The sequence below is a fragment of the Felis catus genome, chromosome B2 (assembly GCF_018350175.1).
Source record: "Felis catus isolate Fca126 chromosome B2, F.catus_Fca126_mat1.0, whole genome shotgun sequence".
Lineage (NCBI taxonomy): Eukaryota > Metazoa > Chordata > Mammalia > Carnivora > Felidae > Felis > Felis catus.
This window is the reverse complement of record NC_058372.1, coordinates 114,158,338-114,300,599: the sequence shown is the minus strand read 5'-3', so window position 1 is coordinate 114,300,599 and position 142,262 is coordinate 114,158,338. Positions and strand designations below refer to the sequence as shown.

Sequence of the window (142,262 nt, the reverse complement as noted above, 5' to 3'; positions counted from 1 at the left end):
ACAGAGTGTGAGTGGGGGAGCGTCAGAGAGAGAGGGAGACAGAATCTGAAGCAGGCTCCAGGCTGCTCTGAGCTGTCAGCACAGAGCCCGATGCAGGGCTCGAACCCACGAACTGTGAGATTGTGACCTGAGTGGAAGTTGGATGCTTAACTGATGGAGCCACCCAGGCACTCTTCCCTGTTATTTTTCTAAGCTGATGAATAGCTCATTGATTCTCAGTTTTTCTAATTTTGTAATATATGCATTTTAAGATATAGAAACTGTTTTAATTATATTGAACAAGCTTTACTACATTGGAGTTTAGTTATAATTCATGAATTAATATTTAATGATAAACACTATCTATTATGATTTCTTGACTCATGACTTACCTAGAACTGTGGATATATTTTAAATGTCCAGATATCTGTCATACTAATTTCGATTTATGTTTTACACTGTCAGTTATTGGTTTTCCATTTTGTAGCAGAGAGTTAAGGAATGTGGTATCTGTTATTAATAGTCTGGCATTTATTGAGAATACTTTGTGGTCCAGAACCTGATCAGCCTTTGAAAATATCTCATTTGAGCTTGAAAAGAATGTGCATTCCCTAACTGTTCTCTAAATTATTTTCTTGCTCATATCTTTAAAAGTGTTTTTTTAAATATTAACTATTAATTACTGTGCTTTAACTACCACTTTCTGAAAGAAGTGTGCTAAAATTCTCCACTATGTAAATACTTTGTTACACCTCAATCTTCCTGTTTGCCCTAGAACCCCAGCACCTGCTCATATATCTGGTTGAATACTTGTAGGCGAGGACATCAGCTTCACCTACCCTCTCCGTTTATTGCTTCACTTCTATGTTTATGGCTCCTGGAGTTTTCTTGTTTTGCTCTCAAGCTAAGAGTTATATTAAGCCATTAAAAAAATATTTCATCCAGAATTTTCCTTATAGTCCAAGGAAAGCCATCTGTACCAGCTCAGCTTGCTGTTTGTGTGTGCTCTTCTCCTGCTTTCCCATTCTAACATTAATTTCCTTTTACTTAGATAAAAATTCCAACTTGTAGCTTCATTGATTCTTGTCTTCTATATCTTTCTTATTTTTCACTTACTATTTTGTTCTAATCTCTTGGGTTCACTCCTCATTTTCTTGTTATTATTTTGTTCTTAATTGTATAAAAGCATTTAAGACTTGACTTCTCTGTGAAGAATTTTTTAAGGAGAGGTATATGTTTTGAATACAATTTTCTTAGTTTACATGTGTGGAATCATTCTTTTTTTCCTTTGTATCTTTTTATTTATTTTTTTTAATTTTTTTTTAACGTTTATTTATTTTTGAGACAGAGAGAGACACAGCATGAACAGGGGAGGGGCAGAGAGAGAGGGAGACACAGAATCGGAAACAGGCTCCAGGCTCTGAGCCATCAGCCCAGAGCCCGACGCGGGGCTCGAACTCACGGACCGTGAGATCGTGACCTGAGCTGAAGTCGGACGCTTAACCGACTGAGCCACCCAGGCGCCCCATCTTCTGTATCTTTTTAGAAAACTCACTGAGGTTTTACTTGTGCAAAATTTTCCTATTGGGAAGTACGCTTGAAAAGACCATGCAACTTCTGTAGAACTTAGTCAACACATAGCTATTATATAAATCTTATTAATGAGAATATTAATTTATACCCTATATTAGCAATTTTTCATTTAATTGACCACAATGAACTGAGAATGACACAGCACATTTATTTACTCCTTTTGTGTTTCTGAAATTTTTTTTTAAATATTTTGTGTTATATTTTTAATGGTATTTATTCAGATGGTAGTTAAATAAATTGGCTTAAAAAGTGATATGATTTATAAGAGATGCAATGGTTTATAAAGTTACATGCCTGTTAAATAGTCATTGTGGCTTTTATACTTTATCACTATATATCACTCTTTTTCTGTAGTTTTTTGCTTGAATTATAATTTGTTATTTCAAGATGCCATGAATAAATAAATAATTGCATCAGTTATATTCTACATTGCCCATTTATATATAATGGTTAAGATGACCAATTCTGGAAAGAGGAAGATCATATATACATCTCATATCTGTGATATGATCATTGTGTATCTCTCTAATTGAATGTTTCCTCAACTGTAAAATGAAAATAGGTGTGGAGTTTATGACATTGTATTAAAATAAATATTATATTATTATATGTATTATTATGTGTAACACTATACTATATATAACCCTATAGTATCTATCATTTAGGTGTCTAACATATGTATATAGCACTTGGAAGATAGTGAACATTCAATAAATATTAGATCAAAAAATAAAGAAAATTATCCTTAAAGCAGCATTCAAATACTGACAAGTGAACTTTAAAAAACCCAGGAAGCTTAACATATTCCAGTTTAATACCAATGAGTCTGTGACTCACATTGTTAGTGGAAAGAAGTTAGAGGTTTTTTTTTTTTATTTTTTAAATTTAAGCAGGGTATAATTCTATTAATAAATAACATTTGTTTTGTGGTTTAGTTTATTAAGTAGTTCAAATTCTGAAAGTTTGATTTAATTATGTGAGCATTAGAAAAATATCTTTCAATTTTGAGCAGGATACTATGGTGAAGATAGTGATAGAGAACAATCTATTCTGCGTTGATGGGCGAGAGATCTGACATGGGGTTGAGGATGGGGCCAGAAGGATCAGACAGGAGTTTATTTTAATCTAGAGACATATGATGACAAGAGATCTGAGAGACAGAATTGAGAAAAATAGGAAACTTGCCAAGGAATAACATATATCTTGGTGAAAATAACAGTTTCCAGGGTTTCAAAGTAAATCTGTAAAAACAAAGTCCTTCACACATCTATAAATTCTCAGAATTTTTAAAGGGGAAATTAGTTCTACTTCTATTTAAAAAATAAATATTTTTTCCATTTTTGATCGCATAATTATTTGCTTAAAAATACACTTAAAATTTTAGATGAGAACTTTCTCCTTCAGTCAAGATGAACTAGTAGGGATCAAATTTTACCCACATCCATTGCCTTAACTTAAAAAAGAGACACATAAGAAAGAAAAGTTAAAAAAATAAAATAAAAGTTTTCAGATATTGTATAGCAAACAGCATAGGCTTGTGACCCCTGAGAGAAGAAAAGTAAATAGTATGAGCCCTATGATTTTACTAGTAGCTTATATGCTGCAGTATATTGATAGGAACCCAAACAGAGCCCAAGAGTCTTGCTAAGTTGGTGAGTGAAAAACCAAATCTTAGGGAGGCTGAGTTGGTTAAAATTTGCTGGTGTGAATACTGGAGAAGAAAAAAACTGCACAGAAAGAGTTTCAGAGGTTTTCAGAGGGATCTTTTGAGTCTTTAACTGAAAAGTTATCTACATATAATAAGTAAGAGTTAAACTACTTGAGGATCACATAAAGAACCACCATGAAGGAGTAAGAGGAATAATTCCTAGAAATAACACAAATTTGGGAATTGTTCATGTTATTACCTAAATATGTGTGAAAATCATATAATACAAAACTCATCTGATAGAATTTTCAAAAGAGTATTACCATAGTGGGACTACATTAGCCCTAGACTGAGGGCTACTCTGGACACTGTTCTGATGAACTCCTATTCGCCCTGTTGGTGAAGGAGGTGTCCCCCACCCTAAATAGTATGAGATTGTCAGACACATGGCATCCAACAATGCACAGAAGAGATTGCCAGCATTTTATTGGTTACATATACTCACAGCTCAAGAATGGACACAAAGTTCCATGCAGGGCTACATGGGGGTTGCCCTTGGGAGCAAAGTAACCCCAGTGGGAATGTAGGAAGCAGGATTTGTAGTTATAATAGGTTCTTATGAGATGTTGTGATTGGCTTGTTTGAATAAATTTGTTAATGAGATGAGATGTGTTAAACCAAGTACAGTGGAGCAGGTCCAGCTGATAGAGGAACTAACCAGATGGACAGCCTTTCCCAATGGGTGAAAAGGATATTTCCATTGAGAGCAGGAGAACACATAGCAAGGCCTGTAGGGACCTGTGAAACTCAAAGCATTTGAAATTTTATTTATTTATTTATTTATTTATTTATTTATTTATTTGTTTGTTTTTGAGAGAGGCAGAGGAGGGAGAGAGGGAGAAGAAGAGAGAGAATCTTAAGTGGGCTCCCATGCAGGGCTTGATCCCACGACACTGAGATCATGGGCCGAAATCATTGAACACTTAACTGACTCAGCCACCCAGGTGCCCCTTGAAATTGTAATTTTCTATACTACAGCCACACTATAATAAAGTTTAAAAGAAAACTCATAGTGATCTGATTACAAGTAACTTATGTTTCCGTTGTGTAACTTACCTATAGCATATGTGTTATAAGTAACATGCCAAAATAAAATTTAATACAATTTAAAGAAATGTAACACAGCAACTGATGCTATAAAATCCACAATGTCCATTACCAATCAAAATCAAAATTAAAAATTTTCTGCAAATGAGTAAAAAATTGTGACTTATAACAATTAGAAAAATCAATGAATAGAAATCTATCCAGAAATAACAGAGATAATGAAATTAGCAATGACATATAAACAGCTGCTATAAATATAATCCACATGTTCAAGAAGGTAGAGCAAAACATGAAATGATGAGGTGAAAATCTTTTATAGAGAAGCTATAAAAATGGCTAACGTGGAACTTCTAGACAGGAAAAATACAATATCAGATATGAATAATGCACTTAAGAACAGACTAGATACAGTAGAAGAAAAGATCAGTGAACTTGAAGACACGGCAATATAAACTACCCATAATGAAGCATAGGGAGGTAAAAATAGATTGAAAGAACCAAGAGTCAATGTCCAGTAAAATAATATCTAGCATTTTAATATATGTGTAATTGAAATTCCAGAGAAAGGGATGGAGTGGAAGAGGGTGTCAGAAAAACATCTGAAGAAATAATGGGTAAACATTTTCTAAATTTGATGAAAACTATAAACCCACTGATCCAGAAAGTTCAATAAAAATTACTCAAAAACAGGGGCGCCTGGGTGGCGCAGTCGGTTAAGCGTCCGACTTCAGCCAGGTCACGATCTCGCGGTCCGTGAGTTCGAGCCCCGCATCGGGCTCTGGGCTGATGGCTCGGAGCCTGGAGCCTGTTTCCGATTCTGTGTCTCCCTCTCTCTCTGCCCCTCCCCCGTTCATGCTCGGTCTCTCTCTGTCCCAAAAAATAAATAAACGTTGAAAAAAAAAAAAATTTAAAATAAAAAAAAAAAATTACTCAAAAACCATGTCAAATCATATCATAATCAAATTATTAGAAAACCAGAAAAAAATGAGAAAATCTTAGCAGCAGCCAGAGAAGAAGTCACATTATAATGGAACATATCTAAAAATAACATCAGAAACCATGGAGGCCATAAAACAGTGGAGGGAGTACCATCTTCCAAGCACTGAAAGACAATATGGTCAAGCTAGAGTTCTTTAGCTAGTGAAAATATGTTTCCAATACAAAAGCAAAATAAAACTTTATTTCATATTAATAAAAGTTGAAAGAATTCATTGCCACCAGATATGTAGAACAAGAAATTAAAAAAGCAAAAAACAAGAAACATAAAAACCTTCTTTGGGCAGATGGAAAATTATATCAGAAGGAAATCTGGATTTAAGGGATGAAAAACACCTGAAATAATAAATAGATGGAAGATGAATATTTTGTTCTTAACTCCCTTATTAATCTTCTTATATAATTACTATTTAAAGCAAAAATAAAAACAATGCCCTATGCAGTTTAAACCATTCATAAAATAACATGTATGACAAAAATAGTACAAAGGATAGGTGGGGGAAATGGAAGTATACAGTTTTATGGCTCTTAGACTATATATGAGTTTTAAAAAGTTATTTGAAGGTAGACTGTAATGTTGATGTAAATGTAAACCCCAAAGTAATCACTAAACAAATAAAATGGAGGTAATTAGTTAGTAGTAGGAATAAAATAGAATAAAAAATAATACTCAATTCAAAAGAAGGCAGGAAAAATGGATCAAATTGCAGATGGGAAAATAAGAAAACAAATAGTAAGATAATAGATTTAAACCCCTAAATACTAATAATTACATTTAATGTAAATGGCCTAATACACCAATTAAAATGCAAAAAAATAGTTAGACTGGATTTTTTTTTAATGGAAAGGCCCAAATATATGCTGTATACAAGATTGGAATTTAAATAGAAAAGAGCAGATAAGTTAAAAGCAAAAGCACAGGTAGACCAAGATAGACCATGCAAGGAAAAATAAATGCCATGCAAAGGCCAATCAAAAACATGGTGGAAGACTTTTACTCTGGCCAAGGTAAAGAAACAGGGATAGAGTTTACCCACACATAAGGAACAAATAAAAAACTGTATAAATAATATGAAGCAATAATTTCAAAACACTACACATAAAGTTTCAAGGAGAATGACTTCTGACAGATAGGAAACAAATGAGGTGAGTACTATGATATCCTTATCATAATGCTTTGAGAGAGTTTCCAGCTCATGAAGGAGGGAGGAAATTGTCAAATTCCTTGAAAGACATTAATTACCAAAGGTCATTCATGAACAAATAGATAATCTAAATACCCCTATAACTATAAAACTTCCCACAAAGACAACTTTAGGCTCAGATTGCTTACCTGGTGAACTTGAACAAATATTTAAGAGGGGGAACAATATTAATACCACACACACTGTTCCAAAAATTAATGAGTATGGAAAACTTCCCAACTTGTTCTATGAAACTACTATTAAACTGATTCCAAAATTAGGCACAGGCATTCCAAGAAACAAAATTTAAAAAGTAAGAACAATGACTGATCAATATTCCTCATGAGTGTCTTTATAAACGTTCCAAACAAAATTTTAGCAAACTGAGCCCCCAAATACATTAAATGGATAATTCATCATAACCAAATGGGCTTTATCCAAGGAATATAAGGCTGGCTTAACAGAAAATATATCAACGTATTCACTATGGTACAAGCTGAAAACAAAAAGTCATATTGAAAACCCGTCTCAACAAATGCAGAAAAAAAGCACTTAATAAAATTCTACATCCATTCCTTATAAAATATTCAGCAAAGAAAGGACGCAAGAATACTCCCTCAACTTGAAAAAGGAAATCTATAAAAACCTACAGCTAACATAACACTTAACGGTAAAAGAACAAGTATTTTCCTTCCAACTAAGGAACATGACATAGATGTCTGATCTTCCTAACTGCATCACTGGAGGAGAAATGGCTTCATTGTGATGGTGTTGCATATCTGGAGTGAAATTTCCTGTGTATAACTGTGTGTATACATGCAAGTGCCTATGTGGTTATTCCCCAGTGATAGGATAAACAGAATGGTCATACACTGCATGATTCCTTACCAGCAGCCAAAAGAATGCAACTTTTCCATGCTTCTTTTTATTTAATAACTTTTGGTTAACTTAATAATTTATAACTAGTGACTATAGTTTGGATCCCAAACTTCACCTAGCATTAATTCAAATTCCACCTATTAATTCAAAGCCATTTTTTAAAAAGAGAAAATGATATATTTAGGGGGGTTAAAGTGAAAAGAACATTGGTCTGGAATCAAAGAACAGAACACTTGCCCAGGTAAGTATGCCCAAATTCCTGAGTCACAAAATAATGGCATATAATAAAATGGTTATTGTTTGATGCCATTAAGTTTTGGAGTCATTTTTACACAGCCATAGGTAATGGAAGCAAATGGATATTCTGAATCTTGGACTTAACTTCCCTTATGGGATGGTTCATGTCAGTTTCCCTCTTCTCTGTCTCTGAAGATGGATAGTTCCCTTCAAATCACACCAACAAAGCCATTCCTGCAATAGGTAAAGACATGTCTGCCTGAATTCTGGTTCCCAGAATGCTTTAGTTGGCATGTCCCATTCTTCTTGAGTCCTGTTTATTTATATGTACATCCTCTTCCACCTTGGTTTGTCTATTGGTCTGTCTTTATAAAGTTTGCATGCCTTATTTTTGTGTGTGGGTATCATTCTGAGCCTTTTTATATCAATTTCACATTGCCTCTGTGCGATGTGTGTGTGTTTCTCTCTGTTGATATCTTTATGTCTGAGGCTTAATCTTTAAGTATGGGTCAGTTTTTACATATTTATTTTTATTTATTTTTATTTTTTTTTCAACGTTTATTTATTTTTGGGACAGAGAGAGACAGAGCATGAACGGGGCAGGGGCAGAGAGAGAGGGAGACACAGAATCGGAAACAGGCTCCAGGCTCTGAGCCATCAGCCCAGAGCCCGACGCGGGGCTCGAACTCACGGACCGCGAGATCGTGACCTGGCTGAAGTCGGACGCTTAACCGACTGCGCCACCCAGGCGCCCCAAGTTTTTACATATTTAATTAACTTTCCATTTTTCCTTTTCAGTCATTGTTTCTATGTGTTTGTTTGTTTTGAGAGAGTGCATGTGCAAGTGGGGGAGGGGCAGAGGGAGAAGGAGAGAATCTCAAGCAGGCTCCGTGCCCAGTGCAGAGCCTGATGAAGGGCTCGATCTCAAGACCTTGAGATCATGACCTGAGGTAAAATCAAGAGTCAGGTGCTTAACTGACTGAGCCACCCAGGCACCCCAGTCTCTGTCTATTTCTACTTATTTCTCTCTCTCTCAGGACAGGGAGCACAGTGAAGTAGACAGGTAACACATAGACACTGGAGTCAGATTGCCTGGAACCAGACCTCAGCTGTGCTGCATACTATGTGAAAACCTTGAACAAACTTAGCATCTCAGTGTTACAGCTTTCCCATCTGAAATATGAAGATAATAATAGTTCCCAACCCAAAGTGTTGTTGGTGGATAAATACATATCTACACACACCACATCTATATCTATACGTAGATATGTGTACAGTTCACCCTTGAATAACCAACCCTCATGGAGACAATAATCCACAGATAAGTTTTGACTCCCCCCCCCCCCAACTTAACTACTAATAGCCTACTGTTGACGGGAAGCCTTACTAATAACATAAACAGTCAATTAACGCACATTCTGTATGTTACATGTATTATACACTGTATTCTCACAATAAAGTAAGCTATAGAAAAGAAAATGTTATTAAGAAACTCATAAGAGGAAAAAAATTTATAGTACTGTATTGTAAAAAATTTGCTTATAAGTGGGTCCACATAGTTTAAACTCATCTGAAACATGAAGATAATAAAAGTCCCCAACTCAGACTTGTGGGTGGGTAAACACATACCTATAGACACGTGTATGTCTATACGTACATGTGTATATGTACATTCCCATATACGTGTGTGTACTCAGATGATACTTGGCCCACAGTAAGCACTCTCTAAGCATTAGACATGATTGCCAATTTGATTCTCATTGTGACTCCTTGTCTCCATTCCCTGTCCCCTGTTCTTTTCCTTCTGTTCTTCACCCTTCTCTAGAAAGTAACTGAAATACAAATTTTATTATCTTTGGAATAAATCAATAGAATTCAATATTCCCATTAATAATTTTAAAAAGGAATAGATTATGATTCATTTTTCTCTATTAAAAAATTCCACAAGGGGTGCCTGGGTTAGTCCGTTAAGCGTCTGACACCGGCTCAGGTCATGATCTCACGGTCCATGAGTTTGAGCCCCGCATTAGGCTTTATACTGCTCAGAGCCTGGAGCCTGCTTCAGATTCTGTTTCCCTCTTTCTCTGCCCTGCCCCTCATTTGCTCATGCTCTGTGCCTCTCTCTCAAAAATAAATAAACATTAAAAATATTTTTAAAAAATTCCACAATTGGTCAACTATATCTCAATAATAAGTAAAAAAAATTCCACAATTAGATAGAAGAATCTTTAAACTTGTATGGACATTAACTTATTTTTTTTTCTCTCTTTCCTTTGGTACAAAGACTGCATATATAAAAATATTCTTCAACCAGGCTTAGTTTAGGGAGGGTTTCAACCTTGTATTTTTATGGTGACATTTGACAGATGCCATTCCTTTGATGGCTAGTAGTTCTGTGGATGAACTTAGAGCCCTGTGCATTTTTTTTTAATTTCTAAAATATTTATTCACTTTTGAGAGAGAGAGAGAGAGAGAGAGAGAGAGAGAGAGAGAGAGAGAGAGAATGCTAGCAGGGAGGGGCAGAGTGAGGAGGAGACACAGAATATGAAGCAGGCTCCAGGCTCTGAGCTGTCAGCACACAGCCCGATGCGGGGCTCGAACTCCTGAACTGTGTGTGAGATCATGACCTGAGCCAAAGTCAGCTACTTAACCGACTGAGCCACCCAGGCGCCCCATCCTATGCAATTTATGATAGATCATCTCCAAGTTTATAATTTTTTCTTCTATTCAAGACAGCATATTTTCTTAGGCCAGGTTTCTTACAAGCATACCAACCCCCAGACACATGATTTGTAAAGGAAGTGCTCAAGGAAGATCCCAGGAAGGAAGTAGGGTTAGCAGGATAGGGAAGAAAAAGAAGCCAGGGAGGAGCTTTAGCCTGTTTTTCAGAGAATGTTAAGTCTTCTGAAAAGTAAAATTCACCTCAGCATTTGTCCTGACTGGAGGAGAAAGGGTTAGGCATTCATATTTTTGTGTCAGTAAGTAATTGGCCAAAGGCTGGGGGAATGGGAGGTACATAAGATCTCAGGCCCTCCCTTACTGATTCCCTGATTTCAAAAGTGCCACATGGGCAATTAAACCCATTCCCTAGGCTTTTCAAAGCTTCTCCTCTGCTCATTCTTAAGCCACAGAAAAGGTCAAGCACTGAGGTAGAGAAGTTAGTATTTGGCAGCCTCAGTCTCTCTTTTCTGAGCCTCTTTTTGCCCCCTCTCTGCGACACCTGTGTACCTATTGCCTTTGTGGTTATCCTCTATCAAAAGAGGAGGAAACTGAATTTTAACTATGTTTTTAAACCCTATGGCATTATGGGTGAAACTGTTAAATAGATACTTTCTCAATCCGTATCATGCATGATATTCATGTTTTAGCCAATACGCAAGTTGTTATCAACTAGAGATAACACTGGAGATAACACTTGTTGCCAATATTTGTGGAATACCAATGCTCTCTGAAAACTAACTTTCCTCTTCTCTTCTCTCCTCCCCTCTCCTCCCGTCCCCTCCCCTTCCCTCCTTTCTCTTTCCTCCCTTTCTCTCCTTTCTCTTTCCCTCTCTTCTTTCTTCCTTTCTCTTTTTCTTTTCCCTCCTCCCCTCCCTCTCTTCTTTCCTATCCATCCACCATCCATCCAAGAAAGAGATGGGGCGGGGGAGAGATCATTTCAAGGTTAAGAAGTAAAGCAGGCTGAAACTATTTTGTGGAACAAATCAGAGAAGTCAATTCTCTATAGAAATCAACTGATAGTGAAATTCGAACATGTAGATATAAAAGAAAAAGACTACTCTGAAAATAGTAATGAGGGCTTTTAAGTAAGACATAAATCCCAACGCAGGTGGCCTGCTAAAATCTATCACAGTCATAGAAGAGAATATAAGAAGATTTTAGATTGAGGCAATACAGATACTATTTTTCCTCATTTACACTGGCTAAAGGGGTCTCATAAGCTCCTTAGGAAAAAAGGAATTAAAAGTCGATTTTAGAACTCCACTATACTAGGATATCAGTACCCCACACATATATGCATGTAGTCAGTTATGATAAAGTATATGAAAGTGAGTGTGTGTATATATGTATATGTGAACTGCAAAAGATTTTTATGGAAAGAGATATGGCTAGCTAGGACACAGAATCACAAGCACCTTAATTGTATTCTTAACAGGTACCTATACCCACAAATAAAACAAAAACAAATACCATGCAGAGAAAACAAAACCAAAGAGCACTTTATTGCTATGTGGGGTTTGGCTCTCCCTTGGAGAGCTCCAGTGGCTAGACTAGCCTCAACCATATGCTGGTTCTTTTGACTTGGCTAACTGGGCCTAAGTAGCCTAGGATCAAACTCCAGTGGAAGACCTACTTGCTTTCTTTGCTTCTACTTCAAATTTTAAATCTGAAGTCTGAGTCAAGGGAAGCACACCATCTAGCAACAAACAGTGCAAGAACGCAGAGAAAACCAAGAAAGTGTCTTCGGCCCAAGGCATAGGGCAGAACTGGTTGGATTCCCTTCCTGTGTTTTTTAGGTTGGCTGGGAGAGGAACTCAAGGGAGCTCCCTTGCTCTTCTTATGCAGCTGGGTGGAAGAACTAGCCAGGGTTACGCAACATCCATCAGATAAAAGCCCAGCTCAGTTATATGGGGCCAGAAATATAATGTGTCTGAAAATTGTTTTCTTTCCATAAAACTAAACAAATTGCATCTCTTCTCTTAATCAAGAACATCCTTTGTTTCCACAGAGAAATTAAAATTTCTTAAATGGATCTTACTCTCAAATTATTCCTGAAGAAATATTAAAATTCTAAAATATATACAGAAACACCTATTCTCTTTTTGTCTCTGATTCTGCTACTAGAACTGATGTTCGGCACTTCCAAAGCTCTCCTATGTCAGCTCCAAGTCTAGCAGACCACTGTTGAGTTTATTTGCTCAGTAGCTTTCCTCCTTCCTCATGCACAGCTCCTCTGCCTTCCTGTTTTCATACACTTGGCTCATTTGGGGACTGACAGTGATTGGTCCAAGGATGGAAATATTTCTCAAACTGGGCCAATCAGAGTCCCTTTCCAGGAATGGAAACTCCTTCTATCTCTTCTCTGGTCAGGAACTGTTAGGCATATTTGAGCAGCTGGCAGGCATGTCACATGTTTACCATAATGAGAAATCCAAGAAGATAAAGCTGACCTCCCCACCCCCTCAAAATAGAGGTGAGTGTCTTGAGAATATTAGTATAAATAGAAGACACTTTCAGTGTCTGGTTTATCCTTGAGGCTAGTTCAACACCTGTCGTCCCAAAGTCTTGGTTATTCGGTATTTTTCTAAATTCTGAGCATTAGATGAATATCTTTTCATCCCTTTTTGCTTAAGCTAGATCAATGTGGGCTTCTGTCACATATATCTGATAGGGTCCAGACTATTGCATCAAAACTTTCATTTGCTCTATTTTTTTTTATCATAAAAAACTGCTATACTACTTCGAACTGGGACTCCAACTTCATATTCTATACTGGGAACTCTAGTTGATGAGGCCAGCCACATAAAGGTCTCCTTTTGTCTAGACTGGGTTAGCCTGAGTGGCCAGAACAAAACTGGCCTAGAGTTGTGGACTTTGCCTACTCCACTAAAATTCATTTCCTGCCTTATACCACATGGCAGAGACTGCTCGTTGCCTACTTCAGTTTCCATTTTCCTTTTCTTCCTTGTAATGGAAACTCTGGATTTTAGTTGGAAATAAGCTGCCTGGAAAAAAGTCTTCATTTTCTAATTTTCCTTGCAGCTAGATATGGCATGCAATTGAGGTGAATGAGAAGTAAGCAGAAGGTTTTTGTTTGTTTGTTTGTTTTTGTTTTTACAGATTCTGGAAACTTTTCTTAATGGGCAGCTGGCTAATGCTCTTTGCCTCCTTTCTTTTTCAGGTCTTCTTCTTTTCAGCTGGCTGTTATGGAGTCCTGCTGGAACTCGACAAGTTCCCTTGGACCATGAGGTAGAAGGAATGAGCTGAGGTCCATGGAACCTGAGTTTATGGCATCATGGAGCCCAGGACCAGCCACAGAACACATATCTTCAGGATTTTTTTTTTTTAACATGACATAGAAGTAAACAATCTTGTTTGAGTCATTATTATTATTTTTTTTTATATACAGCCAAACTAATTCTAAGTGATGAGTCATTCCAGTTGGATAAAATTCCATTTGAGATCACACCTACTGGCAAGAAGCATCTCTAAAAAGAAGGGGTCTTAGTGACTAGACTGCCACAGATATATCTTAATGGCACCTGCTACAACTGTGGCCCAATACAGTGCTTCAAGCCTCGAACAAAATTAAACTAGAGTTGTTCTTCTTCATTGTAAGTAGAATTTAAGGTAGGCTGATGAAAGATGCTTGAGTTCTTGCTAAAGCCAACATAGTTATATGTTTATGTGTGGTAAAGAGTACCAAATACTCAATTTCATAAATGGGTCCAGTCATTCTCAACAAACATTAATTTCTTAATAATGTTCAGTGCCATCTTCTAAAATTACTATCTGAATAATGTCACTACTCTGCTAAAAGCCTTTCATTGACTGAAAGCTCTAACCATATTTAGAAAAGATTGTATCCCTCTTATTTTGGGGGGTGGGGTGTTTATTTGTTTTATTATTCCAGTACTAGTGATAAGCTCTGTGAAGCCTAAAGCCACGCCAATTTTATTGTCACCACTGTCCAGCACTGTATGCAGCATACAGCAGATAGTTAACAAATATTTAAGTATATCATAGAGATAGATGAAGGACACAAAAATGTTTGAATTTGAGAAATTCTGGAGGTAACACGTTGCTGAAATGGTACCTAGACTGAACCGATTACTCAATAGAGTCAAGATTCTGGTGTGCCAAAAAGATTTAACCAGGCAGCACTTTTGATAAAATCTTGTTTTAAATGTCCTATTTGCAGAGAGTGGGTGTCATTGTATGCTACATTCAACAGACAGAATTCTAAGAGACACCCAGTGACCCATGACCTAGTATAACCTGCACCCAATGAGTGGGTGTAAGTGTGAGTATGATGGGATTTCACTCTTATGATTTAGGTCACTAACCAGTTGACTGATAAATATCAAAATGGAAATTATTCTTAGTAAGCTTGACCTAACTGAATAAACTCTTTTCTTTTTAAGTTTATTTACTTATTTTGAGAAAGAGAGAGTGTGAGTGGGGGATGGACAGAGAAGAGACAGAATCCCAAGCAGAGCCCAACACTGGCTCAATCCCATGAACAGCGAGATCATGGCCTGAGTTGAAATGGAGAGTCAGATGCTTAACCAACTAAGCCACCCAGGAGCTCCTGAATGAACTCTTTAAAAAGATAAAAAAAAAACAACAACAGACAAACAAACAAAAAACAAACAAACAAATAAAACATCAACAGATTCACTTCACCTGGCCTGGAAGAAACATCTGCGTTGTGGCCTGACTATGGGAACCATATGGCAAAGAACTGCAGGTGGCCTCTGGTCACCAACCAACGGGCAGAAAATAAAAATAAATGGGTACCTCAGTCTTAGACTTGCAAGGAGCAGACTTCTGACAATCTGAACAGGCTTGGAAGAGAACTCTGTGCTCCAAATGATAACAGCATCATGGCCAGTACCTTCAAATTCATGAGACTCTGAGATGAGGATCCAGCTAAGCCATGCCCAGACTCCTGGCCCATGGAGAACTCGAGATAATAAATTTGTGTTGTTTTAAGCCTCTAAGGTTGTGGCAAAATTGTCATACAGAAATAGAAAATGAATACAAGACTTTCATATATATTTTGTTTTTATAGCAATACACAGATTTATGTTTATTTCAGTGTCTAGAGATGATGAAACTTATTTCAGAGAGGTTAAACACACTGCCAGTGTTTATCTACCTAGGAAGTGCATAGAATAGGGAGAATTTTAGAAAGGCCCTAATAGCAGAAATAACCTATCTCGTGTGTGCAAATGCTAGAGCTGACTGGGAACTGAGAACTTCAAACCCCTCCACAAGGGGGTGTGATTGCTCCTAGCCAGCTGACAGTAGTAATTGAGTATCTTCATTCCAATCAAGGTATAATAACCTAAGCTAACTTTTTTCAACATTTAATTGCTTACAGATCAACTATTATAGCTCTTTCGGTGCTATTTATGGTGACAGATTTGTATTTATTTGTACTCTTGGCTTTCTATTCCTATTCTCATTTTCCCATTATTTCATTGGATATGTTTTTTATTGAAATCTCTCTCAATCCTGTATGGCATGAAATGTAATAGGCAGAAAGGAAGCAGAAAAGGAAGGAAGAAAGGAAAGGAGGAAGGAAGAAAAAGAGAGAGTGAAGGTGAGATGGGGAGAGGGAGTGAAAGAAAGAGATGAAAGGAAAAGACGAAGAGAAGCAAGAAGAAAAGAAAGACAAAAACTACGGAAAGATGCCTTGCACCTCAGGAAACTATGACTCAGGTTAAATGACTTGCCTAACGTCAGTTTTTAGATATAATATAGAGGTCCTAAGTATTCTGGCTTTACAATAAGCATTGTTTTTTCTTTTCAGGCTGACATAAACATTTCATTTTCTCATCCTAGGATTTTTCGATTTTTGAAGCAGTGTGAATATTTTCCCTGGGCAAGTCATGAGTCAAGTACCCATTCCACCAACTCTCAGTGAAAGAGTCACCAGCACCCTTCTGTTACCAATTATACTTTGTAGTAGGTTTGGCATTTTTTGCTTTGCTAATAGGAAACTGATTAAAATAAAACATGATGGATTTGGATGAACTTTAATCCACATATGTTCCAGAAATCACATTTTGACTTCAGGATAAAACCAATGCCTTCAAAATTTAGTGGATCAATGAGAAACCAGGAAAAATACAATTTTTGAAAGGAGAAAAGAATGACAAATTAGAAGGTAATAGAAGAGAGAAGGGTTATAAAACAAAGTAAAGAAAAACAGCTTTTTTTCACAATAAATCTTAAAATCCACTTGTATTTATACTGTATTTTTGGAAGCCTTAAACAGTTCCTGTTTGTGACTCATTTATTATGGATGCAATTTGATTTGTACTATGCTTTAGACCATATGGACTATCAGAGTATCGAGAACACACTGATCCATCCAACTTGTCATTATTTTATTGTACAATTTGAGATGAGATTGTTTGGTTCAAATCATTTTTTTCTCCAGGGATCAAGATGGTTTTTGAAAGTGTTGATAATACAATAATGCCTGTAGTTCATTGAGGAGAAAAGTTATGCTTGGAGAGAGAATAAATGCTAAGGCCTTACCCATGGTATTCCCCATCAGTCAATAGCCATTCAATCCTTCTAGTTGCTCTCATCAAAAAATACTGGAGTCATGCTTAACTCCTTCATTGCCTCCACACTCCACTTGTAATGTATGAGCAAATCTAGGAGCTCTGTTTTCAAAATAATTCCAGGATCTGACCTTCTATACCAGCATGGCTGCCACCACCCTATTCTAAGACACCATCTTTTCTCAGCTGCTTCCTTTGTTCCTTTCCCTCTAATATCTATTCTTAGCCTAGAAGCCAGGGTGATTCTGTTGAAATATTAGTCAGATTATGCTACTTCTTTGCTCAAAACTTCCAGTGGCTCCCCATTTATCTCAGAGTAAAATCTTAAAACTCAAATGTCACCTCCCCCAAATCTTCTTTAATCCACTATAAAATCTAAAATCCACTATATTTAAATTTGCCAACTGCCACTCTATCTCCCTCCAGAATGAAGCTTTACAGTGCAGGGATTTTTTTTTTTTGGCACATGTTTATTTTATTCACTGATGTACTCCGAGTACCCAGAAGAATGCCAGGCACAGAGGAAGAATGCACTGATTACTGTTCAAAAAATAAATTATTGACTTGAGCCTCCTCTGAGGAATACAGCAGACACAGTTATCAGACCTTTTATTAACCTCAGTTAAGTTAAATTTTTCTACTGATATTTGGGCATTATTTTATTATCCCAACAAAGAAGTTATCACAGCACAAAGATGAGACAGAATATGGCCATTTAAGGAAATGCAATTAATAGGTTACTGTTGGAATGTTGCAGGTACAAAGAAAAGTGTTTGCAAGAAATGAAGCTGGAGAAACAGAGACCAGACGATGAATTCTCTAACATGGTCTGCTATAAAGTTTGGATTTCATCCTCAAATGAGTATAGCATGGTTATTGCTAGGGTTCAAGGGAGTTGGGGTTCATCAAGAAAAAATAAGCCCATGAAGAGCAGTAACACACAGAAAGCTTTATTGGGCGTTGCTTGCACAGGGCTGCATGAGAGGGGAAGTCCCTCACATTATGAGGCTGTCCAGGGGCTTCTGAGCAAAGAAGCCCATAAGTACTTACTTACATAGTGAGTTTTTAATAAGTGGAAGTTGTTAGTAAGTTTTTAAAAGCAACGGAGAGCTTTGGGGGAATATTTCAATCGGGAGGACACCTGGCGGCAGTGTGGTTGATGAGTATGACTCCAGTAACTTTGGGCAGACACAATGAGGAATGTCTTGTAGAAAACTACATGGAGAATGCCAGTGTATAACAATCATCATAGGATAATAATAACAAAATTATGGATTTAAGGAATATTATGGGAAAAAATTGACAATTCAATAACTAGATAAATGTGAAGGTTGGATGCAATCTATGAATTGACAAAATGTTTGGGATGTGGTAGTTTCCCAAGATAGGAAAAAAAGAAGATAAGCAAATTTCAAGGTAGGAGGAAGATGGGGAGTTCAATTTGGGATGTAATAGGTTTGAAATGTTATATGGCATCCAAATCAAGAAGCTTTGTTTGTTTTTCTTGAACTATCCATTGGCTACATGGATCTGGACTGGACCAGGGTTGGAGATTTAGATGTGGAAGTATTAACAATCAATGGTAGTTAAAATCCTGTAAATGAATGAGATTTTCTATATGGGAGATAAAGGAGGAAAACCAAGAGTAGTTGATGTCATAACAATCATGCAAGGAAATGATTTCAAGAAGATGATAAATAATATGAATAGTAGAGAGGTACTGAAAGGTAAGAGCTGAGCCATGTCTGCTGCTTTTAGCAACTAGAAAGATGTTTGTAAGACTGAATTTAATGGAGATAAAGTAGCACAGAAAACAGTGGTGGAAACAGTCTTAGGAAATGGGGAAATGGAGGTAAGAACATATTGGTCTTTGGAGCAACTTGGCTCTAAGAAGAAAAGGAAAAATAAAGGGATCACTAGGAGATACAGAGACAAGATGGGACATACTGAAAGAAAAAGAGACATTAGAGATACAGAAGAAAGGAAATATACTGATTTAATAAGGTTCCAAAGATGTCCTTCAAAGAACAGATGGAAAGATTGACATTCAAAATGCAGGACACCCACTTAGCTAACACAGAAAGAGAAGGGGGTAAGTCTAGCTCTAACTGTATTTACATTTGTATTATAGGGAGAGACAGCAGGTAGGGAATGTTCTTGCATGATGGTCACTATTTTCTTACTAAAGTAGAATTCATTTTCTGAGTGTGATGGAGAAAATCAGAGTGAATGTTTGAAGATGTTATTGTGGGGAATAAGAGAAGCAGACCAGAAGCTTTACTGTGTAATGTTAATAGCTCAACTGGTGGGGCAGACCATGGATTTGTAGTGGCATCAGTCCTCATGGTTGTGACATTTGTTTTCAGTAGCGCTTGGCAGCCAGATATGAAACTGGAAGAGGAGTGACTGGTTGATCCAAGGCCAGAGTTTTACTAATTAAATGCAGAAGAAGGGTTAAGGGCAAGGACATTGACAGTAATGGCAAGGGAGTTTATTAAGTAATAAATCATGAGCGTTAGTGGACCAGCATTGATAATGATCATTTAATGCCTACTCTTAGCAAGGAGCAATGCTGTGTGTTTTACATAATTCATTTCTTAATCCTCATATTAACTATGATGAGAAAAATGAAGCTGAGCTGAATAGCTGAATGAAATTAGAAGGAGGATGAAAAATTAAGATAAATTAAAGGACCAAGTCCTTAATGAGACTGAAGAATATTATCTGTGGACCAGCACGTTGAGGAAGCAGAAAATTTGGGAGATTGTGGAGAGTGGCAATCCAGAAATTATAAATCCAAAACTGGAAGAATTCCGAATGTGGTATGGTCCAAGGTGTCCGAATAGAGGTATATAGACAATGAGGTTGAGGCATTGAACATACTAGCTGCACAGAACAGACAGTCATCCAAGATGCAGTAGAAATAGGGGTGAAAAGCTGAGCTGGTGATTGGTCTGCTCAAGGTTTTGATAAACGTGTAGCCAGCGAGTAGGGAGTCAGAAAATGGCAGTTGAGCATAAGTGTAAAGCATGATTATGCTTGATGTCCTGAGTTTCAAGGAGAAGTTAAGCTTTAAAAACAGCAGAAGGAAGTTTCATGCTTCTGGTTCCTCTTCCTCCATGAACATCCCTCTCATCCTTGGTCACCCACCAACATTTGATCCTTTCCCTCTTTCATCTGTGTTGCTTCATGTCTGAATTGAATTTCCTCCACTCCTCACTTTCATCTCTCCTAACCCCATACCTAGAATCCAACATATGACCAAACTCTTTGTAAACTGAGCCCTCCATGTCCGTTTGAATGATTCTCTCAAGACAGGGGTGGGCTGGAGAGGGTAGCTGGTGTTTAATCCTCATGTGCTGGGATTCCGTGGCGTCACATTTCCTAAAAAAGCTCAGGGTTGAGCTTGAGCAGGTAGTGGCATGAGAATACAAACAAATTGTATTCAAGATTGTATTCAAGATTCCAAATTGTTAACGGGATTTTATTATGGGCCTCTGAAGAAATGTGCAGACACTCAGATGAGCTAGTTCCCACGACTTGACCCTAAGGTGAAAATGGCAGCAGCCCTGAGGGATGGCAAGTTGTCCACAGCACTGCTCCTTCACTAGATCCTTTAGGCACCGTATCAGATGCATCACTCCCATTAAGCTTGTGATCAAGTAAAACCTTGAAGAGTTGATTTTTTTTTCCTTATGCCAATAGCCATTAACTCTCTTGTTCCTGTGTAGTTCCTAGTACTTTCCTGTGGATCGAGGCTTTCTTTTCTTATTGATTGTATCATTTTGGTCCCCGTCTGTCATTCTAGTTTTACAATTTTAATCTTATCCAACCTATCAGTTATTTCTCTCAGCACTGTCTTATTTTTTTCAAATTTAGATAAGCATGCTTTCTTTAGCTTCATCTAAGCTACTGAGATGAACTAACAGTAAAGGATGAAGGGCAAAGACTTTGGTGTGCCATTACAGAATCTGCAGGCTGACATAGATAATTTTATCACTGTTCCTTACACCGAGTGGCTCAGCCATCTAATTGTAGCTGCTTCTGTAAATCTTATTCACAAAAATATCCAGAGAAACTCTGTCAAATCCCTTGTTAAATTCAAGATATGGTCTATGATATTTCCCTAATTTATTACTTTAAAAACTCTTACCAAAAAAAGAAAAAAAAAAAACCCTCCCAAACCAACCAACCAAACAAAAAAATGGACATGACAGGAAAGTGCAAATTTTGAGGCAGCTCCTGATGTCTGAGACGTGTGGAGATTCCAGGTGGCCTGTATGGTCCCTTTTGACAGTAAAGTCTGGCCTTGCTACCACATCGATAGCTTAATACTAGTTTTAGAATTTTGTCAGGTATAAACATACAGCTTTAGTGTAGTCTTCAGAATCTACCTTTGTTCCCCAGAATAGGCCCTGTGATTTAGGCAAAAGAAAATATGTTTTAAAAATAAGGGAATTTAAGAAAAATGAGCATTTTTGAGAAGGTGATAAAGGTGATAATTTTTTTTTAATGTACAAGAGATATGAGAAAATTGCTTGATTTTCTGATCCTTGATACTTGATTTTATGATTTGGGATCTGACTTGAAAACAAGTGTTTCTCTTTTCTTTATTTATTCAGGGGAACTGTGAAGATAGGAGATTTTTACTGGTTACCTACGTTTCAATTGAGCGGAAGACTAAAATTCTATATTTATCGTTGGATCTATACTATAAGCATTATATTAGGTTTTTGATTTTAGACATCAAATAAGTTAATGGAGACAATTTAGCCCTATTTTTGCTGAGCACAAGATGCTTCCTATCAGCAACTAAACACATTAATAAAACATCTAATTTTTAATAGCATAGCTGAAAGTGTGCCAATATGTGAAAGATGGGTTTATAAACTGTAACAAAATAGAACAGATTTCATTAAATAGGACTGTAACCAGTGGGCTGCCACTGCATGTATTTGAAATAAAGAAAAGCAAGTATGGAAAAAAATGTATGCTTAATATAAAATAATGCTTCATAGATCTTAATTTTTCTTAATTTTTTTTCTAGTAGATAGTCATAAATTGCCGTAAACAGTTTTCCTTCTTGTTACTGATTTCATGTTATTCATGATTCAAACACTGGCTTACGACATGACTGAGAAGGCAATAAGGAATCCTTAAAATGATATTAGTAATATTGTTACACTTTATGTTTCTATACTTTATATTAAATATGTATTTTATATATTTTATTACTGTACTTTGTATTTCACATTTTTAAAAGGACTATTACATCCATTTTTTATTGTATCTGTAATTCATTTATAAAGTCACATAAGAAAGTAGAAATTCATGTAAATTTTGGACAAAAGTTGAGTAGGCAATGTTGCCTAAAAGTTGAGAAAGTTGACCTAGGTATTAAGGAGGGCAGTAAATATATAGATTGGTTTCAGATAGAAAGACCATTTAAGGCGAATTAACATTGCCAAATGTGTTTTTATAAAAAAGGAGACAGTGAAATAAAGGAGAAGTTAAAAAAAATTATCTTTGAGAATTATGAAATGATATGGGCATTTGAGAGAAAACTGGGAGGAACAGATTAGAATGGCAATTCTGTTTAAGTTGATAATTGTCCACCGTAATTAATACAACATTTTTAGTTGCACTTTTAGTTTATTACAGGTTTGCGTAATTCTACTCCTTGTCTGTCAAGCTAGGAAATTCTTTTTTCTCTTTTGCTCTAATGGCTTAACATGCGCCAGTCTAATTTCTGTCTTCATAAAGCGGACCCAAGTAAATCACACCTTGGCTCCAGGCGCTGCTCTGAGAGCTCCTCTTACTGCACCACCAAAATGGTTCCTCTGTTGCATGGCCCACATTTCACATCTGCCATTTCCTACCTCCCATTCTGTTCTCAATACACTGAGGTCTGAATCCTCACAGCTTTTTGGAAACAACTTCTGAAAGATGAGCAGATGACCAGATGAGTACCTGGAAAGATGTTCCAGATCCCAGGAACACAGGGGTCTTCAGATCAATTGATTTTGTTATGGCGTTCGGTATACTCATACCTTGTTTTGATTCTCAACCCCAGGGTCTGTGTGTTACCATTTTCTCTGTTCGTTATTCACCTCTCAGTCTGGCTGTCTCAGTTTCCTTCACCACCTCCTTGGCCTCTGCTCTCTGGTTAAATATTCCTAGTTGTTCAGTCTCTTCTCTTTAACTGTATTCTCCTCAGGTCCACTCACCCATGCCCTCAGATTTATTTATTAGATGATTATTATTCTTCAATCGATATCTCCACATTTCATACATTTTAATCAAGAACAGACTTATATTTCAGATTCCCTTGAGTTCATCTCCAGTGAATGTTTCACACATCTTAAAAAGAACAAAGCAAACAAGCAATTCTACTCTTGCCTGTTGCAGATTCCCTGGGTAGTGAGTGACCTTGCCCCCTCAGGTCCACCAAGAAAAACAAGGACTTCACTCACCTGCTTCCTCCTACCGGTTTTGTGGCTACTACTTCCAAATGATCCCTGGTATCTAACCCCTCCTCTCCTTCACCTCTTTCCGAGTTAATTCATGCTCTAGCTATTTGGAAGTTAAATAATACAATTTTATACCCATACACTTAAAACTGCTGCTCATCGGAATCTTCTTTTCTTTATTCGTTAAAAAATTCCATCCAGTCATTGCCACCAAAGGCATCTTGTGAGGCAAAAAGAATCATCCCACTGCTCTTCTTAAACTCCTTACCAGACTCATCACTGTTTTCAAGATAAAGTCCAAAGTCTTGTGCATGGCACAGAAGGCTGTTTGTCATCCGTGCTCTACTCATGCACCTCCCTAGTTTCTTGTCAGAGAACACACATGCTACTCAGAGTTCCCCATACAGTGTATGCTCTTTCCTGCCAGACTCATGGCCTGTGGTGCCATGAATCCTCTCCTATCTTGTTTCACTGGCAAAGAACTACTCATACTTGAGAAATTAGTTCAGGTTTGTAGTCTGTAATCATAAGTTCATTTTATATAAGAGGATACTAAGACTCAAAGAACTTAATAAGGTTAGTCTATGGTGGAAGCATTTATTTTTATTTTATTTTATTTTACTGTATTGTATTTTTTTTTTTTGAGGGTCTGGTGGTACTTTTGTCTTTACTTCTATATGTTTGGATTTTCTGAAATAAAGTTTTTCTTTTTAAAGGCCCCTCCCACTCTACCCCTGGCTGCTGGATGCATATTGGAACCATGGGACAGGGGCGGACTTCTCGAGGGAGAGTACAGTGAGGTGGGAAGGAACAATGAATGCCCCCACCTCTCTCTGGAGGACCCTAGAACTGGGTTGTTCTTCCCAGTTTTGAAGATGGGAAGGACCCCTAATAGATCCCAACAGGCGCGCAAGCCCAGAAAGCCGGGCCAGGGACATGGGTCAGTTCAGGGTTCGTATCCTGGCTTCTGAGCTGCGTGTAGCCCTGGGCTAGCCTCTCCAGCCACAATTTTCAGCCTCAACAGTCTCGGCTGGAAAGTAGGAGCACCTGGTGGGTTGCGGAGAGTGGGGGGGAGGGGGAGTTGCAGAGCTCACTGTGTATACAGCGCACCAAGCGAGCCACACGCTTCCCGTCATCACATTATCATCGGGACCACCGGAGTGGTGGACCAGCCTAGTTCCCTCATTTTACAGAAAGACATCCCTTCTTGTGGGGTCACTGTGACGAGCCAGGGAGGTATCCCGCAGCAGGGCGGCCCCCTGGGGGGACAGCGAGGAAGGGGCTTCAGGCGCCAAGCCCCAGGGATCCTACTCACCCCCAGCAGCTCCGCGTAGCCCCAGACGTTCTGCAGTCTTGCTCTCAAGCGCTGGCAGAGGAGCTCTTTCTGCGGCCCCAGACACCACCCAGACGCCACCGAGGGCCGCTTCCTCGGCCCAGAGGCCCGGGGCTGCCAGCTGGCCATGGGACCCACCAGACGTACGCGCAGGGGCCCCAGCAGAGAGCCAGCCCTGACTGGCCTCACCGCCCACCTGTGGCGGGAGGATTTAAATGCAAGTCTTCCTATCTCCAAAGCGTGGGCTCTTTCCACTACTATTCACTAAATAAGGCAACCCCAGACCTATTTCCTAGGGTTCTCCAGTGACTTCATTTATTCAACTTGTTACAACTTGTAGCCTGGGTAAATCTGACCTACCTCCAACTTTTGCAGAACTGTATCTGATAAAAGACAGACTAGCATTTAGAACATCCTTTAACAACGGGTGTTTGGGTTAATCAGAAAAATAAGAAAAAAAGAAAAATATATGTAATAATATGACTGTTATTTTCAAAAGATAATTTAAAAAGGAAAACCGAGTCCCCCATTTTGCTGGTGTATTGTAGGTCATATGTAAGAAATACAATAAACATGTATCTTGGGGAGCAGACAGTTAGTAGATGCTAGGGTATCTCGGACCATGTCTCATCAGTTTTCCTCTGCTAAACACTACTGCTTATGGAAAGAGAAATAACAGTTTTTAAACGTTTATTTATTTTTGAGAGAGAGAGAGAGAGAGAGAGAGAGAGAGAGAGAGAAAGAAAGAGAGAATGTGAGCAGGGAAGGGCAGAGAGAGAGAGGGAGTCAGAATCCCAAGCGACTCTGCAGGCCCAGGACAGCTCAGAGCCCAAGGAGGGGCTGGAGCTCACCAACCATGAGATGGTGACCTGAGCCAAAATCAAGAGTGGGTTGCTTAACCAACTGAGCCAAGAGGTGCCCAGAGAAATAAGTACACTTTTTAAAACCACTTATACAAGATTACATATTTTTACATACTTATTTGACTAAATGAGAATTATTATCCCACTAGTTATTAACAGGTTTATTGCATTAAAAAAAACCACGATTTATTGGGGCTCCTGGGTGGCTCAGTCAGTTGAACATCCAACTCTTGATTTCCATATAGGTCATGGGATTGAGCTCTGTGTCTGGCTCCTTGCTGGGGGTGGAGTCTGCTTGGAATTGTCTCTCTATCCCTCCGCCCCTCTCTCCTGCTTGCATGCTCTCTCTCTCTCTTGCTGTCTCTGAAATTAAAAAAAAAAAAAAAATCATGATTTATGAACTGGGAACAAGAAATAACAGTATATGAGTTTGGAATAATTTAGCTGATTATTATTATTTACATAAATTAGGTATAAACATTTTTTAGGAGGTATTACAATTTACTCATAAGTTACATAAGTTTCTAATGCTTCTGTTTCTTTGGCATTGGACATACAATGCTTATTATGTCACCTACAAAAATATTATCAGAGCGTTACAGAAAATAAGCAAAGTGAGCCCTGGGCAAGTACCTATCTAACAATCCTTAAATGTATTAGCAGAAACTCAAGCATTCCATGTAATTATTTTGCACAGGAAGAGAGCCCGACCAGTTGCTGTAGGGTCTCTATAAACAATCTAATGGGATCACTATACCAAGCTGGATGTTTATGAGAAGCACATAAAACATGGTCTTTTTGCTTGTCATTGCAATGAATAACACTTAAATGTAATAATTACTGTAATATTCTCTTATAATAGAAGTGTTTCATTGTCCTAGTATATTACATTGGAGGTTTTGGTTTCCCAAGGCAAAAAGATGATTGCTTTCTTGTTTACCAGTGCCAATAATAATTAGAACTAATAATGAACTATTTTCATATTTAAATGTATTGGCTTAGTAATTGAACATTTCTTATCCTAGCATCTAATGGTAGAAAACAAAAGAATTAAAGTATTGCTAAGATTAGCCCGACTTGTGAAAAGATACTGTGTACAGACAGTATTACATTCTTTGGGATTTTAAATTAAAATCAGGATGTCTTTGGCTTGTGTTTGGTTAATCATGGGAAGCATTTCCTAAATATAAAAAAATGAAATCTATACTTTATTAACAGAACTAAGAAAAATTAACACTCTGTGTCACTCCACCATATCCTACGCTTTGGGTCCAGATGTTATTTTGTATTTATTTTGCAATGTCTATTATGACAGTCCAAGCCCTTTTCCTTTTAAAGATACATTGGTCTGTTTATTTATAGACAGACAGCTTCTCCAAGTGAAGACCGTTTACTCTGGGTGTGAGTTACGCTACAGAGCGCTAGAAACAGTGCGCATGTCTGGGTTTCTCTAGTGTGTTCTCTGTTACTCCTTTCATTTCCCTTCATTATGAGGACTCTTTTCCTTTTCATTTTCTTTCTTGCTTTTTCTTTTAATCGTGTAAGGTTTTACATGATTTACTTGTAAGGAAGAGTTGCATTCCTGCAGCAATTACCCTGCACAGAGAATGAAAGAAACACAAGGTAGAATGGGTGACTGTGCCTCCATACATTTACTTACAGATCTGGCTCCTGTCAAAGGTGAAACTGGAGATTGTCCCAAGGCACCCAGGTTACAGAGCAGTTAACTTGTGTTTTGATACAATCTCTGGTGTATCTTGAACCAGGCTTAGTACTGGCTGTTGGGCAGGGGGAGTGCGGGGGGACGAAGTGGTTGTGTTTGTGAAGTAAAGCTCCATCAAGGTTGTGAAGGCCCCCTGCTGAAAGATTCTGTTATCCTCTTCCTCTATGTGTTGCAAAATAAAACAATATTAAACTGTAACACCAGTGTGAGAAAGTTCAACAAAGTTCTCATTTTTCCCATTGTGACTACTTCCGTACCACTTTGGTCATGTGGAATAGCATTTGCTTTTCAAAAATTGTTTTGTAACATAAAACAGCATTTTTTTTCCTCAAAAATTGTTTTTCTTACCTCTGTTTTGCAGAGTCCCTCAGAGATGCTTAGTCTTCCTATTGGGAAATCCAGCACTGAGTTTGTGGTGGGGGCTGGGGGCATTGCAAAACAGAAGCCAGGAATGTGGCATCCAGTGAAGGTTGTGGAGGCACTGAGGACAGTTTGGGATTAGGGCTGGTGTGGCATCTTCAGAAAGTAAGTGCAGCACTTTGCAGTAAGATTGAAGCTTCATTTTGCAAATTCAAATACATAGGCAATTCCACTCTTAATTATTTTCTGCTACTTTAGTATTATTTTTCTTCCCACATTTTAAGAAGTCGTTCGAGAATTAATTGGTTTTCTGAAGCATTCTTCTCAATTCACTTTTAACTTGATGATTGAGTCTTGTGTAGTTTTACTGGCTAGTTCAGTGGTTCAGTCATGATTGCCTTCATAGAGAAAGACATTTTCCCTCAAAAAGATAATTAAATCACTTTATCTCTGCAAAGTTAGACTGTATTTTCACATTTTATGATTTTTTTTTTTTGGTTATCAAAACCAATAAAGTTATGTAGCTACTGAAGCAATAATACGTTTTCTTTATTATTTGTACAGACTGGAAAACATTAACAATTATTATGAACACAAGGGTTGGTAAAGCAATTATTAAAATAACACAAAGCCTTTAACCTCTACCCAGAGACCTGATAGAAAATTTTAGAAAAATATTTATGTAGCCCATACATAGGAAAATACTAAGTGTGATTGGGTAGCTCTTTTGGCCCCTCAAAGCACTGTTGCTAATTAGCTATACAATAAGGATGGCAGATTCTATAGCTTCATTATTTATTTATTTAAATGGCACTTCATTAATGGATGGTGCTATGTCTAAATGTGTCCCCTCAAAATTTGTATGTTGAAATCCTAATTCCCATTGAGATAGTATTAGGAGGTGGGTGGGGCCTTTGGGAGGTGCTTAGGTCATGATGGCAGAGCCCTCATGAATGGGATCAGTGCCCTTAAGAAAGAGGCTCCAAAGTGATCCCTAGCCTCTTGTACCATGCAAGGACAAAGAGAGAAGGTGCCATATATGAACCAGAAAGTGGCTCCTCACTAGATACCAGATCTGCCAGCACCTTAATCTTGGGCTTGTAGCCTCCAAAAGTGTTATCTATAAACTAGCCAGTCTCTAATATTTTGTTGTAGCAGCCTAAACAGACTAAGACAGGAAGGGAGTACCTCTATTAATTGTTTTTATATTCATTTCCCAAAGTGATTTCATTCCCAAAATATTAAACCTGAAACAAATGATGCTCTCCTATAGTAATTGCTCTTTAAGTTTATTAATTTTTAATTCTTCTTTGCCAATTTAGTCTTTATTTATTATCTAATTGACTGGTTGTTTTGGAGAGTGGAAAGAGTAGAGACAAGAAAACTGATACTAGCCTGGAATTTCAGATTGCTTAGGATTGCAGGAATGTCGATGACCAAACAATCTTTTGTAATGATTGTGGGAAGGATGATTTTTCATGATAAATTTAGAAATCTGGAGACCTAGAACAGCAAGTTCTAGTGGTCTCTTCTTTTGTATAAATAATCCCATCTCAAATTTGGTTGGATCATACAGGTACACAAATTCTATTCCCTAGGCCCTAACACATTTGTATATTAAGCTATGCTTTAAATATTCCACAGTCGATTTATTGGTTTATTCCAATAATTCATTTTCCCCTTCCATTCTAGAAACCCCAACATTTAAAAAGGGGCTAGGATGTCAATCAAGAAAACTAGAATTAATTTGCATGAAAATGACTCCCTTTCCTAAGGATTCTGCTTCTCTCTGTTTTTTTTTTTTTTTTTTTTTTGGGGAATCATAAATTATTCTCACTGATGGTTTGGATAACACTAAAATCTATTTTCCTATAGCATTTGGTGTATTCCTAAAGTGAATCATACCCATTTTTCAAAAAAGTTTATTTATTTATTTTGAGAGAGAGAGAGTGTGAGCAGAGGAGGGGCAGAGAGAGAGGGAGAGAGAGAATCCCAAGCAGGCTTTATGCTGTCAGCGCAGAGCCCTATGAGAGGCTTGATCCCACGGATGTTGAGATCATCACCTGAGCTGAAATCAAAAGTTGGGTGCTCAACACACTTAGCCACCCAGGTGCCCCACTATTTTTTTAACTATGGGAAAAAGATCAGTTGGAGCAAACTTAGTGATAAATAGGACCTGCTTCTAAATAGTTACCGCATGAAGAAATTTCCTTGTATGTTAAATACCAAGTGTTTTTATTTTTATTTTCCTAGTTTCCTTTTGTTTTGTTTTTTGTTTTTAAAATTTTTTTTAATGTTTTATTTATTTTTGAGACAGAGAGAGAGACAGAGCATGAGCAGGGGAGGGGCAGAGAGAGAGGGAGACACAGACTCTGAAGCAGGCTCCAGGCTCTGAGCTGTCAGCACAGAGCCCGACGCAGGGCTTGAACTCACGAACCGCGAGATCATGACCTGAGCTGAAGTCGGATGCTCAACCAACTGAGCCACCCAGGCTCCCCTCCTTTTGTTTTTATTAAACTACTGCTTTAAGAAGTGTAAATAATATTCTTTCCATAGTTTTATATTAAGAGTAGAGGAACTTGCTAAACTATTTCTTTTCCAACATATGCCTACATTAATTTTTAAATCATTGGGTAATATTTTTTCTTCTTCTTAAACTAGTCAACCAAAAAACATAAACAAGCAAAGTACAGGACCAAAGTGGGGAAACAGGCCAGAGGCTAGGATGATTGACATTGCCACCAGGGAGAGCCCAGTCCCAAGGCTAGAAGTATGTTTTTTTGTTTTTTGTTTTTTGTTTTTGTTTTTGTTTTGTTTTGTTTTGTTTTGTTTTTGGCATAGCATTTTAGGTGAGAGGCAGTGCATGGTTATCAGAGTACCTATAGATAAGGATGAAAGTAAGCACCCCCTCCTTCTTTTCAGAATCAGAAGCTTTGTATTTTCTTTTCTTTTGCTTTCTTGCCTTGCTTTGCCTTGCCTTGCCTTACCTTTCCCTTTCAGATACTGAGACAGTCATGGCCAAATGCTTACTGAGCTGGTATAGAACTTCCTACCTCTTGAGAGGTTGGGAACAACCAAGAATATGCATGATCTGGGGAGAGAGAGAACATGCACAGTACCATCAACTGACTCAAAAATATTCTTGGTATAGATTAAAAATTTCGTAGTAGCTTATGTTATTATGTCTGAGCACCACAAAATTTGCGAAGTGAAGTGGTGGTGATGTCTCCTGCCCCATTTTTGACAAAGTTCCAATGATAACAGTTAAAGAAAAATATGCCAGAAGGAAAGGCTGCATGCTGCATTCTTAAATATGTGGTCACCTCAAGTATTAGTACTTTTATTAACTCCTTCTTGGGAAAGATATGGGTAATTTCCTCTATGAATAAAGTGTCCAGTGAGGTCAACAGTGTGAAGAATGAGGTAAGGCAATCAGTCTGTTGCTGCAGCGAGTGACAGGCTAAAAACAATATTAGCTTATATATTTATTGTGTTTATAATTTCAAAACATTTATAAATGTGTTGTATTATTTTATTATAGAGGTAGATGCTCCTATAAAATTTTTAATGAGCTCTTAAATTGGTTGAAGAATCTATCTCTTACTTAAAATCCATTTGCGATGGAAATTTGATAGGGGGAACTAAAATAGTAACTGATATTAATAGTATAAAAGCTAGTATATCAGTTAAACCTCAACTAACCAGAAATCTTTGGTAATTAAATTTATTATTTATTCCACTTAGCTTGAAATTTTTTCTAATGCATATTTGCCAATTTTCTATTTTTAAAAATAAAATTTAATCTTCAGTAGATGATTCAGTATCTTGTATGGTCTCAAAATAATTTTCAACAATATTTTTCATTGCATACAACTGTAGATATAGAAGCATAAGATTATTTTTCAAGCTGTTGGTATATCAGATTATTTTATGGTCATGCAATTCTGTCTTCTGAAATTACCATGTTTCCAATTTTCCAGTGAATGAAATATTTTTACTAGTTGAGGTTCTCCTAAAACTATATTTTAATGACTATAAATAAAAATGGTTACTATTTTTTGTCTTCTTTCTTCCTTCCCTCCTTCCTTTCTCTTCCCTTTCCTTTCCATCCTTTTTTTAACCTGTTTATATGATGAATATGTGGGCCTCTAAAATGCTTGAGAGACAAGATGGGCAAGAAAAGGGGTGTGGCAATTAAAATATTGATACTTATTGTCTGAAGTAGCTGGGAGAAAATGAGGCATTATCTAAAGGAAGTTGTTAGGGCAGGTCCAATAGCAAAAAGACTTGTTGATGTTTCTTCCTGTATCATTTTAATTCTAACCAGAAACTCAATGAAAAGAGGGTCATGTTGGCAAATACCCTGCTTACACTGAGAAAGAACTAAACAGAGCATCAGTTCACAGTCATAAAGGGCTGCAGTAATCCATGACTTTCCCAAGGAGCCATACCTGCTGACGTGCTGTTCCTTTTCTGTTCAAACTATGGTATTTTCTGATGGCACATATGTCTCATTTTTCCTTACCCTCTGAACATACTTGCCTGCTCCCATTCACTTCCCCACCAGGTAGCCCACAAGCCCTCTGGAGCTCACGCAAAGACAGACAGACACGGATATAGGCACACACACACATTTATACACACATTCAGAGTTGAGTCTTATCCTTGGTTAAGGCCTTTGTGATTTGACTTCTTAGATTCTTGTTCATGAGGTACTGATTCAGATCACAGGAAAATACTTCCCAACGTGTGCCATGGACATTCTTGGAAAGAATAATAAATATGATTTTAAAGGGACATAATGTAGGGGAAGGAACATGGGCTTTGGAGTCAGCTAGAGCGAGGACTGATCTCCAGGCTTATTGGTTGCTACTTGCGTGACTTTGGACACTTCCCTGTGCCCCAATTTCCTCATTTTTTTTCTTCCAAGATTTTTTTTTTAATTCAAGGTAGTTAACGTATTGTGTAGTATTGGTTTCAAGAGTAGAATTTAGTGATTCATCACTTACATATAATACCCAGTGCTTATCACAACAAGTCCCTTCCTTAATTCCCATCACCTATTTAGCCATGCCCTACCCACCTCCCTCCATCAATTCTCAGTTTGTTTTCTGTATTTAAGAGTCTCTTATGGTTTGCCTCCCTCTCTGTTTTTATCTCATTTTATTTTTCCTTCCCTTCCCCTATGTTCATCTGTTTTGTTTCTTAAATTCACATATGAGTGAAAAAAGGAGATCAATAACTCACTCAGACTGCTTTGGGGATAATTACAGAATTTAGTCAAAGGGTAAATGGCTGTACAAAAGAAGCTACAATTTTATGAACTCTCTATTGTAAGAAGCAACAAATCACCCTTAGAAAGGACTTTTCGGGGCACCTGTATGGCTCAGTCGGTTGAGCGTCCGACTTCAGCCCAGGTCATGATCTCACGGTTTGTGAGTTCGAGCCCCGCATCGGGCTCTGTGGTGACAGCTCAGAGCCTGGAGCCTGCTTCAGATTCTGTGTCTGCCTCTCTCTCTCTGCCCCTCCCCCACTCATGCTCTGTCTCTCTCTCTCTCTCTGTCAAAAATAAACATTAAAAAAAATTGTTTAAAAAAAAAAAAGAAAGAGGACTTTTCCTTCCTAATTTGTATAGAAATAGTGCCACTGTTTTGAAAAAGTCTAGTCAGTTCCTCTGCTATTAAAATATATCCATGGGAAAGATGGGGTGTCTCTATTTATGCTAACTGATAAAATACATATGCATACTTGAAAGTGAGTAATTTCTCAGTTTTAAGAAGATTCAAGACAAAACTTGTGTTTTTAGTTATTGTTGATGTAATTTCATGGTTCTCACATATATAACTTGAAATTATTACATGTGTACACTTATATGGATATTATCACTTATCATTAGTCAAGAAATAAAATTGATTTATATGTGTGACTTGTGAAAGTAGTCATTAATTTTTTAAAAGTAAATGTGTAAACATTTGAAAAAAAGTTTATTTATTTATTTTGGGGGGGGGAGGGCAGGAAAGAGAGGGAGAGAGAGAATCCCAAGCAGGCTTCACACTCAGCACAGAGCCCACTGCGGAGCTTGATCCCCTGATCATGAGATCATGACCTGAGCCAAAATCCAGTCGGATGCTCAGCCGACGGAGCCACCCAGGGGCTCCAAAATTAGTCATTACTTTTTTAGTGATGTTTATTTATATTCAGAATAGTTATATTGAGTGATGACCATTTTAAATATATATATATATATTTTTTTTTTTCTTTTTTTTTTGAAGGAGGGAGACAGAGTGTGAGCGGGGGAGGGGCAAAGAGACAGGGAGACTGAATCTGAAGCAGGCTCCAGGCTCTGAGCTGTCAGCACAGAACCCGATGCAGGGTTCCAGCCCATGGACCATGAGATCATGACCTGAGTTGAAGTCGGAGGCTTAACCGACTGAGCCACCCAGGCGCCCCAAATTTAGTCATTCATTACTTTTTTAGTGATATTTATTTACATACAGAATAGTTATTTTATACTGAGTGATGAGCCTTTTAATTCCCCCAACGACTTCGCAAGGTACGTGTTGCCATTTCCATTTTTCAGATGAAGAATGGAGGCTCTGAGAAACCATACAACTGGCTCAAGGTCATACAGGTTATGACCGGTTAAGTAAAAGAACTGGGATGTTAACGCAGACCACCTAACTTTAGCTATGGAGAATGTCCTACTTTTTTTGAGATCTCCCTTTGTGGAGAAATCTTGAAACCTCCTGGCGTTAGCTGTATTTACATATTCCTTTTTTTCTTTTTCAGTGCTATTCATTTCAATATTTTAATAACCAGGAATGTGAATAACTTTTAAGTCAATAACATCATAGTTCAATCTGTATCCTTTAAGAGCCTATACATATGCACTTTTGGGAAAAAGCAGAGTTGAGGAACCAAAGAACACTACCACTGAGGAGTACTCATTAGGGGCATCACCCTGAACTAACACAGAGGTCACATGCTCCCCTGCCAGTGATCACCTCCAGCTGACTTCTTTCAGGTTGCACTTAAATAGAAACCCAGAGCACTTAGGTGATTCGCCAATGGTTAACACCTGGGACCAGAACCTAACTTTTGATGATAGAAAAGAGACCACCCTTCAGTTATGAAGCAGAATTTGGAGACCAAGAGTGTGGATCTGATATAGACGGATTTATGTTGCTGTGCACTTTCTCTCCATTTTCTTTGAATCAAGAATTTACCAGCCATCCATTACCATCAATAGTTAAACAGATCCCAGAGACAGAATCAGGACAGAAGCTAATGAGTTCTGTGACTAGTGTGGGAAATTTGCCAGAAGTTGATCATGAGTTTTTGCTCAAAGGTAAGTAGGCTGTCAGTTTGAAGATCACAATGATTCCGTGTGCCTCAAGATCTATTACAGGTACATTTAAAATTAATGGTATCTTTGTCTTCATTATATTTCACCCAAGATGTGCATATTAACGCTAATTTTCATTTCTTTTTCCTTTGTGATAATTCTATTTTTATTTAAGTGCTGCATCAGGAATTTAGATTATCTGCTGTTCTCTGGAGGATCTTGGGGTAAAAGTCTTGAGTCAAAACCCTTGGGAAGACTTGATAGTCGTTGCCACAATTTTTACATCCTTGTTGATTTAGACCATTTTCCAGCACCTCATTTGCAGGCATAGACCTTCCCAGTAATTGCTTTTTGAAAGAATGGAGATATGATAAACATAGAGACACAAATAATTTGTCCTTAACTTAAGCTTGACTAGATAAGACTGAGGACAAAGATGGTGTCTGAAACCATCCAAAAGTTCTAGAACATGGGAATATACTTCCATTTAATATGGTTTTGTGGGAACATTTTTATTTCTCCTTGGTGATATAAGTTGTAGTTGAGAATAAAATTGTTTTTGTACTTTGGGAATCGATCTAGTTGGTTGAAACACTTATCTCATGCAGACTAGAAAAGAAAACACCAGAATAAGAAACAGAAATGCATCATTCAAAAATTTTATATCTTGGAAGACAAAAAAAGAAACGAAAAACGAATTAAGGCAAGCAGTCTACATGAACAGTACAGTTGGTGGAAAAGGGGTGACCAGAGATAGGCAGCCAGAAGCCAGATTCATTGCCAATTCTTCAGGAAGCATGATCTTTAGAGGGCTAGGCAGTGTAGTGGGCAGAGCAATCATGCATCCTTCCATTACACCAGAAGGTTAAGGTGGGCCATGAGCTCCTGTACTGCTTGCTCAGAGATGCCTCCTCTTGCCCTGGGCTGGCTGTGTCCTCTGTGAAACACTGGTGAGGCCTTCAGCTAGGGTGACTTCAATCCCCAAAAGAGATCCACAGACTGAGAAAATATGGAGAAGAAAAGGCCAAATGTTCAAGATGCAGGAGGAACTGACATACAAGGAAAGATGCTAATTTCTAAACAATGAATGGGGAGCAGTGAAATAATTTTGGGAGGCCTATGCATCTATAGTAGAATTTTGTTGAGTAAGAGAGAAGTTGAATAAATATCTCCTAATATCCTATAAGTAAATCTCTATGTACTTACATAAAGGTGGATTCAAAAAACAAACATTGAGAAATGTAATATGTTCAAATTACATAGGATACAGAATCCTCTTTCCTAATTCACGAGTTTGTAAGAGTAACAGCTTTCCAATAAAAACAAACAATAAAACAAAATGAACAAAACTTTAAAAACTATCAACAAATATATTTATTGTGGTGGCTTTCCCCCCTACTAGATACACCTTGTTAGAAAGTAGTATCCCTTTTAGTTCCAGGTGGACCATTAAGCAGGTAATAACATTGTTTTTCCCTCAGAAAACACATGACTTTGCAAACATGTTCTATTCTCCTTGCTCTAGCTTTTGTTTTCTATGAAATCAGAATTTTCTTCTAATAGGTATGATTTTGTTTGTGGAAGTTACAGGTACATGTTTACAGACTTATATAACCCGAGGGGTAGCAGAGGCTGAACCACACAGTGCTGACATAGATTGGAGACCTGTTCCCAGTAATCACAACACTTCACAGTCTTGTAAAGCACAGAAATCATCTCCAATGCTATGGTTTCTTCCACATTTTGCCTTTCTCCACTCCCATATGGTATTCTTAACTCTGGTGTACACTCTCATGTTTCTTGCAGAAGGACAGGGTGAGGGCAATAGAACCAATCTTAACACGGTTGTTTCTGTGCTGAGAAATTCTATGATTCCAAATGCCAGGCCCTAGTATCTGAGCACTCTCTAGATCTCCTGGACAAAACAAGGCTGTTTCTCTTCCCTGATCTCTTATATTACTTTGAAGGGATACTGCATCTTTGAATTTGCAGAACTATCTTTCGCTTCTTAAAGCAATAGCTTGAACAATTATTTTTATAGGGAAAAGATGGTGCTTCTCCAGATGTCATCATTACGCTGTTACATCTTATAGCCTATTGATAGTTATGTACAAGATTTCTTGTCTCTCGGGAATGCACAGAAGCATGTAAGATAACCATTTGAAAACATCCCTTCTTTGAACTTTTGGCTCTTTGTTGTTAACTATGCTTGTATGAAGACTATAGCAACTATTTGGAATGTTGTTTAGATTGAGCAGTAACTGACACGTTGTCCATTTGTGGTCCTAATGGCTACAGCACCTGTCCTGGGCATCTGGTTGAGATAGCAGCATCATGAGTTTACAACAATCTCATGGGACCCTCTAATGTACAGTGCTGACTGATACCGATTTCTGTTGTTTGTCTTGGACCTTTCGCTTCTTCTGCTGCTGTTTGTCTTTGTTTTCTCGTTGTTCTGGAGTTTCTCTGCTGGGTTCCAGACCTTTGTTATCAGGTATTGCATCCTTACTTTCTTCTTTATTAAGTTTTTTTCTTTTCCTCTCCCTTTCTTTTTTTCCTAAAATGAAAGAATACACCTTTAAAAAATATACTCAACTATGCTCTCTTTGGTTATTCTAAGTTTTAAAAAATGAGTTAAACTTCTCTGTTGCAAATCGTACTCATAGATACTAAATATCTACTATTTAATTTTTTTTGCTTTTATTACTTATTTTTGAGAGAGAGAGAGAGAGAGAGATGGAGTGTGAGGGGAGGAGGGACAGAGGAAGAGGGAGACACAGAATCCGAAGCAGGCTCCAGGCTCTGAGCTGTCAGCACAGAGCCCGACACAGGCCCTGCACTCACAAACTGCGAGATCATGACTTGAGCCAAAGTCAGACGCTCAACTGACTGAGCCTCCCAGGTGACCCCAAATTACTATTTAAATTATTCAACTACTTTCGATTAAGTCTGTATTATATTTTAAGAAATGTAAACATGAAGCACAAGATATAAGGAAGCAATGGATATATGATAATTCTGAACAGTCTTAGAGGGTTCTATAGTTGGTAATATACATTATAGTTTTGAATATTTAATATAAAATTTTGAATACATTCCTGCCATATAAGAAAATTTTAATGTGTATTTTGCTATCTGGCTCCCATTTAAGGCACTATTTTGTATTTAAATTTTTCCAAGTAGTAGTTACATATTTGCAGTCTGCTGATATAACTGCATGCCATCTACTAAAAGAAAACTGGTTTGCATAACAAATACGCAAACAACCAGGATAACTGTAACTTAGTTCAACACAAATGTTTATATGTTGAAATTAATTTCCTTTGCAATTACATGCAGGGGTGGTGGCAACTATAACTCGTCAATAACCCTATGGTATAAGCTACAAGGGCGGGAACACTGTGTCTCTATCAATCAAATGAGCAAATATTTATTGGATATACACTGGATTCAATGGAGGTCTCTGATCTTGAACTGGGTCTGAACTATAGATTTAGTTCATATTCACAGTATGGAGCATTTTAAAAAGTGGAACCAACATGATATTAAGGTTTTGATGTGGGAAGACATACTGCAAGGTAGACTGGAGCCAGGGTGGAAAACTGTTTCATTCTGTTGGTATTGGAAACTTGCTGAGAGTTTTAGGGGAAGAGAGTAATCTGAGCAAAGTGCATGAGACTTGCACCAAATTGGATAGACTGTTTTTGTTTATTTCTGGACAGCAAATTAACTAAATATTTTATAATCATGTAAACATTATACATATGTATACACACACATACATACATATATATTCTAAAGTGCAAAATAATTTCCGGGGAATGGTGTTGGTAACATCCATTGCTACATATATTCCAATGAGAAAGTACTGAATTAAATCAAAATCATAGGAAATGAAAATTAAGAACCTACTAACTCCTTGATGTGGGACAAATTCTGATAATGTATATCCCCACAGACTGAGACATGTAACATTTGCAATTAGTATCTGTCTACAAAGGATCATTTTGGACAAAAGTATTTTGGAGACTTTATTTGCATGAGAGAACCAAAATATTTTCATGTCCTGAAATAGGCTGCAGATATTGAATTCAGTGGTTTGGCCTTCTTTTCCTTGAGCTCTGGTTACAGAATCCTAGGGAGCAATATTATTAATACTGCATATATATCCTTAGCCAACACAGTCTCCTTGGATTAATGATTTTAGGCCACAACTAGCTTTGTCTGAGATTATATTTGTAAAACCTTCCAACTGCTTTATGAAAACTTGCTTCATTGGGCTCGACATAGTGCACCTCCAAATTCTAAACTTTAAAGACACTTAACAAAAATGAGAATTCAGACCACTGTAAGGCAGTCAAATTGTTTGGATATGAACAAAAAATGTTAAGAGTTGAATATTATGGCTAGAGCTGAGCTAGTTCTACACTGATTCACCAATTCCATTGTTCTTTTCACTTAAAAGAATATTGCTGGATTGATAAAATTTTGGTGGAAGGAATCCAGGTTTGGTTTTGTTTTTTTCTCATTCTGGCTTTAATTATTAACACCTTTGAAGTGCTGACAGGAACTTGGTAACAAAACAGAGAAAACTGAAGAGTAAATTTACCTTCTTAAATATGTAGCCTAATGTAATTTTCATGAAACTGTACAAACTGGAAGAAAGAAATGCTGGTTTTCATGATATGTGCTTGGTTTTCAGAAGGACATGGCTGCAAAGGTTAGATTACATAATATTTGCATTTGAGGAGCATTTTGGAGGTGTTCAAGTTCAACTCTAAAAAAATGGCCAGTGAAAATCATTCCAGAATTCCATAAAAACTACTGACCCCAAACAAAATTTTTATGGAAATTATCCAAAAGTTCAGTGTTTGACATTGTTCTCTTGATGATGGTCCAATATCTTACAGCTGTGATCTTAACCATAATGTTCTGGATACATAAGAAATATATTGTTTCTTTCTTGGTTACAGATTGATTTGTATGTTTTTTAGCCACATGTGACAACATACTCAACTTACAGTGTATTTCTGTTTATTAGCAAACTGATATGATTATTTCTTAAGACAGGCAGACACATTTTTGGAAGTAGCTTGAAACTCAGTATTATAGTTTTATTATCCAAGGAATAACTATTTCGTCTGGGCGGTGAGTGTAAGGGGAGGCTCTAGTAAAGCAACAGGAAACTAGCACATTGTACATTGTTGTTGCCCAACAAAGGGTGATTGCACAATAGAAGAATGGGATTATTATTTTTTACGCGCCATGTGTTAGTGGTTGGAAACACTAACTACCCTTTTGCATAAATAATATATTTTCTTCTTGTCCAAGAAATAAAATAGAAATGCAGAAGAGTGGCTGCAGTCCATTAAAAATCACATGCAATTGGGGAAATTTTGTAGGTTTTCATTAAAGGGGACTTTTTTTCTATTCTGCTGACTTTTTATTGATGGGATCAATAGTTGTTTTCATACTTTTTTTTTGGATAATTTTGCAAACTAGGCATTCCAGTTATCACAATCTTACATATATGTTTGTGTTTTGTCATTCACTGCTTAGGCATGTATACACATGCACACAGGCAATGGAATTGGGTTGTAGAGGGCTCTCACGATTAAAAGAATGTTCATCATCCCTCGATGTTCCAGGTATGAGGGCAGTGTTAGATAGACACTGTCCAAGAGAAATTGCTATTAGCAATCGAGCACATTCTGAGCCTTTGCAGAGAAGCACTATGGTGCAAACATTTGTTTAACAATGGTGTTTTTAAAGTCAGAAAAACACAGTGTTCAAATTCTAGGTCTGTCACCAACGAGTTGTGTGGCTTTTGACAATTTGTTGGTATCTCTCAGGATTAGCTCTCTGATATTTAACATACGGATAATCATTACTACCTACTAAATGTTGTAAAGATTACATGAGATACTTACAATGCACTTAGCATAGTGCTGGGCACACATCAATCATGGGTGAAATAATAGCTGATGTTATTAACTTATTACACAAACATGAATTAAGCCTCTACTCCATGCCAAAATGTGCACTAAAACCTGGGGACACTAATGAGATATGGAGACAGGCATAATAATTATAGTTACAAGCTAATGCTAAAATAGAGAGAAGCATGAACAAGATCCTACTGGGAGCACAGCAAGGAAAGCACTGAACTCTGCCAATGGAGATCGAAAGAAAACTCCCCAGACAGGGTGATGTTTCAGCTGAGCCTTAAAGAATGAATGAGCATTTGCCAGGCCACGGAGGGAAAAAGGGCATGTCAGGCAGTGAACAATATTGTCAATGAAGGCATGCAAGGACATGATGAATCTGGGGAGCTGAAAAAAGTAGACTTCCTTGGTTTGATCAGAGTCTATATATAGGACATTACTCAGAGAAGCTGGAACGATATTCTGGACTCAACTGCCATGTTGGGAGTTAGTCCTGAGGATCAGTGATACTGAAAACTGGAAAAGGGCAAGAATCAGAATCTGAGAGCAAGGCAGAGTTTGGATATTTCTGTGACTAGTTTACAAAAGGCCAATGGGATACTCTGACATGTGACATTATTTTTTTTTATTTCAGGGACACTTTGAAAGTAATTAGAATCCATAGAGGGAGTATAGGCAGTGACAGGTATTTACTTTTGAGCCTTAACTTTTAAGAGTACCTAAAATCTCTGTGCAGACCATTCTAGACACGTGTTAATATTTCATTGCAAACCACTATCATGTAATTGAATACATGATTGATGTTTTTGTGATAGTGAAATTATTTCTTATTAATACAGAAATAATATAGTCATTTATCTAAGCACCTCCTAGGGTCTTCTGCAGACCAGGTTTCCAAGTATAGGTGACTTTGAAAAATACATATTCCTAGGCCCCACCCCTGGAGTTTATGATTCAGTAGCTCTTATGATGGGCCCAGGAACCTATAGTGAATAATAAGTTCACTCCTAGTTTATTCTGATGTGCAGCCATAATTAAGCACCATAGCTGTAGGGGCGCCTGGGTGGCTCAGTTGGTTAAATGTCCGACTTCGACCCAGGTCATGATCTCGCAGTTCGTGAGTTTGAGCCCTGTGTCCAGCTTTGTGCTGACAGCTCAGAGCCCGGAGCTTACTTCATATTTTGTGTCTCCCTCTCTCTCTGCCCCTCCCCTGCTCATGGTCTGTCTCTCTCACTCTCAAAAATAAATAAAAACAAATTTTTAAAATTTGAAAAAAAAAAAAAGAACCATAGCTGTAGACCAAGAGGAGATCCAATTTCCCTAAATGTATACTCTTAGAATTTATTTCACATCTCATGGTTTCTCATTTAATTTCTTATATATAAAGTATGTTTTTTTTCACATACTGTAGCTACTAATTTTTAAGGCAAGTTTTCTGGTTAGGTGTATCTGGAATAGACACCTAGATACAAAATGAAAATTAGTTGCAGACTGTCTTTTAAAAACCTGTTCAAATAGAAATATGAGCTAAAAGGAATAAACATGTAAAAAAGAATGGAGAGAAAAGGAAATGGGCCTGAATTATTTTTCCTAAATTTTGTACTACATATTTAAGTTCCAAGTGAAAAATGAAAACTGGAAAATGCTCAATTACCTTTTAAAATGTAATAGGGTTATAAATAAAAAAGTTGCTCTCCCCAGAATCACAGATGGGATTTATTTGTTGAGAATTAGTCAAATTGTGAATATTAATTCACAATTTTCTGAATGTTTAGAAATGTCTGTGCAGAAGTCTTTATGAAGGTGGCTTCTTGGTGAATTTCTTTCAAGACATCACTAAGGGGAGCCATTGAGCTTTATGGAGCTTCACTTCCAAGGCAAGCTGTTAAAAATTTTCTCAAAAAGCTAAAAATGTATCCCACACCCTAGACTGAGGATTAAATATCAATTATTATGACTAAAACCAATTAAGTAAATATCCCATTAAAATATAAAGTTTATTATTTCTAGGTCTTTTCTCATTATTGGGTGTGGAATGAAGTTCAATTAGAAATGCATGGTTTTATACCTTAAAAAAGCACAAATGATGTGAAAATGGGGTTAACCTGATGATTTATAAATCTAGAATTGACCATACTTTTATGTATAGAGGAAGGAAATTCAAAATATTTTTCTTTTTAGTTAATATATCACTGGGGGAATTTTGAAGAGGAGGGGAAATTGCTGTAGTATTACTTCTTTGGCAATTATGATCTAGTAGGTAGATACATATTTAAAGGCTTTTGAATTGTGAGCTATACCAACACAGGACAGCCTGACCCAGTGGTAAAGAACGGGTTGAAAGTCAGACCTTCTCAGCTGTGTTATTACCAAGTAGAATTAACTTGAGAAATACATTCAAACTTTTTATCTTTTGTTTTTTAAAAAATAAATTGGAATACTCATTTCCTTGCTATTATTTTAACCTAGGAGTTTATAACAAATATAGTGAAAATATAAAGGAATGGATAGATTTTTGAAAATAGGCACTTAAATTATCCAAACTGAAGTTTAAAACTACCTGAATTATTTACTCTCTAGTTTAATACCTGAATTAATTTCATTGCATTTCTACTTAACTTCCAAGATGCTTCTGATTAATTATTCACAGAAAAATAATTTAGCATAGCATTACAGACTCCACCAAATGCTGTTAATTTGGGAAATTACCTTGAACCATTTTTGCAAAGATAGCTCTGATCATTAAAACATATTAAGACTGAAATAGCATTTTCCCACCATTCGAAAAGGACTAATATACGAGATGCAATCTATTTGTGTTGCATTCTTTTTGGGAATTCAGAAACAAGATTGCTCTGACTGTAACACACTGAGTATAAATTTTAGGAGGTGAAAGGGATAAACCTAAGTTTTTTAATGGCCTCATACTTCTGTTCCTACTCACTCCTGCACTTTACTCACCAGAACCCACTATGTTTCCTGACCCCATGTATTTGATACATTTACTAGAATGCACTTTCTACATCCCTTGCTCTAACTCAGACTTTGTGTTTAATTCTCTGCCCACATGTCACCCCTTCAGAGGGACCTTCCTCACTCCCTCACCTTTTCTTAGGCTAGGTTATTTGTATTTCTACCCTTTTTGCTCAGTAACTCCCAATTACTAGCCTGTTGCAGTAACCATGGTGAAGATGACAGGGCAGTCTATTTCTAAAAATAGTAAGAGTAATGATAATTAAAGTTTAATGGACACTTACACATACCAGGCACACTTCTAAGTGAGAGCGTTGGGTCTAAAAACTCTACTATAACCTCCATCTAACACTGAGGACAATGAGTCTCTTAACCACAGTGCTCTTCTGCCCCCCATCACATCTTAACAGAGCACACTGTGGCATGGCATCTTTGTTTTAGTTCATATTTAAGCTATTGAGTAAAAAAAAAGGAAAGGGTGTGGACTAAACACAACAGAGAGTTTGATAGAAATTATGGTTTAGAGTATACTTTCTTAACCTCTTGTAATTTGAATTCTGAGCAGCAAGTTGCTCATCAGATCCTAACAGCATTTTGAAAGAGATGTTTTATGTCAGCACCATCCAGTCACCACATTCTTGCCTCTCTTCCTTCTTTCTTACTGCTACAGTTTACTTATTTTTCAGTATTTCCATCACCTTCCCAGTCACAAAAATGTAGGATGTAGTACTGTGGGTTTTGGAAGTTATTTACATATTATGCCATTTATATCTTATTTAGAAACTTTATTTTACCTCTAAACTGCCACTGCTACATTTCTGAAATCCTAATAAAATTATCAGAGATTTTTATATTTTGTTACACTCAATATCAAAAGGGAGAAAGAGAAACTCTAACGATTTAGGTTTAAAAATCCCAGTAAGGCATGAATGCAGTCCTAATATAAATCATTTTATTTATAGCAAACATCATAAATATCTAAAATCACAATTTTTTAGAACCTTTATTTTCATGATCTGCTTTAGTACAATAAACTTTCTTCTGTGAAATCGAATACTTTCCTTAGGAATTGATTATTTTCAGTTTGCCTTGACAGTTTTTCCCTCTGTTGTTTAAGTAATTTCATCACTCACTGAAGATTCAGGATCTGAAATTTTGAATTTTAGCTCTATGTGCTGACAGAAATTTCCACGGCCCTTTCACCCAAGGTAACTCCATTCCATCTCATTCCTTCTGCTGACCAGAACCTTAGCCTGGACTCTTTGCACTCAAGAGGGACATTAGCTAGAGTCCAAAACAAACTGTTAAAGATACTGGATATTGCATACTATGCATACTAAAATGTCTTCCGGTTGTAAATCATCAGTGTTAAAAGAATAGTTAAAAGTGCAAAGGAGAAAGCACTCAAAGATTTTTTTTTTTTTACTATTTGCAATATTTACAACCTACTCATCATGAAAGTAAAAGGTATCTTATATTTTAATTTTATAATATTAAAAAAACATAGTAGGGCATTACAATTTCTATAACTATTTCACTTACATAACTACTTTAAGTTTAGTATTCTTTTATATAAGCTTATTTCTCTTGAATCAACTACCTTTTGATTAAAATTCATCTGTAATTAGTGTTTGCAATGTTCTTTTTTGTTTGTTTGTTGTTTTCTTTCAATGCAAAATCTCTTTGAGATTCTACCCACCACATTCGGTTAGATTATAAAATTCTTGGAAACTAAATCACGCACATTAATTCATATGTTGAAAATTTCTTGATCTAAGCATGTTTGTATAATATGTTTTGAACTAGATCTTGGATCTTATGAAATTGTATCTATTGGATAAGCATGTAAACTTATTCTGATTTTCACTTATTATCAAAGGGTGTGCTGGTAAATTTCACCTATTAAATTCAGTCAAATTTAGTTCACTACTTTTACTGTAAAATTCATGGCCAGTTTGTGGAGTGAATATTAACTGGTCTCTTAAGGAAAAAAATCACTCTTCATATAATATTTTGATGGTTTTATATACTGTTTATAAACTTATAATAGGGGGATTAATGTGTATATTGCTTTCTTTAGAAATTTAGATAATGGTATGGCTGGCTCCACTATTTAAAAAATGACTGAAGCCTGCCTAGTTGCACTGCTAAATGTCCTTTCTGAAATTTTCAGTTTAGACCAGTCTTCTCAAATATTAATGACTATTTCAAAAAAGTTGATGAGTTTATTTTTTTTTACAATTCTCTCTTCATTGCCCATCTGAAGCTTATGCTGCCTGCTGCTATAGACCATCAGCTTATATGTCAAGGTACAAAATATGTCTGAGTCTAAGGAATTTTTATGTCAAATATTTCTTTCACATCATTCTTTAAAAAATCTATTGCAGCAATTTAAATATTTTAAAAAAACAGTAAAATAACCTCTTTGATCATTCCTATCATACACATATTGCCAGACTTAAAGTATATAAATAGCATCATAAATAGGCTTTCTTATAAAATTATTATAAAACAGAATACATAATTGTCATTCAGACTACTTATCGAGGGATTCCCTTAAGAAGGCTGGAAACATTATTTCTTTAGTATTACAGTATAATTAACTCCTTTGAAGAACTTTTCACATTCTTTGTGATAAATCAGTTTGCTTAATTCTGTGTCAATTTAAATTTTAAATGTGTATTTAACATATCATTAATCAACAATTAAGTTGCAAGTACTGTCTAAAGTGTAGGTGGTGTTGAAAATCTGAGTCTTAAATATTTTTTCCTGGTTAATTTTATTTTCTTGTTCTAAATCTTTCTGAGTTGACAATCATGCTATTCCTGTCCTCAAAACACATGTTAAAGTAACAATAAAGAATCCTTAAATTTGTTGCCTTATGCAATTCATTTACCTTAGAAAACCAAAAACGTCAGTTGTATCAATATTTGATTCTGAGAGTTAATAGCGTTTGATTTTTTTTCTGTCCTTACATATTTCTCTCAGGAGGGAGCACAGTATAATACCGAGTTTTCATGCAGAGCTTAGAATAACACTGGTATTTGAATTTTCCCCAGTTTTCTTTAGTTAGGTATGTATATAGGCTCACAGCTCAGTCTTTCACACTTGAAATACATGTTCTGGAATTTGTTGAGGGTAAATATCCACCAAATGCCCCCCCCCGTCTCTCTCTTTTATTATTTTTTAAAAAAGAGAATCACTAAGCCAAGAGCACAGTCTTCATCTTTGATGAAATATAGCCTTCCAATTAACAGAAAAGTCCTTCATTTCAAAAGGCTGAACAAAATGCTACTTGAAAATTCATTCCAGCTGGTTAAGCTGAAGAACTGAAAGAATTCCAAGGAAAGAATATTCTCTTGGCATTTATCATTTGATTTTCATTTGGATAAATTTCCATTTGTTCCAAGAACTTGTCTCAGAATTTTGTTCTTCTGAGACAGTGAAAGAAGTGTTGATAGCCATGTTAGACTATGCTGTACTTCCTGCCTAACCCAGATTGTCTACTTGATTGTATTGACAGAAGGGGATGCCTCATACTTGCTGACACATTTGCAGTGATTGATTATATAAGAAACACTGATACTATTCTAATCTCTTTCATCATTTTATGCACTAGTTGATTCTGATGTCTAATTCTCATTGTACCACAGCCCATTCTTTCTTTTCTTTTTTGTTGTTCTATTAGGGAAAAGATGAAACTCTGATCTGGAATTACATCACAGAGGGAAAACAACTACCAAATCTCCTATTTAGCACGTATTACTCAATAATATTTTTAGTAGAGATATTATACACCTCTATAGCTATAATTTAATATTTTCAGCTATTTATTGATTAGCTATGTAAAGCTCACTTTTTTAATGCATCTCATTCTCAAATGTTTTCACCTTGCTTCAGTATTAGAAAAAAAAGTTTAATTACAGATGCTATCTCAAACTATTGATTTTTTTTAAAGTAAGCTCCACATATGGAGCCCAACATGGGGCTTGAACCTATGATCCAGAGATCAAGACCTGAACTGAGGTCAAGAGTCAGATATGTAACCAACTGAGCCACCCAGGTACCCCTCAAACTATGGATTTCTTAACTAGTATGGAAAACAGAAAAATCTCACTTAGCCTGTATTATGTTAAAATTTATAAGAAATAAATTTCATTCATGAGGCAAATAAGATCATAAGCGGCATATTTCACTTATGGTAGATAATGCAAACTGTTTTAAGTACTTTTTATCCTACTCTGTTCGTGCAAATATCTGTTCTTAATTGGAAATACTTTCCACATGCATTTCTATAACCAGCAAGATAGCTCCTTGTAATTACTTCATCAATAGTGGTTACATACACTTGAGTGGAATGCAACTGATTTAATTTCTCTAAAATATTTTAGCAATTGAATGTTCACTAACCTAGAAATATGGACCCTATAATTAAACAAGATTAGTAAGATTTTATGACATCGCATTTTACAGCTTTCACTGTACTCCTTTTATCACTGCATTGATGGGTGTTAGGTGGGAGAGGAGAGCTGGGGAGGTGGGCACATGTACAGCAAATGTGTGTCTATGTTTGTGTATAAATATAACTATATATGTACATATTTATTTGTCGGTTCCTTTCCACCATAAATGGAAAAGTTCTATTTTTTAGGTGGATTTAAAATATCAATTCAATTTTTTGAAATGTTTATTCATTTTTGAGAGAGATTGAGAGAGAGAGAGAGAGAGCAAGCAAGCAGGGGAGGGGCAGAAAGCAATGGAGACAGAGAATCCGAAGCAGAGTTCAGGCTCTGAGCTGTCAGCACAGAGCCGGCTGTGGGGCTCAAACTCACAATCCAAGAGCTCATGACCTGAGCCAAAGCCAGACACTTTTAACCAACGGAGCCACCCAAGTGCCCCTAAAATATCAATTCAGAGACAGAAAGCTTGTTTTCGCATTTAATTTTTAACATGTCTAAAAGGAGATTCATCTTATTATAAGGGTTCTTCAGATGCTTGAACCTTTATTTATTTATTTATTTATTTATTTAAATGTATATTTTTAAGAGAGAGGGAGAGACAGAGTCCAAGCTGGGGAGGGGCAGAGAGAGAGAGAGAGAGACAACAGAATCTGAAGCAAGCTCCAGACTCTGAGCTGTCAGCACTTTGGACACCTAACCGACTGAGCTACCCAGGTGCCCCAGCTGCTTGAACCTTTAAAATTAACAGACTCTGCTAGGCTATATGACTTTTAACTTTTTCTTACCAAACATATTTTCCATATGCCAAATTAACATTTGCATCCTCTTTTTTCTTCACAAACTCAACATGTTGTGAGAAAAAAGAATATGGTCCTCTAATAAGCATTTGATTAATGCAGAAGCAATTAAAGAACTACTTTCATTCTTTGGAAACTCAATCTTCTATATGTGGACTTTCTCTCCCAACATTGATATTATCCCTATGTCCTATTCCTTTGCTGCCAACTGGTTCATTTCCTTCCATTGTTTTGATTGGGTACCTAAGTGTATAACAATATACTATCTGCTGAATTTTTATCTATATTTCTAGGTGCTTTTGTAATAAGTCAAGGTGATACTGAATGATACTTCTACGTTTTGTAATATTAGGAAGAACGTAGTAATAATCGCAAAAATGATGAACTTTTCTTTGTAGAAACTCAACTTTAATTTTGATTCCCTATAAAAATATTTCAAAAGAAACACAATTCTCAGAACAGGTTATTTTGTTGGTGGGTAGGTAATACTGGGGCTTCTAGCAGTAGTTTTCTGATTCATTTGCACAAGTTTGTACACAGAGAACCTTGAGGTCTATGAGGGCCACATACCAGGTACACAGGTAAAGAAAGCACTGGTACCGTTGCTCCAGATTGGGGTAGGTTTGCTTTTTTTTTTTTTTTTTTTTTTTTTGTCAAGAGCCTGTATGTAGTAGAAACTCAATAAATATTTGTTGAAAAACTTAAATGAAAGATAAATAATACTCTCTTTTCTTGATTTCATGCCTATCATTTTATTTGGGGGAAGGACAGATATAGAGAGATGCTTTGATGTTATTCTTACATATGCAAGCATGCCATGATTACCCAGTATTTCAAACAACTTGTCTTAATGAGTGCTATTTATTATTTTTAATGTTTATTTATTTTTGAGAGACACACACACACAGTGCCAGTGGAGGAGGGGCAGAGAGAGAGGGAGACACAGAATCCAAAGCAGGCTCCAGGCTGATCTGTCAGCACAGAGCCCGATGCAGGGCTCAAACTCACAAACTGTGAGATCATGACCTGAGCTGAAGTTGGACACTTAACTGACTGATCCACCCAGGCACCCCGAGTGCTATTTATTATTATGGAGTCCTCAGCCAGTAAGCCACATGTGTTCCAATATGGGCTTCAAGTGACAACAGCCCGCTCCAGAAAGCTACATCATGGTCGCAGGGAAATAATTTGACTTATTATGCTCTAGAAGATCATCTTTGGGGCCAAACCAATGACAAATAACTAAGGTATCCTTAAGGCTGCTTCAAGAAGAGAAGTTAGAAGTCCAGGTTGCAACGGAGAGGTATACTACCGTCTTCTATATTGAGAAGGAATTTAAATTCTAGAACAGTTTCAGGGATTTGAAGGCTCTGAAGTTTCACTGAGGTGGGGAATGTGGACCCAGGCCCAAACTGGGAATCAGTGGCCTCACAAAAAGTTTCTGAGAGTGGAGAATGAGCAGTAGTGAGGGAGAGGGTGGGAAAGGGGAAATGGAGGAAGAGAGGAAGGGACTTGGATGATTGTGAAAAGTTGAAAGATGGCAAAATAACCTTTTCTTCCTTAAATTGTCTTCTGTCGCAGGCATGAATGATGCTTTATTTGGTGGAGTTGGGAATATAGTCTTCTTTTAAAGTGAAATATGATCCTGGCACGTCTTGGACCAGTCTTGGAGCTTTTGAAGTGGTACTACACAGTCTCAGAAGTCTGATTTTCCTCTTGATTTTGAATGACCATGGCTTTTGTTGTGATCTATTAAATTTTGCTTGTAGAGGAATTCCGCCCAAATAAAGGGCCGTTGGGTAGTATGATGAAACTTCCAATTTAAGAGGGTGTAGCAAGGGCAGCAAATGGTATGTGTAATGCAATTAATGGGGAGAGAAAGTCCTAGGAAAGACTTAAACAAATGAGCTAAAAATTAAAGGAACTGTGACAATTCCTGAAGGAATGAACTCTGTTTTACTCAATCTCCCTGAAAACGAACATTCATTTGAATATTTAAGAATCAAATAAGGTGATCTTTGAAATAAAAAGGCCAGCTGAAATAGAAAAAGGTTTTAAAGGGATAAATGCTTTTTGATAACCCATGGTTTTGGTTTTTATTTTCTGAGCAAAGTGAACAATCTTCCTCTGTACCAGAAGACCATGTTGAGGTAGAAAAGGGAACATATGGTCAGTGATTGTCTATAAGCCTTTCCCTTATCTTCAGGGCATATTTAGGGAAAGGGGTGGTAGTAGGAGGTGATTAAAAATACCTAGGAGTAAAAATACTTATGGCAGATGTAACACTGGCAGATTTGTCTTTCTGCTGTGCTGGGGGTTAGGGAGGTGGTAGATGAGAGGGAAAGTCTTCTCCATTACACCTGGGTCACCCTTAATCAAATGCATTTGGGAGCCCTGCAAACTCTGTTGGTACTTTTTAGTTGCAGCAACCTTGAGGAGTTACACAGAATGTTTACTGGACAGCCTTTCTTGAGTATGAACACATCTGGGTATGGGTGTGTGAATCTGTCTAAACAGACAATGATATCTGTGATTTCTAAAAATCATCAAATATTACAGGGGCACCTGGGTGGCTCAGCAGTTAAGCGTCTGACTCTGGCTCAGGTCGTGATCTCATGGTTTGTGGGTTCAAGCCCTGTGTCGCGCTCTGTGATGCCATCTTAGAGCCTGGAGCCTGCTTTGGATTCTGTGCCTCCCTCTCTCTCTGCCCCCCACCCCCACCCCTCGACCCTGCTCATGCTCTCTCTCTGTGTCTCAAAAATAAATGGACATTAAAAAAATTTAAAAATCATCAAGTATTTCAGAGAACACTCAGATCATAGATGATTTTCACTATCGCTTACAACACATTGTAAACAGTTGTATTCATTATGTAGGTATATTTGACATTTTTGATTCCTACATGGATTAATATATGAACATATTTTACTGGACTTGTTAAGTGTTTTGAAAATCACTCCTTGTGATTTTTTTATACATCTTTCAAGATACATTTCAAAGGCTGCTTTCCTCATGAAGTCTTCCCTAACAATTCTCCAGCAGGGAATCAGGGAATCAGGGAAGCAGTAAAGTATAGCTTCTGTGACCTTGACTTTAGGTCTTAGATCTGAGTCTGATTCTCTGTCAAACCATTTACCCATTGTCCATTCCTAATGTTACAGAAATTCTCAAGACCATATTAAAACAAAACAAAACAAAAACCATGTGCTTAAAAATATGTGTGGCATTAAGTCAAATATCAAAAATCAGGGGCGCCTGGTGGCTCAGTGGGTTGAGCATCCAACTCTTAATTTCAGCTCAGGTCATGATCCCAGGGTTGTGAGGTGGAGCTGCAATGGGCTCTGGGCCGAGCGAGGAGTCTGCTGAGATGCTCTCTCTCTCTCCCTCTGGCCCTCTCCCCTGCTTGTGCTCTCTCTCTCAAATTATAAAAAAAAAATAAATTAAAAAAAAAACTCTGAGATGGTTATCAGAAAGTGTGCATTTTAGACTTGGCTATATTACTTAGCTATGTGACCTTAAATGAAGTACTTTCTGTGCTTCAGCTGCCTCATTTATAAATTAAAATGGATTGTTCCTGTTATTCCCACTTTTTGGGGCAGGTGTGAGGAACGAATGATATATATATATATAGGTACTTAGAAAATGGAAAGAATTATGAAATTATAACCCTTTAAATAATGATGATGATGGTAACAATGATTTCTGTAAAAATGTAAAATAGTTGAGTGAATCAAGTGACCTTTGAAAATAAAACAGCCTTAATCTGAGTAGGATAAAACCTCAGGGGAACCTCATTCTCTTAAGACTTTTGGTGGAAGTCCATAACACACTCAAGTCCATCTGCTTTAGTAAAATTGTGAAAAATTTACCTCTCACATTTCCCTCATATGTGTTATTCTCTCTTCATTCTCATTTAGTTCAAGCTTCTTAATATCTCTGGAATGTATTTTTGCAAAACTAGGGATATTGCTTTTTTTTTTTTTTTTTTTGCTTCTAGATGTTTTCCACCTTGTTGACACGTTCTTTTCTTCTAAGAAAGCACAGGGTGCTGGTCTCTTGTTCCTGTTAGTGTCTTGTTTTTAAATCTCTCTAGTGCCTGTACTCCCAAATTTTATAGAGCATTATTTCTTTCCCTAGTGTGCTTCTCCGCTAGCCACACTATGTATCTCATGATTGGTTGGTCATTGTATGCTCTTGTTTTTATGCCTTAGATGCTGCTCCTCAAAGGAAAGCTTCTTGAGCTGGAAAAATTCTAATTGTTCTATAAGAGCCAATAACAATTTACCCGCTTTGTTTCTAGAGCATCATACTCATCCATCTATTTTGCCATTTGTTTACAATCGACTCTCCCATTAAATTATGAACTCTCAAATGAGCCTCATACATATTTGTATATCTTGCTTATCATTTTCACTTCTAGCATCTAGCACGGGTCCTGGAGTATAGTAGTAACTTAATACATAAAAGCAAATGAAAGGAGGAGTAGACAGTATGTTCAGAGCTAGAATCATGCAAAGCGAGATGAATGGTGACACCACAAGGTTTAAACTAAACAGTTCAATGACAATTCAATGCAGAAACACAAATTTTCTAGGAGGACAAGGTATTTTATCAGACTTACTTTTCCTTTGTCACAATTATATGCTTTGTCAGTTTCTTTATGCTATTTTCAGTAAAGAAATTTTCTCTTTCTGGGGATGATGTGATCCAATAAATAAAATTGTCCTATAAATTACCCCATCTGGGAGCAGTGAAGATACAAGACTAACGTCTACACCGACTATTAAAACATAAGTACTTTAAGTTCCTTTCTGGAGACTTCGATCCAGGAATTAGAGAAGTTGAATTTATTGATAACAGATACAAAATGATAAATTAATCAAAGACAGCCAAGTGTCAAAAAGAAACGCATACTATTTTTTTTAAAAGTTCCTACCTCTTTTCTTTATCCAACACTGTGTGAATCAAAAATGTACTTTTCCTAAAAATTATCTGATAAATTCTAAGCCAAACTGGGAAACAAGATGGGTCCTCACCATTTTATTTTTTTACATATACGGTGAATACATTTTCAGTGTCAATATGTGAACAAGAGTTCCTATTAAGCAGAAATTCATCTGGACTATATCATCTGCAAGATCAGCTTTAACAGAAATGAAAGAATGTGAAAACAGGGAGATTCTTTAAGAATGAAATTATGCCTTCCTCCATGCGCCCACACCAATGTGGTTACAGAACTTTGGGGAATTTATTCCAATGTTTTCTGCACTCTTGGTGTTCATTGCTACAGTTCTTCCTATTAGAACCTCCTGAGGTCAGAAAGTTTTGCCCTTTTCAGAGACTTTTTTTTAAGCCGGTGAAGGCTTCTGAGATTACCAGAAATCAAAATGGGATGCTGCACTATGTCAGAACTGCATGTTTAGTCTGCCTTCCTAGAAAATAATCAAGAAAAGTTATATGTGAAAAGACACAGATGCTCCTTTCTCAGCAATATTTTCATACTTTTGAACTATAATATGAAAAAATCTAGTTGAAATCTAGAACAATATGTATTTTGTTTATCCACATATTTTATTGATTTCATTTAAAAAGTTCACAAAATATAAACATCCTTTAGAAGTGCCTAAAATTATACATGTAATGTAATATAATATTATATTATATATGATATGTAATAGAAGGCAATAAATGTCATGTTATGTGGATGTTGACTCTTAGCCCAGCCTGTTTTTCCTTGAAAATTCATAGGCAACTGATATTCTACTATTTATTTTGACTTATAACTTAACATATTTATAGCATGAATGTTTTTATTTATTATTCTTCCAATCATTTAAGGGAACTCTTTGAAGGGATACCCCAAACTAAGTTGCTCTCAATATAATCATATTACTTATCTTTTATTTTTTGATTATGTGCAAAAATAGGGTTAAAATTAAAACAGCTTTAAGACATAACATTGTGTTATGAGTTTAGTAATTAAGAAGCCTGTGTGTATACCTCAGAGATTCTCAAGGAGTTGTCTGTAACATTTATAGTTGTTGTTCGGCCCAAATTCTACAAAATGTCTCCACTTGTCAACTATAACATATAACCTATTGCTTAAACATCTATACAGTGAAGTAGAATTAGTTAACATTTTGATATTTGGATCTAAGGTAACTATAAAGGTTCTCTTGTAGGGTGGGCAGTCCTAGAAGAGCAGCTAATTAAATACTTATTAATATTAACTGAGTACCAGCTTCATGTCACACTTCATTGCTAGTTCAGAAATGAGCCAAAGAAGGACTGTATCCCACAGATTATAATTTTGTTTTAAACCGAAGTCTTCACCCTCCCACTGGCTTATTGTTTTTTCTTTTCTTTTTTTAAAATACGTTTTATTGTCAAGTTAGTTAACATACAGTATCTACAGTGTGCTCTTGGTTTCGAGGGTAGATCTCCGTGATTCATTGCTTACATACAACACCCAGTACTCATCCCAACAAGTGCCCTCCTCAGTGTTCAGCACCCATTTTCCCCTCCCCTCCCACCATCAACCTCAGTTTGTTCTCTATATTTAAGAGTCTCTTATGGGTTTGCCTCCCTCTCTGTTTGAAACTACTTTCTCCCCTTCCCTTCCCCCATGGTCTTCCGTTAAGTTTCTCAAGTTCCACATATGAGTGAGAAAGACACAGAGAGTGAGCAGGGGAGGGGCAGAGAGAGAGAGAGACAGAATCTGAAGCAGGCTCCAGACTCTCATATATTAGCACAGAGTGTGAAGCGGGGCTTGAACTCACAAACTGCGAGATCATGACCTGAGCCGAAGTCAGACGCTTAACCGACTGAGCCACCCAGGCACCCCTGTATCCCACAGATTGTGAGACTGATACTAGGGTAATAAAATTTATTATCCTCTTTTATTGTTCAAACACACAAACAACAACAAAACCCCAATAACAAAACACAAAAGACCACTGTTTGTTTGGCTCTGACTCCCTTCCTTCCCTGGACGGCCATTAAATAATTGGCTTTTGAGGAAAAAACACGTTTGTAAAGGTTTGGCTTCCTGTGAATCCTTTCTCCATTTATTTTTCATCGCTTGCATTCAAATTACAAAAAGAGAGAAGGTAGATGCAAATATTTTCAATGTACAATTTTAGAACTTTGCAGTTTTTATTTTATCATTTTAGTTTTTGATCCAGTTCTCATTATTCATCCCTATAGTTTGTTATGTATTATATTCACACCTAATCAATAATTCTAATGGAATACAGAATTAAGTTATTGTGACAAGCACCTACTACTGTCATGGAACATTGGGTGTCAACCTCAGATCAATTCTAGATTACATCTGTATCTATATCCTCTTTGTGACAGGTCATTCCCCCTGCTGTCTTGGGACAAGCCTGCAGCTCCTGCCTGCTGTACGGCCAGCTGGGTTTACGGAGGCCGCAGAACATCGTGGTTGACAGCTACCAGATGAATGCGCCCTTTCTGTACAGCTGAGATATGGAATTGTCATTGGTGCGCATTTAGTACAATTTGGTAGCTGGAAGGCTGAGAATTTGCATTTGTGATATTTAAGAAGATTTTAGTGTCATTGGCTTAGTCCCAAGAATTGGGTAACATGTTATAGTTTTGATGATTTGTTGGTTATTTGTTATTCTTTTAAATTCCCAAGAAATGAGCAAAATATCCAGTGGGAACACTGATGTGAGCAACAGACTTAGCAGTCACTTTTCATGAGACATCAGCCATGGCACATAACATTAAAACCCCGAGGCAGGCCAATTTTGGGTCAGGATTCTCCCCAGTTGGAGAAAGTTTCTGCCATTAAGGAAGGACCAAGTTCAAAAGAAGTCTTGGCTTCTAATGTAAGGTTTGAGAATATTAGTGGATTGGTGGGGGGCGGGGGTGGGCAAACAGTGTTTATAGAAAATAAAAATTTGCTGCCACAAGGAATCATAGGGATTATCAAGAGTATAGTAATTTAGCTACAAGGAATTCATATTTTACAACAGGTGTCACCTGAGCTAATATAAGACGAATTTTTACTTTTATTTGAAATTAAATAAATATATAAACCCTGGAGTAGAATATTTCTTCTTTAAATTGTGTCTTGAGCTTTCTCAATGTCCAAACGCTAGATTCTCATAAATTTATCCTAAAATCCTTTCTGCTGACTCCTGAGGTAAAGTTCCTTTGTTTCTTCCTAGACATTAAAATGCAATGTGCTCTTTTGAAAGTCTGTTTTTTTTTTCACCTGCTGTATTGTACCAGTAATGGTTATGAAAATTTAGCTGACCTAAACAAGTGGGATTTTAGGATCCAAAGAAGTTGATAGTAAGAAGTATTTTAGGTCTATTCACAAAAAAGGAAATAGGCTTCTTAATGCTGGAGCTCCAGCCCTTTTTGTTACAGGCTTGTACTTCAGCTTCCTTTTCTGCTTAGTCATTGCTTTAACGCCCACTCTCAGATTAATTGCATGACCCTTGGAGATGAATGATCTTCCACTTAATCTGAGCCAATGCAATCTGGACAACCTCAGGGTTGGTAAGGCTCCTCTTGGGTGGTTTTCATTTGTTTTAGGAACATTAAAGAATCTCATAAATCTATATTTATTATATTGGTGAGTAATCTACTATAATTAAATATGAAATGCTCAAGACAATGTTAAGGTAACATTGGGGTCACAAACCTTTTTTTATGATGGTTTCATAGCTGCAAAAATACTCTGGAATTTGCTTTTGTCTTTATGTCTGTATCTGTTCAACATTACAAAGAACCCAAGAGCATATCATCTTCAGATGGGTACTTTATAAGTGTTTTAAAATAATAGTGATGATTTTTGATGATAAATACGCAATACTTACAAGGAAACATTTTAAGATGAATTTTGGAGAGAATATGGTTAACAATACCCTCATCCAATATAATATGTCTTCACTCACCAGTATTAGACAATTTGGTGAGCCAGTCTTAAAGAATACAGTCCTTAAGATTATCCAGATTTGGTGCTAAATCTATTCTTAGTAGTTTTCAGACTGAGACTAATATGGAGATGCAGAAATCATGCTAAGTAATAAAAAAAAATCAGCTTTAGTTCATGAGTTTGGAGTCTACGATTTAGAATAGACTGTGATATGTGCTAAAATTAACCTTTGCAATATTGTCAGGGACAAAAGGGGTTTGTTAAGCAATTCAATATTGAAACAAATGGTTGTTTTTAGAGGTATTTAAATTATCAGAAAGTATAAGATTTTCCAGCACTTTATACTCACTTACAAAAATAATCAATGTTATTAGGTAGTATTATTTGATAACTGAAGCAGCCATCTAACCAATTTCCATTTGGCAGCAATAGATTAACCATATGCAATTTAAGAAAGTAACACAGCTGAATGTCTTTCAAACTTATTCTTTAATTCACATGAGCAAAGCTCTTACTGCTTTGGATTTTTGGAGTTTTCAATATTCAGCAAGATACATATCCTCCCTTGCCCTGAAAAAACTAAATAATGTGCTTTGGGACGTTGATAAGGGTCCTTCAATAAGGGCCTCTATTTTATAAGTTAGACAAATAAAACAAAACAAGTGGGCACAGTTGAAGATTAACACAATATAGGAGCACAACCATGAAGCAAATAATCACAAATCATAAATAACTCTTATACTTGGAAAATGTATATACTAAAGGATGAATAAATTATAGAATGTAAAGAGGGTGAGGTGAGCATTGATTGCTTTCAATAAGCTGGGGAAATCACTTCTTTTCATGTTGAAATGTGCTGTAAAATCTACTCACTAAAAAGTTTTAAGATTGAATAAGTTTTCATGCATCTGTGCTTAAAGTCAGGGGTGTAAATGAATGAAGTCTAAGGGTTCCTTATTCATCTGATGGCATGGCTAGTTTAAAGAGTAAAATAAACCTGCCTAAAGACAGAAAGCTTCTCAGTTTTTAACAGTCTCTTATGCTTTGGCTCTCTCCCACTCTAACCTCTTTTTTTTTTTTTCCTTCCCCTCCCCCATGGGTTTCTGTTAAGTTTCTCAGGATCCACATAAGAGTGAGAACAAACTGAGGGTTGATGGGGGGTGGGAGGGAGGAGAGGGTGGGTGATGGGTATTGAGGAGGGCACCTTTTGGGATGAGCACTGGGTGTTGTATGGAAACCAATTTGTCAATAAATTTCATATATAAAAAAATAAAAAAAAAAGAAAAGAAAAGAAAAATTAAAAAAAAAGACAGAAAGCTTCTCCATAAATCTAAACACTATTTTTGTTGGACTTCTTTGAAAACTGGTCTAAGATAATTTTACTGAGTACTTCAAATGGAAACCTGTCATATAGCTAAGAATAAATACAAATACATCATAAAACAGGCTTTGTTAAAATAAGGCTGGTGACTATGTTTCCAGTTCTCTGACTCCATACATATTATTTTAAAATACATGGTAGGGGCGCCTGGGTGGCTCAGTCGGTTGAACATCTGACTTCAGCTCAGGTCATGATCTCACAGTCTGTGAGTTCGAGCCCTGCATCAGGCTCTGTGCTGACAGCTCAGAGCCTGGAGCCTGCTTCAGATTCTGTCTCCCTCTCTCTTTGCCCCTCCCCTGCTCACATTCTGACTCTCTCTCTCTCTCAAAAATAAACATTAAAATAAAATAAGATAAAATACAATACCGGGTAGAACACACATATTAAACTTAGAGGAAAATGAAGACTAGTTCCATACAAATGGTTCTAGGGAATGTGGCAGCAGTGGGGTCAACCTGAAAACCCACAGAACATCTTCCTATAAAGACAACAGCAACAACAACAAAAAGTCCAGCATAGAAGCAGTTTCATATGTATCTATTACCCTGATTTCTTAATATTCCACATTTCCTTTGCTGTCTTCACACCTCTTAGTTTTTTCCTGATGGGAGCATATTCACTATTCCAACATGAGGCTAAATGAAGTGTTTGTAAAAATACGTGAGCAATGCCAAAATGCCAACCACCAATTTATTCTTATTTCCATTAGGACATCCTTGAATTTGAAAATCTCTAATTATGTTTCTAGTGACTTAGATGGCTTAATAGACCACTAGTAGGTTTTACCACATCTTAATTCTGAAAATATGTACATAATTTAAAGAAACATATCCATGTGTTTCTGACTAACTTGCCATTAAGCTTATTTTGTGAGTTCAATTTCATGTCTAAAAAATATTTAAAAGCCTCCTTAAATTTTTAAGCCTTTGCCAAGAGCAAGGTATCATAAACACACACACCATTAGAAATGGGCTGTTCTTTGTCCAAACTAAAGGCTGTAAATGGATATCTAACAATACTTACTGGAGGAAATAAGTGCTCCTTTTTTTTTTTTTTAACAAATAGCTTACTGCCCTCTGTTTGCCTACACGGGTGAGCATGCTGTACATTTATAATGTAAGAATAAGAATTTTGTTCTTACTATAAGTTACTATATTCTAGAAGAAATCTTGCACCATTGCTCTAGTCTCAATCTCATGTGCTTTCAGCAGATGTCTACTGCAATTGAGAGCAGCATGTGATTTTTCCATATAGTCGTGAGTTCTCAAAGAACAAACCAAAAGTCATGCTGCATCTATTTTATTCAAACATGCACATCATGTTCTCTCTTGGAACTCTATCCACTTACATCTTGCTTAAGGCTTGGAAGCCTCCTGGGGTGGGAACTTTGCTCCATGTCTGGCATATTCACTGATTCACACAACACTTGGGAGACCATACATACTTTGTAAATTGAATCAAAAATCTGAACGTTTGAAATACGTTTTTTAGTGAATTTCATTTTATGTTTTCAATGCTATTTTAGTATATTTGAATGGGGTATTGATTTTTATAACATTTAAAAAAGCCAAACAAGGATTTTTATTAGTGTTCATATTTAAACATAACCCTGTGAAAAATTGCACAATGCTCTTAGAGCCTAAGTGTCACCGACTCTATTGACTGACAGTGTTTTTGTTTAGACAGCATGATGCTGCTAACATAATCATTTACTGCATTTGAATATGATGTTGACAATTTGTGAAAACCATTTGGCTTTAAAACATCAGTGTGATTTGAAGTAAAAGGAGAATCATTGGCCAATTTGCTCATTAAGTTCAAGCTTGTTCTTTGAACAACAGAATGTTTGTAAAACAGAAAGACTTAGGAAATTTGGTGGTAGAAACAGAACATTCGCAATTTTATCAGCAACAAAATGACAATAATAAGAAATAATGGATAATTCCAACCACATGTGTGGTGGGTATAATTAGAAAAGGTCAGACAAAAAGAAATAAATGATTATCTTGAACATGAGGGAGGAGAGTTGGAAACAGCGTGGAATGAGACTGGATTAATAGACAAAAGAGACATGTCCTAATCTTGTTTCACTTACTGACTAGCTAACACTCCTAAGGTAGTTACCAACAGTTTCCACCTCAGTTGCTTGAAATCTCACTAGACTTGTGAGTCAGGTCTGGGTTTGGGTTCTGTGTCTGCCAATTACTATGTGTGACTTTAAGTCCACTACTTACATTCAGTGTCTTAATTTCCTCATTTTAAAAGCGGAATTGATAACAAAAATGCAGAGATGCCTGGAATTTTTGAAGGACTGCATGAGTTAATTATGCAAAACTGCCAGGATTTAGGCAAATCATATTACTAAATCACAGCCCAATTGGAAAGAATCTATGTCAATGGATATGGTTATTGGAATCGAATAAGGACTACAACTTAAGCACATTATTTTCCTGTTTTTTGGCTTTTTTGTTACATGATTTTGGGTCCATCTTAATTCCTCTGGAAAGCCATTTTTACTTCTTCAAACTAGAAGTTTCATTTCTATTTTAATCATCTTATCAGGTTCCCAGAATAATATAACTAATAACTGAATTACTGTGTTCTACTCTTTAGTATCCAGAGGTGAATAAAGTCCCTTCCAGTTGCTATATTATTTAGTGAGGCTCCATGGAACATAAAGATTTATACCACCTCAGAATTTTGATATTACTTTTTTCAAATTTCTAATTTCAAGAGCTGTACATGTTAAACAATTTGGGTTTTGATTGTGAGATTGGTAGTTAAGAACATATTAATGATTCATAAACCTCTTTTCCAGAGAACTGCTTGTGAAATAGGCATTTTAACTTAAAGGAATAGAGTTTCATGACAGTCCAATGCTTAATATGATGAATCAAAAATACTTTTGTATTTCCTATGGAACTTTGGGTGTTTACAGTTAGAGGATTCTGGATTATATGTTGGTAGTTTTATTCTTTTCATTATTCCAAATATATATATATATTCCAAATATATATATATATATTCCAAATATATATATATATTCCAAATATATATATATTCCAAATATATATATATATTCCAAATATATATATATATTCCAAATATATATATATTCCAAATATATATATTTAAAATATATTATATTATATTATATATAAAATTCCAAATATATATATATTCATTATATTCAATATATATTCAAGTCCTTTGTGTCTTTAATTTTTAAAAAATTTAGTATTGCACACACACATTTTTAGTTAAGCAATAAACATCTGTCATCTGCCATTTATTAATATTAATTATAAATGGTCAGTGGCTCATGGGATCCAAGTAAAGCAGCTGAGATTTTTCTAAATTTGACCTCTTAGAGTTTACATAAAAAGTGTTCCTAAGCCCCTAAGCTCCAGCCAAGTTTAGGCTGGTTTGCAACCTAGTATTTTGGATTATGCATTTAGCAATCAAAAAAAGGAGAGATAAATGACAGAAAGTCTGAAAAAGCATTGTGTCAGGGGATTGGGTGGGACCAATAATAAGAAAAGATATTCAAAATGATTCAATGCATTGCATTTATTACAAGTTAAAGGTTATGTGTACAAGTGTATGTGTTAGGAATGTCTTTTTTCCCATAGTTCTGCTGCTTCAGATGTTAATATGGAAGCTACACTTCCATAAATCAGTAAAAGTGAATACAGATTTGAGGAAAAACCAAGAAACAACAAATACAAAGCCCATCATGTTAGTATTTCCTGAAAGAGCTAGTGTTCACAGCTACTTATTTCTTGTCACCCTACAACATCCTACAGCTACAGTATAATATACATGAAGATGTCTGACATAACCTCTGTATGATGCACACTGGGGGGCACACTGATATATTCTTCCCTTCCAAGATTCAAGTAATTTTCCTAAGAAAAAAATACTTTAGTAAAGTGTCCATACAATATCAAGTTCATGTTTTACCTGAATCTAACTGAAAAACATAAAAGAGATTTCATAAACCATCTTATTTAATGATCGTTTAAAGAGTATTCTAGCACGTGGTAAATTGGTTAGTTAGCACTACTTCAACACAAGCACTTCTGTATTTTTAAATTATTTTATATTGCAGTAAAATGCAGATGACAAGATTTAACATATTAATCATGTTTAAGTACACAGGTCAGTGGCACTGAGTATACTGTTGTGCAACCATCAGCACCATCCATTTCCAGAAATCTTTTTGTCTTGCAAAACTGAAATTCAGTACCCATTAAATAGCAATTCCCCATTCTCTGCTACCCCCACTCCCTGGCAACCACCATTCTACTTCCTGTCTCTATGAATTTGACTTCTTTAGGTACCTCATATAAGTGGAATCAAACAGTATTTGTCTTTGTGTGACTGGTGTATTTCACTCAGCATTGTGTCCTCAAGTTTCATCCATGTTGTAGAATGGGACAATTTATTTCCTTTAAATTTTTTTTAATTGAGGTATAATTGCCATATAACATTATATTGGTTTCAGGTGTTCAACATAATGATTTGTTATTTGTATATATTGTGAAATTATCACCACAACAAGCCTAGTTACCATCTGTCACCATACAAAGTTGATTTTTTGGATTTACTCTCAAGTATATTCTACAATATTATTGTAGCTATCATGCTGTACATTATATCCCCACGACTTATTTATTCTAAAACTGGGATTTTGTACTTTTTAAGCCCTTTCACTTGTTTTGCCTACTCCTCTAACCACTCCCTCTGGCAACTACCATTCTGTTCTCTGTATCTATGATTTTTGTTTGGTTTGGTTAGTTGCTTTTTAGAATCTACATATAAATGAAATCATATGGTATTTGCCTTTCTCTGTCTGACCTATTTCACTTAGCATAATACCCTCAAGTTTCATCCATCATCGATGTTGCTGCAAATGTCATGATTTCATTCTTTTTTATGGCTGAGTAGTATTCCACTGTGTGTGTGTGTGTGTGTGTGTGTGTGTGTGTGTGTGTGTGTGTGGTAAATAATGCTGCAATAAACATGGGGCTGTATATATCTTTTCAAGTTAGTGTTTTCATTTCCTTCAGATAAATACCCAGAAGTCGAACTGCTGGATCATATGGTAGTCCTATTTTTAACTTTTTGAGGAACATCCATGCGATTTTCCATAGTGGCTATATCAATTTACACTCCCACCAACAGTGGATGAGGATCCCCTTTTATTCATATCCTTGTCAATACATTATTTCTTGTTATTTTGATATTGGCCATTCTAATAGGTGTCACTATAACATCTCATTGTGGTTTTGATTTGCATTTCCCTGATGATCAGCGATGCTGAGCATCTTTTCATGGCCTCTTGGCCATATATATATCTGCTTTGGAAAAATGTCTATTCAGATCCCCTGAATTGGGGTTGTATGAGTTCTTTATATATTGAGTTGTATGAGTTCCTTATACATTTTGGATATTAACTACCTATCACATATAGGATTTGAAAGTATTTTCTCCCTTTCAGTAGATGATTGTCTTTTATTTATTTTTATTTATTTAAAAAAATAATGTTTATTTATTTTTGAGAGAGAGAGAGAGAGAGTGTGAGCAGGGGAGGTGCAAACAGAAGGGGAGACACAGAGCAGGCCCCAGGCTCTGAGCTGTCAACACAGAGCCCTACATGGGGCTTGAACCCCACAGACTGCAAGATCATGACCTGAGCCAAAGTTGGATGCTTAATTGACTGAGCCACCCAGGTGCCCCAATGATTGTCTTTTAGGTTGACAGTTTCCTTTACTATGCAGAAGGTTTTTAGTTTGATGTAATCACACTTGTTTATTTTTGCTTTTGTTGTCTTTGCTCTTGGAGTCAGATACAAAATTTTCTTGCCATGACTATGTCAAGTATCTTATCAACTATGTTTTCTTCTAAGAGTTTCAGGTGTTACATTCAAGTCTTTAATCCATTTTGAGTTAATTTTTGTGTATGGTGTCATTCTTTTGTATGTAGCTGTCCAGTTTTCCCAACACCATTTAATTGATGAGACCATCTTTTCTTCACTGTATATTCTTGCCTCCTTTGTTATAAATTAATTGACCATTTTTGTGTGTGGGTTTATTGCTGGATTCTCTATTCTGTTTCATTGATCTGTGCATCTGTTTTTATACCAATACCATACTCTTGATTACTTTTGTAATATAGTTTGTAATCAGGGAGCATGATGCCTCCATATTTGTTCTTTCTCAAGATTGTTTTGGCTAGCCAGTGTATTTTGTGGTTCCATACAAATTTTAGGATAGTTTGTTCTATTTCTGTGAAAAGTGTCATTGGAATTTTGATAAGGACTTCACTGAATGTATAGATTGCTTTTCATAATATGGACATTTTAGTAACATTAATTCTTCCAATCTATGAGAATGAAATATCTTTCCATTTCTTTGTCTTCTTCAATTTCTTTCATCAATAACTTATAGTTTTCAGTGTACAGGTCTTTCACTTCCTTGGCTAAATCTATTCCTAGGTATTTTGTTCTTTGTGATGCAATTATAATGGGATTATTTTTAAATTTCTTTTTCTGACAGCTCATTGTTGGCATATAGAGATGCAACTAAATTTTGTATACTGATTTTGTACTCTGCTACTTTACTGAATTCACATTAGTTCTAACAGGTTTTTTGGTGCAGTCATTAAGGTTTTCTACATATAAAATCTTGTCATCCACAAATACTGACAGTTTTACATCTTCCTTTCCAATTTAGATGTTTTTAAATTTCTTTTTATTGCCTATCTGCTCTGGCAAGGACTTCCAGTTCTATGACAAATAAAAGTGGGGAGAGTGAGCATCCTTGTCTTCCTTCTGATCTTAGAGGAAAAGCTTCCATCTTTTCTGTTGAGTTTGATGTTAGCTGTGGGCTTGTCACATATGGCCTTAATTATGTCGAGGTATGTTCCCTCTATGCTCACTTTGTTGAGAGTTTTATCATAAATGGATTTTGAATTTTATCAAATGCTTTTTCTGCATCTATTGAGATGATCATATGATTTTTATCCTTCATCTTGCTAATGCTGTACATTGCATTATTTAATTTGCAGATGTTGAACCACCCTTTCATTCCCTGGAGTATTTTCTTCCTTTTAAGGTGGAATAACATTCTATTGTATATGTATGCACTACATTTTGTTTATCCATTGATCTGTTGATGGACACTTGGGTTGCTTCTATCTTTTGGCTATTGTTAACAATGTTGCTATAAACATGGGTGTACCAATATATCTTTGAGACCCTATTTTCAATTATTTTGGATATATATCTAGATGTGGAATTGGTGGATCATATGGTAAGTCTATTCTTAATTATCTGCAGAACCAGCATGCTGTTTTTTTACTAACAGTGCACAAAGGTTCCAATTTCTCCAGATCTCACTAACAACAAGCACTTGTATTTTTTATCTATTTTATATATGGGGATGTGCATACGATTTCAATAAAGCAGAGGGTTCTGTCACTACAACCCATACGAAAACTACTTTTCTAATCCAATCTTCTCATCTTGCAAGCATCTATAAATAGCCCAGCAATCTATTACCAGGAGCAAAACAAGACTTGGTAAAACATGCATCAAAAAGGCCACTCTTCTCCCTATGAGATATCTATTACATGCCTCTTCATTACTTTTTTATTTGGTTCCTTTTAGTGACCCTTCCCAGACTACATTTCCAGGGAGGATTCAGCTTAACACTCAAATGTACTTTACAGAATATCTGGCCCTAATTCACTTCAGGCAATGAGAAAAAACTTACTGAGAAAGACCTAACTAATTGAGGGGAGACTCTCTTTCCATTGTAGGAACTAAGGATAGTTCAAGTAGATGGATTATTTTGCTGTTTAAAAATAGAGCTGATAAGAAGTGATTCAAAAAAAGGAGAAAGCACGTGAAGTTAGTGCACATTATTAAATATCTGTATAGTTCCACAAATTGAATTACTAACATCAACACAGTTGTTAGTGGAAGTAATAATACAACAGAAAATATTGTGTCGGTAAAGCAGAATGATATAGTGAAAAGTACAATGTACTGGGATTCTCATTCCCCTTCTGTCATTACCAGCCTTGTGACAAAGCCACTTGGGCAAAGTTACTTAATCTCATTAGGTCTTAGTGTCATTTATTGCCAAAAAAGGATGAACCATTTATCTCTAAGGTGTCTTTTGACTTTCTTATTCTGATGTTTCACATGGTACTACTATTATACAAGAGGAGTAAGATTAGTCCTAACATACACATCTTTTTAATTACACCACCAGAGGCAAAAGTGAGTTTATGAGGGACATGGGGCAAGATAGCTTATATGTATGTATACACGAATATATTACACTAGTAGTGTATCCAGTACTGTCTAATACACAAATGCTGCCCAACAAATGTTTATTGAATAAACACTCACACATTTAAGATTACAGTATCTAACAAATTTTTTAAAAAATCAGCAACCTAGAAGAAAAAGTTGTCATTATTTAAAAGATAAGAAAACACACTATAGTCAAATAAATAACAGAGTAAGAGAAATATTTGCTATATACGTGACAAAAGGTTGATATCCCTATTATACAAAGAGTTCCCACAAATGATTCAGAAATCACTCAACAGAAACATGGGCAAAACATGTAAATAGGTGTTCTGTAGAAATGCAAATAACTAATAACCATGTGATTAGCCTTATTCTTAGTCAGAAAAATGCCTATAATAAAAAATAGGATATCATTGTTAACCCATCAGATTGGCAAGAGTTTAAAGGACTAACATCATCCAGTTCTGGCAAGGATAATAAAAATAAGCATGTCTGATATACTGCAAATGTGAACTGTTAAAACCTTTTTGAAAAAATAATCTGGGGGAGTAAAATTTAAATTTATATTTAAAATGTGCACATCTTCTGATTTATCCATCCAATGTCTGGGACTCCATTTTATATGAGAGCTCACAATTATGAAGTGCTTATCATGTGCCAGATACAAGTCTCAGAGTCTTATACACACTCATTAGCTCCTTGCTATAACTGAGATATGGTCACTGTTATCATCCCAATTTTTCAGATGAGGAAAATGGGGTATACGAAGGCTAAATAATTAAAGTTATAGAGTTAGTTAAAAACACAACTGAAATTTGAAAGTAGGTACTCTGGTTTCAAAACCTGTGTTTTATTTTGTTTATATATTAATTTTTTTAAAGTTTATTTGTTTTTGAGAGAGAGAGAGTTGGCTGAGAGAGAGGAAGAGGGAGAATCCCAAGCAGGCTCCACACTGGTGGGGTGAAGCCCAATGTGGGGCTTGAATGCATGACCGTGAGATCATGACCTAAGGTGACATCAGATGCTTAACAAACTGAGCCACCCAGGCGCCCCTCAGCCTGTATTTTAAATACTATGATATATCTCACCCCTTCTACCTTTGATGGAAAGTGAGTGCACAAGTTCACTGACATTATAGAGATTTTAATTATGGTAATAAAAGGGAACAAATTTTACTATCCATTACACCATTATGGTACATTGGTATATATGCCATTATTGTATCTTATACATAATGTAGAATGTATACCGTTATTGATATTAAAAAACAAATGCTTTTGTGAAAACTAAACAAAAACCCTTAAAATAAACAGCAAATCCAGAGTGGAACTGAGATGGTTTTGCCTTTCTAGCTATTTTAGTACTTTTTGACTTCACCAAGCTGACATCGCAAATATTCAACATATTTTGAAGACTGTGAACATGAAAAGAACGATTCCATAAGGAGACAATTCTTGGAAAATTGAGGAAGGCTGCAGGGATGGGAGGAAAGGATGATAAGGCAGGAGCGGAGGCATTAAGGGCATCAAACATGGTCAGAAGCCAAAGGGCTGAGGCAGAGAAATTAAATAGAAAAACTCCCTTTTCCTACACAATTCAAAGCAAAATGACAAATTGAACAAGTGTAAATCCACCAGAGGTTTGCCCATGAAATACTTTAGTAAACTGTGTGTTAGCTATTTAAATAAACCAAATTTGAAAGAAAACAAATCCCTTTATGATTTTGGTGTTGGTTGGATATGATATACATCACATCAGATGTTTATAGTATGTATTTATTATTCTGAGGGGTACTTCACTATCATATGTACATATTCCATAAATAATTAGCTATCAAAATGGCATTATGCTTATTACATTATGGAAAACTAGGTTATTATTTCTGTCAATTAGGATAATAAGATTGCAATTAATTACATATTAACTGTTGATCTTAAGTATGCATATACTGTATGTCTAATTTTTGAAATTAGCAAGTATTCATATTTCCCAAGTGTGTGATTAGTTATGTTTATATTCCTTAAAATGTGGTATTATTCTAAATATCAGTGAGAAATAAGTAGCATTATACTTCTAGACATTAAATTTTATGTAATGCAAAAATAAAAATAATATCTTATTTAGAAATGTACATGTCTTGCATGAAGATATTAAATGTAACTGGACTCTGTTCAGAAACTCTTTCTTAAATCTGATCCTTTGCACAAATAAGAAAAGCAGGCTTTTTCAGTAGAAACAACAAATAAACAAAACAACCCTTTACAAGGCATATTTCTCAATTACGGCCGTCTCGGCTCACAGAGGCTAGAGTTATGACCGGGTGTTGTATACACAGTATAAACACAAGAGTTCAGTAATTAGGTTTGAGTTAATTTTAAAGTTCCAGTGACCTGGTGCATAATCAAGCAAAAGGTCGTTACCCACACTGGTACATTTCACACAGAACACTCAGCAGCTAGAATTGGACACGTCTTCACTTTAGCTTGCACAAATCAATCCCAGAAACCACTTGTAGGAGTTGTGGATTCTTTTTCTATTCATTTCAGGGCCACTTTACTCACATAAAAACGTTTCCAGCAAACCAGAGAAATAAGAAAACAAATTAGTTAAGTTAAATTATTATTAGTATTATGCTGGACATGCCTCTCTAGTCTAAAACAGAGACAGTAGAACTTAGGTTACTCTTCCTCACTTAAATTTTTTTCTTCATGAATAATATTGGACAAGGATTACCCTACAGAAGTGTATAAACCTCTCAATTTTAACATTTTGAATTTCTTTTTTTGAAGGAGGTAATTTGTAACATTTTGTCAGCCAAGCATCCTTATATCTATGTAGAACTACCACTCAGAATAGCCCACATGTCCCTTGGCTTCAAGGGTGGGCATGCAACCAATTGGCAGACCAATCATAAGACTCTAGTTCCCCTGCCAGTGATTGGTTCAAAGGGATAGACATGTGACCCAAGCAGGGTCACGTTGAGTCCTTTAATGAGAATGGATGAATAAATACTAGAAGGGAGAGCACACTATCCTTTTGGATTGAGAACAACATGGATATAGAATTTGGGCTGCCCAGAGTCAGCTTTTCTCTTGAATAGAGAGAGGTTCTGCAGCAGAAGAGAGCAACGCCAATTAACAAAGAGAAACAGAAGCAGGATGAATTGAAATGATGAGAAAGAGCAAATGATATTGTTTGAGCCCTTAGAGCAAACTGTGCCTAAGCCAGTAGCTTTCTTATTGCTTAAGTTAATTTGAAATCTGTCATTTTTAACTAAAATGTTGGATTTTTTACGTTTTTAACTAAAACTTTGGCTCAGGTCATGAACTCACGGTTCGTGGGTTTGGGCCCTGCATTGAGCTCTGTGCTGACAGTTCAGAGACTGGAGCCTGGAGCCTGTTTCAGATTTTGTGTCTCCCTCTCTCTCTGCCCCTCCCCTGCTTGCATTCTCTCTCTCTCTCTCTCTCTCTCTCTCTCTCTCTCTCTCTCTCTCTCTCAAAAACAAACAAAAATTTAAAAAAGAAAGAAAAAGAAAGAAAGAAAGAAGAGAAAGAAAGAAGGAAAGAGCAATCAATAGACATAGAAGGGAGCAGAAACATAGTGGATTAAGAGGTTTTGATGACTTTACAATTCACACTCATTTTGTACATGTTAATAATAATAGCCCACTGTTGCCAGACACTTTATGCTTGGATTTGTCCATCATTAAAAATTATACCTCATTCTATTTGGGGCCTGGTTTGACAGCAATGTATAAAGATTACACTGTTTGAGTGGTGCATTTCCATTCATGATGCTAAAAATGATATAGTTTTAATGTAAACAAGGTTGAGAATGTTTCTGTTTCAATGATGTCACAGAATTTAATTGTAATCTGGTTGTATTTGCCTGGTCACACCTCTTGGGAGGCCTGACTCCTTTCTTCCAGGCTACAACAATCTACAAAGTTAGCCTATAATGCTTCCATGACGAAGTTGCTGAAGTAGATAAAAAGAGGACAAGATAATGATCTATGGAAAGAATAATTCTTTTGTGCCTTCAAATGTGGGGTGTCTTCTCTGCCAAAGAGGTTTCAGCAACACCAGCAGTTTCAAGGAGTGACTGTGTTAGGGAGGTGGGAAGGAGGACAGAAGCATGAAAGGGGGAAGTGTCTTTTTGCCGGAGAAATGTTTACTTTGTAATTAGCAAAGGACAAGAAAGCTCTTTTGGAAACTGTACTTGGGGGTCCAGAATTTAAATTTATGCTGATGCTCTCCGAGTCTCTCTCTAGGGAACCCTCCTAATTGGCAGGGATCTCAGTTGGCTAGAACAGGCTGCAAATGAAGCCAAGGTCCTGGGGTCATTTCTCCAAAGGGCCCGTTAACTCAGCTCTGTTCCATAGCCACAAGCTGTATCTTTAACCCTGCTTAGCTGTCTTACAAACACAGATTAGCACATCAACGTGGTGGTCACAGAAGAAATACATATATTCGCCTTGAGACCAAAACAAAAGTAGTCAAAGATATTTCATTTTTGCCAGCATAAACGAAATGTCTGTGACTGTGTTAGCAAACTCCAGTCAAGACTACAGCTGCTGATGGAGGAGACTGCAAAGATGAAAACTTAACACAGTTCTATGCTAGAAGTGAGGTGATCAAGGCAATCACTACCTTGTGGAATGGCATAAATCATGATGCCAACATCTAGAATAAGATATCTATGATGGCAGGGACTTTTGCCTTTCTTGTTCAGTACTATATCCTCAGCCTGGCACATAGCCAGTGTTTTTTTAATAAATATTTGTTGAATATGAGGGTATCTTGGCCTGGATTTTTATTTATTCTTCCTATTCCTCTCATTACATACAAATTGGAAAGAAAAATGGAAATAGTCTCCTATACAACATCTCCTGTATTAACTATTGAGTGTGTTTTTACAAAAGAAGAAATAGTACCTTAGAAAGTATAAAAAAAAAGTTGAATGAATGGGCAATCACACTCATCTAACTGCAACCAAGAGAAAGACCTCGTGGCAGATGGCAAAAATGGTTACAGCTCTCCACCCAATCTTGTATACGCAAGCCACCTTGAAAAGTAATTTTGCAGCTTCTCCCACCAACAGGTGAAATCTATTTCTTCAACTCTTAAATCAGGACTGACCTTATGACTAGCTTGATAGGCCGACAGCATATGGTGAAAGTGAAATCACGCTAGTTCCGAGCCTAGCCTCAAAAGGAACTCCTCATACTCTCCCTCATGGAACCCTATAGATCCCCTTCTCCATCTTATTGATGATAGAAACCAAGCACAATTTCCTGAGTTCTCTAGCCAGCCAACCATGTGAGGGAGCCCAGCCAGAAGTGCATAGTGAGTCTAGGCCTGAATTGCCCACTCACATTTATTGTTAAATAAATGGTTGTTGTTTTAAGCCTCTACATTTTGCGGTTATTTGTTAGGCAGCAAAAGTAACTGAAACCCTCATGCACAGGCAAGATTATTTGCTTGCTTAGGGACTGAAGAATGCTTTTGTATAGTACAGCTACTACTCTATTCTGACTAGCGTGTGCCATGTTACACACACTAATGGGTTGAAAAGCATTAGTTATTTATAAACATCACAAAAAAGACGTATCAGAAAATACAGGCATTTACAAGGATAATTTATCATAAAGACTTTTTTAGAATAGGGATGCTAAGGTATATGCCAACAAAGCAGAGAAGCCTAAAAATGATTCTATCACCATAGTAAGGAAGGGACTGCACAGATCATGCTAACACTTGAGTATGTCCTACCATAAGTATGTTCACCTGACTCTGACCACCGTGGATAATGTGACAAATATCCTGGATAGCCAGAAAAATGGAATGAAACTTGGCATTCATTATAAAGAGATTATAACTTCTGGTTGAATGATAAAAACGGTATAGTGCCTAGGATTGCAAGGCATGAAATAAAAAGCTTCTCATTTCCTACAGAGCTTTTCCTTTAACACTGAGAAGTTTAAGAGCATACAATAGGATTAGAAAATATGTTAGAGGTTGGGGTGCCTGGGTGGCTCAGTTGGTTAAGTGGCTGACTTCAGCTCAGCTCATGATCTTGCAGTTCATGAGTTTGGGTGTCAGGCTCTGTGGTGACAGCTCAGAGCCTGGCGCCTGCTTTAGATTCTGTGCCTCCCTCTCTCTCTGCCCCTCCCCCAGATGTCTCTGTCTCTGTCTCAAAAATAAATAAAACATTTAAAAAAATGTGTTAGAGGCAATAAACCTAGTAACTGTCATTTCATTTTTTTCAACACTTTTCTAGGTGCTCTGTTTTATAGAAGGGAGTAAACTATACACAGAAAGGATTGTGGCATGGTTTTCAACCCACAAAACTGGTCAGCAGAGAATGATTGCAAAGATCCTGCCATTGTAATATCAATACCAGGAGAAACAGTGAAAAAGGTTGTGTCCTGTCACAGCAGCTGTAACTTTCTTTTATCTGTGTGGGTAATGAATTATGACATGTATCCATTGAGTTTGCAAGCTAATTTGATGCTTCAAGGATTCAATGGGACACTGGTGATTAAGAAAAGGAATAAAAGTTGAGTAATATAGGTAAGGAGAAAAAATAATAATCAGATTAAAATAAGGAAAGAGGCCTTGTGTGACCATGACTGAAAAGTATCTGAAGATGAACCATGAATTTATGGGATCTTTAGAGATGAGTAGTGCCTATATCCTTCAAAAAAAGTAGTACACCTGTACTATTTTTAAAAGCCTAATATTTAAATTAGGTTGAGGTATATATAAACTGTAATCTTTCAATCTATAACAACCACACTCTAGGTCTGGTTTTAGTACTTACACAATTCAGAGGATAAAATTTTGAAGTATTAGGTTGAACCACCTGAAACTGCTAATATTTGGCCATTTATGACCTACAAAGTGACAATTTCACATGACTCCACCTAATAGGGAGAAGACTGTTAAAAGACAAGAGATGGGTATAGCTGTATGATTAGTTTTGGTGAAGACAAAGGTAAGTGGTGATTAAACAACTGTCAGGCTTCTCCAGTGAGGACATTAAATGAAAAAAAATTGGCTTAACTTTTGAGAGGAGGTACATACATTTATACCAAGAACCACTTCTCTGAGAGTGAAGAGTTATTTACTTCAATCGACTACCTTTCTTGCAAGTTTTAAATACACCTGAATATTTTTGTGCTGGAATATTTTAAATCAAGCAATACTAATTTTTAATAAAATTGATTGTTGCCTTTATATTGGGAAATGAAATTTCCCCCTCTGTCCCACTATCTTGTCCTTCTCACCAAAGAGTGAAAAACCACCATATGAGGTTTTTCATTGATGGTAGCTGGTCTGCCACAGAATTTGAACAAACAATATGTATCAGTAGGGACTGCATAGGCCCCTAGAAGGGATAACAAACAGAGATTGTTAGGTTTATATCAAGGTTTCTCATCCTTGTATGATTAGCAGATAATTTTTGCTGTGTGCAGCTGTCCTCTGTATTGTAGTAGAACAACATCCCTGGCCTCTACCTGCTAGATGCCTGTAGAGTTTCCCTCCAAGTTGTGATAATCAGAAATGTCTCCTGGGGAGCAAAATCACGTGTGGTTGAGAATCACCACCTCTAATGCTGTTATCATCTCTGCTCCGTATTTTCCTGAATATTTTCTGACCTATCTCAAAGGGCTAGTCTATTAATTAGGTGTAGAGAAAGAGCAGAAAACTCCCATCCTTCAGTGCTAACACAGGATGAGTGTGTAGGCCAGCTGGTTGTCCTCCATGAGGTGAAGGTGGGGAGAGGACATCATCCAAATACTCTAGCCAACTGGCACACTACAAATTTGAGCTAGTGAATGCATCTAGTTGAGTTCTGATGAATCGTTCTGGGAATCTTTGCGAAATGTCTTGTTTTGAATTTGAATGCATATTTAATACAAATTCTTCCTGCAGAAAACTCAACTATACTGGAATAGTTGTTATAAACACTTTAAGAAGTAACCTAAAAGACAGAGAAGCAAGCCTAGGAACAAAGCAGACTCATTTTTTATTTGCTTGATTTTTAAAAATTGACTTTGCTGTCATTTTAAATACCATGCTCATGATAAAACATAATGCATATTTATAATACTGGTATTTGAAGAAATGGTTAATTACAATTATGGATTAGCATGTAACATTTTTCCTTTATGTGAAACCAAGATGACTTTTACAACTTTGCTTTTAATTTGGAGAAGGCACATAAGGCGACATATAATATATTCAAATAATGCAATAATTCCCTACACTTATTTAATCCCTGGGAATGACTCTGGACACTTTACTTACAAGACTACCTCATTTTATTGCACATTGCTGTACTGCGCTTCACTGATATGGCATTTTGTTTGTTTGTTTATTTGTTTTTGGTTTTGTTTTTTTACAAATAGAAGTTTAGTTGCAATCCTTCACTCAGCTAGTCTATTGGCACCAACAGCATTTGCTACTTTGTGTCTCTGTATCATATTTACCCCTGCAATATTTCAAACTTTTAAATTATTTTTGTGTTTGTTATGGTGATCTGTGCTCAGTGATCTTTGATGTTACTATTGTAATTGTTTTGGGGTACCACAAACTGCACCCTCACAAGACAGAGAACCTAATTGATAAATGTGTGTATTCTGACTGTTCCACTGACTGGTTCTTCCCCCATCTCTCTCTCTTCTTGGGTCTCCTTATACCCTGAGATGCAACAGTACTGAAATTAGGCCAATTAATAACCTATGATAGCCTCTAACTGTTTAGGTGATAGGAAGAGTCCCACATCTCTCATGTGAAACCAAAAGCCAGATATGGTTAAGCTTAGTGAGGAAGACATTTTAAAAGCTGAGATACACTGAAAGCTAGGCTTCTTGTGCTAGTTAGCCAAGTTTTGAATGAAAAGGAAAAGTTCTTTAAGCAAATTAAACGTACTGCTCCACTGGACATATGAATAATAAGAAAGCAACATAGCCTTATTGCTGGTATAGAGAAAGTTTTATTAGTCTGGATAGGAGATCAAACTAGCCATAACATTCCCTTAAGCCAAAGCCTAATCCAGAGCAAGGCCCTAATTCTCTTCAATTCTATGAAGGCTGAGAGATATGAAGAAGCTGTAGAAGAAAAGTTTGAAGCTACCACAGGTTAGTCAGTTCATGAGGTTTAAGGAAAGAAGCCGTCTCCATAACAGGAAAGGGTAAGGTGAAGCAGCAAGTGCTGATGTAGAAGCTGCAGCAAGTTCTCCAGAAGATCTAGCTACGATCGTTAACGAAGATGGCTACACTAAATGGCTGATTTTCAATGCAGACTAACCAGCCTTCTATTGGAAGACGATGGCATAGGGTTTTCATAGTTAGAGATGAGAAGTGAAGCCTGAAAATGTGACTGAATTGTTGCAGTCTCATGATAAAACCTGATTGGATGAAGAATTGCTTCTAATGGATAAGCAAAGAAAGTGGTTTCTTGAGATGGAATCTACTTCCAATGAAGATGTGAACATGGTTGAAAGGACAGCAGAGGATTTAGATTATTACATAAACTTACTTGATAAAACAGCAACAGGGTTTGAGAGAACTGACTCCAATTTTGAACGAATTCTACTGTGGTAAAATGCTATCAAGCTACAGAGAGATCATTTGTGAAAGGAAGAGTCAATTGATGTGGCAAACTTCATTGTTGTCTTATTTTAAGAAATTGCCACATCCACTCCATCCTCAGCAACCACCACCCTAATCAGTCAGCCGTCATCAACATTGAATAAAGACCCACCACTAGCAAAAGGATTACAACTCACTCATGATGATTGTTAGCACTTTTTAGCAATTAAGAATTTTAAAATTAAGGTATGTACATTATTTTTTCAGATATAATGCTATTGCACACTTACTAGTCTATAGCATAGTGTGAACATAACTTTTATATGTATTGGGAAACAAAAAAATTAATTTGACCCATTTTATTGTAATATTTGCTTTATTATGGAGGTCTGGAACCAAACCCACATGATCTCTGAGGTATGCCTATATTTTCATTTTAATAGTTTCTTTTCTCTTTCTGCTAGGAAGGATGCTATTTCTTCTTGAATCAAGAAAGTACACCCTCCCCCATTTCTTCCATGACTCTGTTCTTCTTTCTCCTTTCTATCCCAGATTATGTGCTACATATAAGTAATTAGTATCTTCTTCATACAATTAAATTTCTTTCATTCTTGTGAATTTCGTTAAAGCCCAATATCTATAGGAAATTCTCTTTAGTTAAAGAAATGTAGAAAATGAATGAGAAACATGTTTAGTGATCCTCCTTCCTCTGACCTCTCAATGCCCCTACACACACAGTATCACCCTTTGGCATCAAATACAGGCACATATATATTTCCTGTCCTGTTTCACTTCCCCTTATCTAAGATGATGATGAACAGTTTATTAAAAATTCATAAATGTAAGTTGACAACTGTTGAACATGCATTTCCTCCTTGTTTACTTCCATTTCAATACATGGTTTTAATGCTCATGTGAAACTAGTCTATACATTAGCCTTTATACTCTCTTAAAATATATTTTATACAGCTGACATTTCAGATATATAATTTCATTGAGATAGGCTCAAGCTAGACAATATTGCAATGGTAATAACTTCTTATTAAAGTTGGGAATTGAGGGAGAAGTTAAGACTGATTAAAAGGCAATATGTCAGGTAAGGGAAATAATCTTAGAAGAGGCAAACATCAGATAAAAATTTAGGGGGCTACAAAAATTACATTTATATCCTTAGATTCATTTCTTAGAACTAAGTATGAGAAGAATGTTAGTAAAAAGAGTGTATGTGTGTAAGATTTTGCAACCAATTTTTTTCAACATATATTAAAATACATCTCACAACTTGAAGAATTCGCTGTTACTAAAAACTACTTCCTTCAATTCAGCTTCTTCTTTGTGTACATTTTGAAAAGTCATTTCTGGATCTTATCATTCTTCCCCAGAGACCTTGCCTTTGGCAATTACAACACAGCAGAAAAAAATCCTGAACACATGCTCCATACCTTTTCCAAATATGAGTTATCTACCTCTGTCTATTGTGAACCTCTTAGACAGGGAGTTTAAGTTTAAATTCAAGATTTTCAGGCTAAATTTCATTTTAGTTTAGTTTAGTTTAGTTTAGTTTTTTTTATATTTTATTTTTTAAAATTTACATCCAAATTAGCATATGGTACAACAATGATTTCAGGAGTAGATTCCTTTGTGCCCCTTACCCATTTAGGATGAATTTTATTTTAAAAGCCTTATCTTTTAGTTTACTCATCTAGAAATGCTGGAACCATGAAGATAAAAGATCTTATTTATGAGTCTATAAGCCAATGGTAGGAGAAGTCAAGTCTTTTTCACTTTATTGTAATTGTCTTCTTACAGCTTCATAAGTATTTATAATATATTTCTCAGAATTTAAATGAGAAGACTCTGGGTAACATTATTATTTTGATATGATATTTGATATAGTGGCATGTCCAGATTCATAATTACTTTGCTATTTGATTTCTTCATGTTCAAATAGAATGTTTGTTAAGTTATCATTAAGAGAACCTAAGAAAACTATTAAGTTAGGGAAGTAAGAAATGAAGGGAGAAGTGGTATCCTTCCTATCTTAAATTTATGAGCCACTAGGGAAAACATTTTTGAGACATATATAAAGATGAATAGAGATTAAATAAAATTAGAACTAAATTTGAAATTTAATTACAAATGCGATCCATATTTCCCACTTGGTAGTCTACGCATTATCAAATCTGAAAAAGAATAAAGCTCCTAAATTTTTCTAGTTGTATAAAGTTCTATTTGTAAATGTAACTTATCCTGCTCATAAGGGAGGAAAAAGGACCAGAAAACTTAAAAAAAATGTTTATTTATTTATGTTGAGAGAGATAGTGGGTGTGCGTGAGGGAGAGGGCCAGAGAGAGGGAGAGAGAGAATCCCAAGCAGGCTCTGCACTGTCAGCACAGAGTCAACATGGGGCTTAATCTCACCAACCATGGGATCATGACCCGAGCAAAAATCAGGAGTTGGACACTTCACTGACTGAGCCACTCAGGCACCCAAGGACCAGAAGAAACTTAAGCCAAGCTTATGCCATAGGTTATTTTAAACTTCTTGTGGCTTTATTTGTCTTACGTGTGGCTAGTTTTAAAAACTGACATTTTCAATGTTAATATTTAAGTCAAGTGCCAGGAAAATATATTAGACCATATTCTCAAATAAAAGAATTATATCATAATTTAATTTTTCTATTGGATAAGGTTTTCTTTACTTCTATTTTAAAAGTCAAGTATACTGAATACTGATTAGTGATGTAGAATCTTTGTGAAAGTATAATGTGAGCAAGGACCACCTGTAAGTCATTAAATTCCAAGAAAATTTAACAAACATAAGTAAGTGTACAGCTATGGGAGTTTACCAACAAGTAGAGTGATGAAATATTTGATTTCCAAATCCAACTTTTAAAATTTAAGATGTTTTAAATTAATTGGTAACAAATGCCAGAAAGACCTAGCCAACTTTCATTCCTTAAACCTAATTTTAATCAAAATATCTTACACATTTACAAAAGCTTGAAGTTCCCTTTAAAGTCATCCATGTCTTCAAAAATTTTATCACATTAATTACTTGATTACTAATAGCAACATCAGGCTGGATACATCGTGATAATGGCCAACTCTTTTGATATAGTGAAAGACATTTTGCAAAGTACCAGTGACCCAAGATCTTTCTTAAATTAGCAATGTTCAAGTTTGCACAACAACCTCCTCTCTGTTCCCACTGAATTTTGTTCACATATCTATAATCTCCCTTTTGTATATGATATTGCTATTATCTATTTAAACATCTCAACCCTCCACTGGACCCTGCATATACCTTCAGGATAGGTATACTACCCCATTCACTTGTGAATTCCCAGGACTTAGTGGTGTGTCTGGCCACAGAGTAAAAATTCATTGAAACCATGTTGAATGAATGAATGAATGAATGAATGAATGAATGAATGAAATAAGCACAGGAAATCCAACTACAGAGGCAGCCAAAGTCCTTTCAAGCTGCAATTCACTGAGGATCATTTATTGGCTCAACATAACTACCAATAGGTATATAAAGCTACATAATATCTTTGTAAGCAGTGGAGTCGAGGACATTAGTGAGAAAGACAAAAAAATTCTATTTTAAAGATAAACTGCAGATCTCCTAAGTGGAAGTTAACTACCCTAAAACATTATATTAAACGGTATATTTCTCCTTGGCAGTCATAAGACTTCAGAATAAGCTCTGACACAGAGTTATTTACGATTGATCTAATAAGTTCTGTAACTTAGTTTACAAAGTTAGTATAACATGAAAAAAAATCTGGGGATCAAACTTCATTAATGCTTATATTATATTTATAAAATGTGGCCTTGGTCATTTGTAAATGTAAAGTCAATATTAAAAACATATATTCATTTAAATGTTTAGGGGTAACTGGGTGGCCCAGTCGGTTAAGTGTCCGACTCTTGATTTCAGCTCAGGTCATAATCTCATGGTTCATGAGTTTGAGCCCCATGTCGGATTCCATGCTGATGGTGTGGAGCCTGCTTGGGATTCTGTCTCTCCCTCTCTCTCTGCCCCTCCCCTGCTTGCTCTCAATCTCTCTCTCAAAATAAATAAATAAACATTAAAAAAATATAAATGTTTAAAAAATACTAGGTAACCTTTAAAATACATTTAGCTAGAAAAGTTTACAACAGAATTGTACTACTTTGACGGTAGGCAATGAAAAAAGGAGTAAGTTGATGGCTGGAGTCTCTTCACTATGGTCTTGTACCAAATGGTGTTAGAACTTGTGTTTATGAGGCTTCTCAAACGTGTTCTAGGCACCAGGAAGGCGGATGATAGGAAAGATAATGACCCAACACGAAAAGGCCTAAATATCTAATGCAGCCTCCTTCATCAAGATTTAATTAACATACTTCTATAATTTTGATAGCAGACTCCCATTTTTTTAAAAAAATTGCATATCTATATTCTGTAATTTACAGACAGCATATGCTTTGGTTGGTACACATTTTGGAGTTTTAGACATGACCAATAACACTGTTTCCTAAGAAATAAGGTGAAATTTGCATAAAATTATGAGGCTTCAAATAAGTACATTTTGTTAGTATGATAGTACCTCGTTCTCCCTTCTGACACTTCTTTCTTTGCACTGTACACTTTCTTGTCTCACTGGTGGGGGGACACAGGTTACCCTTTGCTGATGGATGCTGTGTTATTTCTCGGACCCGTGTTTCAGTCCCTCTTTTGAAGCCACATGTTTTTCCTTTCTTCATGCATGGACTCCAAGGACTCCATTCACTGGCCTCACAGTGCACTGAAACAGAACAGCAGAAACAAACTTGCTCAAATTCTGAGCAGAAATCCTGTAGAGCAAACTTGCGCAAGGTAACTTAAAGAAAATGAAAATAAAGAGAAAGACAGGAATAAAATGTTTTCACATTTGTAGTGCTCACAGTGCCAGGTAAACTCATTTTTGCATTAGGTTTACTTTTCACTCTAGATTTGTTAACCCAGGCACTAATCTAATTGCTCACAGTTGACTGATGCTTTACAATTTCTAGAGTACTGCTCTAATTTTTGATTGATCCTGACCATAACTTGATAGACTAGTCATTATTATGTGCTATGTTTAGTGTACTTCTTTAGTATGCAACAGAAACACCTGGAGGGCTTGCTGAATGAACTAGATCCCACCCCTCGTGAGAATGTGCATTTCTAACAATACATGTGATGCTGATTTGCAGGTACCAAGAACACACTTTGAGAACTTCTGTGCTAGAAAATGGTTAAGCAAAAAATGCATCCAGGTCATTGTCTACAATTCACTTCCTTTTCTGCGTCACGTGCAGTTGAGTACTTAAATATTATTATTTAAATTTTTAAAAAATTTTTTAAAACGTTTATTTTTGAAGGAGAGATAGAGCAGGGGAGGGGCAGAGAGAGAGAGAGAGAGAGGGAGGGAGGGAGATAAAGAATCCAAAAAGGGCTCTAGGCTCTGAGCTGTCAATGCAAGGCCCGATGTGGGGCTCAAACTTATGAACTTGAATCATGACCTGAGCCAAAGTCATACACTTAACCGACTGAGCCCCCCCAGGTGCCCGTAAATATTATCATTCATTAATGGGTGTTCTTCAGGCATAGCAGCATGTATGTAAGTGGATTCTGGATCAACTTCAGTTGATAAGCTGCTTCTGGAATTAACTTGAAGGAGTGATTCCTAAGCTGAACAGATGTAATTTCTATAAAGCTTCTTTTGTAGATTTTTTCCCTTTTCTGTATATTAATACCTTCTTTTCAATCATGGCTTTCCAAGGTCTTATAGCAGATTTCTGAACTTCTAATGAAAATAAATATCTGCAAGATGCTATCATTTTATTTATGTTCATACAACTTCCTAATTTACAATAACTGAAATAGCTTGCAGCAATAATTCTTTCGACGATACAGATTCTCTTTCCACAAGTTTCCATTAACCTTTCTTGCTTCCTTCTGATGAAAAAAAATCCTTATTTTAGAGTGGAATGCTATCTTTTATGCAGCCCCAAAAAATATAACCTAAATGTTTTAGAAATTTAAATCCATTTGCCATACATTTTTTCCATGTTTTGTAGTTACTATCAGGTATCTGAATGCAACACAGAGTTAAATGAAAATGACTAGATAAGTTAATTTAAGTTTCTGTGAACGTAAAAAAATGAACTTTACTGAACCACTCCTATACTAGTTTCATGTTCAGTTATAACATGATTTGAATTAAAGACCAGAACAATGAAGTCATTTATTGATATCATAATCTTTTGCCAGTTAGGACGTATCTCCCATCCTGATATTAATGACACAAAAACAGTGGATCTTTAACACAAAACAAATAAAAACACCTCTGAGAAAGGAAATGGAAAAATGAAAATCAAAGTTTGTGAGCTGTCACTTTGTCCAGTATTCATTTAAGAGGACTAAAAAAAAAACAAAAACAAAAAGAAAAAACAAAAAAAAACATGATGTGAAAATGACTAAGAACTTTGGGGCTTCTTCACAATTGTAAAAGTAGTCTAGGAAAATGGATATTTAGACTTCAGAAAATAAGATTTTTAAAATTACAATTATGAGTCTTTAGTCATATGATATAAATGGTTCTAAAAATTAAATTCTAATGACAATATTAGAGAATTCCATTGAGGAAGAAAAAGAGGAAATATTTAAAATTGATGAGTTCAGATAGTAAAAAGCTCTAATAAGAAGGGATAGTTAAAAATCCTTGAGAAGAGGAGAACTTTTCCTAGAGAAATACTATAAAATGAACCTATAATGTTACTGTGTAAAAAATATTTCTGGAAAATTGGAAACTTTGAAAAACATGTAAAGACAACAAAAAGGATGATTTAAGTTATATTCAGGTCTGAACAACATAGAATTGGGGCATTATTTGGTTAAGAGGTAATTAAGAAAAAAACAAAATTACACCCTTTTTCTATTCTGTTTTCTGTATTAAGGACAATTTAACACTGGAAATCTTAACACAGTTTTTTAAAGTTTATTTATTTATTTTGAGAGAGAGAGAGAGAGAGAGAGAGAGAGAGAGAGAGAGAGAGAGAAACAGGGCAAGTGGGAAGGGGCAGAGAGTAGGGGGAGAAAGCAAATCCCAAGCAGGCTCCACACTGTCAGCACAGAGCCCAATGAGGGGCTCAAACCCACGAACTGTGAGATCATGAGTGGAGGTGAAATTATGAGTAGGGTGCTTAACCAACTGAGCCACCTGGGTGCCCCTGGAAATCTTTAACTATTCACTAACGAAACAAGGGTCTCAAAAAAGTAATTGGCTTCCTGTCCCCAGAAATGGTCATGCTGTGATAGATCATCAGTCTACAAAGCTATAAAAGGAATTCTTGAATTGGAAGAAAAGCTGAACTGGATGTTCTACCAGTAAGGGCCTTAAGACAGCATTACTCATTTGCTCTCATTCTTGTTGACTAACTGCATGGCTACACTGAGAACATAGCAAGGGCATGTTCCTTGCTACTCACAGTTTAAAGCTGGATATCTCCCTCTGTGACTACTTGAATGAGGCCAACTCTCCCAGAGGAGCGATGAGGATGGCACAATGACAGTGCAGAAAGGAAGCAATATCTACAGCATAAAGTAGAAGAAATATATTCTCCTATAAAATTGGGTTCAGTGGACATTTATGCCTAATAAGACAGAAAACCATGAGGAGTGGATATTTTGAGGCAGAAGTCTTTCACCCTAGCTCTATATCAGAGTGGTATTTTCTCTGTTATGACCTTTCCTCTTAGTAATAATCAGGATAAGAAACAAGTCACATAATGTAGATTTCAGGAAAGAGAGGGAGGGACACATTCTTCAAAATCTTTGGTGAACAACAGAGAGCTAGAGTCAAGGTACTAATAATAGCACTGACAATAACTCACACTGTGTCCTTGGAGTCATTATTTCAGCTCTCCGGGTCCTAGTTTCATATTTGCTAAAGGAATAGGCTTTAATGTCCTTTTGTGATAATCAAACAGGTCATCATTTTTCATGAAATCGTGGGGCAAGCCTCAGTCGTAGCCCACCTACTACTTGTTGGCTAGAGAGCACATGCTGGGAGACATCCCTTACAGCAAGCAACAAGAGCTGGCTCTCAACAAAACTTGCGGATTTGCACTGTGTCCTAGGTGATTTATACCTAACTGTTCAATGAGCCAGATTCGCTAAATGGCTTTTAGATTTCTAATCCCTATTCTAAAATATATAAATTTCTTAAATTTCATTGTTTTAAGAATATTTTTCGTCTAAATAGTAGTATGGATTACCAGTAAGCTTTACTAGCTAATCTAACAGTGCCAAGTGCTAAATGCTCTCTATGATAGAAAAGCATTAATACATTGAAGATAAATAGCCTTTCAAGGACTGAATACTACACTTTAAACAACTAAGAAAATCTAAACATGTGCCCCTTTTTCTGGGTAGAGAAATGGCACAGACTTTCTGCAACTCATCCTGATTTTCTGTCCTTGAATACTCCACAGAATTGTTTCCTATTTTTTCCACAGTTTGGAACTTATTACCTTTAGTCATCAGCCCTCAGGACTTAACAGAGATGAACTTGAAGTGCTTTCTCATGTACGTTTTACCCTATTTCTAACCAGTTTTTCTGTGTCTTTATTGACCAGAAGGAAAAAAAAGAAGACTCAACCAAAATGAGCCATGAAATGTTGTTTTCCAGATGCTTTTGAAATTATCATTAAAATATCATCTATTTGTTTCATTCTCTTAGAAACTTTGTTTAAAAGTGAGTGTTTTCTGTTTCAATTATTTCTGGACTTGAAATAGTTAAGTCACCACTTTCAAGTTATTGCTCCAGCACTTTTGATTCTAACGGGGGATCTATCTGTGGGGACCCCAGGGGAATCCTGGAGACTATCTTGTACTGAATCAGAAGGACATTTGTGTGCATATGCCAATATCAGTGCAGCATCAAAGGTTCTTGTAGCTCTTGCCCAGGGGATTTTGAGATTTAGTATGCTGTTTTCCCATTTGGTTGAGCATCTGCTCCCCAACTGTTCATCCAACTCGTCGTTGTAGTAGCTGCACAACATTTAAAAGGGAGAAAGAAAGCCTGACAGTGATCTGTTATTTAGACAAACAACTGGTCTGAGGGACCTCCCCTTCAAGAACTTCAGCCTGCATTTAATCAGACCCTATGACTATGTCCTTCTGTCAGTTTGAGTAAGTCCAAAATCCTCTCCTTGTTTCTGAATACCTGTGCAAGCAGGACATTTCAGTAAAGCAGGGTGAGAGAAAAAAATGAGATTTTTAACTGTATCAGTTTTATTTCTGTAGGTGTTTGGCTCATCTACTGAGTACCAAAGGGCTATATCCAGAGAATGTTTCCTGCCTTTAAAAAACAACTTTGCTGGGATGCCTGGGTGGCTCAGTCAGTTAAGCATCTGACTTCAGCTCAGGTCATGATCTCATGGTCCATGGGTTCAAGCCCAGCTTCGGGCTCTGTGCTGACAGCTCAGAGCCTGGAGCCTGCTTTAGATTCTGTGTCTCCCTCTCTCTCTGCCCCTCCTCTGCTCTCTCTCTCAAAAAGTGAATAAACATTAAAAAAAAAAAACTTTGCTCACTGGTTGACATTAGACCTAAGTGTTATGTGAAACTCATGTCCTAAAGTGAAAATTTAGTTTAAGACCAAATATATACATATATATATATTCATATATTTATCTTTATCTTTATATATATGTATGTGTGTATAACATATATGATATATACTTGCACAAAGTGTGTATATGGTAAATTACTCTAAATAAAAGTTCACTAAATAATGATATGAAATAAATTTTTAATGATCAGACTATCCAAAACAGTTATTAACACTCCCTAAGAAATAATGGAGCACCCGCGGGGTGATAAACTGTACTGTGATACATGCTGGCTAAGGCTGTGGGAGCATTGGAGATACCCCTTCAGGTTCTTGTGAAACAGAACTCTGAGCAGCACTTCCATGGAGACTGACATTATCATCTGAGGTGTTTATCCTCCCCTGTAAATCTTAGAAATCCTCCTCACCAATACTGACGCACTCCATGGTATGGTTGTTGGCTTCCAACCCTTCTGGGCAATTGTCAAGGCACTTTCCAAGGTGTAAGTAAAATCCATTTTTACACTTTGTGCAGAAATTTTTGTTGAAACAAGTATCACAGTCAGCTTTGCATTCTGAAAGAGAAAAAAAGAAAAGAAATATGCTTTCATTATCTTCACTTACTTATTGCTGGTCCGGGTCTGTATGCTTACAACACAGGCACATGTGACTTTTGTGTCAAAACAATTAGGATTCAAAATTATTTTTCTAAATTAAATTATGGATTCCTCCACAGTCATTTAGTTGATGAACATCAATCATTGATTTCAAAATTACTGTACTGAGAGTCCTACGAAAGAATTTTTGGCAATGTCTACTGCCAAGAATGTTTATAAGACCGAGTATCCATTTATATAAAATAACAGTAAAAAGTGTTTCGTCAGAACTTTAATGAAATATACTAGATATTGCTTTAGTGCTATTTTAGAGGTCCATTCATTCATTCATTCATTCAAGAAGTATATGATTGACTACTATGTGCCTAGCACTATTCTAGATAGTGATTGACATCAGTGCACCAAAGAGAGATAAGGAGTTCACAAAGCTTACATTTTAGGAGGGAAGACACAATAAAGAATGACAATAGCTGACCCTTATATGGTGATTAGTAAGTCAGATATTGCTGCAAATATTTTACAATATTAAGTCACTTCAACTTTACAATAACCCACTGAGGTAGCCCTGATTATAATTCCCATTTTACAGGGAATTATAGAAATTGAGACTCAAAAAGTTTTGAAACCAGCCCAGATCAGAGTGACTTTTGAAACCAGGCAGTCTGGTTCCAGAGTAAGAGGTGGTCTGGAAAAAAGAACGACAACAACAAAAGGTAGGGAAAAGATATGGAAAATGAAAAGAGGAACAGTTTGATTATTGTGAGTTAGCTGGTCATGAAATACCTCTCTGCGAAGGTGATATGTGAGAATATTGAATGAAAGAAAAGAACCAGCCAAGCAAAGATGTGGGCTAAGAGCTTTCCATGCTGCCAGAATAGTGAATGTAGTACAGTAACTGCAAAGGCTTTGAGGTGGGAAGATCTTGCAAGAAGGCCAGTGAGGTCAGTGCACAGTGGATGAGCTGCAGTCATAGGAAATGAGTTTGAGAGGTAGGCAGCTATATGTGGTGCCTGACAGAGGAATGGTATTTCCTAAATCTACATTTTGAAAGGTTACTCAGTCTACACTGTGAAGAGTAGACTTTCGGGGTCCAGATGAGAGGTGATATGAGAGCGTTTTCAACATTTATTTCCAACAAATAGATAAATGTTGTAGTTGTTATACTGGAATTTTTCTTGAAGCAAAAATAGCTGAATTTATTCTTTAAATCATTAAATGTTCTGATAGTAATGGGATGTTGTGACAGTAATGGAAACTCAGATGGCATTAATGCTTATGGTAGTTTTCTGTAGGTTACATGAGTAATAACCATGTTCTCAGTGTTTGCTTCTATGATGGGAAAAAAAAACCCACAAAACTTGAGTGCTTTTTATAAGAGGTGAAAATCTTCCTGCTCTGAGGGCTAAGTCCACGTATGCTTTAGCCTTATTATCAGGTAAATATTATTATTAACTTAACACCGAATATCACAAATATGCTAGAGGCCATTTCAAATCTGGAAAGTCCCTAAGGGTGAGATAAAAACATAATTCTGTGTAGCACTTACTTGTACATTTATTTATATCTGGATATCGAGTTCCATAATATCCACTTGGACATGAAGAGAGACACACTCCAATCTGCTTCATGCCAATTCTTTCCAGAACAAAAAATAGTCTGGGCTTACATGACAAGCATCCATTGTAATCTGAACACGTCGCACAGCCTCCTTGGCAGCCTTGACTGACGTTAGGATGCACTGAAGGGACAAATGTACAAAGACAAAAACAAATGTTAAATCATAAATATAGAAGTTCAATGACATTCTCTAGGCAGAGATACATTTGTTTCACTAGCTTTCAATTGGTGGTAATGGGTGAATAAGTTGGGATTTTTTTCCCCTCTCTTTTCTGTGATCTAGTATTTCCCTTAAATATACACATATATTGTTTTTAATTTAAAAGTTATTAAAAACTTTAAGTGATTAAGTTTGGGCATTTGGAAACTAAGAATATACTGCCTCAAACTATTTATGGATCATATATGTATTTATATGTAGTGAAATATTCTCATTGAACTAGCACCCTGGCAGATTGGAGATTGGGTAATTTTCAGCTTATTCCCTAAAATCAATGTATATTAGCTTTGCTCGTCATTTATGCAATGGATGATAAGCACGTATCTAATTTCTTCAAGCAAAGATGACAACATAGAAAAGGTTTAACTTGAGTAAGGACACTTTGTTCTAGGATATCTTTTTTCATGTATGGTCTATTAGAGAACACAATATTACTCTTTGATCCATTGCAAATTGATTCTGAAACTATGTAGCTTCTTGGGACTCCCCCACCCCCATGCTTTCTTAAAATATTTCCTCTCACATAAGTTTAATGTTTATCAGTTCAAACTGATACCATGATGACAATGTGATACTTATCTTACCAGTATTTCTACAAGACCATGTGGCTATTTATAATAATATTTATAGTTTATAATATAATATTTATAATGTTATATATATATAATATATAATAATTCTGCTTCTTCTACTCAAGTATGTATTTGGTGAGGGCATGACACTAAAGACTACTGCTACACATACCCCTAAGAATTCTAAGGTTTCCAAGAGTCATCAACATGTGTGGTGAGCTGACTATTCATTAGCAAATCTGAACAAACATAAACAAACATGTGGAAGAGTCATGTTTACTTGAGATCCTCACAACGTTAAATCTTCTTATTACTATCAACTGGTCATCAACATCTATGTGTGAGCTGGTGTAAAATTGCTGACTAAAGTACATCTCTCATGGAGCTGGTGTTTGGGATGATTTCTTCTCCTAATGAATTCTGTGTTCAAATACACTATAAGTAGCTTTATTGTTCCTCTAGGAATCCAGAAGGCAAAAATTCTGACCTTTATAAGAAACAAAGGTTGATGCACAGGAGTGCAAAGGCACCCCAGTGTATTTCTGATTTCTCTTGTTGGTAGTGGTGTGTGTGCGTGTTGGGGTGTGATGGGTCTTGCCCTTATCAGGTCTGTCTTCAGAGTGATGTTTGGTTCTTGCTAAGTCCTTTACTGCAAAAACAAATCCCACCAGGCTTAGTTAGAAAGGGTACCTACAAGCCCAATCAGCCTTACCACAGGGGTGCAAGAATTAGTTACAGAGAGGTCATTTGGTTGACCAGTGTCCTCTGCCTAGAGGAAAGCATCCCTGAATCAGCCACAGGAACCACAAGCAGCTCATTCTCATTCCAAGACGTTTTGTAAATAAACTGAGGAAATGTGGGGGGGAAGGGAAGTCTGCTTTTCCTGTACATGCTCCTCTGTGGGGTGGGAAGAATATATAAAGTGGCACAGGAGGTTTAGGCATTACAGGACTTGGGGAACTTGTAAGTGAAAACTGTTCTCCAAGCAACAGGGTACTTTTTCATTGCGGTAACTCATCATTGGAGACTTACAGAAAATGTGTTTTCTGTAGGGAAAGACCCTAAAAAGGAAAGGGATGAAGAGGGCTTCCTCTGCTCAGACTCTAGTTTGGTCCATTTTAAGAAGCAAGATGTGTAGTTAAAAACCTGTGAAATCTTCTCATAAGAACTGTCTGTGGAGAAGTGGACCTCAGTTTGAAGGAAAGTCACTTCAAGCCCAGGGCACTAAGTGACTCTGAGTTTGAATGAAATTAGGTTTAACTGGCCCACAACAACCTATTTCTGTCTCTGCAATGCAGCTGCCCAAAGGAAACAAAATTATAATTTCAAGCACCTTGAAACTTTTGTCAATTATGATACAACTTTAAATCAGTTATGAGAATAAACATGATTTACATATGTGAAGCCTCAAAAACTGATGTACCTTAAAATAAATTTCACTTAAAAATAGGTTTTGGGGATGCTGGGTGGCTCAGTCAGTTAGGTGTCCGACTTCAGCTCAGGTCATGATCTTGTGGTTTGTGAGTTCGAGCCCAATTCTGGCTCTCTGTCATCTTGGAGCTCACTTCAGATCCTCTGTCTCTCTCTCTCTCTCTCTCTCTCTCTCTCTGACCCTCCCCCACTCATGCTCGCACTCTCTCTCTCTCTCAAAAATAAATAAACACTAATTTTTTTAAAAAATGGGTTTTGGATGTTTGGAAACTTCTCCAGGAAAGAGCTCCATACAGGCCCAATGACCTGGTAACAGTTCCCATCAAAATTTTGAGATGTGACAAAGTACCTCGTTTTCTTTAAAACTTTTACTGATGAAATCTAGCACAATCAACTCATAGCGTAGCACTACATTCCTTCTGCTTGCTTCTTTTTCATATTGTGCCTTTTTAGACAAAATTTTTTGGCAAAATAGATTTTTGAAAAGTAAAGAAGCCAACTTTATTTCTTCAGAAAGGGTTCAGTGTTATGCTGTGGGAAGTGAGAATAAGTAAGACTCTGAAGCTCAGATTCTAGGATTCTAGATTTTTTTTTTACAGTTGAGTAGAGTAGTGATTGTTTTCTTGAATGCTATGTAAGGGTCACTCAATTTTTACAGCCTGTATTACACAACTAGATACAAATTCTCCAAACTTCATCTTAAGGGGAGGTTTTACTTTTTACATGAAAACCACAGAAAACTTTGGTCTGGATTGACTGTAACAATTCTTTCAGCCTTAAAATCTTATGATTCTAAGACAGAAAATAGAATTCTGCTTTTTCATCCTTCTTCCTCTTCCATTCTGATAAAAATTTCATTTTTATCATTTTATCATTTTATCATTTCCGAATCACCTCTTTTTAAAAAATGTTTTAGTACTATTAGTTTATACAAACAATGGAGGTATTAATGGTGAGGAGGTTTCATAAAATATCTAAGGTTTGAACTTAATCTTAGAAAATAAGTTGAAGTTATAAGTATGTAAGTGACCATCATGAGGCCAGAGGAGGGAACACCCCAATTATCCACATCAGGAAGGAGACTGGCATGAATTCAATGCATCTGATGCATAAAGAATGGTTAATGGAGATATGAGGGGTATCAAAAAGATTGCAAGCACTGGGTAAATCTAGATTATGGAACCCTTTGTGGTTTGTGCCAAGGACATTATTCTGTAGATATAAGGGATTTCAACCTGGTGGGTGACATGATCACTTTTGTATTGGGAAGGTGATCTCCCTGGCAGCATGGAAAACACAGAAACTGGAAGACTAATATAGTGATCAAGGTAAAAGACTGGTGATAGCTTAAAATATAGCAAAGGCAGGGTAATGAGGTGAGGAAGGTATGACTATTCCAAGGATATTTAGGAGGTGGAGTCCGTCAAATACGGTGACTAACAGAATGTGGACCGAATAGGAAAGAGGATTTGAGAAGGTGTGTTTTGAGTTCCAGCCTGTGAGTGAACAGAAGAGAAGAGGGACTTCTGGGGGAGTAAAAGCCTGCAGTTGGAGTGTGGGGGCAAGTACACAGAATAAAAAAAGTCTAAAAATATAAACATGGCTTAGGATCATTGATTTTGAAGATTTTATGAAATATCCAGAAAGTGATCCTTAAGAGATGGAACTTAATATTGTACTGGTTGCTAGAGATGTAAGGGTGAGTCTCTGGCTGTAACTACCTAATTAGAAAAGACATCTGAAAGAGGGAGGAGTTGAAGAATGCCAGAAGAAGGAAACATAGTCCAAAATAAGGGATATTTGGTAAGAAAAAAAGACATATTTTCAGTTGATTTTTAACAATACTTTGCATTTCTACACCATTTTTGCTTTCAAAGCATGCATCTCATAGAAAGCTAAATTAACTCCTTATTAGTAAGGATAGAAGCCATCACAATTATTTATCTTGAAACCCCAAACTAGGACTCAAAGAAATTCTGAAACTACAAGACAAATAGCAGTTGATATCAAAGGTTAGAACCTAGATCTTTGATGTCTGGTAACAATCTGTTTACATATATAAGTAAACTCTAGCTATGTAACAAGGGTAAATCTGAGTGGAAAAACAGTCAGAAATCATGAGGAAGTTAAATTGGGACTTTTTTTTTTTTTTTTACAAATGTGTCAAATACATGGTAAAATTGATGTATCTTTCCCTAAAATTGGGAAAGAGGGAAGCATCTTTTCTTAACTTGTATACAAAGGTTAAGGATGAAAAGAGTATATATTAGTGTGTAATTTAAACCAATTTTCAGTGTTCAGTGTCTGACCTGTTAATATCCCTTGAATAAGTGACTTCAATTTTCCTAGCTGTTAAGCTTTCCTACTATTTCTCTATTTGGTAATCTTACAATGCATAACTGATGCAATGGCTCATAAAGCTATTGTCCTGAGAGTTAAATCAACTTTTTTGATAAAAAATCCAGAACATAGAGTTTTAAATGGTAGAGCATTTGGTAAATACACAATCTTTGGCTAGTTATTTTCATTTTTTACGATATACTAAACCAGTTGCAGCATTGAAATTTAAGTTATGTTTCTGTAACAATTTAAGTACAAGCTTCAAGGATTTGCTTTAGTTTAATCCCCTTCTAAACCCCAACTGCAAATGTAGTCACATCTATTGTAAATTTCTGTGTGGAAGAAATTCAATGTTGCATGCTGCCAGTTACCTCTGATGGTCATTTATTTGTGGCTAGAGAATATCCAGAAGTACAGAATTTAACAGAATTTAAGTTTATAAAAGGTTTGATTGAAGTTTAAAGTGCTAAGTACATGAAAGTAATGTATTGAGATTTTATAATTCAGAGAATTAAAAATAATAAATTAACAAATGTGATAAAAGTTAATTTTTTAATAATAATAATTAAAAAAAAACCCAAATTCTTCCTAAAGCATTCTTGTTCTCACAACATTCACTGCCTGCTTTTCTTATATGGTGGCCTTCGGAGACAGGGTAAGGAGAAGAGGCCAGTGGAATTCTATAAGCAAAGCTATTTTCACTTTTGTCCTTTCTTCCATGTCCTCTTCTTTTGCAAGGATGTTCACATTGACTTGAAGCTTCTTGAAGGTAGGCATCTGGTCAGTCTTGATAATGTCTTCATAATTTTATTGATAATTCCCAGCTTCTACACAGGGCAGCTGCTTATTAAATGGGTTATCAGTGAAGAGTTTTTTATTACTGAAGAGACGAAGGCAGTAAATATAAAAGATAAGCTACTTATTTGTGTTTTTAAAAATAATAAAGATGTCAAAGAGGTAAACACTTAATAGAAAGTACTTATGATAACTGATTTTAAGTGGGATGTGCCTATAAACATCTGGTAAAGGAATAAAATTTCAAATCATATACAGTTTGAGGATGCTTAATTATGAAATAAATCATTCAAAATAAAATAATAAAAGTTTTTCTAGGTGTATTTATTTCAGTTATCTATTCACCTAAAGAAAATGTAGACCTATTTTTTGCTTATGTAAGGATAGCACATTTCTATCATATCATTTCTAGATATCTATCATATCTATCATATCATATCTGTCTTGATTATTATGGAATCATTTTTAAGTTTAATATAGCATTATGGTCATGGAACGAGATGTTTCATGAGTCCTCTGAATGTTTGGAATTATTCACTTTAAGAAAAATCTAGTGTTAAAAATTTGAATTACTTGGCAGTCTCCTTTAAATTCTATTGAATCAACCCCAGAAAATATTGAGAGTCAATGTTTCTTATTTATTCATAAGTTAAAGAAGCCAAAGCAGAACAGACAATGCCTAATCTCCATAATCATTTGTTAGGTATAGACAGCACAATATGAGAAGCTGTTTGAATGGATATAATTACTTACTGGTACACAATACTCCTTTATATTCTCAAGTGATGATAACTGGATCAATATAGGTCTGTCATAGTCCTCCAATATTATTTCTGACTAGTAATTTGTTGAGAGAGCCATATGTTTATATGCACAAACATATAGAGATTTTGATATTTCTGAAATACAGTGTACCATCAGATGGTGTGTGCATATGTGTATATATTGTATATGTAATTAGACGCACGATGTGCACACACTCTATATGGTTTTTAATTAAAGTCAATAGCACAGACATTAATTGACCTGAAGTAGTTAGGATAATAGAGTCCGTCACATCTTTTGTCCCAGTGAATCAACCTTGAACACTGTGAAAGTTTGTACCCACACCAATGGGTTCACAAAATTCCTAAAGTCTCAGAGAGGAATGTATTCACCAGCTGCTGAATAAAGCCCAGTTAGGGCTCCACCATTATTATGTGGGGAAAAAATACTGTTTTTAATGGAAACTATTTCTTTGAGAACTTGGAAAATCTTTCTCTTTCTCTTACTGAATAATAATTTCCTGAAGGGAGTCTAATATTTATATTCTATAAATACTTTAAAATAAAACCACAGTAATAACACAGACCTAACATTAAACAGCAATTAGCTAGACTTTCCACTAAAATGAAGCCAGCTCAAAATATTAAGAAAATGGCTAGCAAATGATGGCAGATATAGAATTCCTGAAATCTAAGCTATGATGAATATTTGGTAGCTAGATGCCAACTTGGTGGCCAATGGCTGGGCTTTGTCCATCCACAGTCTACAGAATTAGGACTAGAAATTAAAGGCAGCTGAAAGGGGCTGCATTATCTGTACATTGTGAAGACCATGATTAAGGTTTTCAACACAGATTTCTGATAACTTACTATGTGCCTAACAGTACACATGATATAGTAAATGTAGTAAATGTAGGAGTGAAGAAAGTGAAGAAAAAAAAAAGTGAAGAAAGTGAAGAAAAAGTGAAGAAGTAAATGTGAAGAAAAAAAATGTGAAGAAAAAAAGTGAAGAAAGTGAAGAAAAAGTGAAGAAGTAAATGTAGTTCCTGATTTTATGATGTTAATCAGTTAGTAAGCAAGTACACAATTAGATGCTTAAAGATTGTGATGGATGGTGTGAGTGAAATAAACAGGTGAATAAAACAGGGAATAACTCTGGGGAACTACTTTACACATAGCGGTCAGGAAAGGCACGTTTTAGAACGTCACTGTTGAGCTGGGACCTAGAGAATGAGAAGCAGTAAACTATGAAAACCTGAGGGAGGGAAGATATCCCAGGTGGATCACCAGCACGTGCAAAGATGTTAAGTCCATGAGAAAGAACCAGGCATAAGGAACAGCACAAGGGGAACCAATGAGGTTGCAGCAGTGGTATGCGATGAGGTTAAAGAAGGAGGGTAGAGCCAGATCCTAAAGAACCGTGTGGGCCAATGTAAATACCTGGGATTATATACCAAGTGTATTTAGACTTTGCGTTGCTAAGTGAATATCAGAAGGAAAGGAAAGAACACATTTTGCCTGACATAGTTATTTACTTTAATTTTTGTTAATTTTATGGATCATAAAATGGAACCAGCAACTTGTGTTCCTTGGAAACATGTTGTCTTACCAATTTTTATATTAGAGGAGAATGTTCTAACTAGCTACAAGATAGAGATTTACACTCTGATTCTTATCTTTGAAGAGAATGTACATCCATTTACATGTTCTTTGCTCTTGGAAACATTTCATTTCTCCTTTGTTTCTCCTATCTTTCTCTAGCAATAATTTGAGTTTGCTTTGGGGTTTTACATTTTCATTCTTTTTTTATTGGAGTGGAGTCATTCTTTTTTATTATAGAGGTGGTGGTAAAAATACACAGGAAAATTATGGAATTCATAATAGATCATAAGAACAAATAAACAGAATAAAAAATAAAATATTTTGTAATCTTGCATATACTCTTTTCTGCATTTTTCTGAATTCTTGCCATTAGTGATGCATATTGACAAAGTTTAGGTAATTTAGAGCAACAGCATTATAATTTTCACTTCTAATATAATATTTCTTTTAGAATCTCTATATTCTGTTCTTTTTTCTGTTAAATACATTAATAATCTGTGGGTTAATTCCCAAGTTCATTCTTCAAAAGTAGTGAAAGCCATATTAGTTTTCCTGTGACCTACCAGATAACTATAGTTGATTCTGCTGTTGACACTGCCACAGAAAGTATTTGTAGAACCAAAAATAGTGTTTTTTTCTTGACCACAAGTAGAAAATTTATCTTAAGGTTAATGCACCCTGCTACGGGTGTAAAATGTAAGGTACTGAATCAGCATCTCCAGCTGTTGCTAAGGAAGGGAAAGCTTCCCCTTTTCCAAGTGGCCATGTTCCCAAGTGGAGGTGAATAGAGGACAAGAGGGAGTGGATAGGGGTAAGGGAGACCCAGATTCTGTAGAGAGCCAGGACCTGTTGATGAGTTAGTGGGTGGTAATAACAGCATTTTTTCATGAGACAGATCCAACAGTGTTCATCCAACAGTGGGAATCATTATGTACTCTGGTCTGGCTGAGAGTTCCATTCCTTTTTTTTTTTTTTTTAACGTAGAGAATTAATTAGAAATCAACATAAACAGAAAATGTGATAGTTTAATGGTAATGAATCTGCATGGGTGTGATTCCATAACTACTAAGTTTGCATTCTTGAAAGAAACAAACTTCAGTTTGTGCTAAAAACAAACTCTACTTTGTTATATTATGAATAAACTTGGATCTTCTTGCCACATAGCATGCTAGAGCAGCATATCTGATGGCTGAAGTCTTAGTGTAAGCAAACAGCAGGCGAAAGACTTGTGGTATTTTAACAGGCGCAAGAAGATGTGCAAATAGAGGGCATATCATTAAATAAATCCAGCTTTATGGGTCACATCTAAAATCCTGAGCAGAAAAAATAAGCGGTTTTCTCTCGTAGATTCACAAAATTGCTGGCAGAACAGAAGGTGCTAGATATCCACCTTTGTGCATATGATACATTTTTGTGCATGGTTCACTGCATCACTACCTCATTCAGATATGGGCCTGCACACTTTCCAGAGCAGCACAGGGACTGGGAGGTAGAGAACTGGCTTTGGATTCATACACAGTTCTGACATTTACTAGCTGAATAACCAAAATTGATCTCTTCATCCAGCTACTCATTTTGACAATTAAACTGTCCAACATCTACATGCTTCTAATTAGTGAGCATCCAAAGTTGAATAAAACCAATAATCTGTGTCAAGGAGTTCACAGTCTGGTTATTTAGACAAAAGTTGAGTAAGCTTTTTGAACCTAAGAGATCTCATCTGTAACAGGGGAATTTCTATTTGAATTAAGTGAGATCATATGTAAGCACCTAGCACTCTTATAGGCACTCATTACATGTCAGTATGTAGAAAGCATTTCGTTTTGCCCAAGAAGTACTAACTATAACCTTGTACTAGTTCCACTCTTACTCAAGACAGCTGTGAAGCTTTACTCAATACTGACTCTCTCAAAACCCTTCAAGTAAGAAAATTGGAGAGAGGGCAGAATGCTGATGCTTCTTTCTAACACAGGTGATTTGGGGAAACTCAGGGAGCCTGGAACTCATTAACAGTCACAGGAAGGGGCTACTTTTTAAGGACCACAGACACAGCTTTTAATGAGTATCAGATATGGTAGTCTCACACAACATTCTGGGCAACAAGTTCTCTGGGACTCTAGCAACCCACTGAAAACAAGGGCCTGCTTAAACAGGCGGAAAGAGGAAAGGCAAACCACAGAAATGATATCAGAATGGTGTAGAGATCCTGAAGGTCTATGCCAGTTAAGTTCTAAGACTGTACCGTGTGTAAAATTGAGCTGAAGTACTTTTTAATAATGTGAATGCATAGACTTCATTCCAAAAGATTCTGATTCAGGAATGAAAAGGTGAGCCTGGGTAGTTGCATCTATATGCAGCACCCCAGGTGAATGCAACACCAGTGATACAGATACCCCACTTTTAGTATCACATCACTGCTGTTTTCACAAATAAGTACTTATTCAGTGATTACTCTTCTAGGACTGAAGACAAAACATGGTCTCTAACTCAAGAAGCCTAAGATATAGTTAGTATAACAGTCTTTTCATATTTTAAGGCCCATACATATACATACCAGAAACTTAGTGCAACAGAAATTACAAGGCAGGAGCAATTACTGATGGTTGAGGTATCTGAAGATGCCAGCCTGCAGTTAGGAATAGTTATGAGACTTGAAGGAAAAGAAGACCTTAGACAAATGGGAAGCGGGGAAGAGAATGTTATGAGCAAGAGTGTTATGTATGAACACATAAAGAAGATTTGGGAGAATGGTGAATATAACTGGGGAATTTAAGAGGACTTTACAGTTGTTCCTTCCCTCTTAACTTTCAGATGAGAACACTGTGGTCCACATAATTAATTAGCTTCTAGCTGACAGAATCAGAAACCTTTGAAAGTTTAGAGGGATTTAGTTCAAACAGCTTCCCCAGAACAGTCCATTTAATTACGTCTAGTAAAACAAATCTTATGATATTTGGGGGCAGCCAATATATTTATTTTACAGCATCTCTACATATTGAACATCTTAAAGTCTCTCCCATTAACCTGCCTGTCTTTCAGGAAGCTCTGGTACCATAGAACACACCCAACACATTTTCTCCTTTTTCCTTAAGATTGTTTGTCAAACGAAGCTTGGTGTTTTGGATGGAAAGGTGGATAAGACCTAGGAGTCTGAAGTACAGTGAGAGACCATAAACAAAGTAAAGCCAGGGTGGTAAATATTATGTACAAGTCGTTGGCAGAAAGGAGACAACTAACCATCTGGAACCACCTACTTGGGAAACCTGACATCCAGGCTGGATTTTGAGACACATGAGGAAACTGGCTAGGGGTTTCAATTTAATCTTATATATAACTTGAGGGAACCGTTTATAGACAAATCAGTGACATGATTTAATTTTAAGCAAATACTCTGATGACAAAGAGAATAATTTCTGAGGAGGAGACACTAAAAGTTGAGTTATTAAGATATTATGTTCTTACCTGGGACTGCTATTAGCTAAATTAGAATAGCATTAATGGGAAAATGGAAAAAAGAGGGCAGGATTTTAAAATTATTTCCAAAGAAGAATGGGCAAGGTTGACAGGATTTAACAATCAATTTTACATGGGTAAATGAAAAAAAAAATCTATAAATGGGTAAGCGAAAGAATAATATTGATTTGGGGGTTTCTAACTGGGGAGATCAGGAACAAAATGATGTAATTAATGGCGATAAAAGGAAAAAGAAATATCAAACTAGAAGGACAGATGACTGAAGGAAGGAGAAAAGTACAAATGATTATATTGAGGTCCTAGGGGATTGGACTTGTCTTATTGTTGCTTTGTATCCCAAACTCATAGCCCAGGACTAGGCATATAAATGGGCTCATAATAAACCATAAAGAACAAAAAAAACCCTTCATTTTATAAAAAATAATCCCCTCCCCCAAATCAAGAACTGAGACTTAGGAAATTTTGGTGACTTCACAAGGAAGGATTGCCTAGCCTTAGTGGCACTCTTCAGAGGTTTTTTGATTTAACTAAAATGTAAAATTTATGGAGAGAACTAAAGGGAGAAAAAATTAAGACCAAACATGAGGAGATGAATAAGAGGCTAAGGAGTTTACGTGAAGATAAACAAGGAACTGTCATGGATTTGAAAAGTTATGGAATTTGAAGAAAAATTCATGTGTTGGGGCGCCTGGGTGGCTCAGTCGGTTGAGTGTCCGATTTTGGCTCAGGTCATGATCTCACAGTCTGTGAGTTCGAGCCCCGTGTCAGGCTCTGTGCTGACAGCTCAGAGCCTGGAGTCTGCTTCGGATTCTGTGTCTCCTTCTCTCTCTGCCCCTCCCCTGCTCATGCTCTGTCTCTCTCTGTCTCAAAAATAAATGAAAATATTAAAAAAGAAGAAAAAAAATTCATGTGTTCTAGGAGTTCAGAAAACAAAGTTGAGGAGATTCTTCTAATACAGCATTTCAACCATCACACCTGAGCATGCATGAATTTAGGTATGGAAGCCAAGAGTTTTCCAAAGCCAGAGAGCTAAAATGCTGGAGTTAACCTTAGTTTCTTATGGCATCAATATGCGATCACATTTCCAGAGTCTGAGATCATTCCCTGATGTTCAGTGCTGGTGAGTAGTCACTGTGGAGACAGGACCTAGAAAGTTAGTCATGAACACTGCCCAGAGTAGGACAAAGACACCAAAATTACTCTGATTTTCCACCTTCCTCACTGGATAAGACACATTTTCCTGTGGTCCATTAGAAATAATCACTCTACATTGAGACTACAGAGCCAAAATCTTTTGTTACAAAAAAGAGATACAACCTGGCTCACTTTGCATCCTATCACCACCAGGCATGTTGGATTGTACACTGTATCATGAGAAGGCACGCTAATCAACTTTTAGAGGGAGTTAATTTCAGAATCCAAATTCATTACTCTATATCTAACAAAAATACTAATTATAGACAGTGAATAACAAAATGGAAAAGGTCTTTTTTAAAAAAAACATTTCACAGAGTATTACAGTAGCCCCCCCTTATCCACGGTTTTGCTGTCCACTGTTTCAGTTGTCTGTGGAAACCATGTTTTGGGAGCAGGTGATCCTTCTTCTGACACAGAGTCAGAAGGTCAGTAGTAGCCTGATGCTTATGTCATTCGCCTCACTTCATCTCATCACGTAGGCATTTGGTCATCTCACAGCATCACAAGAAGAAGGGGAGTAGAATACAATAAAACATTTTGTGAGAGAGAGAGAGAGAGAGAGCGCACATTTACATAACTTTTATTACAGTATGATGTTCTTATTGTTCTATTATTGTTCTATTATTAGTTGTTATTGTTAATTTCTTGCTGTGCCTAATTCATAAATTAAACTTTATCATAAGTCTGTATGTGTAGGAAAAAACCAGTATATATAGGGTTTAGTACTATTCCTGGTTTCAAGCATCCACTGGGGAGTCTTGATGTGTCCCCTGCAGATAAGGAGGGACAACTGTATATTACAAAGAGTCTCTATTTTTAGTTTCTTTTAGTTTATAAAGACTATTAGGTGATCCATGGGCTTAGAGTTTTATTTTTAGATTTGAAAGCATTTTTGGTCAGTCTTTAAAATAGCTTATTTAGCAGTCTTTCCCCACAGCATCTCTTTCCCCCTGGATGGGCTCACACATGAGTACTTAAAGGGAAAGAACCTTAATGATCCACCAATTCACCTTGTCAGCCAATAAGAATAATCTAATTTGTGAAAAAGATTTCCCCCAATTTATATGCCATTATTGTGAAATCCAGACATCATACTAATAGGAGGAACTTCACAGAAGATAAATGGGGATCGTGGCCATGCAGGAAAGGCTGTGGACTTGTTGTAGAACAAAACAAACATGCCCCTATCAGAAATTTGAGATTGAGTTCTGCTCAAATTTACTAGCTTTGTGATACTATACAAATCACTTAACATCTTTTGAGGTTCATCTGTAGAATGAGAATGGTAAAACCCTGCTCTGCCCATTTCACAAGGGTATTGAAAAAATCCAATAAGACAATGTTTATAAGCTGTACAAAATTATATTGATATGTTAGAGTTAATAGTGGGCATAAATGATACTCTACCAACTCAGGGCCAGATTTGAATCTAACCATTCCCAAGAAGAGAATAAGAATACATTTGATGAGAAAATTGACAGCTATATTTGATGATAGTATGTGTAATTTGTTTGTTGTTTTAAATTGTGCCCCATCATGACTCATGTTAGACTAAGGCAACAGGTTATAGTAACTTTTTAGATTTGGATCTCATGGAGTACAGAAATAAAGAGATTGTGAAATAAGTGTTGATCCAGCGAGCAGATAATTCTCTTTGAAATGACCATTAATCATACAAATAAGATTCAGACTGCCAGAAGATCCACAGAACACTTCTTTGGAAGGCCAGCCTTGGAACTGTGTGTGGCATTTTGTGTTACAGAACAGCAAGCCACAGGAGTTGTTTCTACTCCCTGGTCCACTACAAAGTGACTTCAGTCGACTGACTTACTTCTCTGGACTCTCTTTTTCTTCTTAAGTAATATGAGGGGATTATGCTGCATACACTGCTTTCCGAAATCTTCCTACCTATGAAAACATGCTGTATATCAAATCCACATGTGCTCCTTCTCTAGTATTTTCTATTGAAATGGCACCAATCCAGTTGCTAAAGCCAGGAGTCTAGGAAACCCATCTCTACACACTCTTCCCTATGGATTCTATATCCTTAACCAAGACAGCTCATATGTTTCTATTTCCCACCACCACTACTGCTACCATTTAGCAATTACACTATATATATATATATATATATATATATATATATATACACACACACACACACACATATATATGCAAATATATATATATTTAAAAAATTTTTTATTCACATTTGAGAGAGAGACGGAGACAGAGACAGTGTGCGAGCAGGGGAAGGGCAGAGAGAGAGGGAGACACAGAGTATGAAGCAGGCTCCCAGCTCTGAGCTGTCAGCACAGAGCCTCCATGCGGGGCTTGAACTCATGAACCATGAGATCATGACCTGAACCAAAGTTGGATACTTAACCAACTGAGCCACCCAGGCGCCCCTGGAGTGATCTTTTAAGAACAATAGTTCTGATCTTATCAGGCCCCTGCTTTAAAAACAACTTAAAGCCTTCTCATTGCTTTCCTCAAGCAACCACTGCTGACAACGCAATTTACTCTCTCTCCAGTTCATTTCTTGTCTGAGTAGCCATTTGTGGTACCATCTCAGCTGTAGAGAGAACTCTCCATTTAAAACTTCTCTGGCTTTCTCTTCTTGATGAAAAGCAGAGTGTAATGGGAAAGCTGTGCTTTAAGTCAGAAGATCTGGGTATACTCTCACTTGTACCCTTGTTGGCTGTCACTTTGGTCAGTTCCTTAATGGTTTTGAGCCTCAGTTTCTTCACTTATAAAATAAACTATATCGTGAGATTGTTGTGAGGTTTATAAGAGATAATACATATAAAAACACCTGGATATTTACCTTTCTTTACTCAAAAGCTTTCACAAGTTAGCAATAACACACAGAAAAGAATTGGATCATGCTATTTTCAAGGTTCTGAATTCTGGCAACTGACATCTTTAAAGCTATCAATTGATGTTAGGAAAGGTCATCTGCAGACTTACATAAGAAATCCAAATAACATGTTGATATGAGTTTACCAAACTGGTGCTTTAAGCAGATCACACGTTCCATGTAGTGGTCAAGGGGTTACCATAAAAGGTTTGAAAAATGCCTCTGTGAGATGGACAAAAATGCACTATTTTTAAACATACAATATTTTAATATTTGTTTGGTAAGAGTAATTCCAGTTAGGGAACTAGTGGGAAAGTTCAACTATAGAAATTAGTCAATGTGCCGAAAATGGAAATTTGCTCAGCTAAACTATGCCACTCCATTACAAGCTTTACCTAACAATGCCAACTGCGTTTACAGTACGCATAGCATACTTCCTATGATTGTCACAAATGTCATGCTAAACGATGGCTCTTATTCATTGGTCATAAATTTTCAGACAAGATAATACTGGGAGGCCCAATAAATTCCAGTGTTTTCAGTTGATCTTCCTTCCACCTTCCTGCTTCGTCCTCACTCTTCACATGCTATCTGGTACCCTTATTTCTCAGAGAAAAATCTGAATGTGCGTTGGCTCATTTATGAATGATCTCATTAATTTCCAATTCTGTTTAAACAAGCCTTAAGAAGAAATGCTATACAGCTTGGAAAGAGTGTCTAACAGCTCTGATTTATCTTCAGCTGAATAATGTTTAATTCGAGTTTTATCTTTTCTTTCCTTAACCACTGTGACATGCCACAAAGGCAGGTTGTATGTGTGCTTTGCTCACTTTTGTAATGTCAGAACATCCTAAATGTTCAATAAATGGCTGTTGAATTAATGAATTTATGCTGTTTCAATGAGGACTAAGTTTAATCTCAATTTTTCCTATTTTTTTCCCCAATAGAATTTCTTTTTCACTGGTTAGCTTTAAAAACTTATGGTCTAAAAAACTCCATGAAAGTATGAAGAGAAACTTATGCCTTTGAATTGAAGCCCTAAGTCCATACTGAAATTTTGACAGACAACTATCTACCTAAGGGAACAGCATGCTACAAGAAGGAAAAGGCAGAGTTCTTTGATTTTCCGGTTGGAGGAAATATTTTGCAGTTCACATTACATCTCCTGCTTTCAGATAAGTGAAAGATTATGAGTCTCATTTTATAGTGTGTGCAATGGAATCGTAGACTAAATGTTTTCTCTAAATTATACAGCAGAATATTATTAGAAAACAATCTACCTGCCCCCTAATCTGGGATTTCTTGAACTATAATCCAAACTCAAGAAGATCTAGGTCTAAAAATGGCAATTAGAAAGATGTTATTTTTCTGCAATGAAGGTTATGAAGTTTCCATTTCTTCTCCCTTAAATATCTTTTTATTGGGGTGCCTGGGTGGCTCAGTTGGTTGAGCATCTGACTTCGGCTCAGGTCATGATCTCATGGCTTGTGAGTTCGAGCCCCACATAGGGCTCTGTGCTGACAGCTCAGATCCTGGAGCCTGCTTTAGATTCTGTACCTCCCTCTCTCTCTGCCCCTCCCCCACTCGTGCTGTCTCTCTTTCAAAAATAAACATTTAAAAGAATGTACCTTTTTATTAATTTCTCTGCTAAATTTGGATGAATGTAGGATTCAAGTGGCATTCAACTAAAGACTCAGCAGTGAATGATTGTTATTACATGATTGAAGCAAAACAAGGAAAAGTAAAACCCCACTGCAGATATTTTAACATTATTAACATAGCATCTTTTTATTTTACATCTTTTTATTTACATAGCATCATAGTGCTTTTCCACAGGGGAAAAAAAATCCAGGGCTCCTGGGTGACTCAGCCGGTTAAGCGTCCAACTTTGGCTCAGGTCATGATCTCACAGTTCCATTCGTGAGTTTGAGCCCCTTGTTGGGCTCTGTGCTGACAGGTCAGAGCCTGGAGCCTGCTTCACATTCTGTGTCTTCCTCTCTCTCTGCCCCTCCCTCTCTCACACTCTGTCTCTCTTTCCCTCAAAATAAATAAACATTAAATAAGCATTTAAAAAATCCTACTCCTATAAAGAAGGCAAACTGCGTATATTAATGAGAAATCTTAGATAGTGATACCAGTGAAGGAAATGAATTAAAATTAAAGGTTTTTAGATTATAGTGGAGGCCTTAAATCATCAAAGGCAAGGAGAAACAATAACTAGTCTACAGGATGTATACCTTTTCTAGTCAAGTATGATAGTAATCATCAATAGTGTAGAATTAGTTTTAAATTCAGTCAGTGAAGGCTCTGATGCTTTAAATTACTTAGGTGTGTTATCCCTTAGCACATAATAAATACTTCCAAATGCCATGCAAACAGGAAGGCACAGAAGTGGAACATGAGTGTGCTTCTACCCCCTGAGGTAGGGTACCACCCTATTTTAACAAGTGGTATTTGTATAAGCACTAAAGCCCAGCTGTTATCCCTTTTGATAATCTTTAACAATATATAAACCAGAGCTTATATCAGATAGGATCTCAGATCTATTATTACTTTGTTTTGGAGGGAAAGGGAGAAATAGCTAAGAACTGCATTTGAACCTGCTGATAAAGAGATCTGTAATTACCGTCCCCCACCCCATCTTTTATAAACCATTAAAACACCAGTAGCAAATTTTTATTATTTTCAATTTAAATTAACGCATTTCTCCTACATTCTGTGCAAATTAAACCATGTCTCTACAACAGCAACTTAAGACAATATTTTTCAGTTCACATTACATACAGTTACATGTAATTCCTGTCTTGATTCTTTTTCCCTTAGTCTTTTCCAGTGTATTGGAATCTGTGCATCAGATAGCATAAGGCCTGCTGTTGCAAACATTAATAAGATCTATCATTTAGGAGCAGTTACTTACACTTTGTTTAATCTCTAATGGAAAGGATTTCTCTAAATATTTACACCAGAACAGTTGTCAGAATGAATCCTGCAAAATTGCTGGCATACTCCCAGGAGCAGGGAACTGGTAGGGGGAGGGGAGATTCCTGGTCTCTGGTCGTATAATTTTAAGCAGCCCTAGAATTTCAGGGAGCTGCTTGATAGAATATGAAGGGTTTGTATTAACAAAAAGGTACTTCAGTGTGCAGACCAATTCAAGTAAAGTATCTCAACAGCCACTTTCATTTATTGCTCTTGTAAAAATGACTCTCCATTTGCTTCAGGTTTAAAGTAAAGGGATTATTTAGGTTTCAGAGACCCAGTAAATGAATTGTATAGAAGAGAAACTTGTACAAGAAGTGAGAAGAAGCACCAGACTTATTCTGTGCAATAGTTCCCAATGTGCTTAATACATAGAAATGACTTGTTGGTTCCATGAATTGCTGAGTGTGAGTTAGCATGCAAGAGTTAGACAGGAGAGAACTGAAATCTGCCAAGATAAATGCAGCAGTGTTTTATAAATTAACTCGGCTGTCTGTGTGTTTGTTTTTTCTTTGGAAGATTCTAAAATTAAGACTGTTCAACTCATCTTCGTAGTAGTTTAGAATTTTGAGAGTGTTTGAGGAAGTGATTTGGGCTAGGGTAGGGTAGAGAAAATATCCTACGTTGGAAAATCCTGCCAATTTTCATTTAAAATGTGTTCTTACCTGAAGAACAATAGTACTTTTGCCCCTCAGCCTATTAATTTAGTAATTTGGTTAAAAATTATTACATAAAGGTTTCTGGGCTTGTACATTCTCCATTTATAGTATGGATAATATATTAAGTTCAGAGGCAGTTTTTAATGAATTTCTGGAATTTCAGTGAGATGTGCACATGGATGCTGAAAATGGCAGTGGTAGCCTGAAATGGTTGGGAATTTCTTTTCCTGGAACTGTCCTTTGATTTATCAGAAATTAAACTTTGACGTATGGGCTCATAATGCTCACAAGTCTGAAAACAGATATGAATCAGGGCTGGGCCCTGGAACCTCAGTAGTGGGTAGAATGGCACATGCTATTGATTATTGATACCAGGGCCAAGTATGCATCGACACGATCCTGTAAGTCTAACTGGCTTCCTAGGAAATCCCACTGATCTCTGTTAAAAGCTTGGGTCTACATCAAGCCCTGGATAGAAGTGGAAAGCTGGGTGGATGTCTCGGAAATGTTCTATAGGAAAGAGAGACTGCCTCCTCTTTATGGAAGAGGCTAAGAGATACCTCAAGAGTTATTCTGAGGATGGCATGAAGTGAGTGGGTGAATAGAGGTCAGGGTGGCTAAAGATGCCACCTGTGGGGTTTCTTGTTACCAAATAGTAATGAAGCCCCTTTTGGACTTAGGTCAACAAATTGGTCATAAATTATAAAGACAAGACTGAATTTTGTAAGAAACAAATATTCAGCAGCTCAGTATGTGCTCATATAGCTTGTGGCCAAGCAGCATTTGTCTCTATCTTTTGTATTTCATGGCAGAAATGACATGCCATCCAAAGGTAGTACACAAGTAAATAGAGGTCACAGTTCTGCTGCTAAATTTCCAAAAATTAAATTTTTCTATTCTTAGATTATCTCATAGTCAAATTCAAGACCAAAGAAAATCAAATATACAGTGCTACCAAATTGGTAATATCATATTGTCTAGAGGTCATTGTATCTCTTCAAGGTGCACAGTGCATGAGGCCAAGGTTTATTTGCCAAATGTTACCTGGACATTGCCACTTGCCAGAGAATGCTGGCCAGAAAAAGAATCCGACTGCCTGCCTCTCTACGGATTTAAAGTAAGCAATATCTCCCAGCCACATGTTTAAACAAAAAGATCTAGTGATCCAAAGTCACAGAAGTATTGAAATAATCTGAAATTATTCTGAATCATAAAAGAATGTGAAACTTCCCCCCACTTAAGGACAGTGAACAGTGGGAACTCTGTGTCTTTGTACAATTAAAGATCCATCACATAGAGTGACAGAGTATCCTTTTTGGATATTTGAGGCAACTGCCAATAATTTCAAAGGTGAACTTTCACTTAGGTTATTAAGCACAGATATATTTGTGTTACGTGAATATTTTCCTACAGAAATGTTTAGCAGTCTTCTAACTTCTAACATATTACAAGTTTAAAATCAGAGCACCACTTATTGATAACTTCTCCTTAGCTACTATGGCATCATGTTTCTAAGTGGTATTCTTTTCAGTACAAGAAATTGTAAGTGTACTCTTGGCCCTTTCCTAGCTCTGGAGGTTTTAGAACCCCTGTCCTGGAAATGTACTATGATTTTCTTATTTCCAAATGTTACTTCAGTAATATTATATCTAACTTGAACTTAGGATGTTTACAAGGATCTCTTCCCTTCCCATCCTAACCAGACACCTCTTCTACAAAGCCTCAGAGTAAGCTTTTTAGGTTCTTCTCATCTACCGCGGATGGGAAGGAGAGTACTTGCAGAGCAGCACGAGCTCCTTGTGTGTGCAAATGCACCCCTGCAGGCAGACAAAGTGGTTGTCAAGTTGATGGTGACATGAACTGCGGTGTATACCGTGTATGCCAGTGGCACAGTTTCGTCTCTTGCATGCTTAGGGTGAATAATCTATTGAAGAAAAAAAAAGTGGTGGAAAAGCACTGTTTTCTGGTGGATTTCCTGCTCTCTGTAACTCATGATTGCTCCCAATCCTTAGGGACAAGTAACTAGGTCTGACCACAGAGCAATGGCTCGAGTGTGCTGTGATGACCCTCCTCCCAAGAAGCCTGGCTTTCCTCAGTCTAATTACTTTTGGCAATTGTGGTTATTGGGATTTGGCCTGGTGACTCACTAGAACCCAAATTCTCCCAAGGAGCCCCCTTAACAAGCCGAATTAAGTCTGACAGGAAGCCCAGACTTCCACTTCACTTTTACATGGAGATTTCCCTGGTTTATGACAAGGTTTGAAAATCCTTCATTGACTGGAAAAGAATAATAGATGAGATGTAATGAAGATAACCACCCACAGAAGAGCACATTAGGACAGAAGTAAAAAGCAGTAAGTTCATAAGTAAACAACCTACCACAAAACTTAACCCATTAACATGGAGTTAAAGTATGCTATTTATAGTAATTTTACTCACCAACAGTAGTCAATCTAAAGTTAGTCAGCAATTGTTGAAACTATAAAAGAAAGGAATGTTTATTTCTTTTAGGCAGTTTTCTAACCATTACGTGTGTTCTAAAAACAAAAAGGGCTCGAGGGCACGTTACCAATCACTCGGTAAGACATGAAAACAGTTGTTTATTATTAAGAAGCTTTGAAAAAAAAATTTTGGTATGGCTGATACCCCATCTTCTATCCATTTACTGCCTCAAGCAGGCTCTCCTCTGGGTGCACGTCTCCCAGCAGCAATGTTCTTGCCCTGTGAAGTCAGTGTTAAACACACTATCGTGTCCTACTGTGTGCACTTTGCTCTCTTTTCTTAGACTCTTCAGCTGAAACAATTCTCTGTCAGATAGTCTGGTGTGTTCTGGTCAGTGCCACAGGTTTAATTAACAATACTCTATTGATAAACAAAATGGGGATATCAGACTACTTTATATTTTAAACTACTACCTGCTCAGAGGACATATATCTCATCTCTTGTCATGCCTCACACAAGTGCATTTTTTCTGTCTGACCCCCATGAAACTGGCATTGTTTTTAACAGCTGCTTGGCTGTAATAGTTATTCTTGTTTTTAAATGTTTACTTATTTATGAGAGAGAGAGCCTGGGAGTGGGGAAGGGGCAGAGAGGGAGGGAGGGAGGGAGGGAGGGAGAGAGAGAGAGAGAGAGAGAGAGAGAGAGAGAGAATATCCCAAGCAGACTCTGCAGGGTCAGCACAGAGACCAACTCAGGGCTCGAACCCACGAACCATGAGATCATGAGCTGAGCCATGATCAAGAGTCGGGAAGCTTAACCAACCTAAGCCACCCAGGTGCCCCTGTAATAGTTACTCTTGAATTAAGGGTTCAACAGTAGTTCTCAGTCTTGGGTGCAAATTAGAATCACCAGGGCTACTTTTGAAAATACAGATGTCCAGGCCCATCCCCAGAGATTGTTTCATTTGGCCCAGGGTGGAGTCTGCATTAGCTTTTTGTTTTGTTTTGTTTTAAAGATTCCCCAGGTGATTCTAATTTGAAATCAGGGTTTAAAATCACTGTACCAAGGCCCATAAAGCAAGAATTTGGAGTGGAGGTTACTGTTAATACTCATGGTAAAAGTAATGTAACTAGCAGATTTTATGAAACACCGTAAAGATAACTTTTCTGGAAAACAAAAACTAGCCAGTGAAATATCTATTGTGGTTGTAAATTACATAAAAGGTTTTTGATATTTAACTGCAAAATTATAGACTTTCCCACATCCTCATGCCTAAGTTAATCTTCTCCTGGATATGCACACGGTACATGAGAAGAATAATCTCAAAGTATTTCATATAAGATGTGCTACTCTATTGCTTCTAATAAAAAATCAACAACTTTTTATTTTTAAAAACCATCAGTAGGGCAAATTTAAGGAAAGGGAGCAAATAAAGAAAGAGAAGTGGGAGAAAGTACTAAAACACCAGAAATGACCTCTATAGTAAATGTTGAGGAAGCAGCTGTGGTTTATCAAAGGAGGAAGAAGAAAAAATGAGCAAAGAGAGAGTAAGGGAAAGAAAAGGTGAGCTGAGGTTTGAGAAAATACACCTATTACCGCCCAAGTAATAATCCCAGGAGTCGAGGAGATGTGAAGAAATCAGGGAAGGACATGGGCTTTGGAGCCAAACCTGGGCTGAAATCCCAGGTCCACCACATTTTTGTTGAGTGCTGTTAGGCAACTAACATGAGACTATTGGTACCTTCCTTACAGGGTAAGTGTGAACACTAAATGAGATAACATTTGCAAAAACATCAAGTATAGGATCTGGCACTCACAGGTGATTAAAACATGGCAGCTATTTTTTTTTTTAAGTTTATTTATTTTGAAAGAGAGAGAGAAAGAGCGAGCTGTGGAGGGGCAGAAAGAGAGGGAGAGAATGACAATCTTAAGCAGGCTCCACACTGTCAGCACAGATCCCGATGCAGGGCTCCAACCCATGAACCATGAGATCATGACCTGAGCCAATGTCAAGAGCCGAAAGCTTAACCAACTGAACCACTCAGGTGCCCCAAAACACGGCAGCTATGTAGATAATAATCAGTATCTCAACACTCATGTTAATAAGTATAAATGTATAGTAAAATAACAAATATATGAATATAACAGTGGTCTGAGGACTACGAAACTATAGTTTGCCACAAGGCATTTACACTCACTTTGGTGTGACATTTTTGTCTCTTTCGTATCAGTAAAATGTGACCAATACGCCTTTCCTTCTGTGAAAGCCTTTATCAAGATGACTGTGTTCATACCTGTGACGTCCCTTTGAATCAGAAAAGAACATAACAATGAGAAAATAGCTGCTCTTTTTCTTACCAACTTATCAAGCATATGTTAAAAAAACAGTGTTCTAAAATAAGCATCTCACAAATTCTGTTATTTTATATTGTGTGGTGGTGGTTTGTATTATGTGGTTATAAAATGGGGGCTGCTTTACCACTTGCTTTCAGGAATGTGCTTTGTATTGGGGTATAATTATAAATATGCTTACCAGCTAGTTTTCTGAGGACAGTTTTTAGGAGTGAATATAGTGCATTGCATTATTGTGTATTCATTTTAGAAAGATGTTTTAACATAACTTAATTGAATCCTATGCCCAAGCCAAGTGCTCAGAAGAGAACTAGAAGAACAGACACACTGGAAAACACTACCTGTTTCTGACACAGAAGGTCAAAATTGAATAGGAGGAGAAAGAGGGTGGGGTCCTAGCTGTTACTAGGGCTGGGTAACTACACAGAAGAGATGTTGCAGAGGGAATCCACACACTGTCCAGAGGGACTCGGCTCCTTTAAGTTCCGCCCTATCCTCAGAACCACTGATTATAAGAGAGCACAATTTGGAGAGAAATGTGCTTGAAAGGAGAAGGCCACTGTTATGAGGAGATGCTGTTATGAGGAGATCCCAATGGAATGATTTTTTAAAAAGCATTTTTTACACCTTATGGGAACATATCTTTCCTTATCATAAAGTTTCTTAAGTCTCCTGTGATCTGTGGCTAGGTAAGACAGTTCCACAGGTGATAAGATTTCCAAGTATGATGTCCAGTTGCATGATTTGGCAACTTAAAATTGCAGTTCAGGGGCACCAGGGTGGCTCAGTCGGTGGAGCATCTGACTCTTGATTTCGGCTCAGGTCATGATCCCAGGGTTGTGGGATCTAGTCCCAAGTCTAGCTTCACGCTGAATATGGAACCTGCTTAAGATTCTCCCTCTGCCCCTCTCCCTAACTTGTGTTCTCTTTCTAAAATAATTTTTAAAAATGCAGCTCAGTGACCATTCTCTTATAAAAATGAGAAGCTGCAGTTAAGAATGATACATTAGATTCTTTAAAATACTGAAAGTACCTTAATCTTATTTTGATTCTACCAGTAAGAGTGAGTCTCAGTGTCAGCTATGCAAACCCTTTTAATAATAAATACGGCACCACTAGATTTTATTTCGTGCATTCAACTATCTCCTTTATGTGACTGCAAAATACTTATCTTCAGCCCTGACACTCTGAAACTTTGATTCTGAGCTACTAGATGCTCTACTGGCCCTCAAACAAAAGATAGCTCAAAAGAAAAATAAGTTTCCTACTCAGTCTGCTTCTCTCACTTTCCCATCTTTTTGTTTATCTCCATTACTTTTCCATTCACCCAATTCTGAGTCCTTATACTACAAAGTTTACCGCCAAATGTGTCCATGTCTTTTCCCTTCATATCCAATTAGTTGCCAAGACCTATACATTCGATGAATAGAAAATATGTGCTGTATACACACCCTTGCTCAATCAGTCACTATCATAACACAGGGCCTTATTATCTTAAACCTGGGCCACTGTAATTGCTTCTTCCATTCCAGCACAGGCCACTTCTGAAAGCCTGCCATGGTAGGGGAGCTCTGCAGGATCTCTCTAGCGCATTCCAAACCAGCTCCCCAGGCACCCCAAGACTCAAGGACAAGATAGGCCTGCTGAAGACTGAGTATGCTGACTGGTGCTGTGGCTACAGTTTTGGGGCACTAGAAATTGTGAACAATGAAATATCATAATTAATTCAGTTTGTACTTTGATAAGGTACTTACAAATTAATCTTTATATGCATTTGCTTATAATAAATGAATACTTATAGTTGTTTGCATTCTCAATCTTCATCCACTAAACTTAGTTGAAAAGGACAACTAAGTTTAGAAGAACTGTTTAACTCCCTAGCCATGATTTACGTTCTCAAGCCAAAAGATGATAAGTTGAAGAGACTGTAGGAATCACTTACAAATTTTCAATCAACCACCCTATTTCACAGATGAGGACTTACAACCTAGTGTGGTAAAGGGACTTGCCTGGGTCATCCAAATATTAGTAGCTATGCTGGCTCTAGAACCCAGTTCTTCTACTTCCCAGTCTACTTTTCTCCACCACACCCTGGGGATTCTCCCTCATTGGCATCTTAAAAAAATTTTTTTTAACGTCTTTTTATTCCTGAGAGAGAAGGAGGCAAAGCATGAGTGGGGTAGGGGCAGAGAGTGAGGGAGACACAGACTCTGAAGCAGGCTCCACACGGGGCTCGAACTCACAAACTGTGAGATCATGACCTGAGCCGAAGCCAGAGGCTCAACTGACTGAGCCACCCAGGCGCCCCTCCCTCATTTGCATCTTAGGTCCGAGTCTCTACCATGAATTTATGATGCTTGCTATTCATCAAATTCTTAAATGTCAGATGGAATGCCAATCAGGTAGTGTTTCGAAGACTGGACTAGATTTTTGCATAAGGCATAACGACAGCTAAAAGCTATTAAATACATATTTAACTGGGCAATCATATTCTGTAGTACCACTGAATTTTATCTATAAAACTTCCAGAAGAATTTTAGTGACAGCAGATGGCAACTAGGTCCTTTGCCAAGATAACAAAGAAAGTAGAAATGCTCTTATCAGATAAGAGGCACCTGTAACTGTATTTTTAAAATGAATTTTTGAAATTATTCAAACTTTTCAAATGTGAAAATGTAGGTATTTTGCTCAAAAGTTTCATATTGTTGCAAAGTCTTTGGAGCAGAAAATGGGATTTCATGGTACTCAATGGCACTTGGACATTAAACATTCTCAGCACCCCCGCAATCCTTGAGAATGGAACATTCCATTCTTTTTGGTATTGCTGGATCAGTACTTTAAGCAGAATGCTAGTATATTCCTGAATGGAAATATCTGATGGGTGGGATTAAATAAATAGAAAAAATGGGCAGTAAATTTTACAGATGTACATTTCACACTTCATGTTTTGCAAAGCATTTCAAACTTACTAGGTTGTCCAACAGATGGTAAATTTAAGATAATCCAATCATTTTAAACCTGAAGAAAAAAATCCACAATTAAGAAAGCAATCCACATTTTCCCTCAAAATCAAAAAGCAAGCTAAAAAAGTCTATATAATTTATGATGCAACACTTTTCAAGTGATCATTCTCAAAAGCATGCCAATGTAAAATGCACTGTTCAGAGAAGAAATAGCTCTAACCAAGTAAAACATGTAATTTCAACACACTGTCTTGCATGATCCTTACCATGCTCTCAGAACTGAATGATGTTTTCCTAATGGTAACCAAAGTTGAATCTTACATTTCATGAAATATAATACCCACTCTGATGGCATTTCAAGAATTCACTACTTGGAAAAGGATTTTTGGGAGGTGGGATGAGTGGACAGTGGGAAAACAGGAAGAAAGGTTAGGACAACATCCAAAATGAAACATTTAGATGGAGATAAAGCAGGAAAAGATGATTTAAGAAATAACAATATGTAGAATAGTTTTATTTTTTGACACCTCATTCTTACAATTTCAGAGGGACCATTTGGTCTTTAATTCCATTTAAGGTTCTGACAACTGTACACAGTATATAAATAGAATTTAAAAGAATGACTGCATTAAAATATTAATGGGAAAATATTTTTAGATATTTAGTAGCAATCTAGAGATCTCTGTCCAGATTGAAATAGTCTAAAATGATCAAATGACTAATAAATTTGTTTTGCAGTATCGTGGCATGTATGGTTTCCCCATAATAACTTGAAAATCAAATGTAAGTACATGTTTTAATTTCCATTCATTGCTTTCTGGGGACCTAATTTGTAGAATATTAAATTATGTGTAAAATATTTAGTGGAGAAATGATCTAGCAAAATTTTTCTAGTTATAAGTTGGAATACTGTTCATATTTCATGCTTAGAGGAACAATGAAGTGATATTAAGTCAATTTCACACTCATTCTTACATTCTTAATTACTTTTCATGGAACAGCTCGGGATTAAAAACACAATATTTAAAAACTAATCATTCTTAATGTTCTAAGTAAAATCCTTCTATTAAAGTAATAAACAAGGAATTAAAATAGTTAACAAAAAGATATTTTAAGAAATAACTCTGATAGTATAATAGTGACTATATCAGAATTTACAAAAATAAATGTCTTTTGAGTGTCTTTAGATACTGCCATTACTGCCTACGAGTTTAAATTTGTTGCTTTGATTCATAGATATCACTTGATAGGTTGCAGAATATATTTTCTCCAGCAAATTTTACTCATGTCTCCCATCTATTAAACAATGTTTCTCTCAAAAACAAAGTAGACTGGTAACAAAGGTAGACAGATAGGAAAACGCATTGTAGCCAATATCCAAAACATGTTTCCATTCAAAACTAATACTACAAATGCAAAGTAGAATGAAATATTTTTTCTATCCTATAAGTTGTTATTTACTAGAATTAGCAGTGTAATTACCAAGAGTGTATCAGAATCCCAAAGAATGGCTCCACATCCAAAACAATGTCATGAGCAATGGCCAGAGTATTCTAATAAGATGGCTTTTATTTTTTTACCATTAAAATTATTTGTCCTGTATTCTTACTCCTTTATTTCAGATATATTTATGAAATATTTTTAGAAGTTTCGCAGATTGTGCAATGGAAGCTTTGTAATTATTATGCACGCAATGGCTTTTCACAACTTGTGTGTACCTAGAATCCAGACAATTAAAATCCAATTAATAGGTGTATACTACAAAGGCATATGATGTTTCTAACAATAATCTTCTGGAATAATATGATCCTACAATGTCTTCTAAATAACCAAATAATGTTATTATATTTAGCAAGCTTCACTATTAGTATACGTTATTACTGTTATTACTAAATAATTAATTTTTTGACGTTGGTTGCTAATGTAAGTATCAGTCCAAAAATCTCCAGTCAACCAGAACAGCTTATTCCTCAGACAAAGTGGATAAATGATGGTCTGGAGACCATCAGATTTATTACTTGACATAACTGACATTTTCTCTCTGACATGGATCAGCAGGTAGTGTAACTAGCAGGAGACAAATTCTACCTACTAGTTGTATGGCTTTGTATAAGTTACTTAGTCTGTTTTTCAGAGTCTTTCTCTGTAAAATGGGAATATTAATGCCCGCACTTCACATTACTACTTAGGGGTCTGAATGAATAATTCAAGTGAAAGTTTAATGTGCCAGTAAGGTATTGTGGTTATTACCATTATGGTAGATATGACCTTTAATTTTATTAGCGTATAATCTGAAACTCAGAAACTGACTGTACTAAGTTGCAAAGGCTGAGCTGGAAATGAGTTAAGAACTGGATTTGGGTTCTTGATTTAGCACTGTACTTAAAGCCAAGCCTTGCCTCTGAAAACATTGCTGGTTGGGAGTTTTAAGTAAGAGTTGCATTTCATTCTTATCTTAAATAAATTAAAGTTAGTCATCTCTAGAAGCTGATATGAATCCAAATAGATAAAAAAAGGTTATTGTGTATCTGTTGCACCCATAACTCCACATATATTTTTAAAGTACACAATTCATGTTTAAAGATCACTAGTTTTCACAAAGTACAGACAAATGGTACAGCAGTTGTGTCAGGAAAACAGGAGAATACTAATGTGACTTCATCTGCTACATCTGAGGATTAACCATGGTCCCTTACACTTCACAATACTTAACACTGCAAACAAATGCCGTTTTTTTTTTTTTTTTTGGCAAGAAACTTTTCTACTAAAACATTCAAGAGATCACTTAAAAAACTTTGAAAAAAAACAGCCCTTACACCTTAATTTTCTATCTCTTGTATCCTTAGTTAAGATTTTAAAAGTGTAGAAAAGTGAAGCTATTTAACTACAGGCCAAAAAGGATACTCTTAAATGTTCACATTAGCTGTCTCTTAGGAAAAATAGTAAGGACCGCTTTTTTATTTTTTTCCTAAAATACCTTTGACTACTACCTTATCTTTCATAAAAGTTTTTCCCCTAGACCGTAACTGAAAAAAAAGTTTTACACATTTCCTTCCCAAATTTCCAAAGAAACGAGTATATGTACACGCAATTTGGCCTTGAGTTTCAATGGACATTTAACAAAGATCTCTCCTTACCCTCCACTCCTTCCAGATTCTCCAAAAAATCATACTGCACCTGCCAGGAGCCTCGTCTGTCTCCTCAGAGGACGCAAGGGGTCGCCCCTCTCCCAGCGTTGCACCAGCAAACCCAGCCGCCAAGGCCGACTCCAGGGCTAAGAAGCAAGGAGCGTCCCTTGTTATGGGAGCTCTCTCCCAGCACCACTCCCACAGAATAATTGGAATTTCAACCCAATGCCACCCACTCCTTCTCTCATCCCCGCTACACAACCAGAGGGCGCCTCTGACTTGGCCTTGAGATGGTTAAGGCAAGTCGGAAAGCAGTTCCCCCTTTGACTCTGTGATCTCTGCCTAGTATGAGCCTAGAGGTGCGTCATCCCTTGCTCTCCGCAGCTTTGGGGCTGCATCACAGGGCAGCTTCCCGCACACTTGTCCTCGGGGGGCAGGCGGGAGGGTCAGCTGGGAGAGGTAGGAACGAATGGATGGCCAGTTTTTTTTTTCTCCTGTGTCTTCCTTCATTAACAAGGGTCCTTAAACAGCAATCAGAGGCACCTCTGCACTGACGCTCGGGACCCTGTCCCGCCCCAGAATTTGTGCAGCTCCTGCCCCTGGGGTCCTTGGTGGGGTGATGGAAGTAGTGGGTAAGAGCAGTGTAAAGCAAGAGGCTGCCTTTAGGCCCGGCATCCGTCTCCCAACCGACCAGAGACGAGATTGCCCCATCCCGAGGAGGAAAGGAGGCAGGGACCACCAGGGCGCAAGGGCAAGGCTCGAGCCCCAGGCCGGTCCTTCTGTGAGGCGGCCGCACGTCTTGACTGAAAGGGTGGATGGAGGAGTCACGAAGAACACAAACCATTCAGAGGCCAAGAATAATAAATCGGGTGCCCTGACATGTTTAGCTTGGGCCCTCCTGCCCCTTGCTACGCGATCTCAGAGGCGGGTGAGACCGAGCCGGATCCCCTGGCGCTTGGGCCCAGCTACGTTTTTTAAAGGCAATTTTCAGGTGAATCAGACCTTGTCTGCCCGAGGCGAGTGGCACAAAGGGAGCTTTCAGGGGACCCTCACGTCCAGGGGCAGGGCAGAGACAGCGCAGAGAAGCGATTACTAAATCTCCATCTCACACAAGCCTGTGCTGTGTCCTCTGCGCTGCGCCCGCGCCCGCCGCGAGAGGCTTCGCGGGTCGACGCTCCGAGAAGGGTCCGCGCGCCGGACGCGTTGCCGCCAAGCGTCACTGGCTCCCCTGCGGCGGAGGTCCGAGGGGCCACCGCAGTAGCGCCGCTCTCTGCCCCCGGCGAGCTCCGGGAAGGTTTCTCCCTCCCTGACCCTACCAGCGTCCCCCACGCTGGAGCCAGGGTCGCCCCCGGCCCTGCTATTTGCGAACAGACTCCCCACGGGGGCACAGACGCCAGCGCACCGGGCTACCCGGGCAACCCGGGCGCAGGGAGACGTGCCATTCTCGCGCCTGTCTCCTAGTTTCTGGAAGACGCCACCTTTCAGACAGACCAGCCCGTGTTGAGGGTGCCCTGGGGGTACCTGTTTAATTCAAGCCAGGGCACTGTTTTAAGACGCCTTCACAAGCTAACCGTCCAAGGAACAGGAGTCAGGATAAGGGGCAGCTAGGAGGCGAGCCTAAGTCTTTGGGGGGAACCCCACCCTCACTGGCCCCGTCTGCCCCAGGGGACCCTTGAAAGAGCCTGAGACGGTAAAAGCGCTCACGCGTGACGGGCAACATCGTAACTGGAAACGCTGCACCTCTGGCTCCCAGCGGCGGGTTCCGCAGTGCCTACTCACCCCCCCTCCCCCCCCACCCCGCCGGCGGAGTGGAATCGCGAATGGCTCAGCAAGCGCGCAGACACGCGAACCCCGAGCGTCCCGCGTGCCTTTCTGGCCTCTCCGTGCGCGGTTGCGCGTAGCGGCCGCGCAGGCGCTTGCTCGCTGGCTCCCAGGCCGGCCCCGCGAGCTCTTCGCAACCCGAGCTAGTTCTCCCTGTCCGAGGCGGCGGCGTGAGGTGGGCAGGCGCCGCGGCCGCGCCTCCCCCGGCGCTTATTCAGTGGCCAAGGGCAACTCGCGGGTCGGGCGTCTGGGATGCTTGGGGCTTCGGGCCCCCGCCCGAGTCACGGAAGGAAAGCACAAATACCTAAAGCTAGTCTAACGAAAGACAGAACTTTGCCGCGAACTTGAAGTCACGAGGGGGCGGGAGCCACGTTAGCGCCCGGTCCGCCCGCTTTGGCACCCGCGAGGATGCGGAGGAAGACAGGGGCGCGCGCCGAGAAGGCGTGAGAGACGCCGTCAATACCGGAGCCTGGACTGCCGCCTTCTCCCGGAGGCGTGGGGTGCTGGGCGGGAGGACCGCTGCAGCTGGGAGCTGACTCCGGACAGGCTCGGAGACCCGACAGGTGAAAGCAGCGGGAGGGAGCAAACGCGTAAAAAACAACAAAAACAAAAAACACCGCACTTACTTCTTCGCTGCCGCCTTCCCCGGGAGGCGTTCTGGCTGCCGATGTATTCCATAAAGTTCAAAATGATAAAAAACCAAGAAATCAGTCGCAAGTGCATAGTAACCCAGTAATGTTTCCCTTCCTTTTCTCCTTTTTCTTCCGTTAATTAAATGTTTTAGAAATATAGGTAGGTGTTGGGCGTACAGAGAGGGAGAACGCAAGCAGCGGACAACTTCTCCCCGCAGATCCGATAGGCGTGCTGGGATGGCAAACGAAGCGGGTCGGGTGCAGGGACACCAACTATTGTATTTTCAAATTGTCCGAGCCCTGGACCCCGGCGGCTCCGCAACGGTGGCTGTCAACACCGCGAGCGAAGGTTCCACGAGCAGCGAGCGGCCTCGCCGGGACGGCCGCAGGTAGCATGGTGAGCGGCGGCGGCGGGTGGGATCCGGGCGGGCGGGGGGCGGCGGCGGCGGCGGCGGCGGCGGCGGCCCACTGGGCTCAGAGGTTGCGGTGGCTGCGGCGGCAACGGCGGGGGCCCGGGGATCCTAGGGGAGCGGGCGCCGTCGGCACCGCGGCCATGGCCAAGGGGCGGCGGAGAGACCCCGAGCTGCTTCTGCTGTTCACGAGTAGGAGCCGCTCCAGTGGTGGAGGGAGGGAGGGAGGGAAGGACGGGACGAGGGAGGGGGAAGAGGGGGATGGCTGCGGGGGGCGGGGGGAGCTCGGGGGCGGGGAAGGAAACTGCTGGAGCAACAACCCTGAGCGACCTCAATAACTTTCAATTTCAAGAGGGAAAGAGGGAGCTGGAAAAGTACAGGCGTTGCGATTTGGCAGAGGGACGGGAAGAGGCGCCTAAGGGGTCCCGGGTCTGCGACGGAGCATCTCTGGACACTGCAAAGAAGGCGGAGAACGCGAGCCGGGGGGAGTGGGGGAGGCACAGCGTGGTGAGGAGAGCCCCCTCAGAAGGCAGCTCTCGCGGGGAGAGGTGTGCGCGTTCGCGCCGGGAGTGTTGGGGCCGAAGGTCCGGCGGGCGCCAGACCCCCGCCCCCAGCTTCTGAGCCCGCTAACTCTCCGCGGCCCCAGGCTGGGCGCACCCCGCTCTCCCGGGCAGAGCTCCCCAGCTCCCTCGCGCCTCTGCCCCCAGCGCTGGCGCTCAACGACTGGCCCCAAGGCAGCTCTAACCTCGCCACCTAGGCAGATCGCCGGAGGGTTTCTATCTGCGGACTCCTTTCCAGTTTTCTTGAAGACCCTCTCTGTAGCTTTGCTCCCTTTCTTTCTTCCTTTCAATAAAGGCAGCTGCACTTGGGTGCCAGGAGGCTGGTCCGGAGGAGCTCACTGGGCGCTGGCGGTCACTTCGCCCTCGCGTTACCTGCCCGGAGTGGGTAGGAACCAGCGGTGTGTGCGTTCAGGACCGTCCCTTTGGACATTCAATTGTGTTGAGGCTTTCTTCCAAACTGAGCCTTTGCTGCTGCTTTGGAAGATTCCTCCACCCCTTAGGCAGTTCTCTCCTCAGTCTGATTGCCCTCGCTTGGCGCGTGCTCTCTGCCTCACCCTCCGTCTCTCAATCTTGAGAGGATCTGTTGTGCAGTGTGGTTTCTCATCTAGAGGGCAGGGAATGATATTTGGAAAGACTTTTTCCAGTCTTGGGGGAGGAGGGGAGGGTCCACTACTTCCTTCTGTTCCCAGCGCAGGTAAGGGCCGCATGGCATCTGGAAAATAAGGTTCGCTGGTCCACCCAGGGATGGGAGAACCGAGGGCCGGCGTTTCTGAGCGATATACACTCTGGCTGTTATTAGTCAGTGGTAAGCTTCCCACCTCTTTTCTCCACTAGCACAAGTCGATGAGCTTCCAGAAGTTACTGAAGAAGGATTTAAAGTCACAAGCCCCCAAAGTGATTTTAATATAAACTAGTAGGTAGTTGTATTTAATAATATCCTAAAGACAATACTTTATAACCTTACAGTTTACACAGCCCCTGAGAGGTCACTTTGAAAAAGTCCCCGACTCATATACACCTTGCTAACTGTTACGCTCAAATAATTTAGGTTTGGAATATAGCCAAAGCCTTTCTGGGAAGCAAGTAAGATTTGTATTTCTCTCTTTTTCCTCCATTTAGAATCCCTAGACTGGACTGTCTTCTATTTATGTGTTTATAAATGAGAGGGATAAAAAGGTCATTGCTCCTACCCATCCCATTTTGCAAGCTTGCAGTGCTTCAAATTGTATGTCTCTGAAGTCGTCAATGGTGTAGTTGTTCTACATCCCAGAGGAGAGGACTGAGGAGATGAAGTGGCCCAGAAGCAAAAGGAGAGGAACGTAAAATACATTCTTGTTAAAAAGCTAAAAAGTAGAAACTGAGAGGCTGGCTTTTACCGGCTAATTCCTTAATTAAATATTAATTACTTTTATACCTGTAGTGGAATTTTGAAGTTAGTGTAGTTTTCTTTAGATTTCATATTATGGGGAAGACAACAACCGCCTCAAGATTATTTTTGACTTATTTTTAAGAATTGCCATTTGCCACATTTCTTTCTCTGGTGGAACTGTATTTTCTGTACGTTGCATGCATGCATGCGTGTGCGTGTGTGCGTGCGCGCACACACACACACACACACACACACACACACATATACTACCCTTTTTTATCTGTTGCATGATGTCCAGTTGCAAATGACTGAGTTTATCACTTTGAACCAGAAAGGTTACAGATAATAGGACACTTCCAATAATGATTATCCAAACAAGAAGCTACTCTATTTTTCTGTGACCGTCCCAGTCAGCTTTGCTTTCCTTCTTACTTAATACCTCAGATCCTGAATATCTGCGCCATAAAATGTGGGGGATTTAAAGGCTGTGGGAGGCTCCCTTTGAAAAGGACTCCAGAGACGGCCTTTCTAATCCGGGATACTTGAGCCGGATGGGATGAGATTGCAAAAGGGATGTAAAAAAAAGCAATTTGGTGAACAACTTCAGGGAAATAAACACGAAGAAAGACATGTACTTTTCACTCTGTATTGTGCAGACATATGTTAGTTTGGATGAGAATATAAATGGCAGTGTAAATAAATAAACAAGCACAGAGACAGGCTGCAGTTCTTGGGCTATCCCAGGAAAGAAGTACTAGATGCTGTGTGCAGGGAAAGCTTGTCAAGGAATAAGCACTGTTCTGAGGAAACATAAGGAAAACATTAAATAAATGGAGAGTGTATTCTTTCTCTCTTGACGCTATGCTTTAGAATAACTTTTTCTTGATCCATGTTACCGTACTATTAAACGTGTGTTTACTTGCCTGGCTGAGTCGTCCGTTCCCTCAACTGTCCTAGCAACTTATGGAAAGCATGCCATGGCCTATTTTGTGCAACATAGTACCCCCCACCCTTTTTTATAAATCAATAAAATGACACTCATAGAAGTCTGTGGCTGCCAATGTATTCCAGGGCCCAAGCCTAAAGCAAGTTACAAGCCATAGGCTCAGCATAGAAGTCAACGTTTGCTTGTTATTTTTCTCCAGAAAACATTCAAGTCCCAAGGAGTTTGGATAACCAGGAGTTTAAGGGAGTCAGCCAGGAGAATAGAATAGTTTTGGATAAAGATGGGGGACTAAACACATCCAGACTAGTTACTACAACTTCTCATCTTCCCTTTACCACCTCCCCTAGCAGGCAGTGACAACAGTAACAAGTTATTTTTGTCCATGGCAGGAGTGGCATTTTAAGGAAAGAAAATGATTGTCATATTGTTGAATCCATACTCAAATATGTGAAAGGGGGTGTGCTCCAGAAAGAGAGCAAGCCCAATCATTTGGAATGGGATATAGCTAGTAGTGATGAGAGATGTTTGGCAAAGTTCAGGCTGACATCAGTCATTATACCACAGAGCTAACATGCAGATCCTGAAAATGCTCAGCTCTCCAGTTACTCAGATCTGGAGGCATCTGAATAAGTGAAAACAGGGTATTGCTGGTGGGGTAACTGACGCAGCTAGAGGTCATCCCTGAAATGTAGAGCAGACGGCAGCATTTAAAAGCCATTGAAATTAGCAGATGAAGGACAGCTACTATTCTTAGAGCAAGAAATAAAGAAGACAGAATTATTATAGCAATTTAAAAAAATGATTAAATGGTTATATAGCATTAAGAAAATGAGAAAGTCAAGACCCATGATGGATTACTTTCTGTCAACAAGAAGGAATGTTCTTCCTCCCAGATGAAGTTATAGGACACTTACAAAACTGGTGAGCACTGTCTAGTGTCCTTATTTTTAAAAACTTCTTTCTTTCACAAATAAGCTAATTGCTGGGCTCATTTAAAAGCGAATATCCAGTAGTATTTAATATAAAGAATTTAATACCTCAGAAATTTTTGATTGTAGAGCTTTAATATAAAAAGGCTGTGTGTTGCAGAAGGGCACTAGACTAGCAATCTAGGGACCAAGGTGAAGTTCTTGTTCTGCATTTATCATTAGGTTTCAGGTTCAGGTTAAATGATTCAGTTAATTCAGTTAAATGAATTCAGAGAATTCAGTTAAATAATCTCCAAAGTGCCTTTTAGCTCTGAAAATAATGACAATATATCCAAAAAAGAAAGGCAGTCTTGTAATTGCAAATGTCAGTGCTATTTCTAGTTATGTGACATCACAGCTTTCATTTACAGAATTGTGTTTAATTCAATAGGCCCAGATTTAGAAACCTGCTTGTAAACTTGTTGATTTTCTGGAAATGCTTAACCCATTACAAGAATCCTAGATGACTCTGGCCTAGCAAAATGTGTCCAGAACTAGTTTACTCTTTCTAGATGTCTCTAGACTTTGGGACAAGGTAGAACAAATTTTAAGCCTCAGATTGTGGGCAGATGCTTGGAGTGGTTGAGGAAAAGGACTTTTGAACCTCCTGGAGATAACCACTCAATCTCAGTTCCTGTTTTCAAAAATCTATAGATGAGGAAGGAACAGGGATTTCATTGAATGAGGACTTTCCCTTTTATTTCATGCTATTCCTTTCTTTTTCCTATCTAAATCTTTGGATGAGTATTTATATCCATGTCTCTTTTGCCTCAAGAAACTCTCAGAAAGTCAACAGTGAAGTTTAAGTGGCTGTGGTTGCAGCTTTAGGTTGAGGGCTTACTATCAAAGACATAAAAGTACTGTGAAATGGAGAGTGCAAGGTTAGGGGAAAGATCATTTTCATGAGCATTCATTTTTAAATTTTTAATGTTTTTATTTAGTTTTGAGAGAGAGAGAGAGACAGAGTGTGAGCAGGATAGGGGAAGAGAGAAAGGGAGACACAGCATCAGAAGCAGGCTTCAGGCTCTGAGCTGTCAGCACAGAGCCTGACATGGGGCTCGAACCCATGAACCATTTGATCATGACCTGAGCCGAAGTCAGACATTTAGCAGACTCATCCACCCAGGCACCCCTAATGAGCATGTTTTATGCTTGTTTTTGCATGTGTTATCTCAAAACAGCCTCAAAACAGTTGTTTCATAGAGGAGACAACTGAAGTCAGCAAGGTAAAGTCACTTGCCTAAATTTACATGGAACTATTCTGGTTATTTTATATTACCCTGACATCTATTTTCTCTGTCCTCCGTGATCCCAGGATGTTGACTTCTGTGGACCAGTCATCAGAGCTTTCCTCTTCTGCTTTCTGGTTTAGTTCAGTCAACGGGGACACCAGTGGGACCATGCAAGGAAAGAGTGATTCTGCTCCCTCCCTGCTTTGGCATCATTCTGGAAATCATTGTATCCCTCAGGGTGACTGAGGGCCTTTGTCAAGCAGGCCTTTTCCATGGCTTTATCTCTCCCAGGTTTTAATAACACCCTCTAATCTCCCTGCCTCTTGAGGCCTAGGAGTGGAAATGGCTTCCCATTGTTCCTAGTCCCTGGGCTCCTCAACATCTCCTGTTGTATCCCTTAACTCTGCACTATCATAGTCCTCTTGTAAAAGTATCTTCCAAAATTTCTTGCTGGGTTCTTAAGTGACCATAAGTATCAGATCTGGGACTTGAAACCAGCTTGCCTGGTTTAAAGTGATTTTTATTTTTTCTCATGTCACCTGGCCTTTCCAGAGAATGCACCCTGATTAAAACAGAGTTGGATGAAGGGGAGGGGATCAAGGGAGACTGGAGGGTTACAAGCCAGAAAGGAAGGCCATGGGCACCCAACATCAGAGTAAGGTTGTGGGTTAAGCCAGAGCGAATAACTAGAATCAGAATGTCAAGGAGCAGACCAAAGTTCATGTTCGAAATTGTAGCCCGGCATTAGAAACAACATGATAAAGAGGAAGAGAAGGAGCAAGGCAGGACACAGCAGCAGCAGCAGATGACATTGATTTTAAGGCTGTTTTGACTAAGTCACTTTTTAAAAATTAATTTCTGCTAGATCTAAAACTTATCTTGAACAATTCATAGGTAAGTAAGGGTGCCTTGTTGGAAAGGGTAGTAAAGTGTGGTAGCTAAGGTAAATTGGTCATCCATTCATACCACAAATGTTTGTTAAGGCTGCCTGCTATGGGTGATTCCAGTCTAGACAAACAGAAGTTTTATTTATGGCCCTTAAGACAAGAATATTGAAGAGATGACTTTATAGTTAGTGTTGATCTTCTGGTTAAAAGCAATGTTATAGTTTATAGCAAATAAAATGGAGTGTAGAGGCACATATGGGTATGCTCAACAGCAGGCTTTAGGAAACATCTCTTTAAAGCTCCTCTGTTAGGGGCGCCTGGGTGGCTCAGTCAGTTAAGTGTACAACTCTTGATTTTGGCTCAGGCCATGATCTCACAATTTGTGAGATCATGCGTGGGGTTCTGAGCTGACAGTGCAGAGTCCTCTTGGGATTCTCTCTCTCCCTCTCTTCCTGACCCTCCTCCACTCATGCAAGCATGCTCTCTCTCAAATCAATAAATAAACATTAAAAAAAATAAAGCACCTATATTAAAAAATAAAACCCTTTCTCCATCTATGTAATTAGCTATCTTTTATGGTTTACATTTGTTACTACTGATGTGTTTGGGTAACAAATTTTGGTCAGCTGGTTACTCTTATTCTACATGTGGTGAACACCATGCTAGTTTCTAGAGATACGAGACTATGAATAGTAGTTCACATAGCCCTGCCCTCAAGTAGAAAACCCTCATTGAGGGAGGCAGGTGTATAAACCATGGAAGCTTTCATGAAATAAATGCTGTGTGATAAAGTCTACGTGGTATGTTGTGGGAAGAGGAAAGAGAAACAATGCGTGGGGATGGGGTGTAGAGATAAACTCTGTGTCTAAAATGTACCAGCATTTAAAGGACTTGATGGTGAGTCTTACTGTAGATAAGGAAAGACTTTTTCCTTTGCTTTAGACTGGTGCTGATCTCAGAGGTGGAGGTATAAGGTCTTCTATCTTGTTTTCTGGAGGTCAGTGGTTCCAGTCAGCTGCCTGCTTGCTAGGGAGGCAGCCATAGTCTGAAGTAGTATCAGGACTCCTCCTCCTTCAGCAATTCAAGGTGGCTCAATATTGACCATGTGGGAGAGTTGTTAATGGCTGATACCTGTGTGTGTTGGGGGGGGGGGGTCTTTGTAGGTTAATGATTTGACCAGCTTATTGTAGATACACTGTGGGTAGATTCCTCTCATGTGAGAAAAATGACTCTTCATTTCTCCTATTTCCTACAAGCGTTTGAGTGTATTTAGAGTAACCAACAAAGAAACGATGATCAGCCTTCCTAGGTGTCCAGCTGCTCTCACTCTCTTGCCCCAGCCTCATGTTCCACCATTCCCCATACCTTCTAGAATTCCTTTGCAACTTGTTCTCCCCAATGTTTTATGCCCCCAACCTTACCCAGAATTTCCCTGCTGAACCTTATCCCTTTGGCTGTCTAGACTTCTCCACATTAGCAGATTTCTACTCTGAAACCTAGCCCTAGGTCACATAGCAGTGATTAAGAGTTAGCTTAGTTCTGCCCTCTCTCTTTCTTCTTTTCTTTCTAGGAACCCATTTTAATTTTATGTTGTCCCGTGGGGTATGCCACAGATGTAGGGAGTTACAAGCCATTATGAGGAATAGAAAAGGTTCTCAATGGCTGGTGCCTCTGACATTTGCATGCTAGCCTATTTACCTTGTTTTCCTATTGCCTCAGTGAGAAGTATTCTGTAAGAAAATGAAGGGAGACAAAGGATTTTCCTCCCAGGGAGCTTGAATCCTGTTACAAATTGCTGTAACGACCCCTAAAATTTAGTGCCTGAAATTGTTGACTATTCATGGCTTCTCACAGTTTTGTGGGTTCTCTTGCTGGTCTCTCTGCCTATGCTTGTATGCTTCATTCATATGCTATTCAGCTGGTAGGTCATTGAGTGGGCTCATCTGAGACGGCAGAGAAGGCAGGCCTCTCTCCTCAGGTGGTTTTTCACCCTCTGAGCATGGGCTCTTTGGGGAGACTGCAAAGCCCTTTTGAAGCTCTCTAGTGTCATTTCCACTACATTCTGTTGGTCAAAGCAGGTTACAGGGCTGGCCCAGACTCCAAAGTTTATCCAATAGATGCCATATTTTAATATGAGAATTACTGGCTGTTTTTAACCCATCACAAAGGTAATGAAAAGGTTATTGATCTCTGTATAAAGTCAAGCTTTCAAACCCTTTGGGAGGTCAGAAAACTGATACCAAATTGAAATAAGAAAGCAAAATGAGACTTACCATATACTCTATTTGTAAAGAGTATTCTGGTTCTAGATTCGTTCTTTCTTTGGATTGAGTTTAAATTCCAGTTTTGAGACCTCAGAATATCAAATCAGTACAGACTACTTTTGCAATGATGTTTTGGCATTAAGTCCATTAATAGGTGTTATGGTTTGCAACTCACTGAGAAAAAATTGCTGGAGCATTCTGATTGTGGGAGAAGTCATAAGGACTTTCTTTATATAGAGGTAACTTCAGCCTGTTTTCCTTCCTTTCTTTTTGGTCTTGAGAGCTAAGATAGCATTACTAAAAATTTGTGAATACAATCTACAAGTCTCTTCATTAAAAAGAACCACTGTGTACATGCCTTCTTGCTGGGAGGCCTTTCTTTTGTTTACTAAAATTGACTGAAAGACTTGTCATTTTAGTGCATAAGAACATGAAACTACTATCTTATTAAATTCCATAATTCTAAGATTTAATGAAATAGATACACTGATTTTGCCCTACAAAATAGATTTACCAGGGTTTAGGAAAGGAGGCAAGTAAATTAATGGATTTATTCTTTGGCTGTTAATTGATTCTCTAACTTAAGAATGATAATTGATGTTGCATAACTTTATGGTGAATTTTCATTATTTGTGGTCATAAGAGTCAATATTTTTTTGTAACGTTACAAATTACATAAAATATGGTCGTTGATGATTTTGTTAAAGATGCATAGTATAATAGCTAGAAATTCAAGGCCAGACTAACTTCTAATAGATAATAACTTGAGGACGTTTCCCCTAAATAATGATACTGATATGTATAGCTAGCTTTCCTCTGTGTGTGAATGTGTATGCATATTTTCATCTATTCTTATTGATTAAATTATGTATGTTCTGCTTGAAATCATCACAACTAGAAATTTATTTTAAGTACAAATACTCTCAAGAAAGTGAAGAACTGGTGGATTATATTAATTAGATTGTTTTCTTTGTAACAGATCTCTGACATTTGGCAAAGGGAGAAGGTCCAACCTGTGCAGGGCATTATGGAATGTGAGTATTTAGGAGATTTGCATCTCATAAGGATGGTTAGTGATTATGGGAGGTGAAAAATGAGGGCAGAAACCAAAACTGCAAGAAAAAGCAGCAGCAGAGGGGAGGTGTGTTTTAAGGATGAACCTAGTTTTCTAGGGATCGCCCAATAAAGCATTAATAAAAATTTAATTTAGACACTCTGTTGCAATCTCCTTAGTGTAGGAAGAGATTGCATTAAAGATTATAAAATGTGTTGTTCTAAAAAAAAATTAAAATTCCCTGACACGACTCATCTGAGTAGGCATGTTCTATGACACAGGAAAATTATCCAAAACGTTCACTGAAGATTAAAAGTTGAGTACAAATGCAAATCAGAACCATAATGAGTTATCACCTCAAAGCAGTCAGAATGGCTAGTATCAAAAGACAAGCAATAACAAGTGTTTGCAAGGATATGAAGAAAGGGAGCCCTCCTGCACTGTTGGTGGGAATGTAAATTAGTACAACGACCAATATGAAAAATAGCTTTCTTAAAAAGTTCAAAAAGGGGGTGCCTGGGTGGCTCAGTCGGTTAAGCGGCCAACTTCGGCTCAGGTCATGATCTCGCGGTCTGTGAGTTCGGGTCCCGCGTCAGGCTCTGTGCTGACAGCTCAGAGCGTGGAGCCTGTTTCAGATTCTGTGTCTCCCTCTCTCTGCCCCTCCCCTGTTCATGCTCTGTCTCTCCCTGTCTCAAAAATAAATAAACGTTAAAAAAAAATTAAATAAAAAAAAGTTCAAAGGAAATACCATATGATCCAATAATTCCACTACTGGGAGTTTGCCCAAAGGAAACGAAAACACTAATTTGAAAAGATGTATGTACCCCTATGTTTATTACAGTATTACTTCAATAGCCAAGATATGGAAAGAACACAAATATGTCCATTGACACATGAATGGATGAAGATGTGAGATGTGTGTGTGTGTGTGTGTGTGTGTGTGTGTATAAAATAGACTATTACTCAGCCATAAGAAAAGGATGTATGATTTGTGATTACATGGATGCACCTAGAGGGTATTATATTAAGTGAAGTAAGTGACACAAAGAAAGACAAATACCATATGATTTCACTTAAATGTGAAATCTAAGAAACAAAACAAGTGAATAGACAAACAAAAAGAAACAAACAGACTCTTAAATACAGATAACAAACTGGTGGTCGCCGAAGAAGAGGTCGGGGAGGGATGGGAGAAATAGGTGAAGGGGTTGAACAGGTATAAGCTTTCAGTTATAAAATACGTAAGTTATGGAAATGAAAAGTATAGCATAGGGAATATAGTCAATAATATTGTAATAACTTTGTGTGGAGGTCTAAGTATATAGTTTCACTAAAAGTCATCATGAGAAATCAGCATTTAAAAGATTTCCTTATTAGAAGGAAGTGGGAGTGGAGCCTTTCTGGAACCAAAATGTCCATGAGGACCTTATAATCAAAGGTCAGAAGAGGAACAAAATTCCTCTCTATGCTGGTGGGACCTAATATAATAGTTCAAGAGCAAATTTACTTGGGGGCCAAAGACATCTTGTACAGCATTCAAGCATGGGTAAAAAAATGACCCAAAGAGGTTTCTCTATATTGCTGGCCCCGACATGTCCTTCTGTGGTAGCTATGGGGCTGTTCAGCAAAGTTAAGTGGAGAATGTATACATGAGAGCAGAAGTGACACTAAGTCACTTGAAGATAAAAGTTTTAAGAGTCAAGGTTGGTTTACCACATTCTCTTTTTAACATTGTGATTGATGATCATGGAAGCACTTGACAAAATTAAGCCTTCATCAGATTAACTCACTGTGGGACTATGGTGAATAGCCCTCTCACTCCCCAGCCCCTGCTGACTATGCTGGACATATTGCATGAATGAGAAATATACTTTGCAGTTATTGGGTTCTGAGGTTTCCCTTAAGTCAGATTCTGATTCCTTCCATCAGCATAGAGCCTAGCATAAGCAAACCAAAATGAGTATGCAGAAGGGTAGTAAATAAGGGAATTAAAGTAGGCAGTTTGTATTAAGATAACAAAGAGGGAAGTCATGGATCATTTACAGAATAAGATTCAATAGGTCCTTACAGATAATGGGCAAGACTGACTGAAAAATGAAACATCTGGATCCCCTGGAATAAATATATTTTCTGTTGTTGGATTAATTGAATGGATTCTTTTATGTCCATTGTTAAAGAATGATCACCTTACAAATTTATTTATTTATTTATTTATTTATTTATTTATTTATTTATTTATTTATTTATTTTTGAGAGAGACAGAGACAGCATGAGTGGGGGTGGGGAAGAGAGAGAGGGAGAGAGAGAATCCCAAGAGGGCTCCATGCTGTGAGCACAGAGCCTGATGTAGGGCTTGAACCCAGGAAACTGTAAGATCATGACCTGAGTTGAAACCAAGAGCTGGACACTTACCAACTGAGACCCAGGCACCCCAAAGAGTGATTACTTTTTTTTTTTTAATTTTTTTTTTCAACGTTTATTTATTTTTGGGACAGAGAGAGACAGAGCATGAACGGGGGAGGGGCAGACAGAGAGGGAGACACAGAATCAGAAACAGGCTCCAGGCTCCGAGCCATCAGCCCAGAGCCTGACGCGGGGCTCGAACTCACGGACCGCGAGATCGTGACCTGGCTGAAGTCGGACGCCCAACCGACTGCGCCACCCAGGTGCCCCAAGAGTGATTACTTTTAATACCAAGTTGAAATACATGTATTTTGGAGAACTTGAAGGGTTTGACAGTTAATTTAATCTTTCACTCTTGGCAAATGTTCAGTCTGGAGCCACAACTCCCTTCCTCAGAAGCGTACAGTATTGATGTGATCATGGCACTCTGAACCCCCCAATGCTAAGGGCTTTTAGGATCCTTTACATACAGGGCTATGTGCTGTGACCGTCAATCAGTGGGGGCTGGAGTACAATAGGGAAACCTGCTTGCCAGTTGAACCTGCGGTAGGAGAATATTTAAAGCATCTCTGAGAGAGTAAAGTGTATATACTGTTTTTAAAGACCTTGGGGGAGTTTCCAATCTTCTGTGTAGGTTTTTAAAGATGTAGAACAAATTTCATTTCTCATCTATGCAAGCTATACCAACATCCGGTTTCTGTGTTGAAATTTCAAAAGGAAACTAGAATCTTTACCTAGAAACTGGTAAAACTTCTGATTTTTAATGAATGTTTTAGCTTAATTTGGCTTGCAAAATTCATAAAATTTGAGAACTGTAAGAACTCTTAGAGATCATCTAGTATATATTATTTTATTTTGTATATGAAGAAACTGAGACCCAGAAGCTTAAATGGCTTGCCGAAGGCCCTGTGGTCAGTGCTGAGAATAAAATGCACTCCCTTTCATGAGTAGGATACTTTTGATCACACCAGGATTCTGAATGCTGTTTCATCACTCATGCTGCTTTAAAAATTTGTATCCTTTTGTTTCATATCAATGGAATTTGAGAACAGCTCATTCATTCACTAGTTTATTCATTCATTCACTTACATTTATGTAGTATTTCTTTAGTATCTTCTTTGGGCATTATCCTTAATTTCTCATTATCATTTTTCAATGAAGAATTCTTCATAGAGTTTAAAATAATTATGAATTTACTCATATCCTTGAGTTAAACACTTTAATTTTGGTTCTTTTAATAATTCTTTATTGATATTGATATACTTGCATTTTTAAAGTCTAGGGTCAGGCGAAATCTGAATATAATAGAAGGAAGTTCTAATATTTCTGCATTTACTTTTAGAAATAAAGCCCATATTTGTTTTTATGATAGGGAACTTCAATATAAATTTGTTGTACAAGTGGCCCTGTTTTTATTTTTTAGTCATACTTAAGGAAAATATTATAACCTGCCCAAATAAATAAGGCAATGTGTTTATTCCATGTGTTAGGCTAACTAATACTGTTGAAATGTATCCATTTATTTTCAACTTCCTGCCATATACAAAAATCACTTGGACTCGGCTTCCACACTGCCAATTGGTGAGAGTGCTGAGTGTCTATGGTGTGGGCAATAAATTCAAGTTTATTAAATGTTGTGAGAGTGCCACAGAAGAAATAAAGGGCACAGGTCTCCAGGAGGTCATAATTTAGTCAAGAAGAAGATATAAAGAAATATAGAAACAATGAAAATTTTGTGTTACATATACTTTCTCATCCCTAGAAAAAGATTGCTCTTTAGCCTACAGATGAGCAGTTCAGTCAAGGTGCCAGTCTTTGAAGATTTGAGCGTTAATCCAGATTTTGAAGCAAATCTCAGGGAGATATAGGGAAAGGGCAGTTCAGGTGTTACAGTTATTCCTGTTCAAAGGAAAGACTTAGGCTCAAATTCTCCTCCTCTCTCTTTTGAGACCAACTGAATGACCCACTCTGTGCATATGCCCCCTCACCGTGTTCAGATTCACATTCAGGGCCAGTTTCTGAGAACTCACATTTCAGGCTCTACGTGAGGCACCTATGGCATGTTGTCACCTTTGTTCACCTAATAGTTCTCCCATCTAGGCAGATCAGCAGGTTACTCTCAATCTTCCCTTCCATGCTATTCATTTTACTCACTACTGGAATCTAAAATATATAAATAATGTGTGTGGGAGAGGGAGAGGGAAAGGGAAAGTGAGTGAGTGAGTGCTACCTCTAGCTCTGGCTCCAGTCCCAAAGATATCACTTAATAGTCTTAGGTACTCACATGTGGTCCACAGACCAGCACCACAGACATCACCTTGTTAGAATGCAGAATCTCAGGCCCCACCCTAGACTTGCTGAATAACAATCTACTGACTCATTTTAACCATTTCCCAGGTGATTTGTATGCACATTAAAGCTTGAGAAGCTGCTTTGGGGGAGCTTTTAAACCTAGTGATGAATGGGATCTATTTCAATGCAATTAAATCAAAATCCGCTGACTGGGGTATCTGTATGATTTAAATACTTCCCAGAGTTTCTAGTGTGCCAACAGAGTGAAGCACATTGCTTTACTCTTTCCCAAATATGCCTAAAGATAAGAATCACCTACAGCTCTTATTGACAAAACAGATTCCAGAGTCTAGGTCTGGGACCTACTGAGTCAGAAATCAGAATTTTCAGTATGTTGAACAAGCCATTTATTAACAAGGAAGCCTGGGAAACACTGGTGATCTTATGGTGTTCATTCCTTTTATCTGGTAATCTTGTGGGAGATCATTTTTGTCTCAGAGCCTTTCTGTCCTTTCACTAAGTGACAGGAGGGGATGGACTCACAAAGCAGGGAGGTCAGCATGGAAAAGAGAGAATGTGGGATAAGAGTCCAAAATATCTGATAGGGTGGGAGCAGAGGTGGAGGTAGGACTCAAGTGAGGCATCCCTTTATCTTTATCAAGAGCCATTGCTACTCCTAGATCAGTGACTGATTCTCAACACCTCTAAGTCTCTTTGTTTGGGAAAGGGCTGGTGCTGAAAGGGAACATTTCAGACAAGATAACCATAGTTTCTAGGGGAAGAGAGAGAGCAAATCAGAATGGTTAACTTGACTCTGAGTCTTAGGATTTACTATCAACAGAAGGGGTAGGGACTCTTCAGTACTGGGAAAAGCTGTCCTTTGGATTCCTTTTACTTATATTTAAACCCCAGATTGAGGAATATTGATTTCAAGAATGGGTAGTCTCTTTATTGATAAATGTGACACAAAGGGAAATAATACATTTCTAATACTGGTGTGGATAACACTTATATTCAACACATCTGCCATCTTGATATAGAACACCAGGTTGATTTGACAGGTTATTTCTTAATGAGATTCTTAGCTGTCATGCAAGATCTTGCATTGATTCTGAGAATTATTTATATTGTGTAATAGGAAAATAGCCTGCATTTTAAGTATTTATATATTGAAATATGTGGAGCATTCTTATAGGTGTTACAGGTAAAAAAATATTAGAGGATATGGCTCGTACCTCTGAAGCACTTAAAATTTGTTGGCGTGGGTAGGAGGGATTGGTATCAGAACTAGGATGCACAAAAAATAAAAAAAAAAAACAGTGGAGCAGAGCATATATTGAAAACCAATGGGAGATTCAGACAGCATGTGCAAAAGAAGTTGAGGGTGCTGTTACGCCTGCCTGTGGGTATTGTGCCTTGGGCTCTCCCTCTAAAAGATGGCTATGTTAACTGGGAGGGTGTATTGTTTCATCACCTGTTCTCATTTTTAACTTTAACAATTATTTAACTTCTCTGAATATCAGTTAGCTGAATGCAAATGCTTCCTGGATTTCCCCTGGTGCTAAACTTAAAGGTACTTCAGAGACACAATGAGTTATCTTATCAAGTTTGAATATCTAGGGAAATTACTAGACACTAAGATAATTAGCCTTTGTAATATGCTTGCAAACTGGACATTTGGCAGATAACTATTGTCCTGCCTTCTCATTCTAGCAAGGGGTTGTGATTTCCCCACAAAGGCAGAGGAGTTGCAAAACAGCAGGACTTTGCTACAGTCAGTAATTAATGAGGTGCTAAAAGTGCCAGAGCAGAGGCTCCTAGACGCAGTGTGTGACTCAAAGGGATAAGAAGCCCCCAGAATTTCAAACAAGAGTGTCACTAAAATAAACAGAAAGTCAAGTAAGTCTAGTCTGTGGAATGGGAAATGGTCTCTTGACATCAGGAGTCATCATACAACTGTGTAATACAATGTAATAAGGATTAGTCACTACATTTTGCAACTTGTGAAAAAACTGTAATTTTTTTCTCAATCCTAAGGAAAGTGAGCAATTATCTGCTTTGCGGTATTCAAGGAAGCCAAAATGAACTCTTAATGCCCCATAGTGTTCAAATAAATAACCAATCTGTTACAGGTTCCCACCAGCATGACTTTCCCCTGCCCCTTTAATGTATATTAATCAATCAAGTTAATTATTAATATTAGTAGACAAGCCAAAGCACTTTAGTAATCAACTAATAGCTGGGGACCCAAGGCCTAATGAGAGCTTTCTGTACTGGGAGGAACATTACTGAGAGAGAATGGCATAAGGGTTAATTTTGGACTATGAGAGCTGCCTAAAATGGAATGTGTTTTCCTGCAGAGTGGAATTTCTGTATCCATTGGGATGAGTGTTAAGATATTTTCAAATTAAGGTTTTATGGTTTTTTCTACCATGTTATATCCAAGTTTCTTTAAGTACACTAAATTTGGGGGTGACAGGTAGTGAAATAACACTGTAATAGGGTCTACCAACATAGGCTAACAGAAGCTCATTTAACAGAGCTCACTAATATACATGGAAATCCATATCTGTATTATCTCTATATCTATATGTTTATAAAGCATATACACATGCACACATACTGTATATGCTTTATGTATATTCCTCACTAGAATGAGAAAGGACAAAAAAGATTGGATGTAATGTGATTATTCTAGCATGGATATTATTCCTCTGAGGGATTTCATAAATACTTCTCTAATTATTGATGTATGGTACTTAATGCTTCAGTGAAATTGAGAAAAATTTTATGTTGAATAAGTCTACCTTAGACCGAGAATGCAAAACACATGAAATAAATCTCCTAAATGTGTTCAAAGATTAGGATTTTAGGAGCATTAAACAAGTTATTTGATTTTCTTTTTTGCAATATGGAACAAATACATGCATATCCTGCCATAAAAGAACTTATGACATTTTCACACTTGCAAATGAATAATGTTTATTATATGTATGAAAAGCTGAATCTCATTGAATTGGGTTAATGAACTTTCATAGAAATTGTAGAACATAAGTGCTTCACAATAGGTTTATTTAATTTGGTAGCATTTATTAAATGCTAGCTCATTAAAAAAACATAACCTGCCTCATACTAAAGGCATTACTGTGAATTTGGAATTTTAATACTTTAAATTACAGAGCCCGTATTTAATGATGTACTTTAGAGGTCTCTGGTCCTGGTACCAGTAGGTGAATGAATTAGAGGTATAAATCAGTAGTTTACTCAACAGAAACATTTTAGCTCTATCCATTAAGAAAAACTGAATTGTTTTTGCTTTTTTTTTTTAAGAAAACTTATAGATTTTTCAGGAGAGGGAGAGTATTGTATCAAGAACTTTCTGTGTTTTAAACTGTGTATTGAAAAAGAATTTACTGGATCAAGTCTTTTCCTCCAACATACTCTAGAGGGAGTCAAATCTAAGAAAGTTATGTTTAATACATTTCAACTGCTATTGGTTCTTTTTAGAAAATTTCTTGGTGGCAACATTGTTTTGACCTTCTTAGTCAAGGTCTAGTCTAGAAGTTAGTTAGAACCTGGGAACTAACAAGGCCATGGTAGAGACTGACTCCCTAAAAGAACCAATTAGCATCTTACCTAGAAAATACCCTCTTCCTTGGTCATAGACTGCATGAGTCAGCCTGTGAACCAATGCATATTTTGGCATGAATGGAGAGAGAGTGAGAGGTAGATGTGGAGCAAGAGAGCATTTATGGCCCAGGGAAAATCCTTCCTCCTGGACTGGAATTATAAACTCCACACTGTGAGTCTCAACACTGCCATTAATTAGCTATACGAACTTGCAAATACCATTTATCCTCTTTGAAGTTCAATTGTTCAATTCTGCTAAAATAAAAGGTTGAGCCAGAAGGTTTCATATGTAAATGTAATTATATCATTTCAACAGAAGATAGTTTATGGTTTGTCTAAAAGCATGCGTTGAAAATCTGAATATAAGCCAGCAGCTCCTAGAAAAATCATAGAAGTCTAGCATTTTGTTCTTAATATCCTGAACATATACACTAAATATACACAACTAGACTATATGTTCTCCTCCCCTCCCCCCCCCCAGTACATCTTGGACTTTTTCAAGTTTGCTTCTTTTATTACAATATTTCTTTCACTTGGAATTCTTTCAGTTTTTCTCCATAATTACATAAATGGTACATGTTCCTCAGGGTTCTACTCAGCTGGTATGTGCTCCATGAAAAATGTCTTGCCTCTATGATTTCTGCTTCCTCTGAGCTTCCCTGGCATTTGCTTTAATTTTTAATTTTTCTTTTGACATCTTCTGCTTTGCATTATAGTTTTTTTTCTGGATGCATCTTACCTCTTCAACAAGGCTTCAAGCTCCTTAAATGTAGGGATCCAGTGATCTAAACTTTACATTCTTCATTTTAAGCAACATGGCTTGCCTATAGGATATGCTCAACAAAAATGTGCTGACAGAATGAATAAAAGAAAGCTATTGAAAAAGAACACCTTTTGTGAAAACTTATTTAAGAAGATATGGAGTCTATTTTGCTGTCACTAATTGCAGTTCCTCAGGCTTCATACTTGAATGGTGACACAGCTTCTGTGTTTATGAGGAAATTAGGTTTATGACATTTTGCTTTCTAGGAATTAAGGGGGGAAATATTTTATATTTCTTTTTCTTTTGTACTTTACATATTTATTTCTAAGAAGTCAACAGCTTCAGTTTTGGTCTGTGGCAACTCTAATTTGATATTTACTCAAAGGAAGCAGATTTTGAGTGAATGTTTTTCAGATTTGCACATTTTCACACAATCTCCTGTAGGTGTAGCCCTCAGAGTTGAGGAGTAGTCAGCATTTTTCTCATAAGGTACCAATTTATTTCCATATTTCAGTAGGATCAAATCTCCAAATAGAGATGGACCTGGAATTGGAAATTCTTACATTTAGCACAAGATGTGTTTTAGGATTTTGCTTCACATTTTCTTACTTATTGTTGTAACTTTGATTTCTGTTTTTATGCCTTTTTGCTATCTTCCTACTTTCATTTCTACATTTTGTTTTTTCCTTATAGCCCACAGCTACAGCAAGGCATTGTATACTAGGTGCCCAATACATACTTTATTTTGCTCGGATTCTCACTGTTCCTTTTGCTTAACCAGGGTATGGAAAATTCAGGGAAATGAGTGACATATGTGGACTATTTGTCCTTTTTTTTTTTTTCCTTACAGATACCTCCACTCTCAGTGGCCTTTTTCATTACCAACTTTTCATTCTGTATTTAGTTTTTCTGTATTTCTTTTTCAAGTGGCTGCCATTCTGTTTCTTTCAGGTATTAGCTTTCACTCTGGGATCTGCTTCCCCTTGGTAATTAGGAAGGCATAAATCCCTGATGATAAAATATTAAGGGGTGAGATTGAGATTTTTGAGCAGGAAGGCCTTATGCATCGTCATGTCCTTCATATCATCCTATGAACATCGATGGCTTTACCAGTGGCTATGGGCAGAATGTTCTTCCTTCTACTGATATTGAATCTTTTCGACTTCATTGTAGCTTTCTCAACTCACAGCTCAGCTCAGCTCAGCTTAGGGCTAGAGGCAGAGCTCTATCCAGGTTACTTAATTTTTCTTCTGCTTACCCCTTTGTGCCTCTCTGGACTGATGTGATGACTGGGGTAAGAAGGGTTTATCCCTATCCAAAAATATATCTGAAAATTGTATCTTATGTTAGTGGTTACAGAGTAGGATCATTGACCGATCACAGAGTTGGAAGTGTCAAACAAGCTAATGTTAAAGGTCAAAGAGAAATACAAGAGTTAAAGAGGGGATAGATGTCCTGCAAGGATCAGCTCTGGTAGGGGTTTTTGGAAGCCTGGATTTCAGTTCTGTCCCTGGGATTTATGTTCTGTTCAACTGCTTTTTCTGGCGTTCCATTGAACTGAGTAGCGTGGACTGTGCAGTATCTAACAGAAACATAGACTGCAGACAATTTGTAGTAATATTCCAGCTTAATTTCTATGTCTTTGTTGTAGAATGGAGATGTTTCCATATAAAATCAAAGTGCCAATATGAAAGAAAACAAAACTTCTTTCGTTTTTACAATAAAACTTTGAGCAGAATTTCCTAATAGAGGTAATTAGCATCATCCATGATTTTGGAGTCTTAGTTTCTGATCTTTGACAATTCCTTTAACAATTTGAGGTGTGCCTTTAATGTAGACGAATGTTTGAGTACTAAAGCCAGTGTGACACTACTAAAAAGCAGCTGGCTGTCTACTCTTGTGGCATGGTTGGTATCATTCTTTTCTCTTGATTTCTGAACTACTTCAACTTCAGGCTGGCTCCTTATGCTATTGATACAGATAT

The 142,262-nt window shown here is 37.4% G+C and overlaps 1 protein-coding gene across 7 annotated transcripts; it reads right to left on the bottom strand.

Moving 5' to 3' along the window:
• Positions 1–35,662: 35,662 nt before the first annotated feature.
• On the bottom strand, positions 35,663–122,119 carry RSPO3 (R-spondin 3). Of its 7 annotated transcripts, none has more exons than XM_045058003.1 (9): positions 120,752–120,834; positions 117,402–119,193; positions 115,926–115,974; positions 112,803–112,909; positions 89,199–89,390; positions 87,464–87,610; positions 82,008–82,205; positions 37,407–37,576; positions 35,663–36,018 (listed from the first exon to the last, which is right to left on the bottom strand). In XM_045058003.1, the coding sequence occupies exons 4-9, from the start codon at positions 112,894–112,896 to the stop codon at positions 35,983–35,985; spliced, it is 837 nt and encodes a 278-aa protein (XP_044913938.1). In that variant the 5' UTR covers positions 112,897–112,909; positions 115,926–115,974; positions 117,402–119,193; positions 120,752–120,834; the 3' UTR covers positions 35,663–35,982. The 7 variants fall into 7 exon arrangements, with proteins under 7 accessions (XP_044913938.1, XP_044913939.1, XP_044913941.1 ...); XM_045058004.1 differs by having other exon boundaries at positions 117,402–117,637; positions 120,752–120,826; XM_045058006.1 differs by lacking the exon at positions 117,402–119,193 and having other exon boundaries at positions 120,752–120,767.
• Positions 122,120–142,262: the final 20,143 nt, after the last annotated feature.

Coding starts and splice junctions, on each gene's coding strand:
- RSPO3 (XM_006931980.5), bottom strand. CDS start 121,591: ATGCACTTGCGACTGATTTCTTGGTTTTTTATCATTTTGAACTTTATG. Junction 89,391..121,494: donor GGGAAGGCGGCAGCGAAGAA/GTAAGTGCGGTG, acceptor TTGTCCCTTCAG/TGCATCCTAACGTCAGTCAA. Junction 36,019..37,406: donor AAGACAAACAACAGAAATCG/GTATCAGTCAGC, acceptor ATATTTTCTCAG/TCTGTGGATCTCTTTTGGGG.